General features: G+C 41.9%; 2 protein-coding genes across 5 annotated transcripts; one reads left to right on the top strand and one right to left on the bottom strand.

Annotated features, from left to right (window-relative positions):
* Nucleotides 1-81,540: 81,540 nt before the first annotated feature.
* Nucleotides 81,541-125,176, bottom strand: EXOC5 (exocyst complex component 5). Of its 3 annotated transcripts, none has more exons than XM_067295126.1 (18): nucleotides 125,072-125,176; nucleotides 120,300-120,391; nucleotides 116,398-116,545; nucleotides 115,813-116,007; nucleotides 111,527-111,591; nucleotides 111,029-111,057; nucleotides 110,767-110,876; nucleotides 110,244-110,288; nucleotides 110,009-110,149; nucleotides 108,868-108,950; nucleotides 108,203-108,412; nucleotides 106,844-106,991; nucleotides 105,542-105,650; nucleotides 104,585-104,705; nucleotides 103,923-104,009; nucleotides 101,277-101,385; nucleotides 100,507-100,722; nucleotides 81,541-81,968 (listed from the first exon to the last, which is right to left on the bottom strand). In XM_067295126.1, the coding sequence occupies exons 1-18, from the start codon at nucleotides 125,096-125,098 to the stop codon at nucleotides 81,909-81,911; spliced, it is 1,995 nt and encodes a 664-aa protein (XP_067151227.1). In that variant the 5' UTR covers nucleotides 125,099-125,176; the 3' UTR covers nucleotides 81,541-81,908. The 3 variants fall into 3 exon arrangements, with proteins under 3 accessions (XP_067151227.1, XP_067151226.1, XP_067151228.1); XM_067295125.1 differs by lacking the exon at nucleotides 81,541-81,968 and adding an exon at nucleotides 96,854-99,262; XM_067295127.1 differs by lacking the exons at nucleotides 81,541-81,968; nucleotides 110,767-110,876; nucleotides 111,029-111,057; nucleotides 111,527-111,591; nucleotides 115,813-116,007 and adding an exon at nucleotides 96,854-99,262.
* A 209-nt stretch (nucleotides 125,177-125,385) lies between these two features.
* Nucleotides 125,386-134,344, top strand: AP5M1 (adaptor related protein complex 5 subunit mu 1). Of its 2 annotated transcripts, none has more exons than XM_067295124.1 (8): nucleotides 125,386-125,487; nucleotides 129,017-129,665; nucleotides 131,222-131,449; nucleotides 131,547-131,686; nucleotides 132,451-132,536; nucleotides 132,633-132,748; nucleotides 133,005-133,101; nucleotides 134,179-134,344. In XM_067295124.1, exons 1-8 carry the CDS (start codon nucleotides 125,420-125,422, stop codon nucleotides 134,265-134,267), a joined length of 1,473 nt encoding a protein of 490 aa, XP_067151225.1. In that variant the 5' UTR covers nucleotides 125,386-125,419; the 3' UTR covers nucleotides 134,268-134,344. The 2 variants fall into 2 exon arrangements, with proteins under 2 accessions (XP_067151225.1, XP_013800376.2); XM_013944922.2 differs by lacking the exon at nucleotides 125,386-125,487 and adding an exon at nucleotides 127,429-127,737.
* The last annotated feature ends 9,835 nt before the right edge of the window (nucleotides 134,345-144,179 follow it).

Genomic DNA, 144,179 nt, shown 5'->3' with positions numbered 1-144,179 from the left:
AGCCACTGTATGCATCTAAATCCCCGTACATCGAGATGTGAATATGTTGGAATCACGGTAATAACAATGACTAGGCAGCTTGTACTGTGCTTTTGAAATTGGATGACACAGACACATCTTTCCAAATTAGTGATTTAAAATTGCAGGTGGCTGGTGCTTTCAGTTTTCATCCACCTTGTAAGCCTGGAGATGGTTCACTAATACAGCACTTCCCAGATGTTTAGACCCCAGGTGTGCAACAGAGTTCTTACTGATGAGATTTAAATTCATTTTTTGGTACTGCTTATGACAGGAACAAAGATAACTACATCAGGTCATACCTTTCATTATCACACAGTCTTTATTTCTTCCTTGCATTACTGATGATGGGTTTAATTCTTTTTTTCAAATAATTTGTTGAAATTTTGTATGTATTCCTGTACAGTCTTTTGTACTGTCTGTATTTCTGAACCAAGATAGTAATTTCTTTGTTCATTCATTTATAAGCATTGTCTCCATGTGCATGCTCCCACCCTCAGTTGTATTTTCCCAATCAATGTTAAATTATATTATAAATGTACTTTTTGCAGTGCTCTTCTCCATGTTAGGATTGTTTCTTTGTTTTAGTTTTGTAAACCTTTAGTCATTGTCACTGCACTGCCAGATAGTGCATTTCAAAGTCTGATAGTTACCGCAGTTTCGCTTCTTATATCTGAGGTTTCCTTCAAGCCTCGTTTGCTCATATGTCTAATTGGGGAGGGCAAGCAATATTTTGGGTGGAGGGAGATCCATCTGTTCCAGGGCATATAGCCACGACATAGGTACCTCCATCTGAACCAGTCTTCTTAATGCCTTTTAAGTCAGTGGAGAGCAACAGGCACAATTCTTCTCATTCTCACAACATCAGATGAATAGCATCCTAAGAGTATCTGTTTATCCCCTGCGACTCTACAGGGAGCCCAGCATAACTGGCTTAGATGGAGATGTGCACACTGTAGGAGTCTACAGCTAGGTGAGATGACCCCTACCTAGTGTGTCAAATCCAGCCATTCATAAAAACCAACATGGAACAGACAGAACACTGAAAACTCACAGAAAAATGGCCACTATCAATCCACAGATTAAGAAAGAAACAAAACCCTTCCAAATCAACTTGTGCAATGCTTTTCTTTGTGCATATCGTTAATGCACACCTTCAAGGAATGCATCAGCTTTGCTTGTGGATACGGAACATGAAGAAAAAGAATACCAAATCTTTCTTTTAAATGATATTAATTTTCAGGATCCTCATCCAAAATCCACAGATCTATAGGAGCCGAATATATCCTTACAGTCCCTGTGTATGCCTCATGTGAGAGAAGACCATGCACAGGATTGGGTATTCTGGCTCCACTCCCATAGAGCACTTAGGCATGTGAGTAGCTGAGTACCCTGAAGAAGTTCTGGGGCTTTGCTGTATCAGGATGGACTGAGGCAAAGATCAAGGCTATGTAGAGTTGGAAGGTGATCCACAAACTGATTCCTTGACCATTTCCAGTTTCACAGAGGTGAATGGGCAGATATTTATTTAACAAACAACTACAGTGAATATATTTCTGATCTTTAGCCCCAAAACAGCATTGACCTAAAGCCCATGATGTGCAGTGTTTAGCCCAAGGAAAGTGACAGTCTGACAGCCAAAAATCTAGCAATCTTGTAGGAGCAAAAACAGTTCTGATAGAGGTATTTCCCTATTTGCATACACACATACATGCACATTTATAATCCTGGAACTGCCCACAATGTCATGCTCTCTCTGAATTTTTAACATATTCCAAAGCATCTTGAGATACTTCTAGGACTTTTCACTCAATTTGTGTAACTAAGAATGCCAGATTGATATTCAAAAGTACCTCCTGGTCACCTGTTTCTCTGCATTTATACGCTCAGTTTGAATGACCCGTAAAAGATTTTTATATTAATTGGAGCAGTATGGACATTTTGGGAGGTATGAATGTTTTCCCATAAAATATGCTCAGGTCTACCAGAACTTGTAGCTTTGGGGCAAGAATCATAGGATGAAGTCCTATGTCCTGTGCTATTCAGTAGGTCAAACTGGACTTGCCCAAGAACTCCCTCTGAGTTTAAAATGTTTGAGGCCCAGAGACAAAAATCAAAGTACCCATATGGGACAATAGCAAGAAATAAATAAGCATGTACTTTCCATGATCTATTCTGCAATAAGCAGCAAAACAGACAATGCCCTTCTAAAATGACTGGGGGGCGGCTGTCCAAAGTACGTCACCCTGAAAATGGAATAAGCCCATCCCTAATCATTACAGAAGTGCTGAGTTTGCAGTAGCTATTTCTGCTATCAAAAACCTATAGCTGCATAAGCTGATACAAACATTTTCCCATGTATTTACTTGCCAGACAAAGATGTCATCTGCCGGGGGAGAAATTGTCTTCTGGAAGATAAAGAGCTGTGACCCAACAATTAAGTAAATGTAGGAAAAGGTGTGCCTATAGAGCAAAATGTTAGAGTTGTTATGATTTCTGGAAATGTCAAGGAACTGGATTCGCAAGACTCTTCCAGATGCATTTTGTTATGTCTTGTATGACCCCCCCCCACCTCTACCAGCTCCAAAATGTGCCTTTACGAAAATGACCTAAAAGTGTATTTGTTAAGTACAAGGAAATAATACTAAAAATAAAAACTGTCAGTTTTCAAGTTTGCTATCATGCCAGCACACACTGTATTTCAGGAAGTAAAATATAAGCTGTGGAGTGCTTGACATACCTGTATTTTGGTATTTGTTCCTATTTCTGAATAAACTATTCTCCTAGTTATTCCACTTTCATTTTTACTGCCAAGGAACAGTCTGAATTTGCATTTTACTCAAACAAGAATTGGTTGAACAAAAATTTTCTCTACAGCCTCTTGGAACACCGCAGTGAGTGAATTCACATTTCCTTTATTCAAGTACTGAAACAAGAAACTTGGCTTTGGGAGCCACACTCGGCCATTGCTGGCAGAGAAGCACTGCTGGGTGACATCTGTCATCAGTCACCACTGAGCTGAAACGTTGAATTCCTAGCAGCAAGTTGTGCATTAAACAAACAAACAAACAAAAAGCCCTCCAAGAATTCTCCAAAAGCATTCTGAAAAATGAGTAAGTTTGAGAAATTCCAATGTATTTTCAGCCATTCTTCCATCAGAAAAATTCACACCAAGTTTCATGTGAATTGTGTACTGAGCTCTACTGAGATTACTTTGAATTGCAATGTGAAAAATGTCAGGCAGCAATTCTGACTGTTCTAATTGTGATCTATAGCACTTGTCCAGACAGAGGATATTTGATAGCACTTTAATTTAGGGAAAATACCTGATAAAAACATGCTTTTTAACTCCTATAGAAAAATATCAAAAAGCAATGCCTGGAAATCTCAGCCAGAGAGATTCTAGAAATAAAGTTAGCATTTATAATATTGAAAGTGATTAATTTTGGTGATAAACATCCAGAAAAAGAGGGATTCTCCAGATCTTGAACTCTTCAAATCAAGAATGCATAGGGCACAAAATTTTAACAGCACAGAATTCTGGACTTTACACTGTTTTTAAATGAATAAAATTACCTACTTTGGAACATGCATTATGTCAGATATAAGGACCACCCCCAGCCTTAATATGCTGAATCCATGAAAGCAAAAGGCAGAAAAATTCCACCAGAAATTAGGCACAAAATTTGGAAAGTCAATGTAATTAATCACTCGGACATTTCTTTGGAGGATGTTGATGAGATTCTGCGTCTTGAAGGCCCAAACTGAAAGTCCTTCTAGCAAGATGTGTTCTAGTTTAGCAAGCTCTAGGCTTGGAACAGGATTTCCTGGCCGAAGTTCTGTTACTCAGCACTTCAATGCCTGTAATTGACCTTCTGGCCCAGACTTTGGGGGGCTGTGGTTTAGCAAATAGTTAAAGGGTGGGAGGAAAGGTCCTAGGTCACCAAGCCTAGCCCTGCCACCATTCCCTTAGGATAGCAGGGTGCCAAGCAAAAGTGGAGGTCCCACAGCCCAGAGACACCAGGAGAACAGTGGAGAGGCACAGGCATGGTTGCAGAACAGGGAAAACTATGTGGTGCCGGGGTACACACGGCTCTGTGACTGCTCTGCTGGCATGCCTCCTGAGAAGGATCTGCTTGTCCCAGACCTCCAAAGCCTGGCACAAAGATTATTTAGGGACTAAATCTGCTCCTGGATGAATTTGAAGCTATTAAGAAGTTCTTTGTTTCTGAAAGGCAGATAATACATTAGGTAAGATATGCTTCAGCATCTATAGATCCTGAGTGCCCCATGTCTACGTCTGTTTTAAACATTAGGCTACCCAAGTCCATGGGACTCAAAATACTTGGGTTCCCTTCCGTGTTCACTGCAGGCTTGTTATGGAGTACCAGGCCTGCTGTTTCTCCACTCTGTGCCCATCCTTCCTCCAAACCACTTTTCTATTTAAACTGCAGGCTCTTGGGGACGGAGATCTGCTGCGGTGGGGGTTGATTCTGGCACAGTATGAGGGTGATACGCCTGTCAGAAACAGCAATCCCATCCCACACAGCTCTGCTGAACTCAGAGGGGTTTCAGTGGAGGCAGGATCTCGGTTCAAGAATGCTGTGAACATGCTCAAACATGGGTGCTAGAAACAGACTAAGTGAGCTCTGACCCCTGCCTTGTTGCAGAATATGTCCTAATAACACTCCTGACACATAAGGACACACAAGCATTTCCATAATAACTTTCTCCTTCACATGTTCTAAGCTTAAAAAAAATGGGGGAGGCTTTACTTTCTTCTGCTTGGATTTTACTGCATCCCCAAGGTGATATTAAATAATTGATTAGAAAGAAACAAAATGCTTTTCATTAAAAACAAAAACCTAGCAGTATTTTAAAAATGGTATAAACCTGCCATGGGTTCGAGCATAAGTGTTGACATGAATGTGTTAGGTTGAGGTTTAGAACATCATTATTTGCTCTTATTTACCAAATGTCTTACCCACCATATTATCTGCCTTTTCAGATGTGTACTGTTTTTGATTTTTAATTGGTCTTATTTACCAAATGTCTTACTCATTAGACTATCTACTTTTTCAGATGTGTCCTCGTTTTGATTCCACTGTGAAGAGAACTAACATATCAAATCAGTGACATGACTAATCACACATGACTTTCCCAGCATCTTGGTGCCTTCGATGCTGTGTCCAGCAGCTCTGAATACAGTTCCCAGGGTTTAGCAAAAAGCCTTTTCTCCCCTTCACACTCTGCCACTCAGCTTTGGCCAGTTCAGCATTTTAGGGAGATTAGTAAGTCACAGACCATGATGGAGCTCAGCTAGAGATGCCAGAGACCGCATCTCCTCCACTCCTTGCGGATGTCTCTTCCTCCCTCAGGTTTGCACGTACCATTTGAGCGACATGCTTTCCTTTTAAAGGAGAGACTTCGCAACCTGAAATGGTTTGAAACATTGCTCCTCATTTCCTTTCTCAAGGCTAATTGCTGTGCCAAGCCCATCATGTTCCCCAGATATCTGAAGCGTGTAGTCAACAAGAGCTCGGTATTCAGCATATTCCCACAGAAGCCCCTGGGGGTATTTAGTCACTTCACCCTAAATATATTCTTAACTTTTCTGCTGGAGGGGACTTGAGAAGATGCTCACAACAGCTAGGGTGTTTCTGGGGTGGGGGTGAAGAGCGGTTCAAACCCCACTCACAGGATGGAGAGCAGCCCATCGCAGGCTGGGGTGTTATCGGGGGCGTCCCTGCGCACGGGGGCTGTCCCTGGAGACAGCTACTCTCAGCGCCATCGTGGGAACCCAGCGCAGTGTTCCCTAGCGGTTCCCTCCCGCAGTGGGACGGAGCCGTGCAATACTGCTCACACCCACCCGCAGGACTGACACCCCACAGCACACACACTGCACACCCCAGCTCGGCCTGCCTCTAACTCACAAGGAGTGAACAAGAAGAAGAAAAATTCCATCGGTCTTGGCATTTTTCATATTTAACCCCATCCCCTCTTGGTGGCCTTGAATTTACAATTATAGCCCCTGAAGGTGGGAATAAAAAAGGCTACCTTTGTGTGAAGAATGCTTAACTCTGCGCAGTAGGATGGAGATTGGATTTATTGTTTCCTTATAAAATAAAACCCGCTTTTTGATGAATAAAACCCCAAAGTTTGCACTGACTGCTTAAAAACTCTGAAATATTTAATTAAAAAAAAAAATCTCCAAGTCGCAAAGTTTGTCCCAGACCTTTTGATAACTAAAAATCTAGAGTGCAAAAGATGTTGTTTTCTAAAAAACCTCTGTATTCTTGAGGAAACCAGACAAATTTAGTAAAAAAAAAATCTAATAATAAAGAACTATGGAGATTTTTTATGACTAGCTATATTTATAAACTGTCTTGGTCAGAGATATTTTTACTATGTTTGTACAGCTCTCAATAGATTAGAACCCTGCTCCATAGTTTCAGGTCTCTGAAACTAACAACCAAGTACTAGCAAAACATAAATATCTTTTACATTATTAAGATTATTAAAAACCTTTTGTATTACTTCCCTGACCTATGCAAGCTAACCTAACAATAGAAAAAAGAAAAACAGTGGTAGCAAATATCAATTGCCTATCATTTAGACTATTTCATATTATTCTGTTTTACCAAAAGTTGGATTCGTTCACAGTTTGGAGTAGACAGGCTGAATTTTAATGCATTTTACCCTGTTATTGTTTCATCTAATAAAAATGGCTTTAGCTCATGACAAACACAGTGATGAAAACTGATGGCTTGATATGCAAACTTTGACCCACAGCACTAGAAGACTATGTCACCAGCCGGGAAAATTCCAGGCTAAAACATTTTTGACAATAAGCAATAAAGGAACAGCATTCCAAGGAGAAACTCAAACTTGAGGCTGACAACTAAGCAAGAGATTAAAAAACAGAGAGAGAATGAATTATAACCACTTGGAATGCTCTGGAAGATACATCTGGTTTAAGTGTATAAAGCAAAATTAAAACAAAGAATGCAAACGTGGTAAAAAGACAAAATACTTGTGAGCCTGTAAAATCTTAAAGCTCTGAAAAAACTGATAAATTAGCTAATGCTATACTGCTCCTTGATTACATACAGTAATGCCTTTGTAACATTTACAAAGGAAAACTTTGAATGATCTTCTACCTGGTTTTTGTCACTCAGGAATTTCTCTGGAAGGATGACCTCTGCTTAGTTATCCTCTCAGACTAACTCCCTCTCTCTCATCTTGACACCATCAGAGTTATATCAAATTCCCTAATGCAATTAGACAGAATATGCCCACTATCAAACCTGGCAGTGCTGGTACTGAACTCAGAATCCATCCTCATAATCACACAAAGAGAGGACCAAGGTTTTCAGGCAGCTGAAATACCGCCTTTTTATGGGAAAGCACAGAGGTCTTTTTCAAATAGAGACAAATGAATGAATCATTGGTCAGCTCAAAGGTGCGTCTAGCTCAGCATCCTGTCTCTGACATGGCCAGTAGCAGATGCCTGATGTTAAGGTAAACGAGAACAAGCACACCACAGCATTTCCACTGGCATATGCAGAAGTTGTATCTGGGTGGGTAACAGCCCTGATGGAGTTTTGACTCATGAATTTGTCTCATCACATCAGGAACTAGCACATGGCTCCTTGCAACTACTGAGCCGCCTTCCCCAAGGGAGAGCTGACGTCTTTCACTCGAAGACAAGAGCGTAACAGTGTTTTCAAGTCAGGAGTCAGAAGGAACCCAGCTGACCTCCCACAAAGCCGGTGAGAAGGTCCCGGGGCTGGTGCTCAAGGTCCCCATCCAGCAAAGCACCAAAGCTTGTGCTCTGGTTTAAGAGCAATCTAGGGGACATACATACCCAAATACTCAGAGAGAAACATGCTCTGAACTCGTCAAATCAAGGCACTTCAGTTAAGGGGATGGATGTGCCAATTTAATATTCTTCTAACCTTCCTCTACTAAAATTCCAGGCCTGCCTGCGATTTGGAGCAGAAGCTGAGGGTGTTTTGTAGGGCTGAAGGCTGATGTGGTTGTTATAACACTCAGAAGTCCTGTGACACGGACGCTTCAGAGAGGGACCCCACCGGCTTGCCCAAAAGCTGTGGATGGATGACTAAGGCTTCCTGTGGACACTTGACCATGAAGGTGCTTTGCCCTCCTTCCTGCCACCAGCTTCTACAGTCCCTAAACACTAGCATTTACTAAACTCTCTTTTCTCCCAAGGGAAAAAAAAAAAGAAGAAAAATTTGACAAAAAAATAAATCCTGCTTTTGTTCTGGATAAAACTAGGTCAGCATTTCCCATTCTTGCTGTCAGTTTTCTGCAATGTATTTCATACAAAGCATCATCATTCCGACAAAAGGTATTTATAAATTGAGCTTTGACAAAACAATTGTGTATTTTTTTTTGCCACAAAGGCTTTAGCATCTGTCACTGCCAGGAAAGATTTAAGAGCTAGGTAGAATTTTCATCTCTCACAATGACTTGGCCTATATTGACTACATCTAATAGATCTGATATTTTAAAATCAAATTTTACAGCAATGCATTACACATTGCAGCTGTTTAGAAATCCCCCTCCTCCATGGAAAATTTCCAGTGAAATAAACAGTATAAATGTTTCCAGGATGTACTGTCACCAGGCACCCCCACAACCCCTATTTCTCTTGATCCAGAGGCAAGGAAATAGTACCAGTACCCCGTGGGACTGTAGCATGCCAAAAATAGTACCCTATGGGACATGGAGGCTGCCAAGAACGCAGCTTGCTGTGGGCAGGGGGCATGACGGAGATTTTGCTCAAAGAAACGAGAGAGCATTTTATCCAGAACTGGGGAACAAAGTCAACTCTTCCCATTTCTTCATAATTTTCAGCCAACTGGTAAACCAGGAACCTTTTCCACATGCATTTCACGACAATTGCACACATAAAAAGTGATATTTGGAATTTAAAAATAAAGAGAAAAACACGTATAATTTCCTTGCCATCTTTTTCAATTAACACCTAATCAGGAATAGTTAAGGCTTATCCTGTCCACACAGAATATACACTCTGGGGCTTTTACTCCATTATGATAAGAAATACCGCATTGCAAAGCCAATGGCTCCATTTACCCCACTCTACCCTCTTCGTCAGGAATACAGTGACAGGGTCCCATGTGGTTGTAATGGTCCAGGAGCCCCTTACCTGCTAGATGAGAAGGGATTTGCAGGGATAAGGCATGGTGGGGTAGATGCTTATAATCAGTTCCCCAGTTAGATCATCCTTTAAAAACACATATATATTTCAGCATCATCCACTACATCAGGTGGGAAAGCCCAGGGTGTATCTTGCATGATGTGAACAAGGCTGTCCGAGGCACAGTTACAATTCTTAAGCAATTTCCTATAGCAGCAGAGAGCAAGGACAGCAAAATGGTTGCTTGGGCTCTGGAAAGTCAACTCAGCATCTGCTGCTGCTGCTGAGAGCAAGGTCACTGTGTGCGGGGAGCAGCCAGTGCTGGGGGGTGAGAGGACAGATGGGACTTGCCAGCAGCAGCCCTGGCTCCCCCCGCTCTATGCCAGCAACAGAAGCCACAAGCCCATTTCTCTCAGGCTTTCCTCCAGCTTCTCCATCCTCTGCTGCTCTCTGTCCCTGGTCCCGTCTGCTTCTCCCTCCATTTGTCATTGTGTCAAGAAGTGACTCAACTTTGGCCCTTCATCCCTGGCATGAAAAAATTCAGTTTCGCCTGGGTTGTTTAGAAGCATGGGCAAAAGTGAAAGACGGCGGGGAAGCTGCCTAAGGTGGGAGCATGAAGGGGACTGTGAAGAAGGGAAGAGAGTTTTTTTTAAAGAGAGAGATTTTAAAAGGAAAGGAGAAGGTAGGCATCACATCCCAGAAGAGGGACTAATACCACAGAGGATCTAACACAGAGAACAGGAAATGTCTTCACATGACAGCTGTGGATGAGTATAAGAAACATGAGGAAATGGGGTAGAAATGAAGGAAGAGTCGCTTCTGGAGAGGAGAAGGAGGCATTTCAGAGGAGGCAGGAGGTAGGGGTGGGGATGTTGTTTGCAGCTGTGAGGCAGAAGATGACTTCAGTGGTGACATTTGGGGCAGGCAGCACAACGGAAGAAGCAGTGAGGTCTGGATGAAGACATTTGCAGCAAACTCGAGTGGTAAATACCTGGTGGTATAGGAAGGGTAAATGAAGGTATGTGAAGGTCTGCGCACATCTCATTTAGCTAGCATAGAGTTTACCCTCATCTCACTGCTTGACCTGGGAGAGCAAACAGGGGAGCTTAGTCATTTTAAACTTATAACAATATCAGTGAAGAGAACCAGCATATAAACAAGGCTGGCAGGAGAAGAGAAATCAAGAAAAGAGAGAATTTGGGAGATATTAGGGAAAAAAAAGGTACTAAACTTTTTGAAAGAGATGGCTAAAGGATGACACTCAGATTTGGGCCTGGGAAGCACAGAGGGCAGTGGGATTTTTCAGTGGAAGTTGAAGATGGAGGTGGAGGAGTGGAATTTGATTAAAACAAGCAAACTTTAGCTTTAGTTACTGCCTGGACATCCAAGAAAAAAAAAAACTCAAAAAGATATGATTGGGCAGAAGCAAAAAGTTCTGGAGGAAAATATGCATTAACCATCGACTGGCAAGTGGCAGCTGAGGCTACACAAGGTGCACAGAAGATCTCTGTCAGGTATTGACACATAAGAGGAACAGACTGAGAGACCTAGAGCTCACTAGCATCCCTAAATCTCAGTAATAAAAGAGGGAAACAGGACTGATCATCAAAGGCGGAAGAGCTGGAAAGCAGAGACATTCACGCATAAAGGAGAAACATAGAAGAGAGCACTGCATGGGCAAGAATAAGGGATGGGTGAAGGACCATAAGGCTGAAATCAATGAGTTTACCTACAGAAGTATGAGTAAAGGCATCGTAACCAGCCTGCATTTTCACAGGGCTTCTTCCTCTTGGAAAGAGGCAGAGAAGAAGACAGGATGAGACCTAAGACAGAGAGGAGAGGAAAGGCAGAGGGGAGTTCAGCACATCCCACAGTTCTGGGGACAAGGCAGAAGCCAGGACATAGCTATAAACTAGTTAATCACAAAAGCATTCAACTGAACTGTCCTAAACCACACATACCAGCAGACAGCATTACTGCAGTCCTCTAATAGCTCAGCTGCCTTCACAATAGCCACAGCATGTCCAGCAGAACAGTGAGGTTAGTCAGTAAATCAATATTGTGTCAAATCCCAAAGTCAATCTGTGTCTGATTCATCTCGAAAACACAGCTCCCACGTCTTCAAACACAGCCAAATTCTTTACAGGAAAAAAGTCTCTGCTTCCCTGGGTGTTGTAACAAGTAAATAAGTCTAGCAAAATCCAAACACAATTTGGCGGGATATAATACTTGTTGGAGATAATCCTACCTGCTGAAATTTCCTTTTAACCTCAGTGAAGACTCCAGTAGATGGTAAGTATAATCAGGACAGATACCAATTCTCTTCCCCTGGAAAGAAGAGTGAACAGTCTTCAAAATATTATTCTTCCAGCTTAGAGAATGGCAGCAAAGGAAAAGTTCTAGAAATAGTTATTTGGGCAATTTCCCTCTGAAAAACAGGCTGGGTGATTTTAGCTGTAGGTAGATCTCTCAATGTAATAACAACATGTGTTTTGGATGATGGCATGGTAAAGCTGTTGTCAGCATCTCTTACCAGTTGAACTCCCCTCACTACAATTCCTGTCTTGCCACCCAACTTGAAAATGGCTCTCAAATATAAATATTACAGGAGAGGAATTACAGTCATGGTCATTCTGGAAATGCCCATTACATGACATGAAGTGTTTATTCAGTAATTTCAGTTAAAGCTCTGAACACATATGAATTGCTAAGTTTGTTGCAAGAGAGCATGCATTCGCTGATGATTGAAGAACGGATACCGTTATTATTAACAATCATTTCTAGCATGGAAGGCTCCAGCACGATTGTCCCTGCAGAGGTAGGTGCTGTATATACCTCTTAAAGAAACATCCTTGGCCCTGGAAGACTTAGAATCTAAATACACAGGGCACACAAAAGATCTATCATTATCTTCCTTTTACAGATGGGCAACTGAGGCACAGAGAGATTAAGTGACTTGCCAACATCTGTGGAAGAATGGAGGATTAAACCTCGATCTCCCGAGTCCAAGCCTGGTGTTCAGTCACCAGACCAGCCTTCCTGCTCCTGCTAATGCGTTATTGCTATCATCTGTTCGGTGTTTTTCCTACCCATTTCTTCCTAATCCCTTTTCAAGGTAGACCTTCAGGGACTGTTACCTGTGGGGTCGGGACTTAATCGACCCATGCCAAAGAGGGACATACTTTTTCTTCCACTGGGCACCAAAGGCTCAGCTGGCAGGTGCCACTGCATTTCTGCGGGGTGGCATTGCAGGAGCAAGGATTTACAAAGTCATTGCTAGCTTCAAAGACTGAAAACCTATCACAAAATATCCAGGCAGTAGCGAAAGGGGAAGCTGTTTGCTGTAGCTCTCACTGCATCTGCAATTCCTCTCCTCGCGAGGCCAAAAGACAGCGTTCGTGTAGGAAGAAGGCTTGTAAGATGGGACTGTAAGACAAGCAGGCAAATCTTGAAAGTGATGTATTGGATCCCAAGGCTCTATCAGTACTTATTAGTGGTGCTGCAATACCACCTGCAGGCCCTGGTCCAGGGTCGGCTGCTGCAGTGAAAAGACAGTCTTACAACCTGAGGGGGCAGGTCCCAGATCCCTCAAAGGCTACAGGAGCCTTTCCGGTCACTGTGGAGCATTTGGATCCCGTCCCTGTGGCGGGCATGTGAGGGAGGTGAAGCGTGCCCCATGCCAGCATTTTGGTGCTGCATCATTGCACCTATTTTCTAACCCGGGCCGCACAAAACCAACCAAACGCCTTGCAAAAACCTGTATCGAGGAGGGCCACAACAAAAATAACCCGCAAGGCAGCTACCACTTGGGAAAAACAGTCTTTGAGGTGGAAAGACGTCGGCCTTCCCGACGAACCAAGCGCCGATGGGATTTACCGTGCTGTTTACGAAAGGTCAAACGTTTGTCCTCTGCCAGCGAGTGATGCATCTGTATGCAAACCACAAGTGGGGCTGCCCTGCTCCCCCAGGCCGCGCCGGGACGGGGCGCGAAGGCGGCGGGCGCCACCGCGAGGCCCTCGCCTCAACGCCTGTCACCCCAATTGCGGTGGGCGAGAGATCACAGGCGAGCAGCGGTATCTGCTGAAGAGACATCAGACGGCGTAGTGGAAAGGGTAATCCATTTATTTTTAGAGAAGTTTTCCACTTGGAGATCATACACACGGCAGATCACAGAAACACATGCAAGCATGAAATTTAATTTTTAAGAATTTCTTTCCCGGGGCTTCCATGTAAAGCGGCAGTGAATGGGAAAAACTATAATTGTGACAAGACAATTACAGAGGGGTTTTTTGCTAAGCATGAAACTTCGAAAAAAATGTTTAGGGAAAGGGAGAGAGAAAAAAAAATAGAAAAGTCATTTTTGTCCAGTTGCCTTGTTCCACTGAAGCAGAATTAGACATCACGTCACATAACTGACTTTTAAAATAATAATCGGCTTTAAAGTATCAGCGGAAAAAAAAAATGTTTGAGTTTGAACTACTTTTCCTGGTTTGGCTTTTTTAGTGACATGGTGTGTATGCAAATGTGGAAACTGTCTGCAACCTCCTAAATGCTGCAAAACACACACACACTTGTGCTTTTAGCCTGAAAGGACTAGGAGACATACATTAGGATTTGCTGGATTATGGTGAGAAAGCAGGAGTGACAACTTTGATGTTCTTCAAAAAAATGGTGAAAAGACAGAAAACTGCAAGTGTTTTTTCTCTCCTTGGCAGAGCCCCCCAGGAAAGAGCTAGCATGGCAAATGAATCCCCTCTCATCTCCCAGAGAGGCAATTCCCTCCCATTCAAGCCTAAGTTCACTGACATGGCTGTGTAGGGAGCTCCGATGCCGAACGTCTGAGCCATACTTAGCCTGTGGATAAACAGAGAGGTTAGCTCCTACAACAGGCAGCCACATAAAACTTCTTAAGTAGCAAATATTCTCAGAAAAATAAGTGCTTATTGTACATCCAAAAAACATCAAAAAAAGAGCCATTTCTAAATCCGTGCAGTATCTGCAAGAAATGCATGATCTCCATCTCAATAGTTACATATGAGGGAATTTTAACTACAGGGAAGGTTTCTATCTTTTTTTTTTTTTTTAGTTAAAGCAAGTCCTTTCTCGGGGTATAGCAACAACTGCTATATCAGGCTTTCGCAATAACCTTATTCGTATTTATATTGTCCTAGCTGCTTTAAGTAAGAAACAGAGATACCAGTGGGAAACAGCTCGTCAATTCACAGCAGAGGGAATCAGGCCATTAAAAAACTGCCTTGAAACTTCTTTGCTGTTCCTGTTCAAGAGGAAAGGGTTTTAACATTTAGGAGCAAAATGGCACAAAACGGAAAGTCTAAAAGGGTTTAACCTTGGTTTGGTAGCGCTGCGGCATCCCTTGGGGCTTCTCGTCCCTCCATCATCAGGCACGCTCAGCAGCGATCAAAGGTGGGAACGCCACACGCAGCTCTTCCAGGTCAGGCTTCAGATTCTGGAGACAACACAACAGAATAATTTGTCAAATTGTCAAAACTTACAGACGTTGCAGCGGAGCAGACTGGGGAAATTTGGATAGACTGTGCCTTCACCCAGTCCTAATCTCGCCACTGGAGGCTGTAAACATGATGGGTAAAGTGACAGTCTGGCTACAAATCTGTCTGGCAGCTTCATTAGACATCTTTCGCCTGACTGATTAAACTGCATTTAAGTCCCACTTTCATTTTTTTTCAAGTCTTTTGTTTAAATTAAAAGGTCATGTTTTCGAGCGAGTGATCCGCTGCCCTCTTCAGTCTCCTGCCACAATGCAGTTACATTAGTACTGGTGTTGCACAAAGCGGTGCGAATAGGATCCACAGACACCAACAAATGTCGCAGCCAGCGGAGGTTACAGAAAGGGGGTTTTGTCTGTTTGTTACATGCCACAGCAGGGATACAAGCTTGAAAAATCCCCCCAGCCTCGAACTTGGAATATCTGTGCTGTACACAGGACTTGCAAAGGGGACCTGGCACTATTGCTTGTTTATAAAAGCAGCCGGGTTTGCTTGGTGCATCTCGCCGAGCTTATTTTTATTGCTGCCTCATCACCCTGCAACCAAAAGGGTTTTTTGGTGGCGAGACAAAAAAAAAAAAAAAAGGGACGTGGGGTTTGGGGCCTAATACTGCCAAGTGCTGAGTGCCATCTGTTCCCACCGGCTTCGGCAGGGCGCGGGGCTGCTCCGGAGCTCACAGGACGGGGCCCGGAGCAGCCGAGCCTGATTGAGCGGGGCAGCTCTCCAGAAGATGTAAGGCCGCGCCGCCGCCGCCGCCGCCAGCGTGTCTTGGGAGCGCTCCCAGTTTGCACCTCCGAGCCTCTGGCCCGCAGACAGGCTGCACTTAACCCGCCGCGTTGTGGCCAAGGGCTGCTGCACGCTGAGAAGCTCCCGCAGCATCGCGCTCGTGGCTTGGCGAGCGCCCCGGACTGCGCGTGAGACTTGCGAACGCTTTATTTCCAGCTAAACCCGGGCAGGGAGACCCTTATTTTTTGTGCTCTGCAAGGAAAAGCTCTGAGAATCCAAGTCTAAAAAAAATCCCCCATCCTTAGGACAGAATCCCCTATCCGAAAGGACAGAAACGAACACTGGCGACGGCAGGTCACTGCCTTGGAGAAGTCCTGGTTTCCTGCTGAAGAGTTAACGCCAGCAAGAAGGGAGTAAATTCAGTGCCTTGTACGAAAGCCCGCTTTACACCCGGGGGCTATAAAGGCTGAATAATATTTTTCTAGGGCACGTGAACCTTTGACAAGCACAACTCTGCTAGACATGATTATATTCAATCCACCGACCCGTTGTGCCTTTTAACAGTCTCTGACCTGCAACTCTTTCAACCAAGAACTTATCAACGTGACTTAACAAACTGAACTATATCTTGGTTTGCAATATTCGTTGTGTCCCACATCAGACGTGCTTCCTCCCATGCTATTTTCTTTAAATCACATCAAATCTGAACTTCAGCTATGAAACTGTACACAATTATGTATTTTTGCACTAAGTTTGTTAGAGGGTTACTTTCCTTCTTTATCAGTTACAATTTAATCCTTGATTATCACTGAGGTTTTCAGAAGTGGCAGTAACAAGCTGCAAACAAACTTCGCAGCCTCCCAGAGAAGAGGGTTAGCAAACCCTATTGAAGAAATAGTGTTTCCCTTTCATTGCAATGAGATTCAATCTGTAACAACCGCATTTACATATTGCTACTGCAGATGCAACCCTGAATGTCTGCTGCATTTTTGACTTATTGCGAGGGATAAACACAGGTTACATATAGCAGCCACATTATTACTCTAAAACGAAGCTGGCTTTTCTGACCCGCTGAGATTGAAGCTACTGAAATCCTATAGCGTAATCTTTGCTTTAGGACTATATTTCTCTAGCTGATGTGCCTAAGATTCACATGCAGGTATTGACAGGAGAAAAGACCCTTTAGCATTTAAAAGCAAATCCTTGACATTTCTATCTCGTACAGTAAGTCCAAGTATCCTCCCTGTGCTCTGTTCCCCAATTCGGAAATCTGATAGGCAGAAGAAAATCCAGAATACACAGGACAATTTTCCAAGATCTGTGAGCCACTGTGAATAAGAGTGGCAGAATATGACCCAGCAACAAGTGAGAAAATCTGGGAAATTAACAGAGATAAAGGTGTGTTTAGGGCTTTTCTGACGAGCCTGCTTCTGTAAAGTCAGGGGAAAATTTGCCATTGAGTGTTCATGTATAAAAATAAAATAAAACAACCTTTCTTTCCCAATATGTAAGTGAAATGCTTCTGAATGATCTTTCCTTTTCTGCACACAGGCTCCAGTTTTTTCACAACTAGCTGACTATGAATAGGCACAACCATTCCAGTAAGCTGTCAGTTTGCGCTGCCAACAATTATATCAGTTATCCAGGACCTTACGTGTTATTTAATACCTACATTCATAGAGGGGCAGATGAAAAGAACAACTACAATAAGATGCCGTTAATTATGGATATGTTTAAAAACAGTCTAATGAATAATAAACAACGTTTTATTTCCTGTGTCTGTGACACAGTGGCAAATAATTAAGAATCAAAAGAATTCAAAGTATTAGGTAACAATCAGAAAACTTGTGCAAGATTTTTTGCTGCTCGAGTTTAATTGGTCCATTGTTCCCATGAACTATAAACCACGGGGTTGATAGCAGTGCTAAAGTTTACTTCTATAAAGGAAGATTAACATATTCGGGAACTTTACCCTAATCCTTGTTTTGCGTTAACTCAAGCAGATTGGATTAGTAATTCTTACCTACCACCCACTAGAAGAAAACGGGTTTCTTTTCTTAGACAACTGGCTGTATTGTACCTTCGTGTGCATTATCTGCACTGAAAGCCTTCTGCAGAAAGAAATAATGTGAAGTGAAAAGGAAAGAGTTTTACACTATGACGACAAGAAACAATTGCTGAAGCTGCAGAGTCTGAATTCTAATGAAAGATTAGACCTGTTCCCCTCTGATTTGTATGCCGTTACTTCAGGCAAAAAGAGAATAAACCTTCCCCAAACTTTTCATTCATGAAAATCACTACGATAAAGGAAAGTTGATTTACTAAGTCTGATTTAGAGACCTGCGGGGTGCTCTGGCAGCAGCCTGGACGAGGAGCAGAGTGGGTTTTGTGGTTCAGCTGCGTGTCAGCCCTTAATGCAGGCGTTGCAGACCTGCCTGCTTCTTGCACGCTCAGCCCTGCCGGGAAGGAGGGCAGGCCGCTGCGGGAAGCGGGCTGGTCCTCCCGGCGTGTGGACATGGTGTAGCGATGCCGGCGCTGGCGACCTGCGCTCACGAGCCCACCCGCACAGGTGGCCCCTGCTCAGATCCTGCACGGTCAGTGCGGTGCTCCGGGGTTGTGGCCTTGGGGCTTTTGGTTCTGGGGTAATATGACCACTCCTCCTTGTGCACTGCAGATCGACCCGCAAGTAACAGTAAAACCCTGGGCCAGGGGAAGATCCTGCTAAGGAGTGAGATCCAAGAGGTCTCATCCAGCTGAAATTCCATTTTTTGTGAGGACTTGCCTGAACAGAGCCAGATCTTCCCTATATGAAGTCAACACATCTTCACTCCAGGAAAGAAATAGGTCCCCTTGCTGTCTTTGTAATTACTTCTCTTCCAGCTTCTTCCCCATCCAGAGCCTATAGTCTAGACTCTGCTGCTCCCTCTCTCACATTCAGGAGCTGCCCCTTTCCTCCAGCAGGAGCAGGACAAGATCCCAAGTAAGAGACAAATGCCAGCATTGGTTTGGTGGTCCTCCAGCAGAAGGACTTGATACCGTGCAAGTTTCTGTGCAACTTGTAAGTCCCAAGCATTTCCCAGATGCTTCATGGGGGAAAACTCCCCTCAGGGACACACGTGGCCAGCCCTTTTCTGTAGTTCTGTTCACCAGCAAATTATGCCAGGTAACTGGAGTTTTTCTGAATGAGCAGAATCAAACTCTTTTGTACAGTGCTTCTGAGTAATCCAATGCCCAAGAAGACCACAGCAGCTCTACGAGTCAAACACAGAGGACCAAGCCATGCAGGGCCATGGAAGAACCCAGCACAAGTGACGACCACAGGGTTTCTGTCCAACCTCCATCCAACCATACAGCAATGAAGCTTGCACAAAACGTGGCAGCAGCACACAGAAGCAAATGCCAAGGCACAGAAAGGCAACTGTTCGCTTTCTTGTTGGTGCCAGCTGCTTCCACCCTGCAACAGAGTTGATGGCCTCCTCTTAATGATGGAAGAAAATTAATTTCTGCTGGTTTGGTTTCTGTCTTTTCTTTCTGATATTAAGCAATGATTCTAACTCAAAATAGCCATTCAAATATTCATTCGCCAGGGCTACAGGAGGTAAAGAACTAGCAAACATACATGCCCTAACTGTTGGAAAATAGTTGGTACAACCACCGCTACAGTGACAAGCTTTCTGCTAGACTGCAGGGCAGACTCATGGGCAAAGAGCAACGTTACCTACTAGCTGCATGTGAAGGAACCAACTGGCTAAATGCTAGCTCAGCTAGCATTTCTAACTGGATTTCTAACTGGACCTCACTAGTTATCAATAAATCCCATTTACTCATGTTAATCAGCAGTGAGGGTTATTAATTAGCTCTGTACCTGGGAAGGAAAGAGAATGCCTTGAAGAAGCTCCATCGGTTTCCACATGCGGTCTCCCACCCTCCAAGTCACGCAGCGCTGATAGGAGCTTTGGACATGCCTGAGGGCTGCTGGGTCGAGTGACCCAGCTTTGAAGGGGTTGCTGGTGCCCCTTCCCTGGGCAGGGAGCAGCCACATCCCTCTCCTGGGCCAGCACTTCCGCTCATAGGAGCTGTTTAGCAGGCATGGGGGAGACGGGGTAGCTGCGGACGAGAGCATGATGGGGTTGGGACCGAGGGTCACGCTGTGTTGCAGAGCAGTAGTAATGATGGTCTTTTGAGGAAGGGCCTACAGCTCTCTTAGCCAGCTCAGTAAATTCGCTCCTAGCTGTAGAAACACCCTCCACAAAACAGGAAGGTGACCGTGAAGGTGACTACATTCAGAGCAAAATACAAAACTTAGCTTGTTTTCCCAGTGGAATAGCCCCTCCATGCTGAAAAGAATAATTAAGTCTAGGATGGCCAGGATTTCTATGTTCCTTATTCTTGTACCTAAAGGCACTTGGGATGAGGGTATTTCTCTTTAAAGCTCCAGCTCCTGGAGTCACCAGATTATCGAAAATCTTATGAAAAGCGAAAACAATAATTAAAAGATGCACTGGCAGTTAAAAACCAAACAGCAAAAAAAACAAAACAACCCCCCCCACACACACAATTCAGATGATTTTATTTAACTCATTTGCAGTCAAATTCTTGATTATCCATGAGTGGATGATCCAAGTAATAGGTAACTATGATGTAGGTTCAGAGACAATTAAGCCTATTCCACAGCTGATAAAAACCAAAGGAACGACCATGCCAGAGTCAGACCCACAGGCCTGAAGGTTGTCCCTGACAGTGCCCTGCAGAGGCTGCATTGGAAGAGCACAGGAACAGGGAAAGTGAGCAGGAACAGGCCCTCAAAATCCTGCCCCAGGTACCACTTTGCACATCAGGGACTTCCTAAGCTAGAAGAGACGCTTGCACTTAATAGACTTGGGTTGATTTTTCTCCCGTGAGTCTGCAGTATCTTGGGCGCGGAAGCCTTACAGCTGTGCTTGTGCGCAGTTGTGCTGCGTGGACTTACTGATGGGAAGCAGCACTGTCTCTGCACCCCGCACGCAGCCACGCCACCAGCCTCGCTTTTCCCTCAACACACCCCTGGTAAATGCTCTTGGAGCCGTATTTTCACATGATCTGGCTTATTCCAGCCCAGTGCTATCTCACACGGTCCAGCACTGACTCTGCTCTGAAGCCAAACTCGGTATTTTGGAAGGCAGCAGAAGTCCACCCAAAAGAAATCTGAAGAGGCATTACAACAGTCTGAGGCATCATGCTTCAGTACGTCAAAGGTAAAAAAACCCCCAAATTTGAAAAAAATAACAGCAGCAAAAGACACACGAGATTGAGACCAAACTCTGGCAGTTTCTCTTTCGACTCCACAGGGCAGACAAGAAAGGTCTTAAAAGTTAATTTGCTGTCCACAAGGAGGTGGGGTCTCTCTGCTCATCTCTACCATGTCTCCTGTGAGTCACAAATCCTGGTGAACTTCAGTTCACCAGCACCAGCTGCCACTAAGAGTATTCCCCCTCTGCCACCTTTAATTTGGCAATGGAAATGATGCGCTTTCGGAGGCAGCGGTTTTCTCAATGCACGTTCACACGGTGCTTCCCACAGTGGGATCCCAGTCTCGTGCAGAAGCACTCAATACAACTTTAAATCTCATTAGCTAAGAGCCCAAACCATAGGGAGTAACTTCCCAGCATCCAGAGAACAGCAGGAACACCCCAGGACTCCAGCAGAGCTTTAAACAAGCCTGTGCATTTTTCAGAGGGAATTTCAGGGCCTTCGGAAACACACAGATGAACTACCTTTGAGCCTTGCATTGCTATCACTCGATACCGCTTTCCTCATGAGAAGACTGGTGATTCTGATGTATCAATAAAAGAAAAATGAGCAGAGGATCAATAAATTACTCCTACACTTTGTATTATCCATTACGAAAGCTGCCAGTACAAATTTTCCACCTTCTTCATTTTTCACGGTTTTCCACCAAGCTGTGCAAAACATGCTGTGTATCACTTACAGTTTGGGATTTTGTTAAGAAAAAATAAATAGAACCTCCAAGTACTAATTTCAAACTGTTGTAGTGAACTCTCTCTTTTTTTATTACATAATAGAGTCTTTTGTCCTCAGTTTTCCATCTGTTTGCTAAGCATTTTTCACTTCAAGACTCAATTAGGACCAAAAAAAAAAAAAACAAACCACAATCATTCAATTCAAAAATTAATTTGGAGATCAAGGGACTGACTTAGGCCTATACCAGTGTCTAAAAGCGATTCAGGCTTTGTCACATGATCCAAGAGAACTGAGCAACAACAGTTTAGCTGCTTTAATCCTGCTTAATTTGAGTGCAAAGAAATTCACATGTGCTCCTAAGAACATTCTGAGAGTACACTGTGTCCATTTTTCTGGGTCCCCATGTCCAGAGACTTTGTTTCATTGAGAGCTCATGACATCCTTGATGAATAACCCTGGTGCAGACAAGTGAAACACATACTACTTTGCAAAGACAGTGAGCAATCTACCTCAAAAATATTCTGCTAGGGAAGAAATGATTTCAGGTAACACGTTTTATAAACAGGAGAGCAGCAACAGCAACTTTAAAGGTCCTGACAGTGAATAGGGTCCCTCTGCGCTAGGCACTGTACAAACCAGAGATGCCATCAATGACCCCAAAAGTATATTTGAAGAGATAAGAGAGCTACATCACGGGAGGTCTTAGCAATATATAACATTAGTTTTATAGCTTTTTTGTGCATGCTTTGCACAGAACAGAGGGTCATTAGCATAGATATACCAGGGAAAGGCTACCACCCTGCCAGCTATCACCACCTGGCATAAGCATGTGATCTCAGGGCCACACAAGAGGGTAGCAGCCCACCTGAAGCTTGGCTACAGCATATTTGCCTGAGGACAGCCAAGCAAATTTTCATTAGATGAAGGAAAACTTGCAAAAATCCCATCCAGCAAACACACACGCACACATACCCTTTCTCTAATGCCTTGTGCATTTGCTGGTTTTGAAAGAACTTAATTAAAGTCAGTGGTGAAATTTCCAAGAAAAAAAATGTAATCCCTTACAATAAATGTGCTGTGATTGTTCTGGGTTTGCCCTGCCTCTCCCCCTTGACTGGTCTCACTGTGAGACAACATAATCTAAGAGATCAAAAAGCTGAAACCGGTCGTGCTTGCTTTTCATCCTCCCTCCAGCGAAGCAAACGGCAGTGGAGAGGACTTGCACTTTTTGATCCAAACAAGGAGCCATGCCCATCCCTGAATCTAGCCGCTTCCCCAGGTCAGGGGCCCCAGGTCAGTAGCTGGGCACACGCTTCCGACAAGTGCAATTCCCAGATCTGTGCACAAAAAGGGTCTCCCTGCAGGAAATCGCCCCTCCCAGGTGCATGAATGCAACACCTAGCCTGTGAAAAGGCCCCAGCTTGGCCTTCTGCCTGCAAGACAAGCCCAACATGAAGGCATGACATCTTTTCTCCTGTCCTCTTTGATCCCTAGATGTGGGGTGAGGAGCCCCTAGGAGTTGCAAGGAGTAGGTGGCAGCTGCCCTGCTTAACCTGGAGAGGAGAAAACTAACTCTACAGCTGAACAAAGTGTGCCAAGAGCACAGGGAGGAAACTTGTGCAAGGAAGCCAAGGAAAACACCTGGGCAGCTGCCCTGCTGTGGATGCTGCTGCTGGTGAGGATGCTCTGAGCAAACCACACTGAGGATGTGGCTTCTTGCATCACAGGCTTTCATTGAACTGGGACTGCTTGGGCATTTTCTGTCAAGACTTCAGAAAATGTTGATTGATCAAAATGGTTGGGTTTGAGGTACAAATCTGGACACAAATATGCGCTTTGGAGAATGTGTCCAGCACAGTGCAGTCACTAGTAGAATATTCTATGGGAAATTTGCTCTCTTTTGCTTAAACAATATCTGTTTTTTAGGTCATTTGTACCAAGGAAAAGGAGGGAGGGAGTCAAAGTGGAAAGTGTAGCTGTAGCAAGGTGTTGGGCATGGGAAGGAGACATCCCTCTGCACTCTGTCCTTCCTCCCAGGCAGCCCTCAACACTTGTAGTCTCTGTGCCTGGAGAGGGGCAGCTCAGGGCTGTTATGTACCCCAGGACCATGTCCTGACTGTGGCTCTGGAGGCAACCTGCCCACCCTCCTCACCCAGCCCTGAGCAGGCTGGGACACAATGGCTCTGTGCTTCGAGACAGACATTGTTCCCTTCATACTACCCTCCTGGGACCCAAACCTGCCTCCCCTTGCTAAATCAGGCACTGGCCAAGATCTTGTTTCTAGGTTTGCAACTTGTCCAGCTCTAAAGAACCTGATTTTCCATGAAATATATGGAGTCAAACGGAGTCTGGTCCCCTCTAGACTTTTCACATCAACTTCATAGACAGATATAGCTGGGATTTAGCGCAAGGAAGTCTCAAGGAACTCTTTGCCCTCACCTTTGCCTTAATTTACAGATACATCAAGATCTGTGATTAATTGACATGCTGGGAAGAAGTGTCCAAAAAAAGCCATTTCTAGGAGTTGGTTCATTTAGATTACAACCCTCTGAAATGCTGGAAGGTTGATTAAAGAAACAACCAAACAAAAAAACACAATAGCAATAATCCCACAGCTCTGTTAAAGAAAGCAGCTGTACAGAAAGGTCTGTGTAGGAAAACTAACCAATTCAGCATCAAAGAGAGAAGAAATAACAAGCAAAGCTTGCACTCCCCATACCCACACGGCGTATTTTATCTAGTCAGAGTGGCAGCACTGGCAAGACGCCAAGGATCTAGCCGATAGATCCAAGCAGTGCTGATTAAGAAACATAACCAAAGTAATTAATGGTGGGGGAGGACTGACTCCTGGTGCTCACGGCAGAGCTGGGATCTGACTCATTCTTTGCACCAGTTAACCCCAGAAAGAGTCAATTAGAGCAGGACTTCCCAACCTTTTGCAACAGGCGCTCTCACTTTCAATTAAAATGGCTCTCTAGGAACCCTGAACAGCAAGTTTTAGTCAGCAGGCTGCACAGAGCATCAGGCTTCCTGTCCCTTTGTAGTTTCTGACTGTCTTTCCCTGACATGCCAGTTTTTAATTTGCAAAAGTATCGTCTGGATTTCACCCGGGATTTTAGATGGGATTCAGTGCTGTCTGTGCGCTGTTCAATATTCTGGACAAGGCTCCAGCCTGTCCAGTATTAGCAGTTGCGCTCTGATCTGCCAGTGCTTGTTTTGATTTTCAGGACAGCACTTGGTTCTCTCTGTGTTTGGGTCAACACTGTGGATAAGATCTGTGTATGCCAAGGCCAGGTCAATATTCTCGACCGGTGTTGGGCTATATGTGCTTTATTCTGTATTCTGGATAGGTAAAGGTTTGTCCGTGCCCGGATCATGACACTGGATGGGGTTTTGGGCCATGAAGTTCATTTCGACTTTCTATATTCATTATTGCATTGTTTCAGTTTGGTATTCTGTTTAAATTTGGTAATCCTTCTATCCAGTTTCCCTCAATATAGAGTAAAGGCATGTGCTAGCCAATCTAGGCTGAAAAGCAGAAAAGATTTTAGCATTATCTGTTCTTCTCTCTTGTTTTCTTCATGTCAAAAGAAAAGAGAGAAAGTCTGGAGAGAGGAAGACTTTCCCTTGGTGGAGGAGGAGTGGGTTAGAGATCATTTAAGCAAACTTGACACCCACAAATCCATGGGCCCTGATGGGATGCACCCACGAGTGCTGAGGGAGCTGGCGGACATTATTGCTAAGCCACTCTCCATCATCTTTGAAAGGTCATGGAGGACAGGAGAGGTGCCTGAGGACTGGAAGAAAGCCAATGTCACCCCAGTCTTCAAAAAGGGCAAGAAGGAGGACCCAGGGAACTACAGGCCAGTCAGCCTCACCTCCATCCCTGGAAAGGTGATGGAGCAGCTCATCCTGGAAGCCATCTCCAAGCATGTGGAGGAAAAGAAGGTGATCAGGAGTAGTCAGCATGGCTTCACCAAGGGGAAATCATGCCTAACCAATCTGATAGCCTTCTATGATGGAATGACTGGCTGGGTAGATGAGGGGAGAGAAGTGGATGTTGTCTACCTGGACTTCAGCAAGGCTTTTGACACTGTCTCCCATAGCATCTTCATAGACAAGCTCAGGAAGTGTGGGCTAGATGAGTGGACAGTGAGGTGGATTGAGAACTGGCTGAATGGCAGAGCTCAGAGGGTTGTGATCAGTGGCACAGAGTCTAGTTGGAGGCCTGTAGCTAGCGGTGTCCCCCAGGGGTCAGTCCTGGGTCCGGTCTTGTTCAACTTCTTCATCAATGACCTGGATGAAGGCACAGAGTGCACCCTCAGCAAGTTTGCTGACGATACAAAACTGGGAGGAGTGGCTGATACCCCAGAGAGCTGTGCTGCCATTCAGAGGGACCTGGACAGGCTGGAGAGATGGGCAGAGAGGAACCTCATGAAGTTCAACAAAGGCAAGTGCAGGGTCCTGCACCTGGGGAGGAATAACCCCATGCAGCAGTACAGGTTGGGGGTTGAGCTGCTGGAGAGCAGCTCTGCCGAGAAGGACCTGGGAGTGCTGGTGGACACCAAGCTAACCATGAGGCAGCAATGTGCCCTTGTGGCCAAGAAGGCCAATGGTATCCTGGGCTGCATCAGGAAGAGTGTTGCCAGCAGGTCGAGGGAGGTGATTCTCCCCCTCTACTCAGTCCTGGTGAGGCCACATCTGGAGTACTGCGTCCAGTTCTGGGCTCCCCAGTACAAGAGGGATGTGGCACTACTGGAGCAAGTCCAGCGAAGGGCCACAAAGATGATTAGGGGACTGGAGCATCTCTCTTATGAGGAAAGGCTGAGAGCGCTGGGCCTGTTTAGCTTGGAGAAGAGAAGGCTGAGAGGAGATCTTATCAATGTGTACAAGTATCTGAAGGGAGGGTGTCGAGAGGATGGGGCCAGACTCTTTTCAGTGGTGCCGAGCGACAGGACGCGAGGCAATGGGCACAAACTGAAACACAGACACTTCCATCTGAACATGAGGAAAAACTTTTTCACTGTGAGGGTGACAGAGCACTGGAACAGGTTGCCCCGAGAGGTGGTGGAGTCTCCTTCTCTGGAGATATTCAAAACGCGCCTGGATGCAATCCTGTGCAATGTGCTCTAGGTGACCCTGCTTGAGCAGGGGGGTTGGACTAGATGATCTCCAGAGGTCCCTTCCAACCTCAGCGATTCTGTGATTCTGTGATTCTGTGAAAAGACTCATATATATATGACTAATATATATTTTACAGGTTTCACATTTTATGTTTCTTGAAGGAAGTCTGGACATTACTGAGCAAATATGAATTTTCTCCAGCAGGTCCAAAAGACTCAGATGCATCTGACTAGCTGGCTGACCTTACTAGCTCTGCTGATGGGCAGATATGGATTTACCGCTTGCTTTTGTAAACGTCGTGACTTCCCCCTTTAACTTCCAGACTCTCCACTTCCATGGCAGGGCTCCTCTAGGGTCAACAAAGCCCTGCTTTAGGAGCCATATGCAGAATTCAGCTTGAGATGTTAACAAAAACAGGCAGAGGAAAATAAAGGCTGTTTCTTAGACTAATCATCCTAGATCTGGTCAGCAACTGTAATTTTATGGACCTGAGGGGAGAGCAGGAGCTCAGGAAATGAAGTTGGGCCTGGAAAGACTCCTCTTCTCCTCCAGGCACCACAGCTTACACTGGCACTGCCTGTGGCATATTGCCCTGTTGTATGAAGTACTAAAGCTCAGATTTACAGTGGACTGAGACCAAGCCAAGCCCCTGGTTGCAATGGACTCAGACTCTACTTCTCTTCTTCAAGCTACTATTGCCATTTGTGGTAGGAGCTTCCAAGCAGCTTCTATGTAAAATCAGGATCAAGGGTAAAAGCTCCACTCGCTTTCATGGAGTCTCTCCACTTTATCCTTCTAAGGTTTGGAGGACTGGTTTTATTTAGTTTTGATTTATGTATCACATAGAAAGGTTGCACTGTGCTAAGCATTAGCATCACCGTGGAGAGGTAGGATCTTAAGCTTTATCCTAAATTTTGGTCCAGACATAACTACCCTAAAATCCCAGATTGCTGGATATTTACCTGATTGCTGGAGACACTCACAGATTTAGTTTTCTTCCCCACAACCTCTTTTTCAACACAGAAAAACAAGGTTCATTTTCCTGACATTCTCCTCTGTGAGCTGATCTTGATCTGAACCAGAGATGACATTTTCTAGCCTAGAGGGTAGAGGCTTTGCATCATATTGTCAAAGTAGCAAGTTCAAATCCTGTGGAGAGGGTCACATTTTTTATAATAAAATCTTCATATCCTTTATTATCTCTTTGTTAAAAGGTTCAGCAAATTAATTATTGTTATCATCAAATATATTCTGCATTCAATGAAAATACTTCAACAATGCTTTTGACTGAAGAAGCAAAACATAATATACCATTTTACGGATAATTTTCATGAAATTTTGCATGCATCCAGATCTTCTGAGGTAGGAAGCACACTTTGTTTGAACTTTATAGCCTTCTCATTCAGTTTTCATTAATAATTTTTCTCTTAGTTCTCAATAGGTTTCTCTTGCATTCAGGGAACAATATCAGAGCCCTCCTGTAGCTAATTTAATATCTGCAAATTTCCTTGGCTGATAATCAACAACTGCGCAAACAAATGAAAAAGTAAAATAGTGAATGCAAGAAAAAAAAAGAAAAAAAGAAAGTGGAGACTGGAAGATGTTATGAAATGATAATTGTTGCAAGAAGTTTGACTTCATCAAGTAAAGTCACTATCAGAAGGAAGCGATTATTATTTGCCCTCAAAAGGAAAATCAAAGTTTTAAATTTGTTTGTTTGCCTCAAAAAAATCATTCTTTTGATAGACAGGAAATACTTTCTTGTAGAGTTTTGCACCACCCCCTGTTCTGAGCCGTGGTTACATGCATCTCTCAGCTTGCTACAGGCACTGACAAAGATAGCCATGTTTCCTGGCATGACAAGCCAGTTTCTACTGCACCTTCCACCTCTCCGAAGCAAAGCTCTGACCCGTACTCACAACTCTGCTCCTCTCCTCTAGACACCAACCTCCCTAATCAGGACACAAGCCCCCTTGCCTCTATCCATCCGCCTACCATATACATCATTACTGCTTCCTTGCAATGCACCACCTCTCTGAACTAGGTCCCTGACTTTGTTCAACACAGTTGGTCCACCTCCCACCTCCTCACGTCCCTAAACCCGGAATCCGGCCCCTAATTCACTATGCCCCTGTCCCTTCCTTCCAACCCCCATGCTTCTTCTCCCCCAGGTCTGCTTTCCTCGTCTTGTGCTCTCAGCTGGAGCCCTTGCGGGTGCTGGGAAGCTTGGAGCTGCTGCTTTAGACAATGTCAGAGGGCTTCAGTTTTGGATAAAAAACAACTGATCAGGATACAATTGGTTTAAACTCCTTGCACTGATGCCATAGAACTGGTTTCAAAAAATCATGTTGCAGTGGAAGTACCGTCAGCGTTGTACTGACAACCAGGGAAAACATGTCCTTTCCCACAGGTGCTCAGGACCCAGTTGAACTTACAAGATCTCTATTGCTGTTCAAGGGCAGCACCCAAGGCAGCCATGTAACACGTCCCATCTGTCCACCCCTTTCCTTCCACACAACCGCAGACAGTGTAGGCCCCTGACCTGCTCAGACACCTGGATCCCATGTGCTTTGGGTGCCACGCTTCAAAGGCTGCACTCACCGTCATAGACAAGAAGCAACTCTACAAAAGATATAGACAAACTCAGGAGCCTTCTAGTGTCTGATACAACTGCAGTCTCTACATGGACTCCACCAAACACCTTCAGTAGAAACATCAGTCCCAGCTTTACAGCAACAAATCTTCCAGGAACAGATCCGATCCACAACAGCTTGAGGAAAGAGTCCCACGGGAAAGGATACTCACAGGTCTATCAGTTTAATATGTGTTTTTAATTCCTTGCCTCCACAACACACAGCTACACAAACCTTTGTTGCAGCCAGCACACACATAAAAGAGCATACAGAGAGAGAGGACGGTATTTGGGATTTTTTTCAAGAGCATGAAGATGCTGTTTTCAGGCTTTCTCTGCAGACCAAGACCTTTCCGTTGTGTTGTCTGAAGAGGTCAGAATCCCTCCTGCCCAAAACCCTGCAGCTCCAAATTTCACACGCAGACACACACACACACACCAAGAGCTGGATTCAGGTGTATTCACAACACTGAAAGTCTGGAGTGACAAAGTAATTTCTAGTAGGAATTGCAAAAGGATCCAAAATGAATCACTGCACACAGGACAAGGGGCCTAAGATGCTAGGAGAACTTTTAGCAAAGGGAAAGGCCACAGTGGAAGCACCAGAGACCTTGCTGCGTTTAAAACATCGCTCAACTTCACAGCAGACTGTAGCTGGTCTGCAGGGAAATACAAGTTGAAGGAGGCAGGGAGGGTGCAATTCTATTTTCACTGGACCGGTCAGGTCCGGTCCGGTCCTACTGGGCAACCCATTGTGTCCAGGCAGGATTGGAGCCTAACACTGGACCACCAGAAAGACTGGACCTACAGGAGGAAATAAATTCCCATGGAGCCATAGGACTAATCATGGTGCCAGTCACCAGGATGTATCAACAAGCAAATTCTTTTCCAATCCTGCAAATATCCAAAGCCCTGGCACCCGCAGACCTCACATCTCTAATTAAAAATGGCCATGAATACTTCAATAAACAACCCAATCCATCATGTTCAGGACATAATAAAGGGACACGGAGTGGAAAAGAAGCTTTGCCCCTGTCCTATGTGCCATACTGTATGTGTTTCACTGCAGGGAAGCATGTGCTAATTTCTTACCTCTCTGCTGACTGCACTGTCCTTTTGCATAGTTGCTGCTAAACTGCATGAAAGGTATTTCTAATCTCGTGACGGTGACTGAAAAGGGTTGAAGGACACAAATTAAGTCTCATAGCAATAGAGCAGCCCAAGAATGGAAGGTCAGCCAGTTGACTCTTCCCAGAATCCCCTGAACAATGCAATTATTCATGAAGGAAATTTCAAATTATTTTCATTAGACTTCTGTTTTACCAATCTAACCAAAGTGATTAATTAGGGATTAAAATATTTACTCTGCACATGCTGCCTTGGCACGGCACTAGAATATTTAAGCATTGTGCTAAAAGGGTCAGCTGTCTCCAATACTGTTTGGAATTCTATTTTCTGTGTAAAAGGGCATTGACACTCATGTCTATACTACACTTAGGATCCCATTAGGGACGCCGAGCAAGAAATGGCTCTCTTCCTGCCCTTGTAGCAGCCCCAAGCTCCCCAACTTCTTTACTAGTGCTACTTCAGATGACAAGTGGACAACAGCAGCAGCAATGATTACAGCATGCCACTCAGCAGATTCAAGGTTCGGTACCTATTCCGCAGAGCCAGAAAGGAGGGAGTTGCTCATGAGAATCTGGAATGACCGCCCAGAAAAGAGACTGTTGAGCTGGAAGGTATGAGTTGGACTCAGATCTTGGTCCAGTTATGGATTTCCTGCATGACCCTAGCCAGTTTCTTATTCTAACTTGTGCCTCGATTTCTTAGTTTTGAGTTGGGGCTTCCCAATAGCAGGGCGAGAACTTATCATGCTCAGGAAAGATGAATGGTTGATTTGGGCCTGCCAGGGAGTGAAACACTCTTCCAATGAGGCTATCAGGATGTGGCCCAGGGGAAAGTAACACTATTGCATATTCTAGTGTGGACAGGGCACAAATGTTTGTCTTCACCTGGGCTTTGATTTAGCATTAAATACAATTCACACACATGTAGGATACGGTGTGAACTGGAGTGGGAACTCACGTTTGCATAGGGATTTAGGAAGCCAAGCCCCAGCCCTCTGAAAATGCAAGTATGGACTTACCCAAAGTGGCAAATGCTTTTGCGGGGTAGGAGGTATAGAGAAAGGATCACTTTGCACCCCCATGTGAGACAATGTGATAGAAATGCCTCGCTTGCTGCATTCCTTTTCCAGAGCTGCAACCAGCAGTTCCAGAACAGGGCACCCTGCCTCTGGCCTGGGGCAAATGCCAGTTGACTCACAACAAATCTAGCAGCTTCCTCCTCTGACCTTCAAAGGTTTCTGGAGTTGATTTGCCATTTTTGTCTACCTGACCCCATAGCACTGGAAAGAGTCCAGAAAGGATGAACATGAGATACTGTGCAACTAATGGTGCATCAGGCCACTGTAGTTCAGCCAGTCTTGACAAGGATGGTTGCATTTGTTTTAGCGCTGAGGATTCGAGTTGCTTTCTTGGCATGGCAATCTGACACATCTCGAGCATGTGTGTGTCTCTACGGTATAGTTAAGATGCACAGTACCTTAGCGCTAGTGACTGCTGCCACTGCAACCTCACCAAGAAGAAAAAAGATGTATAACAGGATTTGCATTCCTTTCCAGACTGACTGCTGCAAGCAAACATTTCAGCACTTATTTGTTACCAATATTATTAGAAGCCTCAACCCATTTCCTGGCTGGGGCATGTTTCCTCGAGGGGACTGAAGTCACCTGTCACTTTCTTTCTCATGTTACTTAATCATTTTAGTCCAAGCACCAAGCTGCCAATCATATTTAATATTTAGTCACCTTGAATGCATTGCTACTGATTAAATAGACTGCTATTTCAGTAAACAACTGATGAGAGAATACTTACAGCTTCATTATAATCATTCCACCAGTTATTAGAGCATTATTCATATGTTAAGTCCAAAGAATATTTAGGTCTTCTCCTATTTATTTCACAAACAACATTTTAATTGCTGCCATATTAGCAGAGCTATCAGTACTAATTGGATAATATCCCTTCAAAGATTTTTCTTATAGCAACCTCTTTTGCTTGAATGTTTTTTGTGTGTGTGTTTCTTTTTTAGGATCTCTGCTGATTACCCACAAAAGAAATGCACCCGTACAAGTTTATCAGCCAGGAACCTTCAAATATTTACTTTTGGTCTGGTTTATTGTTTATAATAAAGTGAAAACAAGTGGCCCTTGGTCCGATTTGGGTCCCATGATGCTAGGCACTGTATACGTGCACTAGAAGCAACTAGTCTCTGCTATGAGATTACAATGTAAGGGTTTACAAGAGGGAAGAAGAGAGTGATATGACCAAGTCCGTACTGCAGTTCATGGCAGAGGGATCAGAAGAATCCAAACCTTCTGAGATAGTCTGTGGCTTTATCTATATATAGCACAACCCTGCCCCGAGCAATGTACTCTTGGGAGCTTGGAGACTACTTTTTAAAACATTCTTGAAAAGGTGAGTAAGAAAACTAAACTTCTTTTTTGTAGACTTAAATGCAGGGGTCTTGCTTCCAGCAGAAAATATCTTACAGGGTCCACAGTCTGAGAAAGGTTGAAAAACACTGCCGTAGAACCAGGCTGGAGCTGGGCAGCAGTATTTGATAAATCATGTATTTAATAAAGGTCTTTGCACATTAATGTAAATTTATTGAAAGGGTTTGGCCAGAAAAGGAAGGGAGAAGCAGAAATTTCACAATAGTAGAGATGTTTTGTTTCTCCATCATCTAGGCAAGATCTTTGGACCTTGCTTCTGGAATGAAGGTTTTGTTTAGAAACCCAGCAAGGGTGATTTTTCAAAGGAACAAATAACACATTTGTTTTGCTTTAGTGAGAGAAAATGAGAAATTGTTAGTTAAGGTTGACCCAAACATTTCTTCTTGTTTCTTCCCACCCCACTCACCTCCTCGCCTTCCTCCCTCACAGTTTTTCAGTTTGACCACTGAACTGAAAAATTAATTATTCTTACAGCTCTATTAAAGGATGACTTATGTCAGGCTGCTTGCAGACAGTCTAACTGATGTATATTAAAAATTTGTCTCTTATTTGTTTTCCCTTTCCTTTAATCTCTCTCCCTTCTCTTGCTAATTTCAGACAACAAGATCTTTTCAAAAGGCTGAAGTGCTCATAGAGCATGGTAAGTTCTACATTAAGCAAATATGTGCTAAAATAAAATAAAATATGAGTCTGAGAAACACCAGTAGTAATAATAATGAAGCTGAACTGCAATGGTGAAATTGTCTCACCACTTCATGATCAGAATTTTATTTGTGTTACATATAAAATCCTCAGACCAACGCGGTCTCCATGGTGCACAGTGATGTTTAGCTGTATAGGAACACAACCCGGAATGCAAACCCTAACCTTCATGCAACCGATTAAGAGGAGCAGCACACAAGTAAAGCACAAGAAGTGTTTATACTGGGATAAACACATCACAGGCTGCCTTCTATTTGTGTCTCCTCACACTGATGCAGTGTCCTGGGATGCTCCACTGAGTAACAGCAGGACCCATCCTGGGTCATTTCTTTCCAGCCAGCAACGGCCCATCTTTATGCACAAAGCAGCAGAATACCAAACTTTTGGCTGTGTTTTCTTCCAACAAGTAGCAAAAATTTGACCAAAGATGACCACAAAATCACAGCCCCCATAGCAAAAACTTCTGAGCCTAAGAAGCAGCACGGTGGGTAGAGATATTCAACATGGTTGGGGAAACCAGGACACTCACAGGCAAGATCCTGCAGTAAGGAGAGTACAACCACCAGCTCCTTCCTTCGGTAGCCTGGTTAGATCTTTCTGGTTCCTCAGGGAAACTCATTAAAGCTGTTCTCTTCTCGTGTAAATTATTCAACGTAGGAGGGCATAGAGCACATGGTTTGAGAAAAAGAATGAGGTTATCAGTGAAATTAGTAATCAACTAGCACCAACCACATCACATTCTTCATTTGGCTCTCCCCATCCTCACAAGGGGTCTGCTTTGGTCATTCTCTGCTAGGATCAGTTAAACTCACTCTCCCAGAAGCAGGACTTGAAAATAGAGAAAAGGCAGAATTCTAGCTTGGGCAGAGCAATGCTAACTGCCTCCGCCATGGCTTAGGCTATCAAGCCTGTGATCTTCCTTTTCTACCACCCGCCATCTGGATCCAGTCCATAGCCATGGTCTCAGGCCACAAAGCCATAAATGGATCTGTCCATACCTGTGTTAGAGACTACATGTCCCACTATGAACTAGCAAGGTGGCAGGGGTTTACTGCAGATTGTAAAACCAAAGATGAAACAACTGGAAGTAGATATGACATTTTCTTGGTCTATGGGATCCAAGCAGCGAATGCACTTCTGCAAGAGATTATATAACTGTAGGGTCCAGCAGTGTTTACATCATTTCATAAGATATTGACACACTTCAGGGAATCTATGAAAGAGTAACCTCAGGCAGAGTCTTGCATTGCTGCAGGAGATGGAAGTGCTCGTGAATCCCATCAGGTACTCCTCCTTGCCTGTCTCAGCCACAGTGACCTTGACCATTAGTTCAAAGCAGAGAAACAAAAGGATCAGATAAACAGAGCCCCATCTCACACCCATAAAGAAACCAGCAATGTGAGGGCCAGAAATAGAGATATTACTATATAAGAAGATGTTATTATGTAACTTATCACACTACCTTAAGCAGTATTGCAGGGTGTAGAATACACCTACTTAAACTGTTCTTAAACTAACATAAAGGGTCTTACTTTTTCCTCTGGTTTCATTTCAAACAGGTACATAAAAATTCTCTTTACAGCCGAGCTAAGACAGCAGGAAGGAACAAGCATTAAAATGTTCAGTACATCTTACAGAGCAGAGTTAGCTTTTTTTATTGTTGTTTTATAACTTAACTTTAATCAACTTTTTATCCATTGACTCCCTTGCAAGTTCCAACCAATATAATTAGCACTATCTAAATTAGTTATCACTCAAAATTACTTTCTTCTTAGAAAAAAACAGTTTTATTTTAAAATTATAGGTGTTGCCATAGGCTATGCTGGAACTATATGCATGGGCACATTTTAAGTAGATAATATTTTTAATCCTAATTAAAAAAAATTCCTCCCCTCCATAAAATGTTGAGATTTGTGAATGACCTTATTTTCATTTTGATAGACACACGGTAACAATCAACTGATTTTCATTCATATACGTACTCTGCACCTTCCATTGAAACATTATATTGTTCGGCTAAGCTCTTATATAAACCGAACACATGTTTTCATTGTCAGTTTTATTCTCATTTCATTGCACACTTGATATATAGCAGACAAGCTAACATTTCCAAAGGGTGCCTATTTCAGAACCTGTTATTTACACACTGCCATCAGTAAGCAAGACTGTTTTTTCAGTAGGTGCCAAAGACCATCAATTCTATTGATTTTAGTGGGAAGTGCAAGTGTTCAGTACATCTGATAAAACATCAGGCAGCTCACAGAAGCATGAGCCTAGAATGGAGTTGATGAAACACTGAATCACCTAGATGTGGCTTTAGACCCAAGATTTGTTCAAGGTGGCTAATGGTCCCGGGCAACCAAGCTAAGCCACTATGAATGGACCAAACTGAGTACTGAAAAGAAGTCCACGGGATTATTAGTCGGCTTTGAAAATATTGGCCCTGATGATTTTGGCTTTAGACACCCAAGTTTGGAAATACTTCCTAGAGATTTTATACATCCTGCATTGCTCAAGCCATTGGGAGGAATGCAAGCTCAACACTACTGCAAGAGAGCTGTGTGGATCTTCTCTGAGCAGCTTGCAAGAATAAACTTTAGCTGTTGATTTCTTGTTATCTTAAATCATTGTAAGACATGCAGTATTTGTCTACAGTCAAGAGCACTGTGTTGCTTCTCCTTGTGGTATTCCAAGTGCCCTCTTTTAATTCTGGACCACATTCTCTGCCAGCCTGCATGTTGTCCCAGAGCAAGTGTACTTATTCCCAAGCAAGAGTAGCGGCCAACAGTCCCCATGCGTATTATAAATGGCTGTGAAAGACCAAGTAGGAAGAGTTAGTGACACCAACCGAAAGTTGCAGGAGTGACAAACTACCCATAGTTGCTGGGGCCCCAAATCTTAATATAGCTGGCAGCCATGAGCCACACAGCGCAGACACCAAGGGGAGGAGAAGTTCAGAGAACAGCTTATAAGCAGGGGATGACAATGGCCCTTTAGGAGTCCCATTTCTTTGTGGAAGGATCTCCTAATGGCTGGAGGATGTTAGCCTTGGCATTCCCTGTTGGCTGTCTTCCTCCTAACGCCAGATTTGAGTATACCCAACTTCCTGCACAGTGCCTGCTATTTATTCCTTGTTTAGGGAAAGAAACGCTGGGTGGGGAAGCTGGAGAATAGCCTGAACACCGAGAACAGACTCCTTTGAACACAGTGCTCAGAGAGAAGCGCAGAGGTGATCAGCGGAGGACACTGGAGGAGACTCAAGGAAGACAGACTGTGCACACATAGCTAGAAGGTTAGTTGCAGTCCACCACCTTGGAAAGCAGTAGTCCTACTAAATAGGCCAGTTCAGTTCTGGACACCAGTCCTGGTGTCCTCGGATGCTCTGCCACAGCACAGGGTACCTGAATCGGCTTTATGATTCGCTCTATTCCCACAATAACTTACTACAATAACTATACTCGTCACAAACTGCAGCACAAACAGCCCCTTCCACATATCCTTCCTGCAGTGCCACTCTCTCTCCTACTCCCAGTTTTATGCCATGTGAGTAAGTAACTCTGAAGTGGGAGGGTGGGGGATGCAACTGGAATCAAAGCAACCTTATTATTAATATGTATCGTTTGAGATTTGGTAAAGAGAAAGCTGAATAATTTCCCACAACCTGAGGGCACTGCTATCTTTCAACCTGACTTGTTCTGCTATTTACAAAAACTGCATAATTACCAGAGCAAATGCCACGTCACAGCCTGCACCTGCTATGGGTAAGATAGAGAACTTGTTTCTGAAAGTAATAATTAAATAAACCCATCCATCAATCAGTCTCATACACTTTTGTGGCTTCTATGTGCTTTAAAAGGAGCAAAACAATGCATTTGTGCAACGAGCTTTTTCTCCACATTTTTAATGGCAATTATTGCATGTAAACTGGCTTTTGTAGGAACTACGAAGCAGATGGATGTGGTCTGAAAAGAAAAGAGGCGAATACACCCACTGGAAAAATCAAAAAGATAAAAATGCAAAGTCACTGCGTGTGTAGTTGACTGTATGCTATGAAATGGTTCTTTTTAGCCTCAGCATCTGAATATTCCCAATGGAAATGTTGTTATAAAAGACAACAGGTTGTTCCAGCAGAACTGATCAAAAACTGTGACTGCGATTTCAGGCATGGTCCCATGATGTGACTCACAATCTAGAGCTAAAGAATTTCTTTTGCCCAGCAGCTCCCTCTCGAATGGAATAGACATCCAGGAAGAGAAGAAGGTGCTTGATATCATGGGAAGCAGCGACAGGACGAGGACGTGAGGAGAGGAGTGACTGCAGGCAAGCATCTTCTTTTCTGCCCTTTGTTTCTTCTTTGAGTTATGCCACTAATCCTGCTGCCTCATCTGCAAAGCATGGCCTCCCTTCCAGACTGCATTCAGGGAGAGAATTCAGGCTCTCTGGGGCCGTGGTAGTTTCCTCATGCAAAAATTCATCCTTGTCTGAACCAAGGGTAGATACGCACACTGGGTTTTTATGTAGAAGAGACAAAGGCTTGGTGCCCAGGTGCAGATCTAACTCGACGTGCCCATATCTGCCCATGTGCATCTTTCCACGTCTCTTCATTATCTATTTTCCTCCCTACCAAACTGACCTCTGTGTGGGCATGCTTCCTTTACATTATGTCTTAGGGTTCAACTAGGATGAGCAATTGGATGGGACATTTACCCTATGTCACCACTGGAGAGGGCCATACGTTGTTGCTCTTCCCCTGTCAGCAGACACATTTATGATACTAGGCCATCCCACAGCACAATTTTGGAAGGTTGCATGCAAGCCACGATTCTGGTGACTAAAAGGATGAAGGGTCATGCTTTCTATTAAGGCTTTGCTGAGATAGGCTCAGTCAAAAATAGATCAATAGATGTTTTTGTAAATAGGCTCTTATTGAGTTGAGCAAGGCAACGATCCCAGTTCACAGTCCCATAGAGCACTCTGTTCAACAGTATTTACAGTTGTGGTTTGCAACTTTTTTTTTTCAATTTTTGATGCTTAAAATTTTACTACAGTGGTCACATCCCTGCCCAATGCATTCAAACCTGTTGCCAATGTTGTTTTTCTTCATTACCTTCACAGACCTCTGAAGAAGCAGTTTCTGAATCATTTTGGAAATCCTTGCTTAGGACCAAGCAAATAGCCAAATCCTGACTTCAAAATGCTAATAACAGCTCTTCATTGTCAATTAAGCCTTTATAAAGTATTGAAGAATTCATTCTTGGAACACAGCATAGTGAAAACGCATGTTTGAAAAGGCACCAGGTCCTAAATGGGAAGGCAAGAGAACCAGTTCAAGAACAAAATCCCAACAGATGTCTCCTATTCAGGAAATACCCCTCATAATCAGCTGTTCAGACATCAAGGAAATGACTTCTAGGAAAGATTTATTTTCCTTTCCTTTTCCAATACCCTAGATATTAGGAAAGTCTTCCTGAGATTTGCAGTGGCTCCTGCTTAAAGAATAATTTATTGACATTCCTAAGAGAGAATGCCTTAATTCACAAAATATTATTCATCAAAATGCTACAAAAATGGCAGTTTTATTCTGATCTTAATTTATAAAGCTTTTTGTCTATCTTTAAAGCTATGGTTATCTTGAAGTGCTTAGTCTCATATTCATTGCTTTTATAATTGGACAACATAGAACAATGGGAGATTTACTAGTTTATTAAGAACCAAAACGAATGTAATCCAATATCACCCTTTGTTGAAAGCCACCTACAAAAGAATTGCATGAGGATGTGAAATGAATAATCTTTCTTGGTTTTCTCCTCTTGAAATCACTATAGTGCCTTTCCAGAGCGTAGTAAATGAAAATATGTTACGGAAAATTACTACAAGTCATACCAGGTAAACAAGTTCAGTATATTTTGGGGAACTGGTGCAGCTTGTTTCTGACAAATGTTTTCACATAATATCCTTTTTTTGAAATGATCCTGATTGTCCAGGATGACAAGGAAGACCTGAAATCTACAATCTGGTTCTCATTCTGTAGACAACTATATATTCATTCAACCTAAATTCCATCCACTCTTTCTCATCTTTAAAGATTGACCTGTGCATGGAGCAGTGCTTCTAAGGTGCAAAACTAAAAATTATACTGCAAAAGGTAGAAAACCTCAGCATCAGTAAGAAAAACGAAAGAATTCACTCACTTAGTAAGATCTAAATCATCCTCATCACTTATGTCATTAGTTCCTTAACAACCAACTGAATGCTCAACTGACTGAGTAGAAGTCAAATCTTCAAGGAGGAGAACACTGAAATAATGGGAACTGTGTGTCCCAGCAATGTATCAGAGTTTAAACTGAGTACTCGAACTGACTAAGAGATTTTGATGTCTTCTTGCCATTGACAGAAGTGGATATTCAAGTTCTGCATCCTTTCTAGGCTGGGATGATGCCCACACAGGTTGAAAAAAAGTTAATGAATCATGTTTTGAATGAAAATGGCCTTTTATTCTACAGTGGGCCACAAGGTGTCCTTTATTCTTACCACCTTGGGGTCTTGAAGCCTGCTTCAAACCAAAATTTCCATTGCAATGCCCTGTCACTGTGCAGATATACCATTAATTACAATCTTTTTCTTCACTGACACTCAAAGAGCTTTTAGAAAGAAGGAAAATGTCATTATCCTCATTTTGCAGTCAGAGAACCGAGGCACAAAAAGAGGAAAAGTTGCTTGTCCATGGTAAACAGGACCATAAGACCAGATCTACTCTACCTTTCATTGTCTTCTGATACAACAAATGTCTATTTGAAACAAGCAGACACCAGTTGGTGACAATTGACAAACAATGCAGACCAATCTTTGGGTTTGATTTTGGATGTGGTGTTTCTTCAGCTGTGAATCTGTCCTGCTGACTGGATGAACTTCATATTAAGGGAGATTGTCAGGCAGTCAGTGCCAGATCACACACACGACCTGTCATATGTATGAGGAAACTGCTTCTTGAGAAGTCAATTGTAAAATAGCGCTTGACTTTACAGAGACTCCGGTGTGCCTCTTTGGACCACCAGATCATTTTTGCATTACAAAAAATGCCCTTCCTCAATAATTTGCCTTTTTCTCTCCAGAACAAACCAGAGAAACCCAAGACCAAAGGACAGAGCCATCCACACCCATTTGCTGTGCCTTGTGTTCCCCAGAGCAGTGATTGTCTCCCTGCTAGCTCCATGCAAGGCAGAAGCAGCTCTGACATCGCTCTGTGGCTTCTGGGCCTTATGGCAGTGTGGGTAATAAATACACCAAGCTACCTGGAACAGACCTTCAGGGAGATATTGAGGGCCTCAGAGAGGGAACAAGAAAGCGTTAACAGAAGTAACTGAATTCCCCTCAGCAGTCCCTGAAGCGTGCTTTGTCCCCTTACGAGCCACCTTGTTTGGACTCTGGGATGGGATTTCCCTTCTCACTGGAAAGGGTTGCTGGGCCATCATGTCTTCTCAGCCATCTGCTCTCTTGGCGGTAACTATGTTTAATTACACTTTATTTCATAGGGTGTTGGTGATGCTTCCAGACCTCATTCCTACCTCACTCTCCCACACGGTGCCCTTCCCACCGCTTGGGTAGATAAACAGGATGCTGGTGTCCATGCCAAAGGCGGGAGTAATCTCTGCTGCTGGAAGACGGGGTTCAGCTGCCCAGCTTCAGGAGGGCATCTGGGATGTGCTTCCCTGGAGAGCTAGAGAGAAACATGGAAAAGGCTCAGCATGCAGACTGCTACGGCTCAGCTCTGGGGGAGCTTCTTCTTCTCCGTTGTTAATACAGGAAATCTAAGCACCCACCACCACCAGGCCAAAACATTTAAATCCTTCCCATACTGAAACTCAAGAGTATCATGCTGGATTGGTGCTAAAAGCTCCACTGACCTCAGCAGTCACTGACAAGCTGATCCCAGGGGAACTCTGTGCATTTACACCTCGGAGAGCATCTGGCCCATTCTAGGATTCACCTCAAAGGGGAACTATCACACCTCGAGCTCCCTCAGGCAGATCATTCCAAAGATCAAATTGATTCTTTTATCAAGTTAAACGTTACTCATTGGCTTAAAGAATAAATAAATGTTATTGTGAATTTCCCTGCTTTATTGCAGCTAATGATAGGGCAGGATGTCAATTGTTTCTTTCCTCAGGACTTGTATGCTCTTCTGCTTTTCCCCATAGATGCTTTCTTATAAAGAGTAAAAATGTAATGAATAAATTGAAAAAATGCTTGCAGACCCAAAAGAAAGAATGCATCTATTATAAAATAAAATCTCTTTTAGTAGCTATTAGAATGCATTAAAAATATTCACAGGACTCTCCCTTCCAGTTATGTTGCAAAAGCCATGCAAATAATAATTCTGGCTAAGTGCACTACAGTGACAGTCAATATTGTACTTCCCAAGCTAGTATTCATTTTTCTTTATGGAACTCATGCATTTTGTGAAAGATCAAAAGATTTACATATCATATGGAGTGCTTTAGGGAGTGACTTGCTGTGCACTTTAAATGCACAATGTTCCACAGCCATTTAAATACAGATTTCATTTCTTTCTTCTGTGTGATATTAAATTTAAAAAAAGAGGGGGAGATAGACGAAATCGACTTGGGTACCTTTGTTCACATCATGAAATACAATTTTAATTTGGTTCCGATATAGAAGTTTAATATTTTTATGGGATGTTATTGAATAATCTGCTAGGCTCAGCACTGGCCTTTGCTCAGGAAAGAGATGAAAGAAATCAATTTTTTTTTTTATATGAGCACTGCAAGCAAAATCATCTGTTCTTCCATGCCCCAGAGAAGGGGACAGACTCTGACACAGTGCTTGGCCTCCCTCCACCACCAGTTTCTCTGCAGTCTCCCGCACTGTTGGTCTGTTCTGCACTTGTGGGTGGAGAGTGACAGCATATGTAGGAGAAGCTGCAACCTCTCTCCTTAGTGCAAGAAAGAAGGAAAATGCAGTGATTTCCGTGCTACCCCGCACTGCAGGAGACAAGGCAGCCTCACAAGCCTGTGCCACAGCCTCCTCGCGTGCCCTTGGGTAAGTCACCGGATGCTCCTGCACACAGTGAGCCGGGTCTCACCTGGGGAGGGCAGGAATGTGCAACCCCTCGTTCACGTCAACGCGGCTCCCAGCCGCTCTGCTTCCCTGTGCAAGCCCTGTGGGGCAGGCATTTAAAACAGCCTTCAGACTTTAAGATGAGACATGAGAGGTGTGCCATGGAGTTGGTGCCAGAAAGCCAGCTGGAGCCTTTTGCCAGCTCAGCCCCCTTCCGAATTGGCCAGGTATTCCACTGATTCGTAAAAGTGGGCTTTTCAGCATGATCTTTGTGACTCGGGAAGGATCATAAATGAACACCTTGTCTGGGTGATGCCTAAAGAAAGGATTAAGAGGACAACAGTCATTGTCCTTCTGGGACTGCTCACCGGCAAGAATAGGAGCTGGGCACCACCCAACCATATCTACACTAGCAAGGCTGAGGAAATATCTTCCTCCCGTTAGGAAAGAAAATAAAGGCTTCTGAACAAGTAATTAGCTCTGTTTCTATGGAAGAAGAGAATGGTTTTCATGAATAGGAAATCTACACAATTTGTTTGCTTCTGGTACATTCTGCATTATTCTCCGAATGAAGTGAATGGAAAACCTCCTTAATGAAGCATAACTATGCTGTGATTAAGGCTTATTCTATCTAAATATTGACTCGGATAACATTTTCTCAGGATGAACAGCCCACAGCCCATGGATCTGGCATTAAAGTCATAAAGATTAATAGGAAAGGTGAATTTTCTGGTTGTTTGGAGAGAAGTTGATATGGCCGAGGCAACAGTCAGAGACTTTTCTCATTATCCACAAAATCCAGCCAAAGTGTTTTCAAGAAGCTGTAGCTTTCTTGTTCCACTGGACCTTTGAAACGTCAGGGAGAAAATAGCTCTGTCCTTCCCCCACTGGAGAACAGCTGGTTAGCACAGAGACAGGAACGGAGAGGTAGGAATTTCTGCAAAACAACCCCATTGTCTTGGAGCACAGATTAAACAAGGAGCCTCGCAAGCTCTATTGAACTATAACTGCTGGTTCTTTGACCTGCACCTGCAGGTAAAATCAGAATAAGTGAGGCATTCGGATACTAATCCTGGCCTAAAGAATCCAGAAAAGGAACAGATTAACTAATCTTTGGGAAAAGAAAACGCTAATTAGAGCAAAGGGTGATTAGAAATTTAGCTCAAAAGGGAAAAATAGTTGTCCTGTACATATCTGGGCTTGCGCGACTTTGTATGGTGTGATATTTTCCCTTTCTCATTCAAAAAGTACAGGTCTGTGTTTCTTGAATGAACGAGCTTTATTCCAGCTTTATTGTCAAGAAAGGCCCTGTTGTGAGAGAAAGCGTGTGAAAGATTTTTCTTCTAGTCGTTGTTAACTGCATTACAATCCAGCCCAGAGACCCCAGCCAAAACGGGATCCTGTTTTGCTAAAAACAACCAACAGGAGTGAACCCCTGCCCCAGAAAGCTTAACATATAATGAGGGAAGGCACACAAAACGTGTGGAAAACTACTATTCCCAAGAAAAACAAAGCTGCGGGGAGAGTTAGTAACTAGTCCACTACCCAGCAGCATCCTGTAGCAAAAGATATTTAGTAATGGGGTGCTCAGATGTGAATTCATCCCTATCCACTTCAGACGCTAAATTGAGGCCCCTTCAGAAATGCATGCACTAAATTTCTCCTATGAACAAAACTGAGCTTTGGGCCCTTCCAGAGGCTGAGCCGTTCTGAACCTGCAAAGGTGACCCTGAATCAAGTCCCTAAATGAAGTGTCTGAAGCTAGAGGAGTCAAACCTGGACCTCAGCTTGTGAAAAGGCCTGTGAAATGCAAGATGCTTCTAGAGGGAAAGACAATATGAGGAGCCAGACAGTGCTGTTAGCTGGTGGGCTCAAGCAACCTGCTGCCAGGTCCCCTGGGGTCTGGCTCAGGGCTAATTTGCTATTAGTGTTATTAATAATAGTGCTATTCTTATTAACATTTGGGGATGCATTTAGTGACATACATCTCAAATAGTTTCTCTAGCCTCAGTTTCTGCACTCCTAATGCTCATCCCAGGCAGCAGCACAGGTAACATCTGAAGCCATGTACTACTCTCAGGACCCTTTTCAGTCCAAAATTAGAACAAGTTGCTGCATACAGTATTTTTCTCTTCTGCAGGTAAAACTGCATTAAACAAAAAGAGAGAGCAAATAAGAGGCTGCCCAGGTTCCTCTCTTGCCACCAGTTTCATTACAGGCAGTTTTTACTTTCCATCGTCTGCTCATTAAGTTTTCTGCCAAACCCCTTTGTCCCTTCTCCCATACTATCTTCCATGCCAAAAAGAGCCACAGAAGCATCTGCAAAACCATCCCAGTACCCTTCATACCTCAGCTTTAAAGTCTCCTTTGCTGTGACACCCGAGAAGGGTCATCCTGCGGGTGCTGCAACCAGCTACTGAGCAACACCACCTTGGTGCTCCCTGCTTCTCTCTCACACCTCTGCCAGTTCCCCCGTGTTTTTCTCTGTCATTACAAACGCCCTGAGGCAGCTGCTGTCTTCTTATTTTTCATCACTGTACTTCCTTGCCAAAAAGCAATGTATGCATAGAAGAGATGGTATCGCAGATATAACTACAGCCCATTACACTCTTTGAAAGCACAGGATTGCACCCTTCTATAGTATGGAAAGAGACAGAGAGGCCGGCAGGATTTATCAATAATCCAGCCTCATGTCAGGCACTTAACTTAGCATTTAGCTGACTGATGGTATACACAGGTCTTATGCTAGGTCTTAAAAGTGTCTTGAAGCTAAACTCACTTGTCATGTTGGGCTAGGAGATCAGCACCTGGGTTTCTGTTTGTTGGGAGCGCAGATCTTTCCACCTGCCTACAACCAGCAAAACAAAGCTCACAGAGAAATACCACCTCCAGGACTAATCAGATATCTGGGAAATGCACATAAATAGATAGGAGATTAATGTTGCCCGCAAATACTTAACAAAAAGCCTTCCTGGGAAGCTCCCTGAGCTTTTTGTTTTGGCTTTTGTATTGGCTCCTTGGTCAAGGGGTGTTTCTGACATTTTTAGGATTTTGGAATTCAAAAAAATCACTGACTGACTGAACAATTGTGTCAAACAGGAAGGCAGTGAAACTGCTGCAGTGCTATAGGCAAAGCAGTGCACTACAATTCAGATGTCTCTTGGCCTGTCTAGTACTCAATGGGGCAAGATGAGAAGCTGGAAGAGTTACAGGATTTTTTCAGTCAATAATTTAATTCTTTGAGATTTAGTTATCCATTCCAGCTTTCAAAACTCTTAAAAAGACAAGCTTGCTTTGGACATATCTGTAGTTCTTACTGGGGACAAGTGACAGATTTACACTCTGGCCTTTTTACAGAGCTTTGGTGATGCAGACAGACTTGATGGAAAGGAAAGTAAGGAAAAACCAGGGGTGTATGGTCCAGGACATGAGCCTAGATCCTTTGGGCACTCTAGGAGGAAGCACCTAGGAGTATTTAAAGCACCTTTGCATTACTACAATCCCTTTCGCTCACATTTCCTCATCTACGTTAGAGAGAGCTCTTAATGCATGCAAGGTAGTCTTTAAAGAGAGAAATTCTCCTTCCAGTTTTGAGCTCTCTCATTCCTCGATGGATATGGCCAGTGCTCTGGATGGTACGTAAACCCTCCAGAGCAAATGCAAAGCATTTGGAAGTATTTCACTGTAGCATTTTGGCACTTTATTTCCACCTTACCAGTCTTCTTGCTGACCTACCTTTAAAATTGCAGCCCCGATGCCATTGTAAACTTGTCAGAGCTGAGCTCTTCAGTTCCAGAAACATCAAGATGTGCAGGCAGGAGAAGCATGCAGGTTAGCAAACTGTTTGCAAAAGATAAAATTATTATTTGCTGGAAAAAAAAAGAGAGACAGAAAATAATAACCTAGCAGATCTCACAGGCGAATTGCCAAAAAACCTTTACAGTAATGCTTTGTCTTCCTACCAATTGCAGATCCCAGGCCTTATTTCAGGCTCTGCACTGCAATATTGGGCTTTCTTTTGCACGCCACAGATGTGGGAAGGAACCAGAAATAAAAACAGAAGCGTAAAGACTGAAATTAAAGTGAAAGAGCAGTGGGAGCATGGCAGTAGTGGTGTTAATGCTGAAGTATTCCCTGGGAGCGCTAGCTGGCAAATGTAGTGGACACCCAGATATTTGAAATGCAGCCAAATAATTTGGCACATCTCTAACTGGCACGAAGCAGTCTTGGTAGAGCTTCCTACTGCTGCTGGCACTCTTACAGCTGTCTTTCTTCATCTTGCTCTTCCCACTGCAACAGCTACTCAACAGGTGTTTCCACAGACACAGTGTGTTTGGCAGCTGTAACCCTTCAATATTATCGCTGGAATACATTTTTGTCCCTCTCAACAGCACCGCTCGGGTCTGTTGCCCAGGGGCCGGCATGGCAACAGGGACAGCTGACCAACTGGATTTGGGAAAAGGCGGCTGTATGTTTGGGCAGCCAGACATACGAGTTGGTAAAGCAGTCGGAGAACATCAATGTTTGGCATGGCCCTGGGAAGCTGGAATACTTCTTTGCTGAAGTTTATCTGGAACCCTCCTTCAGCTCACCCACAGGTTCCCTGTACTCCGTAGTTTCTGTTCTTGCCCCAGTACCTCTGGGTCCCACGTCCTTTTTCTTCATTGCAAATAAACCCCCAGTTTCTGACTTCCTGCCCTTGATTTTTCATAAGGGTTAAGTCTTTGTTCAGATCATGATGGGATTTTCTGTGCCCAACTGTATTTAATCTTCAGTCCAGATGCACTTAGAGGAAAAGATAGGAGAGGCCACGTCTTGGAGAAAACCTGGGAACTGCAAGTTTTCGAGACACAGAAAGTACCCAGAGAGATTCCAGGGTGAGTCACTTTGAAGAAGTGATCACGAGAACATTAAAATTGCAGCTAGTCATGTCTTATTTTCTTCCTTATAAGCTTAATTCCGTAGGATGATGGAGGTTTCTTGGACTTGAGTGGGCTTTTCTGGTTTCTGATCTCATACACACCAAAGTAGTCACAGTTCCTCCAGCAGTGCAGCATGTGGGAGTCCATGGTTTGCTAGACGTATCTTATTTAGGTTTCTAGTACACAGCACATAAGAGAGAATTAATACTGAATGTTTTTCTCACAAGGGTCTGTGCAAGGCAACTAAAAGAGTTATTAAAAATGTCTTTTACTTATGCATATACACACATATGCACATACACACATGAAAACATAAGAACTACCATGCTGGATCAGCTTAGAGGTCCATCTAATTCTGTGTGCTGCCTCCGACAGCCACAAAAAGGAAATGGCTAGGGAAGGGTTTATGAACAGGACTAGCACACAACGATTTTTTTAGCATGTTTTCCCAGTCGGCAAAAATTTGCAACTGAGAAACCTCCAGAACCAGAGGAAGTTTGCATTTACTAGCCCTCAAATGATTTTTTTCCATGAATTTATCCACTTGCTTTTTGAACCTATGCAGACTTTTGACTTTCACAATACCCTGCAGCAAGGAGTTCCACAGATTAACAGCATTCTCTGTGAAGAACCACTTCCTTTTGTTTATTTTGAACCTATCACCTGGGAGTGTCATTTGGTGTCCGTAATTCTTGTGTTGGAAGAGAAGTGGAAAAATCCATTCCTATCCCCACCTTCTGCAGAAGTCACAACTTTACAGGTGTGTCCTCACTCCATTGTTTCTTTGCCACAAAGTGGTTGAAATGGGACTTCATAAACACAAGCGTGGAAAAGTTCCAGAGTATCTTTATTCTCTTCCCTCTCCAGAACATGTCTTTATATCTCTTTAAAGAGCCAGAATGTTATTTCTAGCCCCTATTTTGTCTATATTTGTGTATCCATACATAGACACACATGCGCTGAACTACAAGTAGGGTAATTAAAGAGCACATCTCATAGTATAGCTCCCACAGAATAAAACAGTGCATTAAATTTTTGTCCAGAGCATCACATGCACTCGCTTTCTGACTAGGACTGGAAGGCCGGAAGGCTGTTAAAGCCCTCTTTGCACTCTCCCCAATGTTGCCATTAATATGTAAAAGCTTAAGCTTGCTAAAGGGATTATTTCCCATCCTATCTGATTGTAAACTGGCATTTCAATGATTACATGTATCTTTTTGTCATTTTCTCGTAAAACATCTTATTCTTGAACAGCATAATTGGCCTCTTACTAATGTTTAATGAATGATTAAATCAGCATAAATGCAACATGCAGCTCTACATGGAAAGCATGTTTGCAGCCTCCAAAGCCACAGAAATGTATTTTTACAATATAGGTTTTAAATCCTTATAATTTTCTAATTATGGACTTTCTGGTATATTTCACATTAAATACATAGGAAAGTAAATGCAAATTTGCCTGTATGAGCTCAGAAGCAATTCAGTAACTTATCACTTTGTTTGCAATTTCTAACCTACATATTAACAACATCTCTGTGGTTTCCATTTAAGTATATTTTATAATCTCCCCAAATTGAAAGCCAATTAAAATCACGTAACTGGAGAGCTCAGACAGGCAAGTCCTTGTAGAGATGGCCATGCAAAAGACACCTCTTAACACTGATACATCACGTTAACAATTCTCACAGACAGGTTTAATGTTCCTGTATCTCCCAGTCAAAGGAGTCCAAGTGAAATTAAACAACTAACATTTTTCTGAGTGGAAAGAGAAATGGAAAGATATTTCTTCAAAGGTGGGAGGATGTGCTGGAGGGAGAAACATGGGGAGATACAAATTCAGTTTGCTGAGGATATGCAGTTGAGAGGCATCTTCGGGATAAGGAGAAGTGGAAGTCCTGGGTGATCTTGGGAGCCACAGATGTAAGAGTAGTTTAAAAAGGTCTGCTGTAGGGCAATTCCCCTTAGCTGGTGATGACAGAGAAGACCTGGACACACTATTAGCAGGATGCCAACAGGACCCCAATATGCCGAGGCTGTGGAAAAGCCAGGTGTGTGTGGTCCTGGGGTATACCAGAACAGATATAGCCATCAGAGTTGGGGGAGTGTCACTGACCTTCTCCAGGGATGCTGGTACAGCAGGATACCTCATTAGGAAACCCTTTCATGGTAATGGGTACAGAGAAGAGTGAGTTCAATGGGAATTTCAATCCTCCAAGAGAAGATGGAAAAACATTCAACTTTCCCTGTAGAAATACAGCAGGGGAGTAAGCACAACAAATTGAAGAAACCTATTTATACAGAAAACTGGCATTAGCACAAGTATATACCAGAACAAGCCAAATAGTTTCATGGTGGAAGTTAATTTACAGCTCTCAGGTACTAGGGTCCTGACACAGCTCTTTGCCAGATGTTACAGGGTCAAGAAAACACATAGGTTTTAAAGTGAAGCTGGGTGTGTTTATTACGAGAGAAACTGGGGGTCAGTTTTCCCTTCAAAGCTACTATCTGCATTGTTCAGAAAAGGGAGTTTGTCTACAAGATCAGCAAGCAAAGCAACACTGCGTAACAGCCTTGTTCAGTTGTGCATAACATGCGCTACGCTGGTGGGTTAAACAACACTTCCACCCAGGCTGAACATGCAACCCGCGATGAGCTGTACAAGAGCTGATCATCTGAGCCCTCCAGCATCCTTCAAGTCTGTTCACGTGTCAGATACTCTGTTCTACTCCAAGTACATTCAGATAACATCAGATTACAACCTGGGTTTGTATGGGGCAGATCAGGTTCATGAGAGTCTAAATTCATCAGACAGAACCGTCAAAGCCTGACACCTTGTTTGATAGTAGCATTGCGGTGAAGATTATTCTTACTAATGCACAATCTGCTACCTGGCTCTTCTCATACGTCTAAATTAGTATCTGCTCACAAGTAATTGAACTAGAGTTAACTTGTGCCAGTAAGGCTTTGCAAATGCTTATGCAGTCAAAATAGGTTCCAGCAGGTTAAAAGAAAACAAATGCAGGCAATTGCATTAAAAATCACCGCTATCTACTCACAGGCAAAACAGGCTCAGGACAAGCTGCTAAACGTATTTTAGGATATATGTGATGGCTCAATTAACAATAGGTGTTGGACAATTCAGGCCAGCAAACTGTCTGGAGATTGCCTCGTCTCTCTCTGAACACTGGATTTCTACTCAAACGACATCTGGACCGTTATCTGGAGAGAAGGGGAAACTTGGCTGTTGTCCAACCAGTCCAGTGTGATTCTCACACAAATGGCTTCTTCCTTCTGCTCCCCAACAGCTACAGCTGTTTCTCATACCTTTGCATGGCATGACTCCACAGCCTCCCTCTTCGTTTCTGTTAGTCTGTCTGCTACCTTGTCTACGGAGCCCAGCTGACAAGAACTCTGCTAGAAGCCTGCCCTTGGCCTGATTCACTGTATGACCCACCCATCTCTTGCTGACCCCATCCAGTTCTGGAATGCATCACACCCTCAAGGCATTAAAAAAGAATATACTTGAGTGGCCTGTTTCAGTGAAAAATTAGAAGAAAACAACAACTCTAAAATAACTCATTAAAATGGCAGGAAAATATTGTATGGAAGGAATTTAAACATTTCAAAACAAGGTGTGAAATTCATTTTTGCACTTTTTGCTGGGTTCCTGTAATTTTTCAGAAAGGACAGTGCAGTCTTACCAGGAAACAAGATGGTCACACTGACACTTGAACTCCTCACCCAACTAAAGCTGCATCACAGATTAAGCTTGAATTTGGCAAACACTTGCCCAGTCTCATCATCTGGTTTACAAAATCACTGAGGGATTTCAGATGGCCACAAACAGGTGGACTTTTAATGGCATCCCAGTTTTGCTTAATGGAATGTCCTCCACCATCAGGAGCACATGTTACATCTCTCAACAAAAACAGTCTGGATTTATTAACTAACATTTATAAAAAAGAGAATGCAGGCATTGAAACAGATACAGATTCACTGTTAGAAATAATAAGAAGTCCAAGCAAGAAATGTGAGAACTTAAAGTTTTACTGTACTGAACCAAAACATAAGGGAAAGGCAGCACCCAAAACCTTTGGATGTTTCTGGCCAGCCTGTCTGATACTGTCATGGCAATATCAAAAGTTAAAGTTAATGTTCCAATTTTCAGCATAATCCAAAGTCATCTGTTAAATGACAAACAGAACCACAGAATCATGTCATTGCTCTTTTCAATAAGCCTTTGCCACTGCATTCATTTTCCTCACAGTTCAGTGCTGGGTGATTTGTGGCTATCTGAAGAATTGCTCTGTTTTGCAAATATTCTAAGAGATATTGAAATGTCCAAGGAAGACGTTTCTGTGAAAATACCAGATGGTGAATTAGAGCTGACTGACTGAATAACCAGCTTCCTAGCTTAATTGGTGCAAGATGCCTTATCTGCGTTTTATAAACTCAAGTAAGCCAATCTTGTATTTTAGGAAAATAATGGTAATAAAGTAGAAACAATCATGCAGTGTCAAACTCCTTCAAGCGTCCACTGATCTGTCACTAAGGAAATCCTCATCAGCCATGTTTGAGGGCCTCACATGAACCATAACAATATCTACTAAGCTGCTCTGTTTGCACTCTCTGCCACAGTACAGTGGTTTCAGTCAACACAGATACCTGGAGACGACTGACTTCAAACATTGTTTATTGAGCAAACACCCACCACACATCTCACAAGACAGACAAAGAAAGGGCAGAGGAAAGATGGGCAAGTATCACCGTGAATGAGACACAGGAACGAGTCAAACCAGCCAAGGTCACAGAAGAGTCAATAGCAAATATTCTATTGCCAGAAGCATTTATCTACCAAAACAGGGCAAGGATGAAATACCTGGTGTACCAAAACCTAGAACCACAAGAGGGCTCAGATGTCTAAATTAAAAAGCCTGCCAAGTTGTGGCTTAACCTTCATGATACCTAAATTCTCTGAATGCTTCAGTTTCCACCAGCAAAGTCTTCGTGGTACCTGAATTTCAGCTCCTGGGCACTCACACTCACCTACCAACCCAGGTCCTACATACTCAAAGCACTGATGGGATTCATGAAATGGGTTCTCCTCCTCTCCTCCCAAATCTCTCTTCTGTGCTGTGCTAAGTCCAAAAAGTTTGAGAGCTGTTAGATTGCTAGGTCAGTGTGTCAACCACGCTGGCCAACACAGCCTCCTTTTTGTTTCTACATCTTTATGATTCTCGCTCCTCCACACTCCTCTTATACATAGATTAGCAGTTCCTTGGGACAGACATTATCTTTTTGCTCTGTACTTGTACAGTACCTAACACACTGAACCCTGATTTCCTTTGGCAAGAATCCCAAGCATAAACCCATGGCAATTTCTGACTCCCCAGTTAAGACCATTGGGGCTGACTTGTTTCTTAGTCTAGCAATAACCTACCTGGGATATGGAAGAAAGGTCTGGTTTCACTAAAAAGAAAAAAACAGAAAGAAAGAAAGAAAGAAAAACAGCTCTTTCTTCATCCCTTTTCCTCAAATGTTTTAGACTCAGAGTTGCTTAAAACATGGGGAAAGGTTATTTTATGTGGCCTTAACAGCAGGTTTCATAAAAGGGAAGTCATGCCTTATGAGTCCTGGCAACTCCTTGATATTTAAACTATAGTATTTTAGTTTCTGAATAACTCATAATTCTTAACTATTCACTTGTATAGCTCCTGTGAGAGGATGCATTACTATTATCACCTTTATAAAGCCGGAGGAAGGAAGCAGAGAGAGGCTAAGAGAACACTGAATGGTATTTTGGCCATTTTAGAATGATTTCAAGGGAGTTATATGTCTACATACTTCTGGTGGTCTACGTGACTTACCCTGAGAGATATGTGGTTTGGTAAAGCCCTCCTTCTCTGGAAATGTCAAGCCCTCTCTTGCTCTGGTGAATCTTCTTTTGTTCTCACAAAACAGGAGAGCCTGGGCAAAGTACTAGAAACGGAGTCAGGATTATACTTCTGGGGCATTGCAAAGAGGGCTGTGAAAGAGAAGGGTATATGCAGAAAAGGAGAGAGGTGCAGAGGCCAAAAGGGAATATGGAACGTCCAAAGCTCAGGTACATTAAGAAAAGCCCTGAAACCTTTCAGTTTCCTCATAAAGGTTGTGCTACTGGAGCGCTCTGTACTGCATATCAGAGGGAGAGAAAACGCAGCAGAAAGATCAGAGTAGGCAGTAGGTCATGAAAGAGAAGAACAACATATTCTCCATTGGTCTGCAGGGAGAAGAGACCCTGAACAAGATGCCAGCATCTGTATCTGCTTTGGAGGAAGACTTGGCTCTATCTCCTCTCACTGCCTAGCTGGCATCATGGTTAGCACATTGGTTGCCACTGTCGAGTGAGCGTTAGCCGTTGGTGCATGTATGAGACTACCTTGTACCCCTTCTTCTTGCAGATAATACATCCCGCTTCCCTTCTCAGGGCAGGAGAACTGGCATGGTAGAGCCATCACAGATGGATGAGCAAAACCACAGCTGGCAGTGCAGCTTGCATTTAGACAACTAAATAGCCTGCCAGCAGCCACTCTTCTTGGAAGTGATCACCCCGTAAATATTTCACTGAGGGTTGCCCATAGCCACTAAACACTGACAAATGGTTCTATAACAAAGACTTGGTGTGCATGGACCCAAAATCTCTCCCATCCCAAACTTCAGCCTTGTTCCCATCAACTCCCATAACCAATCTTCACCATGGTAAGATTATTTTAATGTGATTAGATCAGCACAGTTGCATTTACTTCCTGGAGATCTTTCTGTTCCTTCTTTTCTCTCTTTTAATTCTCAAGGTTTTATCATTGCTGGAGATTTTAATTTAATAAAAAGACTTATTTTCTGGTTTGGGTTTGGTTTTTTTTTTTATTTGAAATCAACAACAAAAAAACAACCTGTGCCTCCAGTGAAAGAAAAACTTGCCCTGCTAGCATGAAGGTGAAGGTGGTAGAAATGAGGATATTTGAACAAAGAAACCAGGAGTGACCACTACCCCATCATTAGAGCACACGGGGAATGGGGAGAGAGAAATGGAACAGCAGCAGTGAGAAATATGCATGCATATTCAGCCCCTTTGTGAAAAAACCTTGTGCTGCAGCATTTCAATTAACAAAGTAGGATGGTTTACCTGATAAAATGCTCCCTGTGTGAGTGTAATTACATATTTATGCCCCACAGAGATTTTTTAATTTCTCTTCAGTTTGTTTGCCTTGAAAGCATTTGTCACTGGAAGTGTTCTTGATGTGTAATTTTAAGGCAGGGTTGGCCAAATGTGTGGTTTGTTTTCATTTTAGATTTACTTCACTGAAGAAAGATGGGAAGATAATATATATTCTCAATGCAAAGGAAAAAAAAATTCAATAAGAATGGGTGATGTATCACCCAGCAGCAGAAAAAAATATACTCAAGTGCTGCTTCAGAATTTTCAGTGTCTGTTTTTTTTCCTTTCTCTTGCTTGAAATGTATTCTCAGGTGCTCGAAAGAGCTCACTCTTCTGCCACTCTCATGCTGTCCCTGCTCCCCACAAACACCCCTTGTGTTTTCAGTGAGGCTGCAATGAACAGGCAACTCTTGTTCGTTATCTTCTTTTCCTTTGAGCTGCATTCTGAGTGATCCCTACCTTGGGATCTTGGTGCTGAGCAGCAGCTTGGGCAGGGCTTGCGCCCACCTTCAGCAAAGAGGCAACCAAGCGTATATGAGCATTGCACTCGATAGGCTTAAAGCTATGCTGATCTAAGTACTCTGCCAGGTCAGGGCCTAGCAGACTAAAACTATAGTAAATTCATTGTCATCGTTTTGTTTAGCCACAGCAAAGCACAGATAAGACTCTGGAGAGCTGCTCTAACACTTAATGAAGTGTAGAACCCTATCTCTCATCAAAATCTAGTCTGTCTTTGTTTGGTTTTCTTTCTTATTTTCCTGAACTTCTTCACAGAGAGGACAGAAAAGGATCTGAAGGTCAAAATGACACCAGTTTTGGCTGGAGAATAGCACAACAGGAGGTCACTGCTGGCCATGAAGGTCAATATCTCTCTGTTCTAAAAGATTATTAGAGAGGCTTCCTCAAGCCATGCAACAGTCCAGCCCGCGTTTGAGAAGCCATCACAGTGTGAACTGTTTTAGTGAGGATTATGCCAGTAACCTTGCAGGTGGGAAAAAAGTTTGAGTGGAGTCAGGAGACAAATTTTCAATTGCACCCACTTCCCAAACAGAAGGTAAACTTCACTGGGCTGTTCGCTGGCACAAAAATTATTCTCCTCAGGCAGGCAGAGTTTTTAGCTCTGAAGATGACAAATACCCACATTCAACTCTTAGACCTGACAGAAATTTGTGACAGGGGTATGGCTGAATTCATCTTACAGGCCTGGCAGAGATAAATGGAGTCATGAAGTTGGCTTTGCTTTTTCCTCTCAGACGGATCCCGGAGAGTCATAACTAGCATCTGTTCTGTCTCTTCAAGGATGCACAGGGCAAACTCGCATCTTCTTTTTATTACTAGGTTGTGTTAGAACTCCAGGAGTGAGGCTCAGAGATGCTACTTGACTTCAGTGCCTGCCAAACTGTGACACTTTCCAATCACAGCCAGAATTGTCTTCTTTCCCCCAGCTGTCCTAATGCCCGTAAAAGAAAAATTCCTAGATGAAAGACAAAGAAGCTGGCTAAGGCCCAATACAGGGGCATGGGAGCTGATGTTGGGAATAAGGAAAATGCACAAAGGAAACATCCTAAAATCTCAACCTATTCAACACATCATCAAGATGACAGTACCCTATGGCAACTCCCATACAAGATGGGATGGAGGTTTTCCCCCCCCCCTCTTTGATTGCCCAAGAGATGCAAACTTCCTCTCTCAAATACAAATCTGGAAAAACCACCACTGTGCCCTGCCTCTGTGTTGGGTTCTTGCTCCTCCAAAGGGGAATTGCCAAAATTGAAGGGAAACTTGACATGGTTCACAATACAATAGGGAGAACATTCGGCTGCTGCACAAGGTCTCTGCACACTTTCAAGCTCAGGAGATCACCAGCAAAGCATTCCCTGGGCCATTCCCACACCACCTCCGACACCACCCCTGTAATCCAAGATGCAATATGAGTGCAGTGTGAAACAGGCAGGGAGCTCTCACCTGTATAAAGCCAAGTCTGAACACTTCACCCTTTCTTAAGCTTTGCTCACCTTGCTGGGTGAGATATCTGCACTCTTCATATAGTCCCAAAATGATGCGTTATGAACGGCTGCATAGACAAGAAATGCTACCATATGATCACAACCATCCTCAGTTAACCTGGACACCTGCTTATTAACTATTGCAAGTCCAGCCATTGGCAGTAGATGTTGTTTCAGTTTACAGGGGCAGCCATTTGGGGTTAACCCAGTTCAAGTGCAGCTCTCCTGTGAGAGAGCATCACAGGGCTTTCAGCCAGACCTGCACCAGCACTGGGACTCCTCAGCAATCCCACGCCACGCTTCTTGCTGGGCTGCTGAGAACCAGGTTGCTGAGTCTCACTGCACCCCAACCATGCCTTGCCCAGCCTCAGCTTGCAGCAGAACAGTAAGGCACCTTCTGGAGTCACTGACATCTACCACTCCTGGTACTCTTCCCTGGAGCCCCCAAAAGTTTGAGGTATGCCTCCTGGTACTCTTGGACATATAAAGACTTCAGTATTCAGCCTGTAGAAGCAGAAAAGACACCTGCTTGTTGATAATATGATCTCCTGAGATTCCTTTTCACCCTGTGCTTGTGTGATTACTTACCACCGCCTGCTGTCAGGATGGTTTTGTGAAGCTGACAGCTGTTTACTAGCTGCTAGATTGAGGTCAGACACCAGTCAATTGATGGCACCAATTAGTTCTGGCTTGGATGGCCCAAATTGTTTATTCCTGCTGCAAGAGGAACAGGGAAAAAAAACAAAAACAAGACAAACAAATAAACAAAACAGCCTCTACTACAGCCTCTCAAAATATACTAGCTTCCTTTATTATCAGTAAGAGACACGTCTGGTTTGACTGTACCACTGCAGGACTCGCTATAGTCTCTACTCCTCTGTGATATCCAGTGATATCTTATTGATACAAGATAGTCGCAACCTACCATGGTGCAGACGCACTCCCCTCTCAGAAGTGAAAGGGTGCACAGAAGCTTCCAGCTCCAATTCTGTCATATTCTGCTTCTTTGCCTACATTTTCCTTTGGCTTCCCCATCCTTTCCTTTACCCCTTTGCCCCATACCAAAGATGCTTTGTCAGAAGCCCATGTGATTGTTTAGTAGGTTTAAGTGTATAAAAGATTCCTGAAGGATATTGGCTTCTTTGAGAGGTTCGCACACAACTCTACATAGTATCTTGGAAATATCTGCTTTCTTAAGCTATATGGTAATGCACAGTGTGCATCTGAGATTAGAATATGGCCCTGAGGAACAATATGCTCTTTACAGCTGACAATGCATAACTTATTTTTATGAGCTCCTCATTTTCAGGAGATTCAACTCCATTGTTTGGCAGCCACAGATTCAAGGCAAATCTCCAAAGCTGGTTCTACATTGAGGTTTGCCATTTTTACCTCTGGGGGTACAAGGGTTCACTGAGTGACATCCACCTGGTCTGTGTGCACAAGCAGGGGCTGAGCATTTCAAAACCAGCTGGGGAAATCTCCAGCCTTCCAAGAAACGGCTTTGAAAGTCTCAGGGAAGGTGCACGTACAATGAGAGGATGCTTTCGGAAACCCTGAGAAGGTCACTCTGTTCCCAAAGCCTCCATCTGCTGCATTGTAATAGTCCATCACCCACCATCTTCTGTCTCCCACTACTTTCCTATGGTGATCTTAGGACCAGATCCATCATCCACAGGTCCAATGGGAGACTTTCTTGGGCAAGTTTTTGATCAACCCTTTAGGCTACCCTATTCCTCCTTTTTCATTACTGAGTTTAAGCCAATTTTTACTCTTTCTCTTCAGGACATGGCCTGTAGATTAAAAGAACGGAAAAAGCTCAGAAAGTGGGGGAAAAAACATTTTTTTGGCTATCTTTATGGAACCTGAAGCACTAGTCACTCCTGCAGGAATGGTTCCTGCCCTGTGTCAAAATGAAGTACATGCATCCATTTTTTCTTCAGTCCAAACCTTCTGAAGAAACACTGCTTTTAAACTGCATCACTAACATTTGCACCCAAATGTCATTTCAAAGGCAGAACAAACTTGGCAAAACTAAGGCAATGAAGGAAACTGTTCCAAATGGGCATGATGTCAGCGCACAGGGGAGCATACCAGGGAGTAGTCTGAAAGCCCCGAGACTGTGGACTTGGACTGCCATGTACAATGTGCCTGCACAGGGTCCACCACTCTCCTGGCCTGATCCTGCCTAGCCTCCAGTCGGTCACAATAGCAGCAGCAACAATAATGAATTAAGTTCCGCCGGCAATAGATGTGGCTATTTCATTTTGGCAGTGCGAATGTTGCTAAGTAAAAGCACGTCTTTCTGAACTGCCTTGCTCATGGGAACCATTTAATCATTATAGAGCAATTATAGAGGTCTTTATTCAGTTGTTCCTTAAGTCCTCATTCAGGCAAACCTATTTCAATGGGAACTGTGCCTGAAAAGGACTCATCAAAACCTGACCAGGAAATGGCCAGTAAGAGTAACCTATTTCCAAGAGAGAAAAACTCATGCATTACATCCATAATGGGGACTTCTTATGAATACACCTATTGAAGTGTGTTATATTCATTAAACTCATTTGGAGAGGAAGGGTAACCTTCCAGTTAACACAATTGCTATGGGCTCGTGAGAGCAAGGTTCTATTCCTGGCTTTGACATAGACTCCCTGTGTGACCATGGTCACAACACTTAGTAATTTTACCTTGGATTCAGCAACGTAGGTAACAGATCAGGACAGTAGTAAGCGTCAGTTTAACCGTATCTGTGGACCATGGCATCCGGTTCCTCCTCTGCAAAACAGAAGCAAGAATACATCATTTCTCCTACCATTTATTTGTCTCATTTGTTCAAATTTTGAGGCAGGACTTGTTTCTTTATTATGTGTATGCCCAGTGCATAGTACAATATGTCTTTGATCCAGGCTGTGCTGTAACACAGAGTAATAATACTAATTGCTATCGATACAAGAAAACAATGCTGTTCTTTTGTGGCAAATGTCCACTAGGAGCTTGACTGAGACCATCAACATTTCATTTGGGACTTAAGCCCCATTTGAACTTGTCTCCCAAAGCGAGAGTTTACAAACACGATTTAGTCCCTATTTGAACAGTGCTTTGAAGATGTAAAGTACTAAATTGTGTATCTGTGTGTATGAGAGACAGCGAGAGAATGTGTAATTTCATTCTGCATTCAGAGAACATAAGATTTCCTTTTTTCACTCTTTTTGGAAGGAAGTTTACTGCTGAGACTATTAGAGAAAATGCAAATGTGCAGACTGTTTGTTAAGGCTCCAGGAGAGAAAGCACAGGCAGTTGTTACACTGCGTATTTCTAGGAAAATGGGAAATCTTTGTCTTTAAGTGTATTTATTTAGCTAAAGAAAGTTTGCACAGCTTGTGAAGAACAGTTCTGAAGGAAATTAAATTTCGGCTGCACCTCTGTATCATTCCTACACCTGCCAATTTTTTCGACCAGCCAGTGACTTCCTGCCCCCGGGCCCCAGCCTGCTAGCCCATTCGCAATGCTCACCAACGTCAGAGATGAGCTGTTGTGCAACCGCTGTTTTTTGCTTACTCTCATCCAAGAAATAGGCAACAAACGTACTCCTGCACACAGCAGATTGCCTGTTGCAACAGAAGCCACCAAAGCTCCCGCACCACAGGCAGGAGACACCAGGAATTACAAAGCCCCACCAGAGGCTGTGTTTAATAATAACTACTTTTGCCTTTGAGGCAGGTTCAAGAAACAGAAAATTATACAGTGTGCTTATATAGGCCGGTATAGACAGATGCGTATTAATTCTGCTTGCGATCCAAGCTGGACACAGCGTAAGCTAGGTTTGGTCCAGAAGCCATGCCGCCACATTAGCTTCTTAGGGCTTATTAACTTGGATACAGCCCCATGCTAATGTGTCTATACAGCTTCCAAACTGGAGCTAGCTTGTGTCCAACTAGGTTGGATAGCAGTCATCTGTGCATACTCCATGGCCGCACTTCATTGCACCTTTCTCCACACTTTTCTTCATCACTGCTCCATAAAACTGCTGCAACCCAGGCAGGTGAAGGCAGCTCTCAGAATGATAACCCAGGTCTCCAACCAAAGGACTGTTGGGTGTATACCTTAGGGAGAGGGAGGTCGCAAGATTTTTGGCCAGAGATAGAAGCTTGGAGGGGAGGCAAAGGCCTCTGAAGAGGAGTCTGGACAAGGAATATAAAAGGATATGTGCTAGAAGAGAGGGGGGAAAAAATGAGAGTTCTGGAAGATTCGCGAAGGAAAGGAGCTGGCAACAAAGCAGTACGCTACGCCCAGCCCTAGATGCACTTTTTAAAAGGGGGAAACTATGAGGAGGTTGGAAGTTAAAAAACAAACAAATAAAAGAATCCAAACCTTTCTAGCTGAAGAGACAAATGCTTTAACTTTCTGTGTGGTTTGCTGGCAAATGAGGACCTGAGAATGGAAAATAGGCAAGAGAGAGAGAAAAAGGAGGGACATCTGCAGACATTGACAGAGACCTAGGAAACAGAAGAAATGAGCAATGCCAGAGGATGGTTTTGACCAGCCCATCTTTCATGAGAGACACTCAAATTGTGGTCAGTCAAACCACACGGAAAATTAATGTAATTATAACAAATTATTTTGATGAAAAATGTTTTCTAAACAAAGTATTTTGGTTCCTCAGTTTGAAAACAATGTTTCCATTTCAAAATGTACTTCCAGTTCATTCTGAAATACATAAAAGTTAAAAAAAAAAAAAATCCGTCAAAGCACAGAGAGATATGTTGGGTAGGGCTCAAAAACCTCTAATTCCACCTAAAGAGATATTTTCTTCTACTTGCTGAATTCTTGAAATGTTTCAAAAAATCTATAGAACCAAAAGTATTTTTCCTAATTTTCCATCATTATCACAAACACCCTCCCCCACACACAAATCCCAGTTATCAGAAAGATGTACCAATGGTTTCCTTGCAAGCACAGCCATGAGCTGATGTTTTATCATTGTTACAGATTCTTTCCTTTCACCAGATCTGATCACCTGCTATTAATATATCCCATGCAACTGTTCCATAAAGGTTCTGGTGCCCAGCGTCTCAACAAGGGCATGTCAGGGTGGCTGCTCTGTTTTACTGTAACACCATGATAGTTTCAACAGAGTTGAGAACTGGCCAGCTCTTTTCTACATTAACCTACTGATGATAGGATGCGAAACTGCTGGGAAGTCAATACCAGCAAGGAGGATAAGCAACTCTCCATACTGTCCGCACGCACAAAAGTATCACAACAACATCAGAAGGCAGAGACGTAATGTTGCATACATCAAGGCTTTGCCAGTGTATTATGAGTGGAAGCGTCAAGTGATCAAAAGTGGCTGTAGACTTGACTTTCCTGGGTTTTTGTTTCTTTGTTTGTTTGTTTTAACTAGCTCACAGGCTTTTGTCAGCTTTTACCTGTCCCAGATACTAGTCATCCACTTCTAGGAAGCATCCTGATGTTCTACTAATTTGTGCAAAATATTTGCTAAGCTTTCCCTTTAAAAAAAATAGTCTTATTTGCATTTCAGAGGCACCAAAAAGCCCCAGTTCAAATCAGGATGGTGCTGTGCAACATTTCAAACACTGCCAGAGAGGAACCCTAATTCAAAGGGTTACAATATACAGGATAAAGAGAGGATGGGAGGAACAATAAGATTATAAAATAAGTTAATCTTACAGCCAACAGTAGACACCAGAGGTACATTTCCTCTGCCTATACGTGAACGGCTACATCTAAGTTACTCGCTCTGGGTTCTCTTTAAAGCCAATGGACATCTAGTCAATATAATCAGTGGAGCATAGGGTGCAACTCACAGTCTCTTAAAATAGGCATCAACAGCTGGTCAACTGGATTTGCTTCCCCTGAGAACCGCGGGTGACGTGCACAGCTGTATGGGTCTAGTTTGCGTACAGGTTAGGGAAGTGAATCCAGCCCAGGGCTCTTGGCTCTCCATCCAGATCCCTGCATATTGAGCTATGCTGCCTCTCTGGCATAGACAGAAGAACTTCATTCTTTCACCCTGCAGTTTTCCACTTTGGTTCAAAACAGCAATCCTCTCTCTCCAATCATCTTGAAAGTGAAAAAAGTGAATGCATATAGGAACCTTTAATACAAATCTGTAAGACCCAAAAGAACTGCATTGTATTTATTCTTGTGATAGCAGATCAATGTTTTGCTTTGGTTTGATTTTTACAGCACATGAGTACACACACACACATGCACAACTATGGAAAAAAGAAAAGCTGTCTTCAGTAGTGCAATATGTTATCTTTCCAGTGATATTTTCTCCCCAATCTGAATTTAAAAATGAGTCAGATATGGATGCAGTAATACCAATTACTGCTTTATATGAATATGTACTGTGTTCATGTGCTTCTATACAGATTCTTTATACATGCATGTGTTATGAATATATTAATAATGTCTTTTTTATTGTTTATGAGGTTTTAGTAGATAAAAAGGGTAAATGTAGTGGTCTCATACACAGTAATACACTAAGATTAAAATAAAGACATGGCTAGGAATCTACTTAATTAATTCAATTTAAGAAAAGAAATTCTCTCAAATACCATACAGAATCAAGACACATTCGTACAGGTTCTCAGGGTCCAAAATCACAGAGAGGTGCCAAAAGGGACCTACGAAAGTTTCCAGTGAGTTACCAACCTAAGCTAACCTGTTTAGCTGAGTTTGTAAATTCATGCGGCACCCAACTGCTTATTTGGATACCAACTTCTAAGGATCACATCTTAAATTACAATGTGTGGCCTATCGCTTCAAACACCAGACTTTTTTAAAGCTCAGACCCCTTCCTTGCTGATGCCCCACTCCTGCAGTGACTGAAGCTCCTGCTCAGAGGCACTGAGTGCTCTCAACTCCCAGTGACACCTCCGCATTCAGTGAAATCATCCTTTGTTGTAATCGTAATTTCCAGCTGGAAGCAAAAGAAATTAGCAACCTTCCCAAAACAGATTCTTTCATTTTCTCCTGGCAAACAGACTTGCTCTAGTTAGATATAGCCAATAGAATAAATGGATATTCGGTGTCACTAGTATGAACAGGCAGAAGTCCTGGTCTGAAGACGGGAGAGGGATGAGGAAGAGTATTTATATGCTATTATTCTGTTTTCTCTGTATGGAACATGCTGACAACAATCTTGGAAGTGTTTTTGTGGCACGCAGATGGGTTCATTTCAAATATCAGCCAAAACAACATTACGACTGTGAAACAAGAGCGATGTATTTGATAATACATAACCATTGTCGGCTTCCTTACAAATAAGCACAGACTCAGAGATGAACATAATTTCCTCAAACCACATCTTGTTTCCAAATTCTCCTCTTCTTTGAGGACATAACCTTAAAAAATAGGAGAGCCCCAGAATGAATGGATCTGATAGCTAATGTTTCACCACAAAATACTCTCTCAGTTTCAGAGGCAACATCCTACTACACGAAAGAAATAAGAAAGTGGGAGTGCCCACTCATCTGATATAAAACTGTTGGTTCTTTCCACTGAGCAAGAGCACAACATGGCAGACAGAGTCATGGAAATAGCTCTTATTCCAAGGCTGTACTCTCTTGCCTTTGTAAATTTTTTCCCAGGATAACAGTTCAGTTCACGAGCTCATCCAGCAGGTTAAGTTTTCCCAGTAAGTGGGAAGTGCTAATGAAATATTCCCATTCATATTTCACAGCAAATTCACAGTTTTTCTAAAGATGGACCTAATGAAGAAAACACTACTCTCTGACTGTCATATCCCACACAATCAACATCACCATAAAGGAAAGCACATTATTTAATACTTTGTGTTATAGCCCCAACTACTCTATCAAACTACCACACGAGACAGGCAATCTCAACAGTGTATTTGCAGTCCAGCATAATGTGCCATGAATATTTTTGGAGCACTTTGGTCACTTTGGAGGGACTTTAGAGAGATTATACTTGTCACTGCTTGAACCCCACAGGAACTACTTGATATGATACAGACTCTAAAAGGGGGCTGATGTCTTGGTGTGCAGGACTGAGTATCTATTTCTCCATCTGATTAATGTAAGGAACCTATTCCTAGCCCATCCATCAACAGACTCTCTACCTCCAGTTCAGTTAGTGATAACCACAAAAATGCTAAATAGAACAAACAAGGATTTACCCTAAAGTAATCTGCAGGTGCCACATCAGCCAATCTTCCCTTCAGATACGTATACAGAAAAGATAACACACTATATTTAGCAATCCATTTTTCTGTTCTGTTTCATTACCACCTCAGTGGAATATATATACACAAATATATATATGTATGGGATGGAGTGGGGGCAGGAGGAGTGAAGATACAGGAAAATGTAACATTAAAGTCCCTATAGTCAAGCTTATTGCTGCACAATAAAAGCAAAAGTAAATCAAAGACTTTGGAAAAAATTTTAGCTGAGATGAAAACTGAAACTTGTTTTCTTTCCCCCAAAACATTGTTTGACTTCAGGGCATTGTACTCTCGACCTTCTATACGTCCTGAAAAAAATTAAATTGTGTAAGGGGAACAGGTGCCAGTAATAAAGCCTAGAAACTATTTGTCCTTGTAAGAAATTGTCATCTCACAACATAAGCACAGCCTGGTCCTGTCGATAAATATAAACAGCATCCTAATAAAGATAAATTGGGAAGCAGTGCTTTGGTCTTCTAAAGAGACCGGGTATTGTGGACAGCTGTTTGGCTGCTGGAGCTACTTTTAACGAGATTTACGCACAAAATTGTTTGCATGTTTGAGTGATGTATTTCACAATGGCACTGAAAACAATTGGGTGTTGTGGGATAAGTACCTTTTACAGTATATCAAGGTCAAACCTTTTACTTGATGTACTTAACTAACCATGTAAAATATTACATCAGCAAGCCTATGAGGCACTTAGAGATATATTCATATTTGCATAATGTCCTCTGTAAGTTAGTCTGCGGTCCTTAAGGGTGTTTAGAATAACTGCATGCAAGAATATACTTAATCCAATCTCATTTTAGCTTTTGCTCTTTTAAGATTTCAAAATTAATAAATCCTCCTGATACTCCAAATTACCATGAGCTTTTATAAGCATAACTTTGTAACTTTAACCCATTTATGAACATACCCTACAGGCATATGTACTAATGAATAAGAAATAACATTAGAAGTTTAAAGATGGTCTCTTTATGAAGTAATGTAAGAAAATCCTGTTAGCTGGATCAAGTACAAAAGTGTGATTTCTTAAAAATAGAAAATCCTTCACAAAATTACTTGTAATTACAATAACCAAAGGATAAAAAGTAAGAATAGTTTAAGCATTGTGCATTATTTAACTTGGTACATGAAATATGTTTTATGTACATGAAGCATGCAAATAGAAATCTGATCTAAAGTGTGCTTCCATGGCTACAGGATTTTTATTTATTTATTTATTTTCCTATTGTGCTTGACTGTTGTCAAGAGTACTGACAGATAAAGGGTTTCAGATTACCTTAAACACTTAGTGCTTCTTCAAATGAAGCAAGCTCTTCTCTCTCATGCTTGGAAGATGTGTGGAAGAGATGGGGAAACCATCCAGGTCAGCAATTCTCCTGATATCCTGCAAGTTCTCCAGGATCCACAACCTAAACACCTGTTTTTGGAGAATGAAAAAGACGGTAAAAGCTTATCACAATAAATGGGTTAAAAAGTGAAGTTTCTCTGACTGCTCACCACCAGGTTAGAGCAGCAACTGCTGTCTGCCCATCCAAAGCCACTGAAACCCTTGCAAAGTAGCCCTGAGAGGGAAATATCTTGTGAGCAAACCCTGCAAGGGTAGGGGAAGGGAAGGGGAATGAGTCCCTGACACGTATGCCAGTGGCTCATGCGAAAAAAAGATCATGTGGAGACCATGTGGAAGTGGGAAAGAAGGTTCATTTTGCCCATCTACTTAATACATGCAGGGAAAAAAAAGAGAGTATCCCTTCGTTTGGGGATTGTTTTTTTTCCCCCTCTTCCTGTTCACATTAAACATTAAATGGCCAAACTATGAGGACCTCCCCCTTTCCAGTTATTACTTATTATGATAATCCATTTTGTTCTGTCCCCAGATCAGCTTTAATCACCATTCTCCTTGCACAAAATAGCTAAAAAAGGGATTTTATCTGGTATGAGCAGTCGGTGTGTATCATCAGAGCTGCTTTAGATCAATGGAGCTACGATACTAAGAAAAGCTGAACAGCTGGCCCCGAGACCTCAGTGTTCCCAATAGATTAACTCTGTTGATTTCCTAAGAGTGGCATTTCAGCATATCGAGAATGTATTGCTTTCAGAAGGAGGACAGGTGCAAGTCCCAGACGTCAAAGGAGTCACCCTTTTATTGTACGGAAGCTGAAGTGTATTGACAGGTCTTACAACGAAAGCCATTTCATTCATCACATGTTGACTTTGGCAAGTTTTTGCCCTGCTCAGTGGAGCAAGAATAAAATAAATTTAAAGCAATAACAACAGAGATTTTGCCAGGTGGGTGTGCTATAGAGATGCTCTACCGCTCTTCCACTGGATGTCACTCTGACATTGAGACGAATTCTAGACTTTCCGCAGACCAAAGTGGCTTTGTTCAGGGAATAATGCAAAAGCTGGTGGAGAGAAAAGCTAAGTGACTTCTTATTAAAGCAGTTTCAGATATCCAATAACTCTCTGGGAAGTGGGATCGTCCTTTGTCACAGGGACTGATGGTGCAAGACAGCACATAAAGAATAATTCCTCAGCCTTAGCAAAACAAGGCTGGAAGGGGATGGATCTGCTCTCTGTAAATAAATCTGTAGATTTAATGCCTAGAGGGAGAAACTACTGAAGCTAAAGAACAGTAATACCCATGAGTATAAAATAGTCTTGATCTTATTTAGACTGGAAATTAGAAGAGGGTTTAGAGTATTAGATCAGAGAGGGTACAGAGTTGCCTGGTAAACTCAACCAGCAGGACAGCTTTCCCCCTTCACCCAAGCAAATAACAAACCCCAGCTAGGAATAAAATGGAGCTGGATCTGTTTATGAATGGCACTAGAGCATGGCATCGCCCGGACTAGGAGATGACCTAACTCTGTGACCCAAGAGGTCTCTTCTATTCTTGAGTTCCCAGCAGCACCTGCATGGATCACAGTCTGCAACTGAGAATGACTGGAGATCATTCCTGCCTCCTGGCATTCTCCTACCTCCCCTGCACTTGCCCCATTACATTCACCATCAAGAGAGGACTAAGATAGCCATCCTGAAAGGGGCAGTTTTACATCACCGCTGAAGAAACTACTGGGTATTTTTTGCCCCTTCCTGCTGCATGTAATTCTCTCTCTCTCTCTCTCTCTCTCTCTCTCTCTTTTCTTTTAAAGAAGATAAATACATTGCATTTATCTCAAGTCATTAATATGTGGTCTAGACATGTGACTGAAAGCGAAGCAATACATCAAATAATGCTAAGAGCTGCTGGGGATGTAAATTCTTCAATAAAGGCAAGCACTACAGAAGCCTGTTTTTCCTTCAAAACCAGAAACTGCCTTACATCATCTCCAGCACTGAACACCCATACTTCATTATCAACAATTCATAGTATGCATAGATACAAGTAAGAGGTGGCCTGGGCAAAGGATGAAGCTGTGGTCTTCTGGGTGGCTGAGAAAGCTGTTACCCACTATCTCATCACCGTCCAAGTCAAACAAGAACCAGGGCAATGCTTATCGCTGCCAGCCAGCCTGCTTACTTGAGAGTCCTTAACCACTTTGTGAAGCAGGGAGCAGGTCAGACATGAAGGCTGCCCTGGCAGAGGAAAGCTTCAGCCTGCTCTGAAAGCATCTGTCACAACAAGCTGCTCAACGCACAGCGTTCAGGGCAGGTCACAGGCCTGCGAAGACACCCACTCTCTGCATAATAAAGCAGCACAGTCAGCAATGGATCAAATAGCTCAGCAAGTCCCAAAGAGTTAGAGAAGAAAATGACTGCCTTCTATGAAACAAGATTTTATTTGATATGTATGGACAACTTGTAGAGGTCATTTCAGGAGATCACTTCCCTTGCAAAGCTTCAGAGGCTTTCTGAGGTGATGAAAGTTAACTCAGGTGCTCTCCACTCTTCTCCTTGCTCCTGCTCTCCCACATGGATCTAGCAGGTGAGATGCCATGACACAACTCAGCCCAAGCACACAGGGCCTTCAGAGGGCTTCAGGTCCCCTTCTGCTTTCCTCATGCAAGGCTGCCCTGGGGGCTGGCAAAGCTCTCCTGCAGGATCTCTGAAAGCCAGTTACAGGCAGGGCAGTGTACAGACTCTCAGTGGTCCTGCAGTGCATCTGCTCAACTGCTAGTGGTCCCCAACAGCACGAACGGCCAGGGCTCTTTAGGCTGCTGTTCTCACTGTGCTTGCACAAGGGGTCCCACATGTGTCTCACCCCTTTCTCCACCTTCCCAGGCAGGATACTGGAAAGATAGCCAACTAAATCGCTATCCTAATAATGAAAGGGAAGAGAAACAACTCCACAGAGGAACTCACACCATCTCTTTTAAACAATAATTAAGAGTCTAGCCATCCAAACCACTGCTCTGTTCTTGTAATAGTCCTAAGAAAACTACATTATCATCACCAAATGGGTCTTCTCCTGGCCTTCAGAGTGAGCTTCTACCAGAATACAATGAAGTCTGAAGAAATGGCAAGAGACTGCTTGGAATTAGAATAAGCCTATCTAGCTCTCACTAACCAAAGGCACTAACAATTTAGGTAGCTTGCATTCCCACTGCTTCTATACTTCAATAATACTTGTGCAAGGGAATAATTTAAAGGAGTCCTGTTAGTCTCCTGACAATCAAGAAAAAATGAAATCCTTCCCCTCCACTACCTGTGCAGCAAGACTTTCCACTCTTGCGTCCACCAAATGTTCAACCTTTTGCTTGTGACCATGGATTCTTATCCAGGCATTAAGTAGGCCTTGCAAATCTCAGGCAAGGTCAGGCATCTTCAGACTGCTATCACTAAGATTAGAAAAAGACCAAACCGCAACACAGCAGGGCTTCTTGTTTTCATCTGGATGGTTACATCTGGGTGTTTACTAAGCCAAAATAAATACCTTTGAAAATGTAGCATTGATACGAATCTTGGGTTCAGACTGTGTGTCTGCACAGATTGAGAAAGGCCAACTAAGCATCTCTGGGAAGGCCATATTGCAGGCATTCATCCAAGTGGACAACCAAGAAAAGAAGGAATAAAATTGAGCACCTACAAAAAATTGATAGAGATCTATGAATTTTTACAGAGAACTATCAGCATGCCCTTGACAGAGAGAAAAGAGGGCAAACTTTTACAGCAAACAGATTTCTACTGTCTGCAAAGCTAAGAGAAAAAATACTATGTTGTGATAGGAAGATTATTCTTTACAACCAATAATATGGATTATTGTCCACAACATATACCTATGTGTGAGTGCATATTATTTGTATGTACACTCGCAACAGTGTCAAACGTATAAACAGGGAAAAGACATCCCTGAACCTTAGTCATAAGGCAAGTTTGAAGAAACTGTGTCCCCGTATTACTGAAATTATCTAGGAAAGAAAAGTCTGACATTACTAAATTTCTTAAAGGATGAATATTTTAATTTAATTCCTACACTGAATAACAGATCTACTTGTAAATGCTCAGACTTTCATTCTGCACTCAGGGTAAGCACCGTAGCTTTGGGGAAAAAACATTCTATTTTCTTTTATACACAACAGTAAGTTTGAGACAACCCTTCAGCTGTAAGTCTCAATTCCCCTCATTTATTGGGTCATTACTGATGCCTCCATAACAGCAGAAGGCAGAGATTTGAGAATCTTGTAAAGGGTTTAGATACACGAGTCCCATTAGACTCATGGGAACTGTTCATGTAAATCTTTCAGGCAGCTCTAAAATCTTAGTCCAAATTCCTTCTCCCTCCTCCCCCCACCCTTTTTTTTAATATGCAAAGATAAAGTCTTGGAAAACAGAATCAAGCACAGGGGCAATTATATTATTATCAGAGGTACCACTGTTAGCAAGGTAAAACAAGAGGATTGGCTTTGCATGGTAGCAAAGCTTAATAAAAGTCATTCTTAGAAATGCCATCACATTTGTCCTACACATGTAGCTGTCACCCATGATATCAAGCAAGTGATGTTGCAATGCCATGTGTTATAAGGTAAAGTCAGCTACATGCAGAGGTTGGCCAGAGATGAAAATGCTTCTGAAAGATTGCAAGTTACTGAACACACCAAGAAAGATAAGTTCAGAAAGCTGAAGAAAGGAAAGAAATTCATCCCATTTCAATTAACTGGAAAGGCTGAATGGAAATATTTACTCCAAAATAGCACTATCAGCTTCAAGTCTGATTCTCCTTTAGGGGACAGAAAGTTTGATAAAAATGCAACACCCTGGTGCTGATTACGATAAATGCTCATTGAAGACATATTTTGGTGGCGATAAGGAGCTGCGTGACCTTGTGGAGACCCAGTGCTCAAAGGCACACACTTGCAGTGGCAGCAGCCGCACCTTCATGCAGGAGCAGCCCTTCTGCAGGGAAAGCAAATAAAGAAATGAGCTCAGTGCTGACACAAAACATCTTTTAACTCAATTACTGTTTACAAACAAAGCTGTGCTCCTGTCTGGGGAAGCAGAGCCCAGATACTGTCAAACTGGATAATGAAATGGAAAAGGAAAATGGGGAAGGAAGGAGAAGAAAGGGAAAAAAGAAAAAAAACAAAAACAAAAAACCTTTGCCCCAGTATCCCTCCTATTCCTAGCCCAGGTCATTCAGAGAAATACATTCACTCGCACCCAGAGATGCAGGCAGGATTGGCCTCCCAAGAGGAGCAGGCAACATAAAAGTCTGGAATGTACGCTGTTCTACACCCATCACGGCAAGGCATTTGAATATTGGATTTAGTGTTGTGCTTCCATAGATATAAAATTAGGCCGACAGAAGTCTGGATGCAGGCCCTTGCTCCATACTGCTAACTTGTAGAGAGCTGGTAGCCAAAAGCATTTGGAACGGTTGTCTCTCTCCAGATGCTGCCATTCATTTCTATGGGAACAAGACCACTTACATCTAATTACAGTTTCTGCTCAAATTAACAGGACAGAAATGACAGCAAAAAAAACTTCTCTGGACTAACTGGGAGACCTTTTGCCGACACGGCTTATGAAGCAGTTGACTTTGAAACACACCGACTTTTAAGTGATTTAAAGTTCACGTTTCAACTGCTCATTTTGTGTCATCAGCATATTAAAACATTAGCAAAAGGGGGCAAGAAGACAGTTTTAGTAAAAAGATCTCTTGCTCATGAAAGATTTGTTAAATGACTGTGCATTCAACTATGGAACTGGGATCATTGTGGCATAAACCGTTGCTTTCATTATCAAAACAAATGCCAATTGCACATTACGTTGTATAACTTATAGTCTGCATCATATAAAGACATGTTTTCAGCAAGTATTATATATGGACCAAAACATATGTACGTAGTCTTAAAAACGCATATGCATCTGTGGAAATCAGGTCTAACTCCACTGGAGAGTAAGAAAGTTACTACATGGTCTGCAGGTTTCAGACAAGAATCAAGCCACACATGTACACCTTCCTTCTTGCATTACTCTTACCATCAAGACCAAACTGGCAGTCCATCAGATGTAGAATATTTCTGCCCACTTAAGCCCATGGGAAGAGGAAAGTGTAAGGATACAAAACTCCTTCCCTCTGTCTCAAACAAAACTAAGGCAGGAGTCCTATCAGGGCTCTCTACATTCTGCTGGTGAACCAACATCTTATTCAGGTCTCTTCCCAGCTAAACAGGCAATCTGCTCAGTATCTCTGCACGTGAAAATCATTCTGTGCTATTAATCACTATTGATTTATTCTTCTGCTTCAACCTTGAATATTTGCTGTATCTCTTGGATCTTAATCGATGCAGCTAAAATCATTCATAGTATTCCAAAAGAGGGCTTACATCAACAGAGTTAATAGCTTAATACATGCAATGGAAATTTCTGTCCCTTTTTTAACACAAGTTCATTGGCAGATAGGTTCTTTTGCAGCTCCTTAACAGCAGTGCTACTGCATTTGTACATTATATGGAGGAGCAGGTGCAGCTCTGTTCTAAGTAGGAAAGAGGGACATTGAGCAACGTACAACAGTCATTCAGTGTAGGAACACACACTGACCCACTTAGTCTTTCTCTAAACTCTATGAGTGAATTTACATCTGATACATGCAGATACATACAAGCAAACACTTATCAGCTCACAATGAGCAAATTACAAGCTTCAAAAGAAAATGGTTGGACTAGTAACCATGCACAGAGATTATGGCTTACTTACTGCCGGCTATGGGCCCTTTGTCAGATGTTACAGGTAAGTAAGGGCCAAATCTGAGCAGTGACTTTCCTATTATAGGACACTAGCAACCCATCCTAAGACCCATGCCAATCAAAAAAAATTAAAATGAGTTGGTTGCTGACTTGCAACACACCAGCTCCTGGATTTTGAAAAGCTATTTCTCCTCCAGACTTCACAACTGGTTCAAAATTTTATAGGATCTGATAGCCAGGTCCAGCTCCTGACCTGTCCCAGGGAGCTAAGTGAAATCTCAGTAACTGTCCGATATCCATTTCATATGTGCAGTTGTGAAGGCAGCTGAATATGTAATGAGAATGTACAGAAGATTACAATACACAGAATTTGACTTTTCCTTCTGCTTTAGCAGCACAGCTCTTAGGACACGGCAATCCAAGCAAGAATCCCTGACTAGAAATACGGACTTTACCTTACACTGAGCGTATTTTTTTTAAAGAGAGATTTCAAATCTGAAATGAACAAAAAAAAAAATGAAGAAAGTATTATATGACGTAGATCTAGACCAAATTCATGGGAAAAATATGAATTAGCTTTAACTGCAGCTTTTCTTCCCTGTCCCACATTTCCTTAAGAGAACCGAAGGCTCTCCATTTGCTTCTGCTTAATTATTCTAAACACACAGACATGGCGTTTCAGCACATTATGCCTGTTTAAAAGTGATTTTCAAACACACACTGTAAAATCTATTGGACATGCATAGAATTTCTTGCTAAGAGTCCAATCCAGCTTCCATTGAAGTCAGTACTTTGAGTTCAATGGCAGATGTACTGGACCTTTAAGGTAAGATTTTCAAAAGCTTCCCAGTGACTCACAGTGTGTCTACACAGTTAGTTAAGCTTGTGTCTGAGCCCAATCCTTAACTCACTGCTCATCTGCGCAGTTAACCCTCAATGCACCTCGTCTGATGCTTGAAGGCCTTCAGGAAGCATAGGGTAGGAGAAGAACCAGCCCTTCTGGGGAGCTGTGAGGGAAGGGGACTTGAACTCCTCCCATAGATGGTGCAGTCAGAAATAGCCCACTCAGGATGAAGTAGCAGTTTCTCAAGATGCTTCTCAGCTACTTCACTAGTCATGTAAACCACACCATTTGACTTTGCACTGAGAGAGACCGTGAGCATTCACATAGCTGGCAACCGCAAAGTAGAAACTTAGAAATTTTTGAGGACCTCCTTTGCAATGGAAACACTATTAACTAAGAGCACATGAATATTGTCATTAGTGCTAAAAGGCCATTTACATATTTTAAATTAAGGTTTAAATTCAGCGGAACAGTTGAACAATCTCCATAATCTTTCCAAAACATTGCTACTTTCAGCAGAATATATATCCAAGCCTAACTTTCAGGGAGACTCCATGGATTAGGGGAACCATAACAGCATATTTCCACTTTTTTTCAATTTTTTTCTTTAAACAAGTTAATAAAGTTAAAACACTGAACTGTATCACAAAGCAAAAAGGCAACTATCAGTTTGTGACTAGCTTGCACCATCCTAGTCTTACTCAGAAGAGATTTCTCTCTAGCCAAATATTAGGGATATTGTCAGTTGGTTCCAAGGATAAATTCCTGGAATAACAGCCACAAAGCTGACAGGATGCTTTATCTAGAGGGAAGATGATATGGAGTATGCTACAGAACAGATTTTTCATTTGAGATGCATTCCAAAAGCTGCAAAATTACAAGTTACCAAAATGTAGGACAGATTTCCTCAGGTCATTGCCTTACACACAACATGTCTGCACAGCCAATGATTAAAAATTCACAAGAACATCTTGTCACACTACTCAACATTCAACTTGTTTTCCAGTCTTTGAATCTAATCTTACCTTGAGCATTCCTTGTCTCAAGAGGAAGTTAGTCTTGCAGTTATGACAGGACCAGGCTGCAAAGGCACAAGGTTCAAGTCCCAATTCTGCTTCTGAATTTTGAAGAACTTGTTTAATCTCTCCAAGATGCAGCTTTCCATCCGTAACATGAGGATAGTACCACTTGGTTTTGGTTGTTTCTTCAGTCTCTTCAGATCCTAAGTTATTTGGGAAATAGCATCTTACCATATATTTACAGTTTGCTTTGTGCAGTGGGACATGAAGTGCAGTCGGAGCCCTTGAGTAATGTTAATATTGTATACGTAATATATGTATATGTATATATGTAATGTTAGAAAAGATATCGAAGCAATGAAATAAATTGCCCAGGGTTATAATGGCATATATAGCTTTTAAAACCAGGTTAGACAAATATCTCTATGGAATGGTTTAAACAGAATTGGTCTTGTCTAGGAGGAGGTGGTTCAACTGCATTGGTGCTTCTTAATTTTGTTAGCCAATTAAGAATCCTTTCATGTCTCACCCTGCTGTGTGGCTCTGGGGTCTGAGGGTCTTTCTTTCCTAACTTAATGTTTATTGTACCTCACAGGCTGAAGGTTGCGGGACTAGTCAACATCCAAAGGTCCCTTTGCCATGAAATCATGCTAAGTAACCGCAGCATTACATCTCAGGAAGATAAAAGTAACTGTGATACCTTTCCGTAGACAGAACTGCTTTCCCCACAATGGGATCTAACTCTTGGATTGCCCAGGTTAGCCTCAGCAATGGCATCCAGGTCAAAACTAGGAGGGAGCAAGAAGGCATGAGCAATCAGACAAGACCTGCCCAGATGTCATGGCAGGATGCCGAACACAGCGCCTTACTTTCTTTTTGCATCCATTCTAACCATATGGGCAACGAACAACAGGAGTTGTATCACTGAAGAAGAAAGTCAGTTTTGTGGCACCTACCCTGACGAAAGCTAATCTGTAATTCGATCTGAAGTTGATGGGCCTGATGCAGAAACTTCAGGATGAAATTCTGGCTCATGTAGGCTAGAGATCAGGACAGGTGATTATAACAGATCCTACCAGTCTTACAAAAAATTGGCTAATTTGCTGTGACCAACCTTCAGCCAGGGCTCATGAGCAAATGGTGATTTCTTTCTGCACCAGCACGCAAGCCATGCAAGGAGTAGTTATAGGGAAGCTTTTGCACAGTTCTGAAAAGCAAATATCTTCCCAAATATTGCAGAGCATTCAATGATTTTTTGCATATCAGAAGAAGGGATACAGTTTGAAGAATAAAGTCTGCAAATTGTTCACCCCGTTCCACTAAGCCTACTAAATCATCTGGAGGTGTCCCAGTTAGGCAGAACTACAATCCTTATTAAGTGGCACTCATTGCCACTAACCATCATTGGACTTACATGCTTTGCCTTGTAGATGTCTGGATTAAGTGGTTTTGCCAACTAAGCACCTCCTTTTTCTGATTCAGCGGAGCGTACTGAATTGTAGGTATTTTACTGCTTTATATATTTCAAATGGCATGAAAACTGGCTGGTTTTGTGGAAATTAAAATACAGTTTATCTGTTGCACAAATTCTCAATACACGTGAGCTCCCAATGCATGTGGAATACATTTCATCCCATCTATATATACAGTCCTGCATTATGTATATAGCAGTTTTCAGAGAGTAGCGAACAGCCTTCCCATGCACTTACCCTGGTCTGATAACATTCTTATGAAACAGAAATCGTATGCTGAATGTTGGAATAATGTCAGCACATAAAGAAAGGGAAAATAAATAAATAAATAAAACCAAAACCCAGGCACCTTGAAGCAAAGCTCTGAGAAACCGTCTGTCTCAATGGAAAATCCTAAGGCAGGTGAATTTGGCCACTTTCAGAGCATAGTTCAGCAAGTAATGCTTCTTTCCCTGGACACTCAAAGCTCTAGAGTCACATCTGTTTGTGCTGGCGTGAGATTGGCACACTGCTCCCGCTGATGAAAGCTGAAGCAATGGTGCCAACCCACAGGGAAAAGCATGGCTTTCAGGATTTTCCTTTCTTTCCTTTTGCTGCAAGTATTCTAATATAGTGCCAAGGCAGCAAAAGAGGCGAGCAGGCACAAGTTTTCTTTGGACGACAAGGGGAATGGAAGGAGGAGGGGGTGAAGAGGGGAAAAAAGCATCTCGTCTGAAAGCTGAACCTGTCATAGATTTCTTTCTTTTTGATGATAACAGAACAGGTCAGCAACGATCTGGACCACAGAAGGCAACAGAGCGGTTGTCACTGCCTTCTACAGAAGCAGTCCCTGCGCCTCTGTGTTGCAAACACACATATCCCCGGTCAAGCCTAGCCTGCAGTGTGAAAATGCCTGGTTTTCAGAAAATTGTTTCCTTTCCAGGAGAGCCAGACCAAGCCCTCACAGGTGCTCAGACTTGCACGTTTGAGTCATTGAAGCATTTAGGCACTGATGAAAGAGGGGCTGCAAAGCCTAACATTCAGAGACCCTACAGCTCTACAGTACATGCCTCCGTTTTGTGATAGGTGGAGCTAGATGTCTCTGAATTTGGCTTACAAATCTTTTGCAGCTTATGCTCAGGACAGTAACCTTGTCACCTTTATTCAGCCCAGTTAAAAAAAAACACATTTCCGCTTATTCTCCATCCTTTCCTCAGGGTATTCAAGGAACAACATCCATTTAGGCTAGTGCATAGCCCGAGAGATACAGACAAGGTCCCAGCTGCTATCTCCACCCAGGATAGCAAGGATGGGTCAAAGAACCTGCACTTTCCTCTGAGGTAGGCTCAGATTAACAGGGAACAGTACTATGGCCCACAAGTTGAGTCCCAAAATAGGGAACATCCAGGAAGAAGTGGGCAGAGCAGAGGCTGCAGGTTGTTTGCAACCCAGGTCTCTGATACAGTTGCCTCAATATCAGGCGGAAAGCAGAACCAGGAAAGCAATACCCACCATACCTCTCAAACAGTGTCACCAGAAGGAAAACAGTACATGAATCATGAGGCCAGCTCTCAGGGAGGGCTCTCAGCTCCTTCATAGGAAAAGACAGGAAAAATAAGGGATTTGGACTTAGAGCAGGACTGAGATTTCAGCTAGCCTCATTCACATGCCTTGTAAAACATCCGAGAATAATTAAATCTATTCCTTTTCTTTAATTAGCCTTGCGTCTCATTACAGCAGTTCACTGCCACGTCTTTATTTGCTTGATAATATCTCCCCCACACACCTTTGCTTCCCTTGTTCACCTAATCTTAACATCTCTCTTTTCTTTCCCTTAAAGCTCTTTATTTTAATGCTTTGATGTTATATTGGCTTTCCCCCCCTCTCTTTATTTAGAAGAAAAACAAAGAAAGAAAATCTATAAACAAAACAGTAGTCAACTACATCTTGACAAATCAAGCTTTTTAAAAGTCAGTAAAAGCAGATTTAAAGATGAAAGCTCATCCTTAACCCAGCTTCCTTCTTCAGAGACCTTAATATGATCCCTTTATGTAACTGTTTGCCAATTAATTCAAAATATAATGCAAGCTGAAATTTCTCATAGACATGCATTCATTAGGTTTGTGGAGAGTGTACAGTTTTCAGACTTTGATTTTTAAATCTTTTTGAGATTTACAGAACAAGACAGCTTTTAAAAACATCAATTATCCAAATAACCACTGTTTAAAACTACAAATTTACAAGAAGCACGTGTTTTTCACATGGGTGGAAAAAATAAAGTTTCCCTAGACAACTGTGAATATTAACATTTAGTCTTTGAGTGGTGACAAGCCCTGTTCAAGTCATGACCTACATACAGAGAAAATAACAGTTCTTAATCATCACAGAGTTCACTTTTCTCAACATATTACCAAGGCTTATACAAGTACCATGTCCCAGGCTAAGAGAGATCAAATTTCTGAATATGTAGGTTTATAATTTGTAGACAGTTCCTCTAGGCATTTCTTGAGGTTAGTTATCATTTTTGTCCCCTTGAAGATGCCCTTGTATTGTACTTCAGGCATAAGGACACTTGGTTTTACAGACAGGCACACACCAAAAAACAGTCCCAATAAATACGAGAATACGAATATTATTTCTCACAAATTCTGTTTAAGAAATACACAGCTTAAACTGAAGATACAATAATTGCAAGGATGGAGGTCCCATGGGCACCATTTGAAAGGCCTTTCAGATTTCACTCCTAAATAGTGCTGCTATCCCAAAGTTGCTCAGCTGATCTTTCATACCATACCTCACTGGCATACTCTGAAACACAAGGAAAGAGAAATAATAAGCCATAAGCTGTGGAATATGGTATTAAGGTTTACTGGCATGTGTTTGCAGTGCCCAGAGTATTCATTAAAAAGGAAAGGGTTTAATTGAGCTCAACAGATTCAATTTTCAAGGATTCCTGAGTGAAATCAGGAGTCCAAACTCTGTTGCCTTTCAGATCTTTCCACTCCTGCCCCATTTAAGCTCTTCCAAAAGTCCCTGCCCTGCTTTGCCTCCAGCTGCAGCGTTGTTATTAAACAGCGATACTGCAACAATATGCTGCAGATTCAGTCTGTTCAAGATCCCATCCAAAATGGAGGCACTGCCTGAAAAATATGCCAGACATCCAAATCCTGATACAAACCAAATTATTCCCTGCATTTTTCATATGTAAATGGCCTGAAACATCAAAGATGGTCCCATAGCGTCATGTTCAGCAGGGCTGGGCAGGTTAATGGGCAGGACCTTTCAGAGATGTATTGCAGTATACATCAATCAGCTTCCAGTGAACTCTCCTCTGCAAGCTTCAAGTTCATCTCCCCATTCTGGTATTTTAAGAATTCCTACCCAGATATGTTTGTTACATCTGTTAAATGTGTAAGTGCTAACAGTCATGCACGTACAGAAGAGTGAAGCCAAAATAAACTGCTAGCTGAGCATTATCACTCATAGGACTTGGTTGAGATCATACCAGCTGTGCAAGCACAGAGACAGCCCTCGTACCCTAGTATGTTCTTCAGTTATGGTGAAAACTCCCTTAACCTTACTGATACTTTGGGATCCGATACTTGCAGGATCACATGTCCAAGATAAGTACCGTTTTCTGTTCCAGCAGATGAGGACAAAGAAATAAATAAAAATAAAAAATAGAAAAAAGCAGGAGCTGATTAACCTTGTGGAGTAAACAAGTTGGAAACACAACATTTAGGTGAACGTAGCATAGGGACTGCACACGTGCCAGGATATGTAATGGCTACATTACACGGTGGCATTTCTAACTAGTGACAGCTTATCGATAGTTTTAGGATAACTGTGCATTATGGCCACACACTGGTTTTGGAGGGCAGACTCCAGAGGAGAGCAGGAAATGTAGGCATAAGATTAGAAAGGATACAATAATATGTCTGTAAATGGTGAGCAGACAGCTCTTTGACTGCAGCAGGATTCAAACTTCATATGCCATTAGTCCTTAGGTGAGACACAAGCCAGGTGGAAAATGAAAAATAAGCTGAGAAGCAGCTTATTGACAGTGGTAGAGGGGAGCACAACACAAATAAATAGAAGAAAAATGAAAGCATGTTGCTGTTGAGTGAAATGGTCAACTTGGCCGGACCAGTAGAAGAGACGAGGAGCAGAAGAGAAAGGCTGTTGCTGGAGTCATGGGAGCAAGATGCAAGACAAACACTTGGATTTTGGCCCAAACATTCTCCCTCTCAAGCCTGGAGGGGGCCAGAGGTACTCGCACATCCTGGTTGTTCTACCTTACGTGAGGGGATGGAGCTCTGATAACAAGCATAGCGAAACCGCAGCCGGGTATGCTCTGACCAAGCCCCCTCGCTCCTGCGACCACCACGTTCTTATCCCAGGACCTCGGCGTGGACAGCAAACAGCTATTCCACAGGCACTCACCCCCTGGACTGTATTTCTTAGTAACAGACCTCTCGGGACTTTTCTTCCCAATATGTGACATGCCACAGGCATGATGAAAGCTGAAGCAGGAAGGAGAGAGCAGGACAGGGCTACAGCACTGCACACGTATGAGACACTGGCTTTCAGCTCAGGGGAGTGAGAGCCAACTCTGTGAGCCTCACATTCAAAGCAGGAGACCGGAGCGGTAATAAAAGAGGTGCTTTTTGCAGACTGGAGAGGCAACAAGGAGGTGGTTTTTGCAGGGTGACGAACGGAGGCCAGAATACAGCCTTCCACCTGGTTCAGAGAGGGCCCAAGGGTGACCCAAAACCTGATGCAAGTAGAGGCTGTGGTAAAAACACCAAAACCTATAGCAAGATCGCGATATAGATGGGTCCCTCGAGGCTCCCTGGTAATCAGGATCCTGGCCCTGTACTCTTTGCTCAGAGAAAACTACTGAGGAGAGGAATTTCCTCTGCGAGAGTGCGTGCTGGAAGAATGCCCAGGCCCACCACGGCTCCATCCCAGTAGTTCAGCATGGAGCCCCCGGTACTATTCACCGTAAAGAGACTGAATTCTATAGCCCCCTGCTTTCCCCTGCCCCGCTGGCAGCCAAATTCCAACACCGGCCTTATGCAAACGAAACCCAGCCTCCCTCCCCCCCCACTCCTTAGCTCTATGCAATATTTTATTGAATTATTGTTTCTCTGGAACAGTACCGCAAACATCACGTATTGTCCTCTACCGACAGTCTCGAGCCACAAAGGAAAATACGCCTTCCCTCAACGGATGGGTTCTGCAAGCACAAAACACGCGCTTACGCCCCATTTGCGGCAGCACGCTCTTACGACGTACGGGACGCCAGAGGAACCGAGTGCAGCGTACATCCCCGGCGGCGGTTACCCGAGGCACCGTGCCGTCAGCGGGCGCCCCCCGCCAAGCCAGCTGACAATCAGCTTCTGCAGCATCCAAGGCGCAAAACCATGCACCCAACGTCATCCGCTAATTGGCCCACCGCAGCCTACGCGCAGCTGTGTTCCTCCCGGACAGGGTTACGTAACCGGGGTTTGCAAACGGGTATCCTACGGCGTCTGGCTCTGCTGGGATCCTCTGCTGACTTGAGGAACCGGTGCGTGCATCCAAAGCAATTACGGAAGCGTGCCTCGCCCAGGCGGTTCACTGGTGTCGCAACATTTTATTTCTCCCACCTGACAAAATAAAAAGCAGGAGAGAATTATTTGTCAGCTCAGTCCCTGTGTTAATCTAGTTGCAAGCATAATGTGATTTCCCTCCTGCCCCACTAGTAGGTATTGCAACACCTTACATATGGATCATTTTAATCTAATATAATCTGGCTGTCTGGAAAGAAGGTTTCCCTCCACTGCAGCTGCTTGTGATTAATGCTAAATATACACGCCAAGCTTCAATCAGCAAGAGTGTGCATCTTAGCCAGCCTGTGTTTGGTAATTCAACAGTAAAACCTATAAAATGCAGAAGATATTGCATGTATAAGTCATACCAGCTTTTCTCAAATGCTTGCTCTATTTGCCATTTCCAGTGTATCATGATCTATTACTTTTTTTCTTTAAGGAAAATTGATTTAAAGGCTGCTGATCACAGAAGATAAGAAGTGTCACCTCACCTTTACAAATAACAAATGTCGGCAAATACTTATTAACTGTTTTGTCCTTTCACTTTACATCCATTCACTGCAAACTTAAACAAGAAGAAAGAGAAGCATTTCTGTGAAAACTAAGATCAAGCACATATGTTATAATAATAAAAAACCCCAAAGCCAATAAATGATAGCTTTTTAATCATTATTAAATGCACAGATGTATTCTTATTTTACTATAATTATCAAACTAGGATTAATATAATCTTGTATATTGCTTCCCTTCATGGTGATTTAAATCATGTAAGAAGTCTCCTACTAGTATTCTTACCCAGCAAGAAACATTTTAATTGTAAATTTGCCTTTTAGAGTCTTTAAATTACTCGCACATGCACATTAAAAAAGGCAAGTACTATGGATACCATGTATCCACTAATCTGTAAATAGACTCCCAGTGCAGGACTCATCTCTGAAATGTGGCATCAATTGCACAGGCTCCTATTTAGTTTTAGTTGAATAAAGCCATACTAGATACGCAAATAACATCAAACTTGCCGGATTAGAACGGGGCACCTCGTACTCTAAATCACGATTGTCAATCATCACCCAGGATTAAGGGATATAGTTTAAAAACCTAAAAGCAAGCACTTCCTTTTAACTTCTGCCTACTGTGCATTTTGGATTATCGCCCAGAAATACTATTACTTGAAACAAGACTGCCTCCCTTCTACCATCTAAGGGAAGTGCATCGCTACCATCTGCTAACCTCTGTTTGGAAAAAGCCTCAGCAAAGCATACAATTTAGATTTGAGATCTACTGCTGACTGTGATTATATTTATAACTTGCTTTTCACAGAAAAATGGGGGGTTATTTTTGGCTTAATAAGTGCTTTCTGAACACAGTCACCATTCTGATCACAAAGATGTAAGGCAGTTAAAAACCAAAGCAGCTACCCTATTCTTATACAAAACTGGCAACCTTCCTGAACCACTGCATTTCACAAGAAGGGTTTTGAGAGAATTGCTTGGAATGTATTTCATTGTACTCCTCAAAACCGAGCAGCATCCCCCGGATAGCTCCACCTTTTCTGCTGCGCACACGACACAAAGCACACAGCTATTCTGCGCCCTCCCCGCTACATGCCGACTTTTCTTGCATTCCCCTGGTTGAGCTACCAGACACTTTTGCAAAGCTAGAGTTGCCACTGGTATCAAAGTCTCTTCTTCACTATCCAAAATGCCACAGGAGAGGGAAGTTGGTCAACAAATGTTCATGTTGAATGTGTACGACAGTCCAGCGAGCTCGGATCAGGACTGGGTCATAAACTGGGAACAGTGGCTGGCTACTCTGGCTTTTGACTCATCACTTAGTACCTGATTTTCCAGGCAAACATATGTATGGTTAACCGTATTTAGTGTGAAAATTTAGATCATTCTTGGACATTCACTCAACAGCTGTCACGCTAATTGATGTACCTGCACATGCAAATTATATGGCAAGTTGGACACAGCTGAACAGACATGGGACCCAGTAGCATGGCTGAATCCACGTGGAAGGGAAGGTGCAGGAGGAATCGGGCAGAGCGGGTAGGTGCCTGCACAGACGATGACCTGTCTGCTCTGTTTGAAAGCGTTTCCTTCTGTGGCTGTGCGTCCCCTGTAGCAGCTAGAGAAATGGAAGCAACAATATGCATCCCATCCTCAGCAGCCTTTCTTGAGGACCTAGCTAGTGCTTGCACAGCTCTAAGATGTGCCACACTAGGGCCGGGATCCACTAAGTTATTCAAGCATGTAAACCCCCTTCTACTATGGGCTTTCGACACTTAAACAGGGAATCGACACCCATATACTTTTGCGGATCTGATTTTCTAAGCTGGATGCAGCTGTATTGAGTCTACTCAGCTTTCCATTGCAGGTACTCAGGTCTCCTAGGCCATGATCCTCCATAAGTAAAGCTATGCTTGTGCACCTGTGTATGTGTGTGCCTATATCTATATATGTGTATATGTATCTATGTATGTGTATATACACACATACATTTATGACCTTTTTAAACACATGGGGTGTAATACAATCGGGTTAAAGGAAGAAAAGACAAGCTAAAAGAGACTAAAATATCATTGCTGCAAACCTATTCTACAAAAATAGGATTAAGTCAATTTCTATAGCTAATCAACAAATTGCATTTTTGGAGTATCTTTATAATTAAGATCTTCACCAGAAACTGGGGACAAGAGTCATATCCTCAGCTGGTGTAAACTGTCACAGCTCCACTGACTTCATCTGCACTTCCACAATCTAAATGGGTCAGTGATCTTGCCCCTAAGGTACAGTTTATGACTGCATACGGATTATAGGAAATATACACTGGTTCTTTAAGCAAGAAGGGGAAAAACTCAGTTAAGGCTAATCTTATCAACATATAACCTTTTAATCAGATTATTGAAACAACATGCTAATTTATGAAAAGTTCAGCATTCTATTAAATTGCAAACTACGTACTGAATTGCAACCCAACAGGCTGCTTCATTGAATTCATGTAGCCACTCCTGGCAAAGGCATTCCAAATTTGAACTTAATTAATATTCCTACTCCTGGTTTCCATAGTTTCTTTTTAAACATGAGTACCAGCAGAAACTGGCAGTAACTTTACCCATATTCTCAATAATAACCCCCCTCTGGCTGTCAATATGTATGAAAGGGAAAATTTTTTGCATACCCCAAACAGCCTGTCATTTTCCTGTCTTTTGTCAAAAATACGTTGGCAACTTTTTTTTTTTTTTTTTGCTTTTTTTGCTTACACAGCTTAAGATGCTTAACTGTTTCTCTGCTTGGGTTACAAGCGAGGTACCATCCCCACTTTGCGCATTAGAAAGGGAGATCGCTAGCCATGCTCCTCCAGCTTCAGATGACAGCCACATTGCATTAATTTGATCCTGTAGCAAATTTCATACAGGTAAAAAATAATACTAATAAAAATAATTTAAAAAAGCTCTCTCCGGAAAATCAGGAAGTGGCTAAAATGCTGGGGAGGTGTTTCATATTTTCCTCCTTTGCTTAAAAACTTCAAAAATGGCTGGCCTCCATCTTGTACCAAGGGAATGCTTACTCCAAACATGCTTTAAAGCTATCTTTCTATTATTACAGAAAACGAGATTGCCCTTCATCCAAGCAATCCCTGAGCTAGCCTGAACATCTGTAATACAGACCAATCGAGTCTCACTCATGTAGCATCTGGATGCAAAGCAAGAGAGAAGCACGGGGAAGGAGACAAGGAGAGGAGACATTCCTTTCAGGGTCTCAATCTCATAGTAATCTTGCTAGAGGGCACGACACCTTCAGCTTAATACCATTTCCCTTTCTGCATGACGGGGCCCCAGAACACATCCTTCACTGTCATAAGAGCCAGTGCACCAAAAAACCTCTTCATCACAGTATGCAAAGAAGTATCCTGTCTTTTGGAGAGTATCCTCTGTCTTCCGTGCTGGGAAAAGAGAAACATGAAAGGTCATTCAGGAGGGTACCCAGACAGCAGCGGGCTCCATGAAGAATCTCATGTAAATGTCTGCATTACAAATCCACTCAGCTCTGCGCTGCTGCAGGAAACCATTAAGATTGAACCCTCAGGAGCGGGAACCAGTTAGTTCGGACATATCTTATGTCTTTGGACTGCATGCAGGAATAACTCTACATCACTTTCCACTGGGAGTTTTGTGTCTCTGTTTCATCTAGTCCAGTAAAAAACAACTATTTCAGGCTGTGACTGACTGAATGCAGCTTACAAGCGTAGCTGGTGGACTAAGCTTTAAACCAGGTGATACTGAGGCGATGCTGGTTGGCAGCTGGAGAACCTAGTGAGAATTGGAGCTGGGTTCTTACCTGAGGATTTGTGGTTTGTTCCAGTTCACAGTTCTATAGCCCTATAGACCATGCTTCTTCTACGAGACCCGGAGGCTGCAACAGTCAAGTCACTTTTCAGCAGTTATCCCATAAGGGCCTAGCTGTTACTTAAACATACGAATCTTGTGATGCCTTGTGTGTCACTTCCATTACAGACTCTGCAACTTCTTCTCTCTGGGACTATACCTAAAACTCTTCCCAAAACTGTAACCAGCACATAAGCTCAGGGTCTCTCCATGGATATATCCAAACTGATTCTTGTCTCTGAGTTTCTAATTATTTTTTAACTCATTAGTTCACCTTAAACAAACAAGGCAAAGGGACAGAAGCCAACCATATTTTATGCCCCCATAAATTTTGTACAAAACTTCCAACACAGACCAGAGCTACACATTAGTGCCTCACTGAAGCAAATGCTGCAGGGTGAGCTCAGCAGTAGCTTGTTGTTAGCCTGTCTGCTGACTGCTCAGCACAAATGAACTGGTGGTGAGTTAGCATGTAGACATCTCACAAGCAGCCACAACACTGATTGCCATTCATCCAGCCAGAAGCTGGGAGGACAGAGCATAGCACAGAGGGTACAGAGTGAAGTGACTTAAGGAACACGGAAAGTAATTTGGGTGCATTGCAACACAAAGATTCTAGGAGTCATCAGGGGAAGGAAACTGTTGGACATGATTCCCCAGGAAACCAGACTTCAGTGCCTCCACTGTTCAAAGAGCAACTTTTCACAAGACAACCAAAAAAACCCTGAAAACAGGACTTTGTTACACATTCAGCAAAACAGCCTTCTGCACCTTCTTGCCAGGGCTGTTGGACTCATTTGCTCTCGATGGTCTGAACTCAATGTTGACCCTGCTATAAAAGCAGAAGGTTGGACCAGATGAATTTCTGAGGTCCCTGAATTATCCTGACTCTATGATGTAACTAGAAATACAAGCCATAAGATCTACACCTGCCATGCAGCTGAGTACAGACACAGTTGAACTGGCCAATTACAGAGGTTAGACTACAGAAAATTCCAAGCTGATAAAGATTAAGCTCACCTATGAAAAATGAGCACAGCAAGCCTCTGGCATACTCTCAGCAAGCACAGGAAACAGACAGTGATCCCATGAACCAATTATCAAATATTAAACACAACAAGGCAACCTTGGGCTGGATGGGAGCCCTATTTCATTCCATCAAGGCTGATATCAACCACAGTTTCCAAGATTTTGCAGAATAAGAAGCCTGCCTTCAGGGTACTACAGTGTAAAAAGGTGGTCTTTCACCCTGTCACTCCAAATCCTTCTATTTTATTGAGCAGAATCAACTAGGCTCTGTTAGCAGTTGCCTCTTGCACTGCCAGACGGGAAAAGCTCAAAGCCACCTGTGAATCAGGAGGGGACAAGATGACAAGCAACTGTTTGAATTATGAAGATCCTATTCTTGGAATAGTTCCTGTCTACCCTGCCAAGTATGCCTTGGCTGAAGCGTGTGTGGTGTCTTGGGAGGAGGGTAAAGGGAGTGCTCAGGATCAAAACTGTCTCCAGGTAAGGTAGGTCCAAGGCAGAGTCAAAAGAGGATAGTCAGATGGAAGCACCCTAGGAGAGACTATGCTATGAACCATGAAAGTCTGGGCATCGGACAGGATGTCCGACCAAACCCACAGTTTTCTTGAGGGAAATTGGTAATTTCTCCTTGATGTGGGTGGTATCCTTCAGCTTTCGGGACTCTCAGAGTCACCAAGTCTTAACCTGAGGGCAACTGGAGGGGGGAGGAGGGGAGGCGAAAATCAGCTCAACTAGCTAGGTCATCTGATGGGGCAAAGAGGTGTTTCATGGTTGGCCACTCACAAAACGGACAGAGAGGAGCAAATATGATGGCTAAAAATCACATTCCTTATTGCACAGGAAAAGATTTCTCTAATTCCTCAGATGCCTTGGGAAGCAAAGCAGACATTATAACTATTATGACCTGATGAGCATTAGCTAGAAGATTAATCCAGGAAAACAAGATGGTAAAAGCAGCAAAAACATATGAGGGCAGCTCATAGCCAGAGCCCTGTAGAAAGCGGACAGACAAGAGGTGCACCCCATGAGACTGCCAGAATAACTCTCAAAGATCAAAAAGTCTGAGAAGTCACTCAGGCTGGGACCGGCACTGCAGAGCTCTGCCTATGAAGAGTTCACTGTCCTCAGTGTAGAAGAACAGATCCAGAAAAGAAACTTTCAAGGGCAATGGAGGGAAGTCATTTTCTGAGAGAAGCCAGTGATGGAATAGATTGATGGCATCTGTAGATTGTCTAACTTGTACAGTACCTCATTGTGCAATGTTAGAGAAATGCTCAATCATCAGTCAACCAAATGGTCAGACAGCAGCTGTCACTCATGCAGGCAGAGCTGGAATCCAAGAGGGAGCAAAACGAGAGGGCCTGTTCTTCTGTGCCAAGGACCAGCAGGGGTGGGAGCAGAGAGATGCCAAGCAGAAGGCTACCAAGCTAGAAGAAAACTCATTTTGTTTGAAATTAGCCAGTGTCAGATTATACAAATCAAAGACTTGTTTAGAGTAAAGCAAAGCCAAATAAAGGAAACGTTTCTCAGATTTCAGTCCAAGCCTTTTGTCCAGTTTTACCCTCTTTTCTCTTGTTCCTACATTTGCTTGTTTTCTTCATCAGTCACAACAGAATGACCACTCCAGAAAAGTCTCATCCCTTGGCCTTCGAACCACTACAGAGACTAAGACCAGAGCAACCTGGAAAAGGGTTTCAATGCCTGCATCACTACGTACACTAACACGTCTCTTCTCACAACAGTGGCACTGGAAATAAGGCCATAAGTAGTGTCATGCCATAGCATCCAGAGCTACTGTGCAGCCTTCATAAAGACAACTACCGAACGCTAAAAGGCAGCTTTCGCCTCTGATCAAATTCTCTCTTATCTCACTGACTTCCAAGTGACACAAAATCATCTCTAAAGTCTTCCACTTGCAGGGGAAGACTGACTTCCAGTGGGCCAAGCAGGCCAACTGAAAGGGCTGAATCCATTAGAGAGCGCCTTCAGGAGTCAAAATAACAAGTATCAGTAGGCTTTCTTGGCCTCTGCAGGTAGGTGAAACAACCCTCCCTTCAGGCATTGCATTTTTATACAGCTGATCTAAACAAGTTGCTTGCATCTCCATGTATCTGACGAAACAGCAAAGACTCTTCTGGAAGACAAACCATCTGCCCTGTTTTTTTTGTTGTTTGGTTGGTTTGGGGTTTTTTTGTTTTGTTTTTAAAGCCAGGATGAATCAGACTGGAATTGCTTCCTCTCTCTTTGTCCATGATATAGGGAGCCTGTGTAATTAGCATGCTGCACATCTAACCTCACAGAGTGGGAATTCGGTGGTATCAATCCCCCTCGATGCTACCATGCTCTGAGAACTGTTCTACCTTTGCCTCTTTCAGGAGTTCCAGTCCTGTCACACATTGCAGTGACCACGCTGTCTTCTACACTCGTTTCACTGCAGAATTGGCTCCATTCCATTTTCCCCTTGGAATCCACATAGCTCTATGTCCAAAAATAACATTCCACTGAAGTAAAAAAAAAAAAAGAAAAAAAAAAGATGCTGTTATGTCACTCTCTCCTCTGGTTTCCTCAGCACATCCAGTTCTCTCTATGTCTATTTTATAAAGAGCAAGTTTTGTGCAAGAATGAGAGCCATTTCTTGTCTTTTATGGCATGAAGCAGTTTGTTGGCACTTAAAATTAAAAAAAAGAAAAAAAAATACACTTTCAATTCAAAGGTCGCCACAAGCATAAGACTGAATCTGACACCACACTGCACAACTAACAATTTTTTAAGCCAAGCTGACACTCTTACAAATACCTAAGAGTGAAGGACAGACACTTCCCAAGCCTGATTAGGACCTCATTCAGACCTGGAAATAAGGAATCAAGATGAACTCTCTCCCTTAGCTAATACTGCTCTCGATTTCTGCCTTCACAACATGACTTAACAGTTGAGTAGTAAGCACTCACGGTGAATTATTTTTTGCTTTCTCTTTTTAAGCTAGGCCCCTAACATTTCTAAATGTACTTTTATATATATAATATATATATATATACACACATATATATACACACACACACACACACACAACACGGAACTGCCCACCTTCCTGTTCTTTACCTCACATGGTGGGTCTGAATTGAAAACACCAACACGGATTGAATTATGAGCTGCACAAAGAATAGCTTGGGTTTTCTCAACATGTGCAGCATCTTAAATGGGAAACAAAATACATTTTGGATCATATCACCACTGTAAAAGGCATTCTCCCCCTGGCGGTCTGATCTGAGGGTACATTTTGAAATAATTTCCTAGAGAGGAACTGACAGCTCTTTCACACCCTTCTCCATGCACACGCACACTGCAATGTTACACTTATAGGATTGTTATTCAATTTATCAAGACCAAAGTAATTTCTTTTAAAGCAAAGTGTCTTTACACTGTGAAGACTTCAAACGGATCTTTGCCCATCTTGGTGGGGACCACCATGGACTGCACCTCAGGTTTATTCCTCTCTATCCCCCAAAAGCCACTTTAACCTACTTTTCAATTTGCAGAAAAGGGACATCTGTTAACAAAAACACCGTGGCACCTAACTCACCAACAAATTAAGGACTACCAGCTAAATGTGCTCCGCTGTTTGCACTGAGTTATACCTTATTCATGGTAGGTTTTAATTTGATTAGTGATTGGACTAAAAGCAGCTAAATAAAAATTGTAATGCCCAAGAGCCACTTAGGCTTCTTCAGACGCCTTAAATAGCAAATCCCTTCGGCAATAAAACATCACCTTTATAGACAAAACTGAGTTTAGAAGTAGCAATCTAATTGATTGAAAGCTCATTGGAAGCGCTATGTTTAGGCACTGGATTGTGTACTACAGAAAGCCTCATGCTATGCAAGCAACAAAACTAATTGTAAAGAGACAGAGGTATATGTCTAACTTGCTTATGGATTTTTAAAAATTTATACTTTCATTGAAGCTGGCAAAGTTATAGCTGCTCACACCGGCTTTGAATTTGGCACAGTTCTTTATACTCTGAGTGAACACAAGCCAGTCATTTCTGGTCTCTTTGAGAAGATCCGGACTTCAAGTCCTGCCTCAAAATTGCTATTTAAGGCTCACTGCTGCAAATAAAAAATTAGAAAAAAAATTAGGAAGAGCAAGTTGACTCTCAACAGCTAAGCAAAACTTTCTTTTCTTTAGTCTTAACTGGGTGCTCAGTTTGTGCAGACAATTATAGCAGGTGCTCAAACACTTCATAACGATCCCATTACACTTTTAAAGGGGTTTTCCAAGTGTAACACTATTTCAGAATAAACAAGTTACTTAGACAAAAGGAAGAAGTGAACCACGCCTTCAGCCAAATCAGAGATGAACACATATATCAGCACATACTAAAATAAAGACACGAAGAGGAAGAGATTCACTAGTCCAGCTGAACATCAACTTGTGTCCGACTCCACAGCGAAGTCATTTTAAAAGTCTTTGGGCAGATACATGGATTCTGGTTGCTTTGAACTCCGCTGTCCCTGAGAGGGAGGAGTAACAAGCCCATTTCGTCCTGAAGATGAGCCCTGCCCCAGGCCTACATGTCACGAGAATGTGTTTCAGAACAAAGCAAATGTCAAAAAACACTCACAAATGTCATGATACAAGATATCCCTGCAAAACTTAGTGGCTCATCCCATGTTATGCTTTCTGCTTAACATGAAATTTTCCAGTGACAAGAAGGACCAGAGAGCAGTTTCTCCTTATGCTCCTCCATTATAAGAGGAGAGACATTCATAGGCTAACAGGCTACCTTTACCCTCCAAGGCTTCTGGAAAAATGCATTAAGAGGGAAAAACTACAGTCAACATAGCACAGGACAGAATAACACTTATAACAGTGATCTCAACCAGTTAATTCAGAAAAATGCCTGTCAGAGGAAATCCATCCATTAAGAACTAAAAGAAGGTGTATCTCAGTATTTATAAAAGGGACTGGATTTTGGAGGTCTCATTTTAAGATGGTACCTACCAGGCTGGAGAGAGCAGAAGAGAAAGTGGTTTGGAGCAGAAATTCCACACAGGAGCTAAACAATCTTTCTAGACTGAAGTTTCATCAAAATATTTTTTCAGAACTTTTTTTTTTTCCTCCACTCATCCCATTTTCCAGGTGGAAAAAAACATGTGAAAGGAATCAGGTGACATTCACAGCATCCAACCTTTATTTCAGCGCATTCGGTGTGCGAGTGTCTGGCATCTCCATATGTAGATGAGGAGAAAGGCTCCTTCATGGAAGCAGTTAAAAACAAGAGATTAACTTGGAACATTAAGTTACCTTCTGGAGATGCCTAACTCTTTTCAGTGACTGCAGAAGAAGCCTTGGGGATTAGCCTCCTGCATCAGTTATTTGCGTTAGGTGCTCAGAGAAGACTGACGTGAATACTGTCCTCTTTACTACATAGACATCAAGCACTCCTTTTTTTTAATTGCCATTTAATTAGAAAATAGTATTGAGAGAGAGAGACAGAGAAGTTAGGGCGTTCTTTTTAATGAGAATTAAAAAAAACAAAAACAAGAAAACACACATTCACACAGAGAAACAAAGTTAAATCTAGCCCAGGTTTGCACATTTTAACAATTCTCTCTCCTCTCCGTAGAGCACAGCAATATAAATATTACCATCTCTGTTAAAACGAATTATTGACGATTTTAATACATGTTGCACAGTACATATTAATATAGAAAAATACATGTTATCAGCAGTGTAATGTTGACCATGTACTAATCCATTCCACCTGCTCAAATATTAGTGCAAATAATTATATATTTGTAATGCATCATTGCTGTCTAGTTTGAATTTATGCCTCCAGAATAAATGTCTCTTCTCTGAAGTTGTTTGCTATTATGAGTAAAATGTTATATATTCATACTCAAATTGACTTTGGGTGGATAAGTAGAATGAGCAACCTTCAAAAATCCACTTGTCTAAGACTTAGCAAGTTATTTTAATGAATTGTTTACAGTAAAATGAATGTTATAAAAATGTTTCAAACAAAAGCTCATGTTAGCTGGCTTCTCTACAGCAGCCAAATACCACATGTCAATACAGTGCAGAGTTCAAAATGACTGACTTCAAACTGGCAGCATCAGTTGAGGTGAACTGCAAACTTCTCTCCAACGGGAGTTACTTACCTTGATTTGGTTCTGATATTGTGCAGTTTGCCTGCTTGTGAGCTGGTTCCGGGGACACCTTCTCTCCATAGTCTGGCCTCACTTTTCAGGTGTTGCTCACCTTCTCCAGAAGCTGACTTAAACAACTCACACCACCAAAGGACTGTTTTTTCCAGACCACAGGAAAAACACCATGATGTTTGACAATACAAGCTCCTTTCTCAACTGCAGAACTGGGCAGGGAGATGACTGGGAACACATGTGAAATTGCAGAGATAAGGAAATGCTTCCTAAGAAGAATATAGGGATCATGAGCTCACTGTAAGATGGCCAAAGATGTGGCCTTGATGAGGCTGGACATTTGGAAGAACAATAGCTTCTGTCCCCAAAGGACTGATGGTCAAAACGGGCAGAGCAGACATGCAACCAAGACAGGACGGAAAAGACTTCAAGCACTTGTTAATGCCCTGATTATCCTTGGCTAGAAATGAAGTTGGGATAGGGCTGAGAAGAACAAGGACAGCCCTGTGACTCAGCCAGTTTTGTAGCATCTGTTCCAAGGTCTCCTCCCTTCACAGAAGGGAAATAACAGTAAAGATGAGCAGGATTTGGGACAGCTATCAGGAAGTCTACAATTTTCATCCCAAATCAGGATGAACAGTTAAAATTCCATCAGAAAATTCAAAAACATTTTGACCCTCAGTTATCGAAAACATTTCATTTTTGTTCATCAAGCTGTGCTCAAAGATACCAACTTTACTAACTCAACTTTAAACCTCATGTTACATTACTAGCACATTACCTAATGGGCATTGCAGCTGAAATACCTGACACTCTTCCTCTCCCCATTTTTCTTAAGGTTGGTTCCTTACATGAAACATCGTGTATAATGTGCTATACAGCCAGGTCACAGGGAGAGCATGTGGACACAGAGACCTGCAGGGATGAAGGAGAATGGGGACACTAGAGGGATAAAGGGGAAGGGAGCCAAAATCCTCCTTTCATTAGGCTACACGTGGCTAAAGGACCACTAGATGTGGAGGTTTCCTAAAATCCTGCTGCAAAGTTAAAGGGCTCCCTCTCTGGTAGTGTGGTAACAGAGGGGAAGAGATGCAATCCTGAGGGATACTGGAAAGGAAATGTAGCACAGGGAAGAAAAGCTCACAGAATAAAGGTAGAAATCAAGGCTTCCACACCCAGTGAGGACTGTACTGATACAGAATAAGAGATCACCAGTAGTACCCCACACAACTGAAAAAGAGAAAAGACAAGAAATCACAGCTCTTCCTCCACTCTAAGATAAGCAGAAGACATGGTATTAAAAATGCTCCTTTTCCTTCCTACTACAAAAAAAAAAAATTAAAATGGAGGAAAAGATAAGCAAAACAGTGAAAACAACAAGGGAGGAGATCTAGCTCCCTCCCATTCTTAAAACAGATGTAGAAACAACCAAGAAAAAAAAAAACAAACAGAATATGTCAACCTGCCCACTTCCCTCCTGTGATGTCTAGAGGAAATACAACAACGTTGATAGTAAAGCACAAGTCTATCTCTACTTACAGAGTGCTGAGGCTGAGTATCAGAGGTTGAGGTGTGTGTGGGGGGAGTAGCCTTGAAGCCAACATCCATCAGGAAAAGAGGACAGCAAGGAAACCTCTACCTTCAAGTTGTCCGCGCAGATCCTACTCTTCTAGAGGAAGACTAGCTTATCCTCCCTACTGCTCCTGAGACAGGTAGTACAAGGAAGAAGAGCTGCCATCTGCATCTACAATTAGACCAGGGATTATTAGATATCAGCATCCTTCCTATAGGAAGACTATCACCTCAGCCTGGAGTGTTTTCCCTGTTTATGACTGGTTCAACTTAAATCCTGATCCAAGTAAGATAGTTACTGCCATGAAAAACCCAAAGAACACCTCTCTTTTTCAAAACCTTCATAACACCTAAAACAGTGTACCTTAAATTTACTATCATGCATATACTGACTTGAGAAATCTGGAACTAGACTTCTAAAGAACAGGCCAGTGGTTACTGTGCAGGGCTCTAAATGAACTGAACAGCCTCTCCAACCTCAGGGCACTTTGAGATGCATCTATTTGCCGCATTTCCTACGAAAATGGAGGGATCAATCCACACAAAACTCACACAGCACCCCAGCACCAACTAGATGGTAGAGGATTGCTCCTTAGGCAACTGAAATTTTATGCTATCAGTTAAGCACTGAAGCAACCAGTGATTTAAAGCAGCTTAGTGGAAGCTGAGAGAAAGGGAATGGAAGACAACCCAATTTCTCTTATTGATCACAAGATAAACTGACTTGCTCAGTACTGTGCAATTCTCAAGTTAAACAGTCACTTACCATTATCCAGATCACTGTAGTCTTGAAAAAAAAATAAGCTCAGCTCTAGCAAATTCCTTTTCCCTCCAATTAGACTACATATTGCTGATGCATTTTTACTCACAGTAGAAATAAGCAGAGCTCACATTCACAGCATGGCTATGTATCCTTCAGAGCAGATACGCACTTAAGTATGGAAAGCCTTTTCCTGTTGAATCCAGAGGTTTCAAGATGAATGAACAGCTCCAAGGCAAGGTATTTAAGCCAGTCTCCCTCCTCCAGAAGCTCACTTCATTTAAGGATGGGAATGCAGCTGTAAAGAGATTTTAATTCCAATCTCGCTTATTTGCCTGTGTCATGTGCTTGCCAGGTTTCCATTAATCACATTTTAAACTTCTCCTACAGTGTGCTAAGCTACTTCATTTAAAACCACTTGTTCTCCAGATCCAAATATCTAGATCTTCTCTTTTTCCAAGCACTTCCATTTCCCAAATTTTATATTTTATTTGTGCTGAGAAGTAATCTTACAGAACACCAGCTCCTTCTTGCCCTCTGTGCATATGCAAACAGAATACAATACAAAGCCATGTAAATAAATTATAAGACTTGTAAAAACATAGCTTATTTTCCAGCCTGCAACAGTTTACCACAAAGCCATTTTCACCAACTGTAGACAACATAATTACACACACATGCACACACCTCCTCTCAAGCATTCCTTTGGCTGCCAGCCTGTTAAATGCCAATGCTCTAGAAGTGAATATTAGAAAGGTAATACTTTAACTCATTACATGAACATTAAAAGCCATATTTGTATTTTGGATAGTACTTTATTGTATTCAGAAGCCACTGGAAATATTTTCCTAAATTACACGCTATAATAGCTATAAACTTAATGTGTGAAGATTATAGTCCCATCCCAATCCAACTCATATTGTAAAGTAAACTTACTGACAACTTGTTTTCTTCTAGAAATAGAAACTCTTTCAGTGTATGCATGAAGACATTTTTCAAAGACGACAGAAGGGAAAGCTCACACCAATGATAAGTTTGGTCAGTAAAATTACTTTTATTGTTTTGTTTTGTTTTTTTAATAGAAGGGTTTATACAATTGAATATAAAGGTATTTGAAGAATGTGGAAATGAAACGAAAAAAGTATCTGGAGGGAATTTTTTTTAATTGAGGAAGAGTTTACATATCTAAGTATTCACCTACTTTTTGCTGCCTTTTCTTAATAGGCATAATGAAAAATATTGCACTGAGCATATGTGTGGGAAACACAGCTAATAAAGCAAGAAATATGGTAAGTACATTTCATACAACCTTAAAATAATTCAGAACAACCATACAACAAATTCTGAAGCACTTCTGTGATCTGCAGTCTTAAGATGATGTTCACTGTTCTGAAGTGTTTACAAATTGACACTTTTTTGTATAAAGAATTTATATGAGTTAGTAAAACCACAGCCTCAAAATTGTTGGCTTTCAGTTACAGAGGTAACAGAGAGGTATCATCTGAATTCACATCAGAGCTTTTGGAGAAAAAAATAATAATAATAATGGCAGCAGTACAAGCATGTGCCTCCTCCAGTGTCCAAAACTCTTTGTGGCTTTGCCATGGCCGAGGAATAGAGCTACGCAGCTGAACAAAGCACCCAGTCTCCCAGAATACTTGGAGAAAATCTGGCACCCATTCTCTTGTTTACCAAAATAATGCTCTGCTAAATATAAAAAGAAGCAGAAAAACTTCAACCAACCAAGAGAAATTCCACACAAGTCTGTCAATATTGACTACGCCTGGTAAATCATTAACACAAGGAAAATAATTTTATTTGACCCATAAAGTAAATTTATAGAAACGCTGCTCTGACAATGGGAGAGAAAAATATTTTCATAAAGTATGCTGAGCCCACAGTAGAAATAAAACGAAGTGTTATAGATGATCTGCTTAGGGATGAAGCGAGTCAGATTGAAGACACAAAACATGGCAGTTCCAAACCGTTTTCCACAAGAGCTCACTTCCAAACAAAGGTCCATTTTACAGCAATTTTCAGCTGCTTGTGGAAAAGCTAAATGCATTACTGCTGCTTCAGTTCACTACACGCACACTATGGGTCATCTCAGAAGCACCCTGAATAAATGCCGAAGCCTAATGGACACAAAGGCTGCCCGTCTCCAATGTTAAAATTACAAGCAATGGAAGAGAAGCTTCTGCACACAATATTTTATATTGCTCAGGCACTGAGGATTAACTGTCTTCAGCACAGGAAGTTTTGACTCCAGAATCTTCTTAGAACTACTCTCCATTCCTCCCACATACAAACGTACGCTTGAGCTACATTTTATCCTTTCACTCTGTTATAATCTGAATTTATTTACATACAAAACAAGAGACAGGAGAAAAAGTTCTCTTATGTGAACCCAGCAATGGGCACCTTCACCTTGTAATATGAATGCCTAAGACAAGGCAGCTGCATTAAGTTTAGGAGCATATATAAAATTCAGTGTGCCAGTATCAAACAGAATAAACAAGAATGTCAGATCATACAACACTAATATATTCCAGTGGGCCTGTGACTCTTAGGTTAAAAAAAAAAAAAAAATTTTCCAAAAAACTAAAGAACCAAAAAAAAATTTGTTTTTACCACTTTAGTTCTGTTTAGAATGCTACACAATGAATAAATTACATCTTTCTGGGACAGTGTTTCTGTCACTCCTACATCTCAAAGAAATTCCAAGCTAATTAATTAGAGCAAGAAATTACATTGAGCAGGATAAGGTTTTAAAAGAAAGAATGACTTAGAAACACCAATCAAAGATAATTTGATTATGATTAGCTGTGCTGAAGTCTAAGTCATTAAAATTGATGAAGAATGTTTCTACACTGGTCTATTCTATGTAATCCATTACCTATGCTATGCTCTGTACTTAAAGTCTAACAAATGGTATCTGATAATTCAATATTGAAGACTAAAATACTTTCAGTGCACCACTTGCTTTCCTACACCAACATGTTCCCAATACAAAATTAGTAGCAAGTGGTTTTGCAGAAATTCATCACTGGGAGAACTTTAGCTTACATGAAACATCACTCAAATTTTGATCTGCTCACATTCTACAGAGTCATGTTTAAATACGGCTGCTGTTTTATTCTGAACAGTCATTATCCCACAAAAATTACAACCACTGTTTAGTAAGAAACCATTCCCTGTGCTTTCTAACAGCTGTGGCCTGCCCAAAGGTATAACATTTCTCTCCGTGCTCTCAGCTGAAGTGACGAGCAAGACGAGCAGACCTATAATCAGCACGCAGCTGAACAAAGGAGTGAAGGATGTTCTTGTCCAGATTAGCAAGTTGTTCTCCTGAGCAAACTTGCTTTAAATTATCCGGGGCTACAACCAGAAGATTGCAAAGTGCATGCAAGGTATCAAAGAGCTGTAACACCAACGGAATCTGCGGTTAGAGAATAAAAAAGAGACAGGTATTAAGAGTAAAAACTTGCGTAAAGTCTTACAACATGGACTCCACAAAGCCCATCTAGATTCTCAAAATACTGCTTTCCCTAGAGGATTCACTTTGGTCATTCTCTTTCTTCATATATGTGCATAAAATATATATAATGGATATATATATATATATGCATATAAGATCTAAGATTTATTTCTTTTAAAAGAGAATGGACCATTGACAAAAATGTATTGAGATTTTTTTGTTGTTAATGCATCAGACTAGTGGTATTTATGATCAAGGTTCTGCTTCTTTAGCCCCTAATTGCAACATATGATCTTTTTGAAAAAAAGTGGATTTGGAACATTTGTGGCCTCCAACCATACAAAGACATGTTAAAGGCAACAATTTTGAGATGATTTTTATGCTCCAGAATGCAGCAAACTCACTGTAAACCTATATTCTCCTTAAGGGCAAATATCTGTAACATTGAAGAAGCATTGTGTGAAAACAAAAATGGTTTCCAAGTATGTATCTTAGATAACCAGCAATTTCTCACTATATTTAACATGAGATAGGCATACAACTCTACATTATAAAACTGAAATGGAGCTGCTTTCAAATATATGAAATGAAGGCCAGAAAGAAGTTCCTGATTTGTCTCCTAATGGAAGGAAGACGCATTGACAAAGCCACAAGACAGCATTGACAAAATTCAGAAATGGACTGAAAGTTTTAAGACTATTCTATGGGACACTCATCAACACAAACACGTGAAGACTCAAAAAACCTACTTCAAATTTCAAGAGATCTCATCTCTAAACATGGTTAGAAAAGACTTAGAGAGAAGATTAGGTCATACCATATACCCCAAATTTAGGTTTCTTGAAGCTTTTGGCAATAGTCAGTAGGAGAACACAAAGTACTGAATGCGCAGGGACCAAAAGTCTTGTCCAGAAGGGCAATCCCTAGATTTTATTTCAATTCAAAATCATACACAGAACACAAAATAATGTAAATACTCAATACTCCCTCATAGCCTGCAAGCAATAAAGTGATATTAGGAGACAGCTCTTTAGGACATGATAAAGAATTGCTGGTATGATAACAAAATATATAACATCAGTATATGAATTGCTGATGTTCAAATAGAAATAGAAGATTTTATAAGCAGATAACTTTTGATTAAAAATAGTCTTCTACTAAATAATTTCCACATGAACATACATTACTGACTTACACATGCTTACCTTGAAGTCTTTGGCACACTTCCTATATTCAGCCACATCACAAATAGCTAACATTCCTCCCATGCAACTGTAGGAATATTGCTGTAGATGTTCATAGATCAGTCGATGAAAACGAACTCCAAGCTCCATCAAAACTGTGTCCACATTCTTACCATCCATAGAATTTCTAATTTTTTCCACCTGCTTTCTAACATAGCCACATACTTTAACACAGGCCTAAAGGAAAAAAAAAAGTTTCTTACTAGAAACAATTGGGGAAAAGTAGATATCAGTTCTTTTCATAAAGTGGTTTCTACATCGTAAGCTGAGCATTAGATGCTATGTCTTTCAACTTTCAGCAGCACCACGTCATTGAAATTAATAATTTCTGATTAATTTTCCAACAGTGCTTTTCCACTGCCACATAAAGGCATAAATATGCAAGTAAAAAGACGGATGCAAGACAATGTTCTATTAAGTTATAGTTCGTATCAGTTCATAATAGAGCAGTTTAATTCGGGCCTTTTGGAAGGGGAAAGAATTTGACAGGTTGTCCAGCACCTACTGGTTTGTGTCTGACACTATACACAAAACTGCTAATGTTCCTCTTCAGCTTGAGAAAACAGCCCGCAGCAGAATTTGTAGGTGTTTAGTAAAAAATGGAATAGCTAAGCATGTTAATCAAATGCACATGCTGTCAAATGCATACGTCTATTAAACAGCATCTTCTATCTGATATGACTTAAGCAAGTTTGAAGCTATACTGATGAGTCTGGGCTTAGTTTACTTACGTTAGTATATTGAATCAAAACATTGTTTTCATCTTCTGGTTTAAAATCTGTCTTCTTTTGCTCTGCAGCCAAGATGTGTTTCATCTGTCCAATCATACAATTCAGTGTCCTTTAAAGTTACAAATACAGACCGTGTTTTGAGGGGAACATTTTCATTTCCTTGATTTTTATATTTATAGATACTAAAGTGATTTTATACAAAAGTAGATAGCATAAAGCAACAAGGGGAAAAAACTCACTACCCAGCATTTGAGTAATCTACCGAACATATACGAAAAGTGAATGATTATCATAAGAAACCAGGGGTGCTAGGAAATGTCAAAGGAAATACTTCATTTAATAGATATGCACACAAAAATACACACTCTTCCAAAGTTGCTATGCAATTCTCTAGAGAAGAAAAGCTTGATTTTCTGTAAGTAGTTAAGAAAGGGAGAATCAGCCAAAAAAAAAAAAAAAAGGCAAAAGAACACTCCAACAAACAAACAAAAACAAAACACTAAAAACTCTGCTCTAAGTTCACTGTCTTGGAGCACAGCACACAGCATGCTGGCCAGCTGGTTTTAAAGGGGACACATTAATTGGAAAGTAATCCATTTAAATCCAACTCTTCAGAGAAACTGGATAGCTTTCTTCATTGCTGAGGGAATCTGACAGCAGAAGGAAGCATTCCAAAGACTTAGTTTAGTAGAATTAGATTGCATTGCACATTATTCAGAAGAAAGCATCAGAAAACACTTGCAAAATGAAGGTCCCTTGCCAGGGCTTGGTACTTCTCTTGTTCTCAGAAATCTAGTAGAGTTTTACAGTGTCATTTCTTTCTCCTCCACAGGATTTCTCTTTTTAGAACATTATCTAAGGTCAAGGCACTGATTTACTTTAAGTCCAACCCAAAGGTCAAATAGCAGAGCAACTGAAACAGGCAAAACTCATTTTTCCCCCAGATCCTTTGCTGGGAACTCCCCCATCCTGCAAACACATCTTTTAAATAAAGCACTTTACAAAAACCTCCTCTAAGGATGGAAATTAGCAACAATGAGGCTATCGGTTTTGAAGGATTCAAGTTCTGCAGGAAAGGGGAGGAGCATACATGTGTCCGAAGAGAGAAAGAAAATTGTTCTTTTCTATGCATGGAGCTCAGACTTGCATTTCAGGTATACTTCATTCAACAATCCACAAACAGAAATAAAAGAAAAAATTACACCCTGTATTCTCCCCAGTTTCTATTTCTGATAAAGATACCCAGAAGGCCACTTATACAGAACACATTGAAAGAAAACCAGTTGAACTAGTTCAGTTCAGCTAATAAATCACTTTTATAGGGGTAGAAAATTGCTTTGAATGCCATTCAAGAATCTGCTGTTGGACTTCTTCAGATTGGATAGTGTTGAAACCATCAATGTTTAGAAATTCCCTTTCCCCACACCTTTTTTTTTTTTTTTTTTTAAGTGAGATCATTCCTTCAAGCAAGACAATCAATTCTTAAAAGCATCAGCAGCACCAAGAAGTGGCATGTAAGCAGGCACACAAACATGTTTTATGTATAATACTCATCTCAAAACTAAGCTTTCTTTTATATATACTGAAGCACAGCTGTTTTTAAAGTCTCTATCCACAAACCTTTGAACACACTGCCTTCCAAGAGAGACTTTTCTCCTAAGTCTTACTACCACTTTTAACAGATTATTTTATACGAATAGTTACAAGCTATTCTGATGTTGATGACTGACCCATGCCTGTCTAGATTTGAGCTTTCTGCCTCAATGGATCAAGTACTTCAAGTTTTCTGTTTAAATCACCAGGTCACTTCCAGGAGGAGCAGCTAAAATCTCAACTGTTATTTGCACATCTTCCATCTCCATCTTTCTTTTTGCAGCTAGAGAAAATGCTTTTAAGAACCAAATCCTTGAGCCCTCTGCAAATATATTACATCAAATCTCTTCCTCATCTCTCTGCAGAAAGCACCCAGTAGGACCCAAATGCAATGACTGCTTTCCCTATACAGTGCTGTTCCCATCCCTCTCCAGTATAGGGTGATCTGTATAAGAACTTTGACGACGATTTCCAAAGTAGTCCTCAGTTCCCAGGGGAAGCTTTATTTCCATCACCAGGGTGAGAAAACAGAACCACAGAAAGCTGAGGTAACTTGTTCTAAGGTGAATTACATCGTTTGGAAACACAGGAACACCACATGCTTCTTTGGGCAAAGTAGGGCAGTCACAGTACAGTTCTGTTTCCTAATATTTAGCCCAAATAACTAACAAGCTTATGGAAACAGACTAAATGAATCACCCACAACCTCATCAATCAATCAAGTCAATGTCAGAATGAAAATTACTCAATGTGAATTACTGCATTCTCTGAACAGAATCAAAATCCTTTACTGAAGTCCTTCCAAAACTATGTATATCAGGTCAGAAATCTGCCATGAAAAATATGAGCCTCCAAACAGACAAAATCTGAATTTTCTTGGCAGAATAATGTGTGCTTATGGATTAAAAAAAACAAAAAAACAAAACAAAAAAATCCCCCCCACACACAATTTTGTGTTCAGAAAAACTTCACTCTTAAAAGGAAAGCTAATATACATCACAAAGGAGTTTTACGAGAATCAGTGATTAATAGAAAGTTTAAATCTTTACTTGCCTATCAATGCCCATATCCAGCTTCACTTCCATTTGTTCTATGATATCCTTCTTCTTCTGAAGGCATTCAGATAATTTAGGAGAAGAACTACAACAGCATAAAGGGTTGGGAGGCAAGAGTTAAACATCAAAACAAGTTTATTTTGCTGGAGCTGTTCCAACAAAATTTGCGAAGATTTCCCATTCAGTTGTTCTCAGAAAGGACTAGTTTAGAGGAAGCTGTCTGGCTTCAGAGTAACAAATCAACAGCCTCAACAGCCAGCTGACCCTGAGTGGGATTTGCTGAGTGCTGATGGGCAGCGTTGTCATATGCTTCAGGCAGCACTGTCCCTACTGAGCATAATGCCTCTCTGCTGCTGCCAGCCCCTGGCAGGTTAGCAAGCAAACCCAGCTTTTCACACACACACACTAATTCACAGTACATCAGTGTGCTCTGCCTCAGGTGTATCTTGCTCTGTAGTTCTCCAATGGAGAGATCTCCACAACTTTCCTTCTTCCTTTCCCCACCCATTGCTGTTGTGGGAAGATAAAATGCTGTAATCTGAACCACTCCAAGAACAAACTCCTCTTAAGAGAGATGAGAAATGAGGGGAAAAAAAAAAATTTGCTTTGTTCACCAAAAGTGACCATTCACAAGAGAAATGCAAATCAAAATAAAGGTACCTGATCAATGGCATCAGATGATCATTAAACTGCTTGTCAAATAAATGGAAAATAGTATTGGCTTGGTGGACAACATCCAGGAAATAGAGATTTGCGCTCCTTGAATCAGAAGAAGGAATACCTAAAGCAAAGAAGGTTTCATTAGGATCACAACGATATGCAGTTCTTCTAATTAGCATGATGACTTCTTAAAATATGCAAAATTTTCCCATGAATGACTAAATCACAGGCTTACACTTTGAAATAATTTACCATGATGCCATATATAGAATATTTCTCAATGATACATCAAGTAACATTAGCATGCCTTTCCGGGGTTAACAGGAATTCTGTGATCAGTAAAAAAGGCAACAAGCTGCAATAAAATTACTAGACATATAACCATAAGCATAGGTGTGTTTTGCTTTTAGAATTTCTAAAAGCAAAACAGAACAACCAACTTAAATATTTCTTCAGAGCATGAGTTTCACGCTTTCATTCAGGAAAGGTTCTCACTGTCAAGATATTAATTTTTTTAAATTACAAGCAGTGTTCTTATTTGCTGCCACTAGCCTTTAAAATACACAGCTATACAAATATACATGAAATCCTTATAAAACATAAAACACTAAGTCTTAATATAAATTTTTTTCCCTGTTATGGCAAAGAGAACAATTAAAAGAGGTAGGGAGTGCTGATGTCCTGTTTTCCGTGATACTAATCTTTCTGAGGACAGTGTCATTTTCCCACCAGTTTCCCAAATGGAAGTTACACTTAAGAAGACACTAAATGCTGACTCCCAAATACACAAAACTAGTTTTTAGCCAATGGGTTTTGAACAAGGTCAATCAATTAAGCACAACAAGGATCTGTAAAGATCATAAAAGGCCAGTGAGATGAAGTGCTCAGAAAATATTTTGATTAAGAACCACACATTCAAAGCCACTTTCTTCCCACCAAAAGCAAAAATATACTCACCAGCAAGGCCTGTTTCTAATGCATAATCAATGTGTTCAGTACATAAGAACTCTACAAGCATAGAAAAAATTCTGAAAGCGTTCTTCGGTAAGTCAGATGGATCAGAGAGCTTTAAAGAAAAAGAAAAGTTTTGAACCTAATGGTCAGTTTTACATACATTCAAAAGTTTCTGATATTAGGTAGGGGATGAGCTTAAAATGTAACAAGTATTCCAGAATAAGTGGAGTATTATTCCAAAGTAGATGTGTCCACACAGAGAACTATTCAGGAACAGCCTTTCGTATCAACAAGCTCTTCAGCATCAAAAAATAAACTGAAGCTATTTCTTAGTTAATGATACCCAAAGAGTAATGTGCCACAGGATGCTATGGAAGACAGAAGTATACGGAAGTTTCAAAAAAGGAAAAAAAAAAAAAAAAAAAAAGGATAGATTAAGGAAGATAGATTCATGAAGGGTCGTTAAAATGCTCTGGCTCAGGAAGTACCAAAACTGCGTACTGCTGGATGCTGAGAAGAGGTTCACGGAAAAGATCACGCTACAAATGCTCTGTCTCTTTTCTCTTTCCCTAAGCTTCTGCCACTGGCCACAGACAGAGACAGGATACCAGGTTAGACGGACTTCCAGTGTCACCCAGTGCAGCTGCTCCTTCATTGCTGTCACACTACTACAGAAAAAATAGCATGGACTGAACCTCGCTTACCACTTACACTAAAATACCAGACAAAACAGCAGATAAACAGCAGCAAAACCAGTGATTTAATCAGTAGGAAAACATATTTTTGTTAGATGTAAGCATTTAAAGAACAGTAGAGGATTACCAAGGTAAACAATGCAAGAGTAAAGATTACTCCTCTCGACTCCTTACTGATGATATTCTCCAATATTAGAAGATATGATACATTTGACACAGGAGAACATTTGTGGGGAAACTATTCTTTATATTTTTAAAATAAGAACAAAAATTTTTTACACTAAATCCTTCTCAGTTCTTGGGTCTAGTTTAGCAACAAAATCAACAGATACACAAGTTTAATCCTCCCCACTTCTTCCAAGTAGTTCAAAAAATACAGGGTATTAAAAACCACAAAGTAAAATTAGATTCATGTTTCAAAAGCAAATCCTTAGCCTCCACCATGACCCCCATTCACTGAAAAATACAAAAGACAATTCATTTGTCTAATAGGCTAAAGTTCTTCCTTTCTCCCTGTTATACTTCAGCTGAACACTAACATGGACAATGTCAGAGTCAATTTGATGCACAAAATTATATTACTAACACAGATCGGAGGAAGCAAACTTACCCTGTGACACCTTTCAAAAGCTTGTTTAGTTTCTTGCAAAAGGTTAACCACCACTTCTTGTGAGAGAAAAGTTTCTCCGTGGGTGTCAATACTTGGACCCAACGGTAAGTTAGTACGCTGCCTTATCCTCTCTTTGAGGTCTTGAATGCTACAACACAGATACACCAAAAGATGACTTCACTGGATGGAAATATTGATGTTCAAATTCAACAACACGTTTAAGACATTTTAGCTGTTAACTTACAAAAACAGAACCCAAGACACAGTTTAGGATGTGCAAGCATAAGGACAGTCTTACAAAGCTTAAAAACATTGCTAGTAAATGCTAAACTGTCACCTCTAATCACACAATCAGATGTGTTCTACTACGGCACATTCATAGCATGGGAACAGCTCTACCCCCCACTGTGGAGTAAAAGTAATTTCAGTTGAATCCTATAGGACATATGCTCTGCGAAGGAAGTTTAGCCTCCATATATTCCGTCACATTCTACTTTCTAAACATTTTTGCAAATTTCCCATCTCTTCCATACCCAGAAATCCTCTCATCCACATCCACTGTCTAGGCAGTCCTTTTTTAGTCAAGCATGCTCAAACACGTTTGCATGCATAAAGCAACCCATAAAGTCAGTCACTACCATCAATTTAATTTCACCCAAGAAAATTAAATTTTCACATCTTTGTTTTTTACTTCAATTACTTCGCTGTTGTTGTCATTCTATCCAAATCAGTTTTCATTCTTGACATACTAAACCTAGCAGCTCTTTGAAAGATGCAGTAATCTCGCCACCTCTGCTTCACACAAGTTTTAATTCTTCCTTTCCCACCTCTCACCACTCCTTTATTAGAGTTTCTCTACCCTGAGAATAACAAAGTCGTGTTTTACCTTTCTCTCTAAGAATCATTGCATCTTCTGGGCTTATTAAGAGCTTTTTCACTGATATTGCTATGGTCTTTTCCCCTTCCTAGGTCTTAGGGGGGGGCCACAAGGCCTGGGCAGGTGTAAAAAAATGTATGCTTTTAGATACAAACATACACATGCTTTAGGTACCTTAATTTTGCTTCAGTCCTTTTGTGGATCTGGATCCTAAGTTAAAACATAGGTTTAACTGGTATTTTTCATTTCCCATGAGTGTATAAATACCATGCATCACCTTTCACATGTATTGAGAGCAACACACTTTCACCAGAAGGTAATACAACAAATAAAGTGATAGCAAATTATAAAAAGCTTTAGGTCATTTTACAAGCCTGCTTTTTTGCAATTGATCACTACACATCTGACAAGGCAATCATTGTGTTTCTCCCCTTACCACCTCCCTTCCACTTTAAAAGGGAAACTTCACAGAAGAAACTCACCCTCCAGTGCCAATGGACCTCTTCTGGTGGTTTTTGGAATCATAATAGCGTTGCAGAATCATAGCGCTCCTAGTTTTCAAATAGCCAATTTCCACCTCAATGTAATTCTCCAAGTAGGAAATGAAAATGGATTTGATAAGCTTAGACAAGAAAGTCTGCTTATCTGTACCCAAGTTAAATTCCATCAATTTGCTTGAAAGATTAGTAGTTCTTTATGCAAAAGAAACAAAGAAGGGGGGGAGGAGGAGAAGGTTGAATTTGTATGAATTACAGCATTACATGTTTGTAAAGCACATAGCACAACAGAATACTGATCACAATTAGGACTTCTAGCAACTCTACATTTAAGTAAAGAACTTTGCATAATTCACATTTGATTATGTACAATACAACTGCAATCACATAAGTCACTAGGTGAGATGGCTTTTGCATAATTTGAAAAGAAAAAAAGACAAATTACTCTTTCTCTCAAAGATCACTATCCTAGATATTTTCCATTGAAAATAATAATAGCTATTTTAAATTTTCTTTAGGAATGAAATCATTGTAAAGGCTTTTTTACGAGTAGCTTACATTTTTGGCCTCTCCTCCTCTATCTTGATAATAAATCAATCTATTACAAGAGGATATCTACAACAATAATTTCATCACCAATGTGTAAATACCTTGTATATAGATCATAGAGGTTCTTAAGGTACTGTTCTGCATCTGATTTCCTGTGTTCTTCTAGCTGGTCCTTTACATAACTCTGCAAATTTAGGTACAATATCTATCTGTTAGAAGAATAAGCGTCAACCACAGTTCATTTCCCCTACTTGTTAGATTACATGGAATTTACCCCGAAGTATGCATCTTCGTAATGTAATTCATACATTCTTTCTTTTTCAACCTCTAATTCACAGATCTTGCTTTATCTAGAGATACAGATTTAAAACTCATCTTTTACAGGAAATAATTTGAAAACACAAAGGAGTAGCATGTAAGTTAAATACAAAAGACAATGCTTTGAAAATATGCTTTACCTACAAATACAAAAAACTGTAAGAATCTAAAACGCTGGAGGACTAGAGGCATTTCTGTAGTTCAGACTAAGCAAAGGAGATGTGCAGGTCCACTTACATACTTAGAAAGCAGTTGCAAGCTTATAGCCTCCATGTTGTTGAACATTTGGCATAAAATACTAAGTCAAAACTGATGCACAAATTTGGGATGAAACCCAAACTCAATCTCTACGTCAGTATTATTGTTGATAAAGAGAATAACAACACTGGGCTGACTTTACACACATAAGTGAATATATTCACAGGATGGGAAACAGCATTTTCAACTACACCAGACTTTCATATAAATATTGTATTAGCTGTGGGACAATATTCCCAGCATAAGTTATTTTTGCTTACTCAATGCTAACCTCACACATGAAAACCCGTCCCAAGAATGAACAGATTAAAGCTATTTGTTACATGTAAAATTCTCTTCCTGACATGTTTTGGGTAGGGGGGGGCTACAGAAGAAATCAAATGTCTATAACATCTTATAAACTAGCTAATAAATACACTGATTTCCTTATAAGTTTACATAACTGAATTTGAGTTTTTTCAGTCACACTGCATTCAGAGTACAAGCAGCTTTATTTGCAATAACCCTGATTATCTGTCTGAACTGTTATAGAGCAATCAGATATGGTTTTACAACTTTATATAAGATTACAAATACTATAAATTCTCAGTAATTGTTATTACTAAAAATAACACTTATGAATGAAAGCTTCCTCAACTAACTTTAGCATGCTAAAATTTGAAATACCTGAAGTTTAACTTCAAAGATATTTTGAATGAGTTTGGCTAATACAGTCTCTGGATTGCTAAAGACTTCTCCAACTTGCTTGTTCACTCGCTGGCAGAGGATGGCTGCATCTTCAAACACATCATTCCTCAAAAATGCACCCTAGGATTTTAGAAGCACATTTCAAAATATATTTATAAAACCCTGTAAGACTAAATAAATCAACACCCAAAGAGATGCATGTAAAATGCATTACCTCTTGACACTGTTTTATGTACACATCAACACAATGGGAATAGCCCTATGGAAGAAGCAAAACAACTCAAAATTAAAACACATTTTCTATGCTTTCAATATAGAATGAAATAAAGGAAATAACTCCTATGAATTTTTTTTTTTGTAGAAAAATGGATTCATCAGAAATGTGGACTCTTTCAAGCCCATTTTTGTCACGAATCTAACATAACTATACTCTCGCCACTCTCTATGGATATACATTGCAGGTTTTAACACTCCCTCCTCAAACCCCAAATTCAGCACGCACATACAAGACAAGATTATCTCGGAAGTAGGTCTCTAATAACGCCACCTCTGATCTCCCATAAACTGCCTCCTTTATCCCCCTACATTTGATTTCAGATGGAACAACGGAGTAATTTTAAATGCACGTTATCTGATATAGGGGTTGCGCCTGTGGAAATATTTCACTTAGAACAAGCATGTATTTTAAGCTTTTTTTTTTTTTTTTTTTTTTAAGCATTAAAACTTTTAGTTTTTACCTTAAAATGAAGTAAAACTGCTGCTACTTCTCTCATTCTGGAGATTTCACCTCTCTGCTGCGCATTGGTAAACTCCTGAATTAGCTGGCACTCTAAATCATGGTACTTACCTGGAGAGGAATGGGGAGAATAACAAAAATCCATCAGGCTATGCAACACAAGCACTGACAAAGATTGTAATACTGACAGTATTGCAGATTTCTTTAATCAGCTTTAAAAATTCAAATATAGTAATATGGATTGAACTGCATAGATAACTTACTTGCAATCTTCGATTTTACTTCAGAAAACCTGTTAACATCAAAAATATACCATGTTTAAATTCAAATCCATATCACAAGAAATCACAGAAACCCTAGCACATTAATAACAGGCACTCTATTTAAAAAAGAAAACGCATAACAAAGACGATAGAAAAGTCGCATGGTTTATATCCATAGAAAACCTACAGGCATCTAATTTACATCTAGCATTAAGTCAGCATGCTGAAATTATCCCATTAGAAGTCTGTTAAGCAGTTTAAGATGTGTATGTAAAGAAGATCCTAAAACACAAGTATGCGAACACAAATTCAAGAACAGAGGACAGAAATAAGCACACAATCCATCTCAAAAGCTACTACATGAATCATTTAATAAAGTAAAGCACCAAAAACATAGACAGGAGAAGCATCGGAAAAAGTTACAGCATTGGAAAAAGTTACAGCTATGTAAAGGTGGGGGTTTTTTTTGTTTTTTAAGATGCTCAGATAGGATTTTACCTGTCGAAAGGCAGTTCCTGTGCAATCAGATGCAGTTTCTGAATAATATCAGCTGCCTCTTTAATCTGTTAGGAGGAAAAACATGACAATTACTAAAGAAGGTCTGATGATGCAGTATTCCTTTCTTCTCTCTTCACCATTCCATTTTCACACACATACTTTCTATTTCTAAAGTTGGCTGATGTACTTATGGAAAGGATCACCCCATTCAGGTTCCTGATGATTATTTTTTTAATACAAAATTATATAGGCCAATAAGAAGACAAAAGCTTTTTTAAAAAAAAAAAAGTGTTCACATTTGGCACATCTCTGTAGTTGGGCAGAGACAGACGCAAGCTGCCTGGACAAGTAGCTCATCATTGCACCATGCCAACATAACTATAGAGCTTGCAGACCAAAAGTTTCCTCATGGCCGATTAGATCCAAATGTGACTAAAGCAATCTCATGTCATTTTGCACCCTTCTATTTAGGAATACTCTATACAGCTATAAAACACAGCTGGCTGAAATGCAACATCATATTTTACAAGGGATTAGGATACAAGTCTTACCGACTCACACCTAACGAGAAGAAACTACAGAAGAGATCTTTCTTGAACTCAAAAGTGAAATGGCTAGCGACACTTTTGGACATGTCAGGAAAAGCGGCAGTGAATTATTTTCATTTGAAGAAGGTAGAGAGAACAACTGTATCCAGAAAAGCTGGACAATGTGGGACATGGGGAGGCAAGGGCGGCGCAGGGGGGAAATCAAAGCAGAGCATAGCTGGAGTACCTAAATCCTCCCAAAGAAGCAGAAATGGAAGTTACAGATAAAAATCAAACTCTGAGTGTCAAAGCAGAGACTGAGACAAAAGCTAGTTTATCTTGCATCTACAAAATACAAATAGTTTCATTGATACAGAAAACTATCAAACAGAGTTAAGGCAGCACGCAAATTCCTGCTCTGTCCTGGATGGCAAAACCTTTTAGCGTTTCTCTTTCCACAATCAGTCAGCATGGGAAGTGCAGCCAAGCAGCATTTAGTGACTGTTTCGCTAGGTTAACTAAAACTACAGAAGCAGCAATCGCCACTTTTGGAAGTGTGCTGAACACAGCTGGTTGAGACTGAAGTGGATTTATCTCACTGAATGTCGACTGGTCCAAACTGGGCATGCGTCTGTGACGGCTTTGGAGGCTTTATTCTTCAGTCTTGGGGAGGGGAGCAATGGAAACTAACCCGGTTTAGCTTCTGCATCCGAGCAAAACTTTTACCTTGCGACTTGACACAAGGGAATGCATGAAGAACACGCAATTTATCTTATTTTCCTGTTAGTCACGTTCCAGAGAACTGGAGTGACAGGGAAGGAAGCAATGAAACCCTATTCTCCCACCATTTATGCGAGGCTTGGATTGAAACTTTTCAAGAACAGCACGAGGCACATACACAATAACACATAGCACAGTCACACCGGTTGGGCTGTTCAACAAAAACAGGAACTCAGGTATACCCATACTGCTTATTAAGAGAAGCTTATGTCTTGAACCGTCACCTTACAATAGCCTCTTAAGTCAAAAGCAGCTCCGCTCCTCAAATAAATTCAGTGAAATAGCAGTTATTTCTATTAGCTTGCAGCAACCTTAATACCTAACTAACAATCCTGATCAATACTGATGTCATTAGGATGGCCTATATATTAGCAGTTATTCGCCAGTGTTACAAAAACGCATTTTCTGTCTTCTTTTCAAACAGTAGCTGTTAACTAACTTCTTAGATTTTATTGAATTCAGGGTCTTTTCTTATGCACAACAGAAGCCATGACAAATCAATTTTCCATGGTTTCTGCTTAAATTCAAACATATTTCATTTTTAATTGAATCAAGCTCCTGTAAACTGTTAAATCAAAATAAATACGGATTCTGTAAAACATAACTTAAAGGCTATACCATATCTGGGGGGGGGAGGAAATCAGAAAAAACAGACAAAGAACAGCAAGAGAAAAATTTTAACAGATAATATTATGAACAAGAAGTTAAAAGGCATAATAGAACAACACTGAGCATTGAACAGACATGGAGAAAAGTATTTAAGAACAATAGCAAACACATTAAACAAGAACACAAGACAAGATCGTTGCATGAAGTACAAGTAAACTGCTGGATCACTGAATTAACTGGTGTAATTTGCTCACTTCAACGCTCTTCAGCACAGAGGACTCATTAGCTGGCAGTGCAAGGGCAGTAAGGAGCCCAAAGAGGATGAAGACATGCAATACATAGCATGGGATGCAACAGAAAATAGAAAACAAGTCACCACAGACCATAGAGGTTAGAAATTGCTCAGCAGAGCAATCACTCAGAAGAAAGTAATGCGGGAAGCAACACCACAAAAAAGAAGAAAAAAAAGAGGAGGTAAGGATCCAATAGTCTGTACAAACTACATTGTAATTCCTTTCTTGCCTACCATTTCTCCATATCCCGTCCTCAATGCCTTAGAAAAAAAAAAAGAAATGCTTTTTTGAGGGACCGCACAGTTCAAAAAGTCATAACATCCTCCAAAACAATGTCTAAAACCACACCAGCTTGAAGATCTGAAAACACTAACACAGCACTGATGTTTTACGTTTAAGCATATTTGTTACTATCTCATACTATAAAACTATTTTTAGTTCAAAGACGCATTAAAATCTCATAGCACATGTGTAGGCAGGTTATTTTATAAACACTATTCCTATTTACTATTTAAATTAGGAAGCAAAAAGCTACTGAACAGAACTAACCCACCTTGACTGAAAGAGATCTGCACAGGACAACTTGTATCCAGAAAATCTTGTTTGCGTTCCCACACACCTCCTTCACAGCCCAACACAAGACGTCTGGCTTTTACTACACTTCTTGTCCTTCAGATTTGTCAAATGTCTTATTATTTTTCAGGATATATAAGGATTAATTTGTGTCACTTTCCAGGCTTACCCTATTAATGTACCACAGTCTTTTGAGATCCTCCACTAGAAATTATGAATCTTTAAGTTACTAGCAGAGTAAAAGCAGAATTTTGAATAAGAGACCCTTCAACAGACTGCACATAATTCTCTTGAACTTGTGCTATGTCATTTAAAATCATGTTGTCATAAAATATTTTTCACAGGAATAAAAAGCATTTTACTCTTAAAAATGCATTTCATTTCTACTAAAAAAAAAAAAAATCTTAAGCAGATCTGGAAAAAGACTGCCCATACAGTAATTTTTGTTACGTTGAACCTTTCCATTTTCCTTGGGAGTCAGAAATGTTTTTTTGCGCTCTCTCTTTCACTAGGGCAAACTATCAACCAGCAATTACCATATATCCACAAACCATCATTCAAAAGTCACTGTGGAACCGACTGCTTGGTAGTATAAGGATATGAAATGATTAGCTTTTCATTTCCCCGAGAGACACCTTCAGCTAAGTAGTGGGGCAATGACTATTAACCTATTCTTAGGTCCTTTATGAGATATATTTCTAGTACAGACATATTATTTGCTGAATGTACAAACTAAATTTTTACTGTTCCCACACACTGCAAATTTTCCTGACCATGATCATGTACACCACTGCACAGGATTTAAGGAGAGCAGGAAGAGTCTTCAGGACACACCTCAAAAACTTTACTTATTCATCTTATATACTGCATAGGGGAATCTTATATGCGTCCTCCTACCTACAGCCGCAGACTCTTTCTTCAGCTCCCTTCTGGCGGCCACGCCATTCAGATTCTATTTGGTTTACGAACATACTCTTGAAGCATAAGAAAAACAAAATGCTTAAAGGTTTCTTTGAAGTTTTCCTGCCCAGTTCCTCTAAATCAGAGGGTGGAGACATAACCACAGGACTATACAAAGCCCACAGGCATGCTGTGACAAAAAGGTATCCAAGGCCAGTGGACTGACCCAACGCAGTGAAGTTTCACAAAGGAGTTGCATTCAGAAACGTTCTGCGTTACAGGGTGGATCTGAGGCACGGGGTTCAAAGGAAAAAGGCAGATATTGTATGCACTTTAAAGTTGCCCTCCCAGCTTTTCTCAAATCTCTGATAATTTCATAAAATGAGAAATGCCACATTGCCACATTAAGCATCACTGAATACAAATGCTTTATCAGCGATCTGCAGCCCAGTGTTGTTAATTTACATTTCAGAACAATGCAACTTTAACAAGTCAGTCACTCACTGGTTTGAAGTCTGACCATGGTAAGTCATGGTAGCAGCTTGTAATTAGGGCAGTCCTGCTTATTGCTTTGAACTGCTTTCATCCCGCTGACAGCTCTTACCTTTTCAGAGTTTGTAAAAACATCAGACTTCAGCTCTCCATCCAGAAACTCATTAAAGTATTTCATCAGCTTCTGAGCCTCCACAGCCCGTTGCCGTGGCGTGTTTACCCCCTCCAGTTGGTCGCCAAGGTGACAGACCTTAGTTGCTACATAGCTGATGTGCTCATCTAGTTCTTGAAAGTGTTGGAAGGCAACCTGGGAGAACGCAGACACAAAACTCATGATTTCCATTTACTATACTTTAAGAAACACGAGATCACTTCGATAAGCAGCACAGTGAATCCAGGCATCAGCTTCTTCAGTGCTGTATCTCAGAACTACAGAACTACTCAGAACTACCAAATTAAGTACATGCAACTGCTTAAAGTTCAGTGTCTTCCTTTAAACTGTTGGGAAGACTTTTAGAAACACTAAGTCATTAACAGAATTTGCAGATAAGCCCTGTTGACAGGGGAAATTGTTTTCCATCAAACCTTCTTTATTTTATCTCAAACACTGGCTCACTGTACCAAGAAATGTTAATGGAGCATATGATACTTTTGAAACTTCGACAGCTTAGCACTGACTATATGCTCCGGATTTTACCTGATTGCTTTTCTGCAGCTCTTGTACTTTCTTGGCAAATTCCTTTGCTTCCTTCTGGCATTGCTGTTCTAGCTTCTCCACCTTTCTCTGAATCCTTTCATCCATTACCTGTAATTCTTGGATATGATTCACAAATTCTTCCAATAACCTGGTTTAAAATAAAAGATAGTAAAGCAGGCTTTAGTTTAAAAGACATTTTTTAAGCTTTGGGCACAAGACAAGCACTCACCTACACAGGCTGATACAATCATGCCTAACCTACAAATGGAATTTTCTTTTAAACTATGCTGTCCTAGCTGTGCAGAACTCTCTCTAGGTTTACATAGGAGCTATATGATCACAAGTGGCAGGTGGTGGGGAAAAAATGCTAAACACCAGTTGCTCAAGAACCTGGCTCTGGCTCTGGTTAAAAACAAAAAACAAGCAAGCAAAAAAAAAAAAAAAAAAGACACACACCACCATACTTCCTCAGTCTTCCTCAAATAAATCTTCTCATCAGGGCAAAGAATAACTTGGGCTACTACATCCCTTCAGCTGAAGGGCTATAGCAGTAACATACTTTCCTGCAGACAGTAACATACTTTCCTTTTAGTCTGTCCTGCAGACTAAAATAATCTTATAAAGTAGCTTCCTATTAGCAGGCGATGCAAGCAATCATATTGTCTCATAATGTTGTTCCAGTTGTAACCATTTCGCTTCCCGATTTCATTCCTTTTCTTCCTATAACATATAGCAATTTATTTTTTTTCCTCTCACTTCCCATCACTTGTTTTTCTTTCAGACTCACATTTTACTCATTCCAAACACAGTATATTCAAATGCACTAAGTTTTGTCTATTCTTCCTCCTTTCATACTCAGCATGCCTCTCCCTCTCATTCCTCTTTTTGTCCCTTCTATCCCATTCCAATCATCTTTCAGCTCACACTCTTCTAAATACATCCCAGTCACTGATGCACAGGGTATGCAGTTATTCCCGGATCCTCCACAACCATAAAACTAATGCTAAAAGCTGAAAACATATTAAAGACTGAAGAACTCTGTCATCAAAGTTTAATGTCAAAGCAGAAGAGGGGGAGGAAAACTAAATCCTTCCCAGGAAGCTATTTCTAAATTACTCAGGATCCCGCGTTTTCACCCAACGCTGTGTTCAGAAGGCATGCAACGACTCCGAAGCCCTTCCAACCTGCAGCACTGCTCAACGGCAGGAGGAGCTTGCTGTTCCTCTGCTGGCTCCCCACGCGCAGGCTAGAGACTGAGCCACCAGAAGGGAAGAGGGGAAGGCTGTTGATTTATCCTCACATGACTCCTTCCCAGGGAACAACTACAGTACCTCTCTTTCCAAACACTTTGAGCTCTCTCCAAGCAACACCTAAATGAGACTAATGTGAATCTCTTTAGTTGCACACAGGGTCACTGAATTTTCAGTATTTACTGCTGCTAAAAATGACTGGCTTTTACTCTGCTGCTTGGAGCATATGAACTGTGGCAGCATATGAACTTTCCGTTCACTGTGTTAGTCTAAAAATCTCAGTATTTCAAATGATATCTTTAAAACAGCAAGCAATGAAAATAAGAGTCATAACTCATTAAAGAAACCTTGACTGTGCAGAGGCGCTTGTGACTTCTTTCCTCCCTCTCCTGCTTGCCAGGAGCCCAAGAGTAAGCATGTTACATTAGATTCCAGAGAAAATCATGAGAAATAAATTTACAAAAGTATTTTTAAAATATAATTTGAATGACAGTCAGTGACACAAACCTTAGTTTCAAACAAAAGCCTACAGAAGTGCAAATAGCTTCTATTCATTTTAATGGGCTGTTCAATTCAGTTTGGGGTGTGGTTTTTTAAAAAAGGTATTACACTAATACACTTATTCAGCAATAGCAATCAATACAGAGAGAGCAGAAAGAATGCTCAAGTAGAAGAGGTAGTCGCTGGTCAGGTTTCTGAGAACAGAAGTGAAGAATTCAACGACCTTTCTACAAAATTAAAAAAAATAAAAAATAGCATCACTTTCTAAAAACAGAGAAGGGAAAACATGTCCTTCACACTAATACCAAAAAGAAACAGAGACCTTGTAATCTTGCCCCCCCCATACTAGAAATTCCCAAGAGAAAAATATTTACAGCGGTAGGAGCTATAGCTCCCACTTGTCCTAATAAACATGAAAGTACATTGCAGAAGTTAACACAAGCAATCCAACAGAAACATAGAAGATAGTTTAAACCGAGTTGGTATCAGTACAGATCCCTGACTGCTCTAAATTACACTCTAGGGACAATTACGGAGAAAGAGCTAGAGGAAGTAATTCTGCATAATTCCAGGCTTCTTCCTGCTTAACTCACATGCAAAGCTCTTTTAGGATGCAGACCCCACTATGAATGCTGAGGGTTCAGCATCTTGCTAGAAAGTCCATCATCGTTCTTCTTGCACACCTCCAAAGAGCTGGACTTCTCAAGAAAGTGTGTCCTTTGACCAGGCTAGTGAAGCTTTTCATATCTGCCCTTGAATAAAAACAGCTTTTCTACAAAGTTTCTAAACTTCTTGAGTGTTCTAGTTGAGGTTACTGCAAACAATCCCATTCTGCAAGAAAAGTGTGGGGGGAGAAGTCACTAAGAAACAGCTATTGCACTTTGAATTCACACACTACCGTCATCTAAATTAATGTTCAGGTACCTAAACCTTTTGTTGAGCCAACTAGCTTATAAGCATTCCAGGAACTCTAAAAAATAGAAAGGTCAAGCTCATCTCCCAAGTTATACTCATTTGAGAAACAAAAACACTTATGTCAATTACATCTCTAGAAAGAATACGGGCAGTGAGACAAAAAGCTTAAAAGTTGCACTATTTGAAATAGCAGCTCTTTTCAAAACAAGAGAGGATCCAGGAGTTAGGAATACAGAAGCCTAGGTGTTTAACTCTGCCAAAGAAAATCGTGCATCTGAGTTACCAGTGCACCACCCAATGCTGGCCCAGAAACCAGGCAGCTGGTTTCTTGACTTAGGGTGAGGTTTCTCAGAAGAGCCATGCCAAATTAACAGCTCACCACAAACAAGAGAAGGTCCTCCTCTGCTTCCTCCTTCCTCACTTCCCCTACCCTACCCTGCCCTTGCTCCTTCCTCACTCACATCCCTCCCTCACCACCAGCTCACAGACGCACAGCTTCTTCCCTTTGCACTTGCTCTGAGGCTTCTCCAGTCACAAAACTTTGCTAACTCTGATTTTAAAAAAGCTGTCTTTTTTCAGATTAGTTTTCTGACCTTTTAGTGAGTTAAATCAGCTTATCATGAGATAAGAGAAGTGCCTAGACCTAGCTTGAGAAGAGCCATTGCAGCGTGCAGCCAGGAGCAAGGAAAGGGGCCCAAGACCATCTCCATTCAGCAGCAGCAAACTGTTAGTTTGATTCAGACTATATCACACAAGCCCAGGTTAAAACTACCTGAATCAACACTGCCACATTCCTGTCTTTCTTCCCATCTCACCTGTTTGTTCATGCCCTTTCATTTGCACCAGCACTGGAAATAGGTCCTACAGCAAGTCAGTTCAGGGAGCTAAACTAGCAAAAAAATTCATTAAATTCACTTAAACTTTCATAGCAGTGAAGCTTCACATTATGTTTGAACTAGCAAGTTGAGTGCTTTGGAAACTTTCATGTCTGACCACGACAAACAATATTAATTCTCTTATTCAAAAGGTCTAAATCAGAGAGTGACTTTCTCTATTCTTGTTACTGAATAATCGGTTCTGAATAATTGGCTGATGGTCACAAATTCCAGCAATTCTCTCAGATGAAAAACTACCTGGACACACACCAAAACTACATACAGGCTTTCTGTTATACATGTAATAAAACAGTACAATTAGAGAGACATTCACTTTGACCATTATGCAATTTTATTTTACCTTTTCGGATCAAAAGCTTCTCCACCTCTGGATCCTCCTCCAGGTGTTCTCCATGCCAGGCGTTCAATGTATTCATCTGCCACAAAAGGCTCCTAGCCACAGAATAAAAACTCCTTACAATGTGCCACAGTAGGTAGTTTCTTAAGCAGCTGCTTACACACCATTTTGAAAGCATTTAGAAGCTTTACTACAATCAAGAGTAAGTACAGTGTCGACAATTACCCCATCGCCTCTAATGTTCACATATTTAATGCAGAGAACACTCTTAATATAGCGGGTTTGGACATCTAGCGCAGAGGTTGCCAGAGGGCTAACAAAGAATTTGTTGCTGGTCTGTTAAGAGTCGGCTCTAAACTACCTGTCCTCATTTCCAGGTGAGCTTACAGCTTGTCATTACAAAGTATTCGAAGCATGCATCGGCTACACTAATTCAAGATACTACATCACCAAGCCCTGCTGTGGCCCGCCAGCCTTCAGCTGTGCGGCAAATCAGAGTGGAGAAGTGATCCGGCTAAAAAATTATGCGCCAAAGTAAGTTTTCTTTGCATTTGCTCCCTTCTCCGATTCAGCTCAAGCTGAACTGACCAGGGCACTGCCCTGCGGCAAGAGCAACACCAGGATTGCCTCTGGACACTACCTAACGTCAAAGTGCAGCTGCAGGATCAAAGCTGATAAAAGGAGAAAAAACATAAAGGAAACGTAACTGGACAACGCTTTCCCAAGAAGGAAAAGCAGTGCATTAATGATGCTAAAAACACAAGGTTACACAAACTTCTACAATATCTGCTGAACCTTCCAGCGGAATGCTCCACTCGACAACGCTATCGGAGGGCAGAGACCTCATTATAAACCCTAGAGCTCCTACTTCAGTTGACCTAATACTTAATCAGCTCAAAACACTTTCACATAGTCAATATTAAACTCAAAAAAGAAACACAGTCCAAGAACACCTATCTTTAAAGAATGTATCCATCACTTCTACTTCACTGATAATCTAACAGCATTGCTACATGCTAACAACACTAGCATACCTATGATTGCTAAACCAAACATCCTCACAATCCCCAGGAGTTTTCGGAAAGCTTTTAAATTATATGCAGCAAGAGCTCTAAAACTTTCATACACAAACTGTAATATACAGCCCAGCACAGAGCCAGGAACAGCCACGGTTAATAGAGGTGCTTGCCACCACTCTCATTTCTCATAACGAAACCTGCCACCACTGTGTTCGACAAAAAACAAACAAACAAGAAAAACTCACAACAACAATGAAAAAACTTCACAGGTATCAAACTGGTTCTAGTACTGACAGGTGTAAAATCTCATCAGAAGTAATCAGGAGAGAAATAAAAGTATTATTTTAATATCTAAAAGCAGGGGTTGGAAAGCAAACATTGCCAGTTCAAGATTATTGATTACTCACACTAGCAAAGCCACTTTAGTATTTCTCCCCAAAACACATCATACCCTGCCTGATCAGGCCCACCTATCAACCAAAGTATACAAGCTTTTTTTTTTTTTTTAATATAATTTGCTGTATGCTGAATCCATCTAGACAAGACAAAAACTCTGCCCTTTCAAAGACTGACCAGAGTAAACATGTCCTGCTCAGCCCAGTGGGCGAGTTTCCAACATAACTGGATGACACGACATACATTTCTCTACAAGTCACTCATCCCTTTATCCCAGTTCTTCCTGCTACACAACCTGAGTTTCCCTTAGGTGAATCCTTTCCCTTGTAAGTTATAATGCAATATTTTCATACTAGATATAGATTCTCTCCTTATGTCATCTTCACATCTAAAAGTTGGGGAACATTTCTGCAACTTTAATTATAGGTTAAACAAACCACTCAATACAGTAACATTCCCTTCAGGGGAACCCTCCAGCTTCCCAATTACCTTATGGCTCTTCTCTGCACTTTTCCTTTATATGAAAATCGTTACCACAATCTTTTCTGAAGACTCTGTAATCCAGATGGAGAACCAGTCTGCGTGCAAGGATACCAATGCCAAATACAACACTACAGAAGAACCACAGGTAAAGAGTTAGTGTTCACTGATGCTATATATATCTAATTTCCTAGGTTTATCCCTTCCTTCAGATGAACACATTAAAGATAATTCCTCACACACTCATATGACTTTGGGGTTTTTTGTTGGTGTTTTTTTTCCCCTTCATAAAATGCAACATTTACACAGTTGTTCTGCAAGCCAGAGTATCGAAGCGTGATCCTCTACGGAAATCTGATAAACATGTTCTAACCCCTCAAAGAAAAACAATACCAACTTCCCTCTATACACGTCTATATGGAGCGCCGAGAGCTCCTTCCCCTACATCCGATTTGTCTGGGCAAATGGCAACAAGCATCGTGATGGCCACCAACCCACACCGTGCCGCCGGGCCAGCCATGGCCAAAGCGGACTGTCCCTCTGCAGTCCTTCCCGCGGGGCAGGCACCCACCGGCATCCCTCTCTTCTGCAACACTCATCCTGTCTCCCAAACTGCCTCGCTCCTTCTGCAACATCCGCTATCCTGCGCAAATTAGAAAACCTGCATCTTATTTTAACAATTTTGACACATCAGCAACAAGCGTTAATTAGTTTAATTGGGATTAAATTATGTCAGAATCACTACTGTATACAGCTGTAGTAATATTTCAAAGAGTGGCATAATCTGGAAAATGTTTTTCAAGCATATTTATATAGAAGATCAGTCCTTCAGTTTCTCTTAGTACTTATAATATGAACCCCATTTTGCATTAATTAAGAAGTACTAACACATAGGGGATATTATTACATGCAGAATACTGACCAATACAGAAACAAAATGAGTTCTTTCCTTCCAAATTTTCAATGTCAAAGGTTGCATTAAAATCATCTATTCGATTTATAAAAAATAAATGAAGTTTGGCAGCATCACTTTAACACGCCACACATTCTACTGCCAATCTATAAGCTCATATAGTTTTGTTTGTATAATCTATTTTCTTTTTTTAAAGCAATCTTGCTAGTATGATTACCTATAGCTACCTGACAGCCTCTTTCCTATTTTAAATTTCCCTCATAGCTCTGCAGAAACTGCTGAAAACCATCTATTACAAGTGTCATTTGCAAGTCCTTTGCCTGTTATCAGATGAAGTCCAACAGTCAATTTCTTTACAGCTTTCAACTTCCCTCTAGCTCTATAAACGCGGCCCTATCCATCCAGCCAATACTACCGACTTAATAAGAGATATGCCTGAAGTGGATGATAACCTGGTTCGAGCTGGTCTGTATAAATGAAACTAAATTGGACCTCACCACATTAAAATCCAGTTTAGCAACAATCATTATTAAATTACATTTTGGCTTACTGGAGGGAGAACGAGTCCACATTCTGTTCATTTCCAACATAGATCCTTCTGCACAGTTTCACGTATCTATGTTGCAAATGACTTTCAAACACACTTCTGTGCAAACATGGCAGCAAAATACTGCCCTCAGCACAGAGCCAGTGGTCACTCCCATAATAAGCACCTTCACGGCAATCACCTCAAATTAATTTAGTGATCTTGGATATAACCTCTCTCGCCTTTGTGGTGAAAGAGAAACGAGAGCAGGAAAGAAAGAAATACTGGTTACCATATTGGAAAACAACTTTTCAAACCCTATCTCTAGGCAAAGGCCTCACCTACTGTGCAATTTTATCTTTATTACCATCAGAAAATGGAACCGATTGTTGCATGATCCAACACAGGCAAAACATACAGTTTTCTTTCCACGCCCAAGGTATCTCACATTCAACACCCCACAGAGAGCAGAACCACATCAGCGTCACGTTGAGAAATCAACGGGCTCCTGGAAGGGTCAGGGAGGCGCAGGGAGGGTACGAAGCCTGACACCTACCCACCTTCAATAAGGCATATCAATTTTGCTATTTTTTAAACCATGCACGCCGAAAGAAATGAGTCACAAGGCTCACGTGTCACAGTACTGATTCAGAAATACGAGCGAACACAATGCCTTTATGTAAGCCACAGATCCTGCAGCGGAACAGGAGAGCAGCTCTCCCGAAGGCCGGGGAAAGCGCGTCCCGGCGTTAACACCCCGAGCGAGCACCACGCTCCGGAGCGACTCACGCAGCGCACACGGGACGCCCGATAAGGGCTGATCGCCACGCGCCGGCGCTGGGAGACAAGCCCCGTTCGCCAGATGCAGAAGTCCAGGCCAGAGGAGAAGCATTTGCCCGGCGGTGGGCGAATCTCCTGCTCGGCTCGCGCCTGGCCTTGGCGGAGCCGTTCGGCTCGCGGGGCCTCGCGCCCACGGCTGCTGGAGGGAGCACAAGCGTTATTTCCCTCCTCGAGGGCGGCACAAGGAGGTGACAACGCTCGGTGCCACGGTACCGGGGTCAGCTGAACCTGCGCCTCGGAGACGAGGAGAGCGACGTTATTTGCTTTTTCGGTGGCGCCCACATCGCCGGTGCCGGCTCGGACTCTGGCGCACGGCAGCGAACCGGCGCAGGCGGCCCAGGCCCGGCCGCCACCGGCGGAGGAGGCCCGGGGGCCTCGCAGGAACGGGGAAGGGCACAGCTCCTCGCCCAAACTTTCTCTTTCCCCTGCGTTTTCTCACCTTCCCGCCGCTCTCCCCCCACCCCCCCCCCAGCCGCGGCTCCCGCCCCGGGGCCTCGCAGCGCCGCCCGCCCCGCGGCTGCGCCCACGGGACCCCCCAGCCCCGGGCCCCGCACGGAGCCGGGCCCCAGCCGCCGCCGCCGCCCCCCGCCGCCGCGCCCACCTCGAAGAGCTCGGCCGTGGTGGCCATGGCCGCAGGGAGGCGGCGGGCTCCTCAGCGGCCCCGCGCCGCCCCGCCGCCGCCGCCCATTGTGTCCCGCCGCGCCGGCACCGGCACCAGCAGCAGCAGCAGCAGCGGCCGCCGCGGCGCCGCCTCCGCCCGCCGGAAATGGGCCTGCGCCGGGCGGCCGCCGCCGCCGCGCGCAGCTCGCGGCCCCTCCCCGGCCCCGGCAACGCCGCCGCCGCCGCCGCCCTCGGCGCCGCGCCGCTCCGGGGGGGAGCAGAGCAGAGCGGAGCGAAGCGGAGCGGGGCGGCGGCGGCTTCTCCGCCCTCGGCCCGCGGCGGCTCCGCCATGGCGCTGCGGGCGCTGTGGCTCGTCAGGCACGACCCGGCGGCCGGCGGCGCCGTGCTCTTCTCCCGGTAAGGCCGGCGGGGCCCGGGGCTCCCCCGCTCGCCGCCGCGCCGCGCTGCGCTGCGCCGTGACGCGGCGGGGACAGGAGAGAGGGGCGAAATGGCGGGTGCGCCGCCGCCTCAAGGCCGCCCCGAGGCCGACACGGCCGCGGGGGGGGGGAGGGAAGGGAGAGGCTGCGCGCTCCGCGTCACCGCACGCGGCTCCCCAAACTCGCAGGTTCTGCTGACGCCGCCTTGGCGCTCCGCTTTTTGGGTTTTTTTTTTGTTTTGTTTTCTTTTGTTTTCTTTTGCAGCTTCTGCATTTTTGGGAGGTGACTTTGTTTTCTCTCTTCCCGTGGTGGCCTCGCCGCCCGGTTACGAGCGGTGGTTACGGCGCTGCCCCGAGAAGGAAGCAGGCGCTGTCGGAAACCCACACGTTTTGCTGATCTTCCCCTTTAATATCGTTCGCAACTGTGCTAAAAGTACAGTATTTTCAGACAGAAATTTAACTTTCCGTTGGATTTTAATTTTTGCACGCGAAGAGAGGGTGGTTTTTTAAGTCAATGGACCAAAAGAGGGCTTATTTAAAACTCCGCAAAGAGTTCTGAGCGAAAAGGCTTTAGGCCGGGCGAGCTGGTTTTGTTGGTCTGGCAAATTTTGTGCCCGTTTCTCTGTATTCGCTGCGATTGCGGAGGTCTGTATTCCAAGGAAGGAGAGGGAAAATGGGAGTCTGGGAAAGGGAAAAATCCTGGCAGCTGGGGACAGGACTTACGGTCCCAATCCAAGCTCAGTAAAACTGAAGAGAGAACTGAGAAAGAGGAGAAAAGAAAAGAGCAAGTAGTGTTTCTTCAGATGCAGGCAGATCTTGACATCGCATGTTCCTCTTATTTTTCCAGGATTAGCGTTAGAGCGCTTGTATTACCTGCAGGAGTAGAGATGAGGCCTCCCCTCTCCAAACACAGAAGGAGGGAAAGCCCCTGTCCCCAAAAGCTGAGAGTGCGATCAAGACAAGAAGGAGGGGGGCTAGTGACAGATATCTGAAGTAACCTGTCACACAGGCAGTGGCAGAGACAAGAAATACAGCTCCTTTGAAAAGGGCAGACCAGACTTGATACTTCACGTGATTTCCAGATTTAGATCTTTCAAGTTCCCAGAGGAAATAATAGAGCTGTGGAAACCCCAAGTTTATCCTCCTAACCGACCTTAAATTCAACAAAGGACGTGGACAATATAAAGAATGCTGGATCACGTGGAAACTGTTGGTTTCAGGACTTAGGCACTCAGCTGGAGATACGTGAGCCCTGATCTTTAACCTTAGAGAAGACATCTGGGACATCAAAGCATTCCACTTTTTTGAGCAGATCATAACTTAATTCAGGCAAGGAGTGTGTTCTCTCTCTTGAATCGCCAAAGCTCGTTCATCCCAGGAAACTTTCGTCTTTTTAAGTTTTCATCACTTTCTAGAAGGGAATACTGCATGGCCAAGGGAGAGCAGAAGGCCTAACTAACCACCTAGTGACTCAGCTGAATCTGAGAAGGTTCACTAGCAGTATGAGAAGATTGCAGCGGCGTGGGGGAGCTTCAGCAAACGGAGCAGGCAGATTGGGCTGTTAGCACAACATCAGGCGGAAATATCTTCCCTCCCTTTGTTTTAGAAACATCGGCTGAAAATAAGATGCTCGCCAAGCTGACAAGAAGCCTCTTATCAACAGCCTTGCTCAGGAAGTCCTCGTAAACTTTCGAGCTGCAAAACCGTTCTGTTTCCTTGCTGCTCAAAATAGACTGGAGACTGCGGGGATGCATCTTGCTGTCTTCTGCATCCTGTTTACGGATCTCGTAGCTCTGGCTTCTCTCCGCTTAGGTTTGCCTTTTCCTTGCTGAAACACTCGTGATGCCTGATCAAGAATCAAACAAAAAAGCACAGTGACTAAAAATAAGCAGGAGGAAAGCATAGCTGCCTCCAGTAAGAAACTCTGCTACTCAGTTAAGAAAAAGAGATGTAAGGGGGACTTTCAGCTGATAGGATAAGAACCATGCGAGTATTCAGGAGCAGAAGAGGAACATTACATACAGAGGCCATAGATGTACTGCATTGCTGTGATCACAAGTTCCATAGCAATTTAAGAAACAGACTATTGATATGTCTTTAAAAAGATCGTATAAAAAGGGAGCTAATCGAAGGCATTTACAAATGTGTGGATTTTTCTCCCGTGTTTGGTGTTTATAAATGTGGGCCTAAGCACAAACAAACATGCGGTCTGGGAAGAGATCTGTTACAAGGTGATTAGAAAAGTGATTTAATTAGTTCCATGGTGTGTAACCTGTGATAAGGATTTTGAGGATTCATGGATAACTACTAAGGAAATCCACAGCTTAATTTAGAGACTCAGGGGAGTTCATAGTTCCAAAAAAGATGAAAAGCAGTGCAATAGTAGAAATAATCATTTTTCTTTTCTTGGCTATTTATTAAAAGACAACTCTTCAGTTCTTTTTGATAGATTTAGGTTAGCTTGAGAAGAAATTCATCCCTCTTTTCTTGAAAAAAATAATACTAATAATACAGAGAAAAAATCCCCAGATGTTGCATTAAACAGCTAATGTGATTTTTCTCAAACATTATCTGTAGAAAATTTAAAGTGAAATGTACACATTGATACAACATAGCCATTTTAAAATACACAAAAACTTGTGTCTCTGTAAGATTATGATTACATCTCAAATACTCATAAGCTGAAAAATTAAATGATGAACCAGTCATAGCAGCTTTAAATTACACATGTTGCACATATGCTGTAGAATCTATTTAACCCCCCGCAAAAAACATGCAGCTGTTACTGGAAAAATGGGACTTATGTGCAGTGAAATCTTTTTGGACTTATAATTTTATAAAGATTTTTTAGTAATCTTGTCAGATCAGTTAAAGCAACCACTGCAGATCAGTTGTGCAGGCTCAGAATGGCAATGCAAAACCTGCATTCAAGTAACTTGAGTGATACTGTCTCATAAAACCAGTATTTACTAGAAGTAGCAGAAATACAATACTGTATATATACAAAAAACTCTTGTAATTGAATTTGGTTACATGGGACATCTGTTTTCTTAGATGTCTGAAAACTAGTCTTCAGTATGATCTGGCCTCTTAGAAATACTTAGCTGTTGAAGTTCTGCTGCACGGGCGTGAATCATGCTTGGTTTTAGTAGGGTTGTTTAAGCATCCTACATCTTTGTGCAACAGGAAAGGTAGACAGACGGACAAATGTACATTTCATTAAAAAAATGAGTGAATGTGTTTGCTCAAAGTGCCCAGTAAAAATCTGCCAGCTAGCGTGAATCCAAATTACATGTGCAAAAGTTTTATTGACAATGATTTTACATTTTGATCCGAAGAGAAACCCATCCTTGATTATATCAATATTCTAAAGATTTTTATAATGCTCCTTGCATTCTGTGACAACCAGCAATGGGATTGTGTGGCTCTGCTTTTAGGAATTATGTTTGCGTGATGTTCTGGGCGGGCAAAGGTGAGTAGCATTAAGACACTGTTTTTTCCATGTCACAGACGTTACCCCACTGTCGAAACACGAGCAAAGACCTTCAATGGATCAACACATGTGACTGTGCCAGACGACAACGCTTTTCTTAAAGCCTTGCTTTTTGAACTTAGACTCACGGATCAGAATTTCGTGGAGTATCGAGATACCTGTACTCGCATCAATAAGGCATCAGTATATGCGGTGCGCACTGAAGGAGGGGATCTCTGGCCCGTGCTTGCTTTCCAGAAGAGTGGTCTGATCTATGTGTGTCTTCCGCTGGTCGAGCAGGCCTTGAAGCCGCGACCGCCCCTCCTTAGCATCAGTGGGATCTCGCAAGGACTCGATCTTTTGTCAGGCATTCTGGACTTCGTCTCTCCCAGTCGGAAAAATGAAGCTGAGTTGAGTGCAAAAATAGGCCAGCTTCGAAATTTGCTTCTACAGGCCTGTCCTCTTGGCACCCCCTTACAAACAAACTTATGCAGCTTAAACAGCTCATTCGATGACATTCAGGATTTTTCTACAAATCGCGATCCGAAGCAACCAGCTTGGAGAACCAACACGTATAAAGGCAAACCGCACGTTAATGTTTGCATCGCAGAAAAAGTCAAGTGTATGCAATATGACAAAAGAGATGTCGTGGACATGTGGCAAGTGTATGGAACTGTAACTTGCAAGGTGAGAGCCTTTCTTGTGCAAGTCTGACCAAACTACTGCCGTTCAGGCACACTGAGAAAGTAAATATTCGTCTCATTTTACTTTAGTACGTGATCTGTGAACTTCCAATACTGTAATATTGGAAGGTGTAACAGACTATTGCATACTAGCAGGGAATTTTATTTTGATCTTTATTGTTACTTTCCTGCATACTTCATGCATTTTTCACTATTTGTGGGACTTAAATTTCCAGCGGTAGCTACATCCTATGTATTTCCCCAAGTTTTTCATTTTTTAAATGAAACAGGGAGAAATCATTTCATGCAGTGTTTGCATATAAAGACTAAGAAATGGTGATGATAATGCCAAGTTTACTTCCAGCAGTCTAATAGACAATGTGTTTAATAGTGGTTAGAAACTGAATTCACGAGTAAGTCTTCTGCAGGTGTCTTCACATGAGTGGGTTTTTTTATTAATTTTCTTACTAAACAAAAGTTTATCTTCTGCCTTGCTTCATTCTAGTATAACAAAATTTTGAATCCACAAATGCAGTTTTTATGACTGACATAAAAACAGTTGATACAGAGTCCAGTGAACAAAACCATTTTTATAATTATTTGAATATTTTTGTATATGACAAAGGTATTCATTCTTTAGGACTAAAAATCAGGGAGTGTTGATTAAAGGTATCAGTAATAATTATGAAATCTGTTAGTATAATACAAAATATGTTAATATTTGTATCTTCTACAATTAGTGTAGAGCTTTTATCACAAAGTTTAACACTCTTCTTTGTCTCAAATTGTGCTTAGGAAGCACACTACCTTATCACGGTACACTGCATTTGTAACTGCTGCTGTTTTAAGAGGAGAAAGACTTTCTAATAAAGTGGATCATGGTAATTTAATTATTAGCAAGAGGTGGTGGGATACTCATCTCCCAAGGAAGCCAACCTAAGTACGGCACTTCTGAAGACTGGGTTATTTCCCACCAGCCATGGTGGTAGGGATTATGTTGGCGAACAGCTTCCTGCTCTCCGAGGGACATGTTTCTAGGTCATCTTGCAGAGTGGATGGCCTTACATAAAAAGAAAGCCCTGGTGTAACCGTGCGCTGCTGAGCTGGCACGTGAAGGGACGAGGCAATGGATGCGCTGCACGTGGTTGCTGAGAGAAAGCTGACATGGGACCGCCGTGGCCATTAATAGCATGTTTGAATCTATTAAGCAGATGTTGTAAAAGTAACTGAATTAATTAGGCTGTCACTGAGTGTGTTTATATAACGTTTACAATAATTTAGCTATAACGGTAAGTTCTTGGCTTTCTTGTATGCTGTTTTCTTGATAAAGAATATTTGTAAATTAAAAGCCATGTAGCCAAGGCTCTGGGCCAGTAGCCGTGCTGTGTGAAAGTCTATGGAAGAGGGAAGGGGAGTTTGTTTTGAAAGCGTTCGTTAGTACTAATGTTTGAAACCGGTTGAAATCTCCAGTGTGATAATGTTTGCATTTGATTTTTAAACATGTAATTCGGATTTGAGGGAAATATTTTAGAATAACTTCTTGACTTCATTTTTTTCAAGTGTGATATAGAGGGAGCTGCACCAAATGTAACCCTAAGTTTGAATCTCCCTACTAATGGCTCTCCGCTCCAAGATATCCTGGTCCATCATTGTGTGACTTCCCTTGACTCTGCCATGCTCATGGCCAGCAGTGTCGATGCGCTGGATGATTCTGCGTTTAGTGGACCTTACAAATTTCCTTTCATTCCTCCATCAGATTCATTCAACTTATGTTCCTACACTTCCCAGGTAATAACATCCTTGATCCTCATTGTTTTCTGGTTTTCAAAGAGGAATAAAAATGTCTGTGCTTCTCAAGGGAATAAAAATATCTGTTCTTCTCCAGGTGCCTGTCCCGCCAATTTTGGGACGTTACCAACTGAATGAAGAGGGATCACAGTTAAAATTAACAGTTAATTTAAAACTTCATGAAAGTATAAAGAATACTTTTGAGTACTGTGAAGCTCGTATACCTTTTTTTAACAGGTAAGAATAGGAAATCATAAATACGTTTCTTACTTTTCTCTGTAATCTTCCTAAAATGAACCTGTCAGGAGTCAGTATAACAGGTTTTGCTACATCAAAACAATAGCAGTGGACACTGACCTAGTAAGGTGTCAAGAAACCCACTTGGAATTCTTGTAATTTCCGCTCAGAATATTTGATAACATTCTGAATACTTTTTTTTTTTTTTTTTTTTTTTTTTTTTTTAGTATCCTGTTTCCCCATGGTATTTTTTTTTCACGTTAAATGCAGTCACAATCCTCCAGGTGGATTAAGTCTTGAGACCACTTCCAACCCAGGGTTACCTGTTCCTTAAGACTGCTAATCCTAGCTACAGATCAGCTTATCAAAAATATAGTTATTTAGAATTAAAATGATCGTTTTCCTTTAAGCCTCTCTGACAACTGCCATGACTATATTGCCACATAATTATCATGAAAATTTAAAGATGAAATGATACAAAGTTGCTGGTGCTGATCATAGTGTTCGTAAAATACTCTCAATGAACTGAAGACAGTGGAATATCAACAGCTCTCTTATGATTACTAGGTTGAAACCACAGTGATTTCCTCCTGCTCTATAATTTCTTTCCATAAATTAGTGGTGTGTTTGGATTGGTATGATTTGTCTGTATGCACATAAAGAATGGCTTTCAGTATTTGTTACTTTCTTTAACAAAGTAACTGTTAACAAATACTGAATAATACGAATTCCAATGGCTTTATTACTCCTCTCCCATACTATAGGGGCCCAATCGCTCATTTAGAATACAAAGTTAGTTACGGCCAGCTGGATCTCTCACGAGAGAAGAGCTTACTGGTTTGGGTCATAGGTAAGCTATGTACCCCTACACCCTCCTACCTCCTCCCCCAATCAGTTTTGCATATTGTAAACACAGATGTATAATAGATGCTGTTTCTGGCTTTAGGACAAAAGTTCCCTAAGTCTTTGGAAATTTCTCTTACTGGAACTGTGACTTTTGGCACTCTAAGTGAAGAGCACCCAACTGATATCATTTGCACTGGGAACACTGCTTATGTAAAAGTAAGTTGCAATCTCTGTGAAAAGATGTCTTAGTAATCATTTTTTTATTGTCTTAAATTGGCTATGAAGATACACTGATTTTGACCAGACATAATTATTAACCTCTTTGTTCTCAGTATGGAGTTTTCTATTTTCTTGCCTACAGGATATGATATCCTTGTCATTTGGGGATACACTTGCACACCAAAAGCATGTAACATAGGTACAGCAAGCGTAACAGCATGCATCTGATCATGTTTTTCCTCTTTTTCTGCAGCTGTATTTTAGGATCCCAGACTTCACACTTACTGGATGTTACGTAGACCAGCATTCTGTTCAGCTCTTTTCACCAGGAAAACCAAAAATTAATGCATGTGAGTTACCAAGCATGTTGATTATTTAACTGAAACTTCGTATTGAAGTTATGAATTAGATGTCAATGACTAAAATTAAGTAACTAAAGTTGGGCAACTCTTTTCCTGGTTTTCTTGGGACATGCCAGACAATTTTTCTCTCTGCTTTGTATTCTTTTTTCCAGGGATGCTTAATGCACCTGTAGAGTAGAGACTGGCATCTCCCCTTTTAGATGAAAGCCCTTGTCACTCAGTTATAAAGTCAGGTTCTCTCTTGGGCTCTCTATCCTTAGCCCTGTGATATTTTACTATGTTTTGCAAAATGGTAGAACTTTAACTGGGGGGAGAGAGAATACCTCTGTATAGTCTGGTCTCTTGGTTACAACACTTTCCTAGGGGATGTGAGGTGTAAGGTTTGAGATACAAACTGCAGTTACGGAACTCGGGCCCTGCATGCAAGGTAAGGCTGTTACTGTGGGGTCCTACATTACATCTGTAGAGCAGAAAATGGAAACCAAGTCTGCTTATCCTTGAATTAACACATGACTAGTTCCAAGTCTGCACCAAAAATATACTAATTGGGAACACAGTAGCACTCATTAAATCTGAGCAGTAGTGTCTAATGAAAGCATTTTTGTGTGTTGCTTTGTATCTGTTGTAACTTCTGCTAGTCATGTTAGCAGAAGTCTGGAAATGCATTTGAAAACTGTGATCTACACTATTAATTTTGTGACAGGTCACATTAAGTCCTCAATTGTAACACCAAAAAGCATTACTTTCATACTGTATATTTTATATCAAGTATGCAATTTATATTCATTGAATAAAATCCAAGCCATCCACCTGCTTTTGACTTGACCTCTGTTTGAATTTTAAGCTTATGACTGATACATTAGTAAAGGTAATTGAAGCTGAGACTTTAAATGTCTCATTATCAGAAACGATTTTCAAATAATAGTAAGAGTCTTACAGTTTAAAGAGGCCATTATACCTTTTCTGTGAACTAGTAAGGATGGATTAGTAGTCTCTTAACTTTGATGAAGGAATGTCTGATTGTAAGACACCTCATAATGCTTATTTTTCTTGCCTGTTTTTTAGCCCGGGAACTGATTTCCTCTGATTACTACATCTGGAATTCCAAAGCATCGGCACCTATCGTGTACAAAACCTTATTTACTAATGAATGATTTTTGTATTTAAACAAAAAAGGTGGCTAATGAAAGTAATGTCAGTGATACAGTAAAAATAAATTTGCTGCAGCATTTTTAATGTGTATGTCTTTAAAAAAATTTGTTGTGAGAAAGACCAAATGAATTTGTTTTTCTTAACAATTTAAAACCAACTTATGTTTTTAGTCCTGGATAGCAACTTAGAGAAGGCAATCTGAAAAGTACTTGCCATGCCCATTTATATGTTCCTTCTAACATTAACTGGTACAAAATAAGTACCCAGTGATGCGGATGATGTCGACTGGCATGCTTGAGCACATCTTCCCAGGAGGACTTGCAGTTACTTCACTGGCTTTGTAAACCAAAGGGTTCACCAGGACATGAAAGCTTTCAATGTCTTACTCCAGTCCTGAAGTTACAAGAATCTTATTAAACCCCAGATTAACAGGACAGTAAAAAGCAAGAGAGTTCCCTTCTTTTCACAAGATGATTTTGTGCAGAAATGAGTACAGGATACATATGAGCCAATAATGTATGAGAATTTTAAGAGAGGCAGTAAGATATGAGCCGTGCTATTAAAAGTGGAGGTAATGCAGGAATCCTTATTGCTCCTGTCTGCAGAAGTAATGAGTTCCTTTTCATATCTGCCTGCAAACTGCATTGTTCTGAGAGCTGGTATTAGTGAGTATCCAGAAGTGTGAACCTGATTTTTAAAGGCAGAAGACTAACTCTGAGCAGACAAAAACAGCTAAGTTTGCTGGAGGTTCCAAGAAGCATCACTGAGCCATTTTCCCTAGAAAAAAATAGGCTTAAAGGAAAAGGACTCAGCTTACAGAGGAAACCTCTAATTTTGAGAAGAAAATTGGTATCTGCAGGAACACAGGAAATGGACTTTAAGAGAGTTATCAGGAAATGAGCAAATTCTGAAAGGCTGGTGAAAAACTGAGGGAACCTGGAGAGCAGCACAAAAGAAAAGAAGAATGCCGTCTAATAACTGAGCATGCCAGCTGCTCCTGCCGTACCTCTTGTTTAACTGTACGCTGTGTGATAAATAAGATTAGTGATTATGTAAGGGGAAAAGTTTTAAGCTATAATTTTAAAAATGCTTAGATTGAGATAGTAATCTAATTGGTTGGTTAAATGTTCTAAAGAGTGGATTAATTCATGTGAAACATGCCGTTCGGCTGAAACTGCTATGCAAACTTACCAAGGAGAGCCATGCTATGACCCATTTCACGAAGATGCTGTGTCCATTGTGATCAGCAGGCAAAAGGTGAATTAATGAATTTGCCCTGAATCCAGCCCCCACCCATTACAGTCAGCTGCATGCCTTGACACCACAATATGCGTGGGGAAAGGGGTCTCTCTGCTGAAAGGGTTCAGATCATGCTCCGTGTGCTAGGCACCCGCTGCAGAATTTCAGTATGCAGTGTTTGCTTCCAGCCTTCCCATGCGAAATACAGAAGCTGTCTACAGCACAGCAGCCCGGCGGAGAGATGGCTTTTCTCCTTCATAGGTGTCTAAAGGAAATGCTGTGCAATGATGGGACTGTGGAAACTCTCAGTGCATTAGAACAGGAGAGTCCCCTTGTACTTCAAAGCACGGAGGCCTTCCCAAATCATGTTCCTTTTTGGTTTTTCTCTTGCCCATGTTTCCAGCTTCTGTCAAGATTAGGACAGCTGCAGCACTCAGGAATGCAGGTGGTTTAGGTTACTTTGGGCACAGCTATCAATGTGGGTTTGGATGGAGGAAGAGGATGGGTGATGCTTCTCTTCTAGCCATGAGCAGCTTTATACAACTTAGGGGAAGCCATTGCCCATTCTGATTAGAAGAGGTTTTGCTCCATAAACCTCTGGATTATAGGCCTAGCCTGCTTTTGCTGCAGTGCTCTGCTCCTGCTCAGGGATAGCTCTATAGCAAGAGAAGAGGGGAAGAGAGGCTGTGTCTGCCCTCTAACAAAGTGCGGCTGAAGCCTCTGGCAATCTTGCACATGCAACATACTCTGGTCTTTGAAAAGGACCCATGAACTTGTCAGACAGCAAAACACGTTAAATTGGCATGTGCCTTAATCCAACAGGCATGTGCACCAACCGTGAGACACCAGCACTGGTAGAGAGAGAGAGTCTGATTAAGCCTTTCTCCTGACCTGGTGACTACACTTCTATTTTGGGAAGGGGAAAGGCTGAATCTCATGGATGCTTAGTAAGCCTGAGTCTTAGCAAGTTCAGGTGAGGGTGTCTCCTGTGATATGGAGGAGGTGGGTTTGCATCCTCGTGGAAAAGAAGGGAATTGAACATGCATTCTCCATCCCCTGTGAGGTAAAAGGGAAGGAACATACTGATTTTCTCTCTGGCACTGGCTGCTTTTTCCATAACACCTAGTCTGTGAGAGCTGCCTGAACCACTACCATGCTATGCAAAGGAGATAAGCAGAGGAAAACTTGATCTCATTCAAACTAGACAGCAAGCAACTCAGCTCTGTCATGACTGAGGTACCTTTAGTCATTCCCTGCAGAACACAGGACATGGGAGAGAAATAAGTGATGTGTGTAGAGGGTTTCAGGTGCCTCCAGAGCTAGGCAGCAAATAGAGACATCAGGGAGACTACAGTTTTGGTCTTCCTGGAAGCCAATGTTCAAGGAGTTACAAATGACTAAACCCTTCTGTAGATCTTTATGCATTCCCTGGTAGTTCCTCCAGCAGTTTCACTATTTCTCTGCATGCTCTGGCCATTTTTCATGTTTGTAAGAGGGAGAAAAGATCACTAAAAAACAAATAAGGAAGACGCGACTATAAGTTCACCAGAGTCTGAGGACTCTGTGGCAGTGGTGATATCTAACAGTAGTTCTGGTGGGCAGATGATTGAGTACTGTATCTGTGGTGTCCCTTTAGCTATTTAAAGTATCAACACCTTTTCTGAAGATAGTACAATTGCTTAAAAATATTCAATTTTAAAGGAAAAAATTAAGAATTCTCTTTTGTTACAGAGCACTGTTTTTTCCACAGGAGCACTTGCTGCTTCAAGTGCTCGGTATTTATAATTTCCTCACAGGTATAGATTGCGTGCAGATGCATGCAGATAGCTTTGCACGAAGAGTTTTAAAAGAGCTAGCTGAGGAGTTCTTCAGACTTAGTATTGCATTTCAAAGAACTAGAAGAAAACGAACATGCAAATCTTTGACAAGAATAAACAGAAAGACTTAAAAGTGTTGGCTTATTGACCTGATGTGGTCCCAAATAAAATAGTGGGTATAAATAAGCATAGAGTTAATCTAGAACTCACTTCATTAATAAAATGAACTCCATTTCATAAAATTCTGGGGTAATATAAGTAATGCCAATTAATGGGAATTTATAGCAAAATTTTTTGGATGAGATTGCAGGTTCAGTTGGTAAAGATAATAGATTTGATGTAACAGACGTCTAAGAAATTAAAGCAAAGCAAAGTCCATGTGTAACCCATTAAACACATTAAAAACTAGCTGACATTTCAGAGTGCAATAGCAATGGGGAACAATCATCAAAGTGTTTTGGATCCCAACTGTGTGACTTAAAAGTTTGTGGAAGAAAACAGAATTTGCATTGATGAAATTTGTGGCTGGGGCAATCACTGAGAAGCAGTGATTAATGAAGATACTGAAACCCTCATCCAGGATGAGCTGAATAGCTCAGCAAAAACAAAAGTAGATGTTCCAGCACAAACAGTCACAGTCACAGTGTCTGGGAACAGATGCCATCTCTACAGGGTGAGAGGAAGAGGGGGCCGAGAAGGATACAAGTGTCAGAAAGACTTAGTACAAGGCTGAGGCCGTTGCTGTGGCCAGAAGGACCAATAAAATCACTGAAAGTTTAAGGAGGAAAAACACAGGAGGACGAGTACTTGGCAACAGTGTGAGCACTTGGCAAGTCTCATGAACCTACAGTGTCCCCATTTCTAGAAAATGGTCCAGACTGGGGAGCTCCTGAGACAAGCCATGAGGAGGTCAAGGTCAAGGTCTAGAAGACATGTTTTAGGATGAAGGATTCCAGGAGAGAACAAATATACAGTATGTAGGGCTCAGAGAGGACAACTGCCTTGGGGTGCAGGGTTGGAAGAGGGTTAGAGAGTGCATCCCCTCACTCTGAAGGGACCAGTTCTCCCTAAACCTTCCAAGGGATGTTCCCTAACCTCTGCATCGTTCATCCCTAGCTGATTTTCATGTTCTTGTCATGGAAAAGATTTCCCCTAAATCTCACCTAAATCGCCTTCATCCTTCCATGCCTGCCCACCCCTCAGTCGCCTTGTTCCCCTCGGTATGGCCTACCTCTCTCTCCAAGTGTCATGTCCCAAGGATATGCTCTGTCCTGAGGTGCCAAAGTGAAGAGAGGGATCCCCTCCGATGTCTTACGTGCACTTACATCCACCAGTTTTTGCTGGAATAAAATGGTGATTTGGGCAGGAGAGCAGGATTTGAGAGAATAAAGGTTCTGTTCTCCTAAAAATGCTCTTGTGAACAGACTGGAGATAATAGCCCTGGCTCTCTCCGCTTGCACCCCAGATCCAGAGGACCAAAGGTTTATTGCTTACTGCAATCCCTCCCGCAGCGAGGACAAATAGCAGCATATCCCCAACAGGCTTTCAGCAGAAAGCAGCATCCTCGGAGCTCGAGTGCCGACCCAGAAGGGACTGACACATGTGCGGGGCGCCAGGAGGGACAGCAGCCACATTGGTGCAGCCCAAGTCAACGCAACCAGAGAGGAGCTTGGAGTTAAGCGTGCACCAAAGGTCCCAGGGGAGTCAAGTCCTTGACCATGAAGATCCATCTCCCAGTCTGCAAGCAGTCATTGCCCCTGCGATAGTGTGTCCAAGCAGCCTGGCAAAAAGCTTTCCATCCAAGCTGTGCCCACCTGTACAGACAGCTCTTCCTCGGCAAAAAGAGCCACATGCTGACAGGGAGACACGAGCCCTCGTGGAGGCTGCGTTTCAGGGGCTCGCCTCCAGTGCCGCACCTGGAAATCAGATGTTTCCATGCCTGCCCCCCTCCCTTCCTGGAGATTTCTAGAAACCTGGCTGAGCTCTAGATAATTTTTTCAAAGCCCGATGCCATCTGTAGCAACACGCAACAGCAGCGAACTAAACCCAACCCATTTTCTTCCCCTTGAGATCAGGTGCTCTCACTGCGATGCTTTCGATTTTCTCTAGAAACCTATCTCTTCAGGATCTCTTTTTTTTTTTTTTTTTTTTTGAAGTCAAAGTCTGTTTCCCGTTTGGTAGGTGACCTGTTTAATGTTTTCCCTGTGTCTGGGAACTCCTTAGTGTAATTAGCGACCTTTGAACTCCACAACTAATCCTGAGCTATTTTGTATTCCTTACTCATCTTTAAGGCTGGACCTTTCTTTTCTTTTGAGTCCGCTGCCACAATTAAAGAAGAAACAGCTGCATTTCAAAGGGATTCCAATTCCAGAAGCTTAATCGTGATTGACATGTTCTTATTCTAAGCTATAAGAAACTCTAAGAGTCCTTTCTTGGGTTAAAACTTCAATCATTTTCTAAAAAATTATCTCAATATGGATTTTATTCATTTTCTTTGATAACCATTCTTTGCAATTTTTTTAAGTTGAAAGATGCTTTGAGTTTGCAATGAATATGAACCGCTCCCACTGAAAGAATGAATGGTGTCAGGCGCATTCTAGATGCCAAAGTAGCTAAATTCCATTTATTGCCAAAATCTGATTATGAAATCTGACGTCCACCATGTAGCTTGACATTCTTCCATATGCCCAAAAGGTAGGAGAGGTGGAAGCGCTTGCAAATGAACCCCAGGGAGGCTTGGGAGGGAGATGACAAGAAGGCATTCTCTGGAAATCTACGTTTTTTTAAGTGTGTTTTTCCCCAGTTCTTGCAGTGCAGATTCAAAAGCCGCTGCCTGACAGCCACAGAAGACCCCTTATTTTCTCTTCCACTGCAAATGAATTCTCCGCAAAAAGTCACAGCGAAAACCAACAACAATAAAACAGAGATAATTCAATCAGTTTAAAAACGTTGGCACAGTCGCGCGACAAAAACTGAACAAGCCCATGGTGGGTAAAGCTCTTACGAGGGCTGATCCTCGAAAATGAGGGAAGCCTGTTGGGTCCGATTATTTAATTATATCCGTTTCACTTACATGTGAATTCATCACGACCTCAGAAAGACAGGCTTAAAAAGCAAATCCGTTTGCGTCCGCGTGCGTGCCCCAATCCACGCGCGCATAGCGTGCACGCAGCCGTACAGGCGTCGCTTACAGCCGTGCCTCCAAATCCCGACGAAATGATCATAAAGCGCCCCGGGGAAGGCAGCGGGCAGGACGAGCTGTTTCTAAGACAAAGGTCAAATAAAAAAAGGACGTTAATAAACAGCCCTCGGGTTTAAGGGACTTTTTTTAAGGATTACATCTTAAATTCCGACAAATCAGATTTAGGAGTTCCTGAAAGTGAAATTGATCCATCCCTCACGCAAACTTTGCAATACTTTCCTGTTCGGACATCATTTAGATAGTTAGCTGCATTATCAGATTAAAAACCATTGTACAGGGCCGCTGAAAGGAAAAGGAGCCAAAAAGCTAAACACTGGATGAATTCTGAACCTTTTAACCTGGCTGAAGCACGTTGGTCCCTGTTATGCAAATACCTTCAATCCGCTGCTAAGTTCAGTGGAAATAATTTTCTTGAATGACAGGTTTATTCAGCAAGGATTCAGTTGGCGATTAATCCCCCTTTGATCTAAGGTATTTCACTTAACTACCAGTTACCTCGTTCTGACAAAGTGCAACTGAGATTAGGGAGCTCACTAGAACGCTACCAGGGTGTGCGTTTATTCTCCATAACCTTTTAAAGCACGGGCCAAGAATGCAATCTATTTTCAGTATTTGAAGAGGTAAAGTCCTGTCTCCTAAGTTAGAAAGTCAATTGAATGCCGAATGGAGTTTGTTTCTTACGTAACGGGACAAGCAGCTCCGCTGCGGTGGGAATGATTTTGGCACGCCGGCGCCTACTCGTCTTCAGAAATGAGATATTGCGGCGAACTGTAATTCTTGCGGCGTGCCTAACCTACCGAAAGGACAGGGCCTTGTTTTACTGCTGGGTTTTTCCGTGGTCCTACAAAGCTGCTGTTTTATTGCAGAGTGGCGCGTGGTGCATGTATCAGATCCCCGATTTTGAAAAAGCTGATGGAGCACAATGTTTTTCAGTTTAATCTGTTGAAACGTTATTCCTTAGGATTCCCCTTGCCTTTTGCTAACAATCCCTTTTCTGCCTCTCCAGCTACGCTCCCATTAACACTGGCACAGTTCAATATTTTGTGCCACAACCTGCTCACGGAGGAAAATACATCGCAACAGATTACAGAAGTCTTTCCCTAAAACCAAATCTTTCAAACCCCAGGCAAGTGATCTGTGGCTGTCCGACGTTTGAGTAATCTCGTTTTTCTTTGCTTATTCGTTCACCAACGTGTTGCCTTTTTTCTGAATTATTGCATCATTTTGTAGACGCGTGATCTGCCAAACATCGTGGAGACCCAGCGGGCACGCCGGGAAAGAGGTCCGGATCCTGTGTTCGGCTGGGTCGGCCAGGGAGAATCTGATTACCGGATTGGGCGTAAAGCTGTATTTTCTTATTGCAAGGAGAAAGGGGGAGCAATATCCTTTGCAGGTTTTTTTTGGTTAAAGCAGCTGCCAGGATTTTCACTCTAAACTCGCTCATTTTAGGGGGGATTGTTTGTATGTAAATACTAATTAGATGATGAGGGGGAGAAAATTTATTTTATTCCCGTCTTAGGACCTTACCCCTCCAGAGACTTAAAGCACTTGCTTAAATGAATTCCCCGCCAGTAGGATCTGTTGAAATCAGCCTCCCAAAGTTAAACGGTGCACTCCTATCTTTGCAGAATCAGGATGGTCTTTGGGCATTTTTACAGTCCGCAAGCAACCTTTAATCCATTCTTCAAACGCATCATTTGTGTTCTTCTTCCCTTACATTAAATAACCTAGATTTTCCAAAAAGCTGCTCTGCAGGGTGAGTACTCACACGTGAAGGGCTGGTAGACTGGGCTGTGCCCCCCACCTGACTCCTCATTTACTTCCATTTCCAAGGAAAATTTCCAAAGAAAATTTCCTAAGCATTTGCAAGTGTAGCCTCCTGGCCCACAACAGCCGCAAAATCCCCCCCTCCTCCCGGCTCGTCGGAGGCCCCCATCACACTTTATCAGGTCAATAATACGCAAACTAAGACGGATTTACACTCTAGACAGTAACAGCTTCTTAAGAGCCATTACAGTGTAGTGGGTTTAAGAAAGAAATCCCTTTTTAAGAAATGCCAAAATCTGGAGTAACGTGATAGTCTGTGAGGCTGCTGAGGGAACACTGAGGGTCTCTCTGGCAACTACAACGTTACATGTACTCATGATTCGGGAAAAATAAAAGGAGAGGATTTTAAAACATTTTATATATTTACCGGCATGATTATATGAACTCCACAACATGCCAGTACGGGAGAGAAATTACACTTTGAAAATAAGCCAAAAATATTGTCTGCCTAACATTACAGCTTAAGAAATAGCGATCAAACAAACCAAACGGAAGCCCACAAGCCCCATGCTGATCACTGTACTGCATAGCTGTTGATAGATAACTGATGACTCAATTTAACTAATGACTAGATTAAATTATTTAGGAAGATTAGGTTGTATTATATGAAATACAGAAAATGCCTTGAACCGCATTGCTTTGATTTAAGGAAAAAGAAAAATGGGGGCAGGGGAGGAGGGGAGTCCTTTTTTGCAGTATTTGTGCATGTCTGTGTTTGTTCATGTATATATATTACATAAACATACATAGGTATATATTATAAATAAGATAAAGAGTATATAAGACTAAATAACTGAATGTCATTTATTGGGTTTGCTTGCTATTTTTCCCAAGTCAAGCAATAATAAACTTTCACTAAACACATGGCTTAGGACAATATTCTATCCTGATTACTCTAAAAGTTATTTCCTAATTGATCATAGTAATATGTGGTTTAATTTCTTAAGAAATAGGTGTTTGTACCCAAAGCAGAAGGTATCTCCAATATATCTAGTGTGCAGATATTTTCTCTTTCCAGTCCACTAGCAGCATTTCTAGAGCACAGACACCTTAAAACACCTTCCACTGCACAGACCTCTGTTTTAAGGTGCACAACAGGTCAACTTACTAATTTTCATAATAAATAGGAATAAATTAGAAAAGGAAGAACTTGACTGACTTCAGAAAGACTGCAGATTTCATGAAAGTGGCTCATCTTCTTCAAAGGCCTTTTCTGCCCCCCAGTGGTGGTACTCAACCACTACTTCAGCTGCAAAAAGTAGCAGCAGAAGCGATTGCTTCTTATATGTTGCTTATTTATGCTGCATAACTATATTCTGCTGGTTATGCGGCAGGTCGCTCGGCGGCTAGGCAGGGCACAGGCAGAGTCACTCGCATGTTGTTTCCATCGCACCTTTATAGCGTGTGAGCGGTGCCAGAAGCTACCACTCTCTTGCCTTGGTTTCGGCTGTCCCGTTCTTTGCTCTCCTTATTTTATTCATTCGTTGCTCCTCTGGTTAGAAACGTTTCAGCAGGGTCTTGCTCAGAGTAGCTTAATTTTGGCAATGGAAGCGGGTTGGGAATAGCTCTTGTTACCAACACTTGGCCTCTGCAGATTCTGAGGTCCATGCTCAGTGTAATGGCGCAGCAGCTTCGGTCCCTCCGCACAGGGAGCAGAGCTACACCATCCGCCCCTAGCTGGGGCTGGAGCAGCTCACAGGCATGGTCCAGGTGAGCAGAGGAGCATCCTGCTGGGAAAAGAGCCAATGACTAAGATGAGGTGTGCAAGAGACCTCTGAAATGGATTCGGAATTATGTTCTCAAATCGCTAGGAAATCACTTTACCATTT

Source organism: Apteryx mantelli, chromosome 4, assembly GCF_036417845.1.
Source record: "Apteryx mantelli isolate bAptMan1 chromosome 4, bAptMan1.hap1, whole genome shotgun sequence".
Classification (NCBI taxonomy): domain Eukaryota; kingdom Metazoa; phylum Chordata; class Aves; order Apterygiformes; family Apterygidae; genus Apteryx; species Apteryx mantelli.
This window is presented reverse-complemented; position numbering and strand designations above follow the sequence as displayed.

Bases quoted from the DNA above. Each gene is read 5' to 3' on its own strand.
- AP5M1 (XM_067295124.1), top strand. From the start codon at position 125,420: ATGGCGCTGCGGGCGCTGTGGCTCGTCAGGCACGACCCGGCGGCCGGC. The intron at 132,537-132,632 runs GTAAGCTATGTA...TTCTGGCTTTAG, and splicing joins CTTACTGGTTTGGGTCATAG to GACAAAAGTTCCCTAAGTCT. The intron at 132,749-133,004 runs GTAAGTTGCAAT...CTTTTTCTGCAG, and splicing joins GGAACACTGCTTATGTAAAA to CTGTATTTTAGGATCCCAGA.
- EXOC5 (XM_067295125.1), bottom strand. From the start codon at position 125,098: ATGGCCACCACGGCCGAGCTCTTCGAG. The intron at 106,992-108,202 runs GTGAGTTTCTTC...TCTGTGTTGTAG, and splicing joins AGGTCCATTGGCACTGGAGG to CATTCAAGACCTCAAAGAGA. The intron at 100,723-101,276 runs GTAAGTAAACTA...TTTTTCCTTTAG, and splicing joins TTTTGATTCAATATACTAAC to GCCTGTGTTAAAGTATGTGG.